The following is a 112,773-nucleotide window of genomic DNA, read 5'->3' on the forward strand; positions in this document are numbered from 1 at the left end:
CTTGTTTAAAGCTCCATTGTTATTTTTTTAAGGCCTTTCAGCCCTCCATACATAACCAATCCTAAGAGGTGGGAAAGGGACTTCTCCCTGCCCGGCCAGGGCCTCGCAGGGGAACGTATGGAACCAGGATGCTGACCAATGCGCTGCACAGACCCCAGGCTCCTCCTTGCCTGCAGACACCCATACACCCATAGTCCTTGAGGCTGGGGTACTGGACTACATAAGAGGCAGAACTAAAGATTCCACAAATCTGACCTGGAGGGTGGATAGATTTTTATTTGTACACCAAAGGGGAAAACCAGGGTTCCGGTGAGGCTGCCAAATGGATGCTGCCAGAGAGAAGGTACTTATTTTACCATACACCCTTGAAAGGCCTCAAGTAAAATACAGCCAGCAATGTACACAGGTACGGTACACAGGAATTCAGATAATACAACTCTCTAGGTAATTGATGGTCATAAAAATACTAGACTACAGTTAAAAAAGAAAAAGAAAGCAATCTTCTAGGAGTCCTAACTATAATTTACTTGAACATATAGAAAATCAGTACCGACTTTATATATTAAGTTGTCACAGGCAACTATAATCAAATAGTATCAATCTGTGTAACTTGTAAAAATTAATCTGAAGTTGTCACGAGCTGTGTAAAAAAATGGAGATTATTCTTCGAGATCCCCCAAGAGCTCCACAAAATCAGTGATGTACCATCTGGCGTTGTCCTTCACCTGCTGCCTGATCACATTTCCTCCAAATCCAATGAAAACATCCTAAGAAAAAGAAAGGGGGTCATTGTTTAAGCCAACACAGCATCACTCAGGGCAATGTTTGCCTGGAAGAACAAGCTGTCCTGTAGAGCTGAGCATCCTCACCCAGGGACACCAGAGCCTGCCAACCTGGGGCTTGGGAGGAGGCGACCTGCTCCTCGCCCTCCTAACCCAAGGCAGACACAGACGAAGCCAAGCCACATGGAGAGACTGCCTGGGTTCTGAACATCTACCCCATGGCCCTGGGGAATCGCATGCATGGCTATCAGGAGGCTGGCCCCACCGCAATGCTTCCTGCTCAGGGTTTAACTCCTCAGAAATAAGACCCCACTAGTCTCATAAAAGGAAGGTACTTCCTTCCCCAGGGCTGCGGGAGGCCTCAAGGGCAGGGAGGCAGTGCAGCTGCAAGGGGGCCAGTGCCGTGGGCTGAAGCCAGGCCTCAGAGCACTAGGCTCCCTCACGGTGGCACCAACCACAGACAACGGGCTCAGGTCTGGAAGACAGGAGGCCCGCTCACAAGTCCTCCTGGGCTTGCAAAGCCAGCCAACGGAAAGAGACTGCATGCCTTCTGGCTGTTGGGGTTTCTATTCTATGGTGGTATCTGGCTGTTTGGTTTAATTTCTATTGCAAACCTGATGGACTTCTGAATCAGCTGTCTAAAACAAAACACCATCTTGAAAAACAAAAACAAGAGTGCCCTCAATACATACAGCAGGAGGACAGGCTTCCATGTCTGTGGCTCCATCTCCAATCATGATTATTTTCTTAAAGTGAAATTTTTCCTTTAGAAATTTAATAACTTTTCCTTTCCCACCAGAATCGGCCGTTGGCTGTGTCTCATCAAAACCTGCATATTCACCTTAAGAGAGCAGAGAAAACATGTTAAGTTCAGAGGCAAGTTACTAGGGCAAGCTTTCTGCACAGATGATGTCCCTGAGAGGCTAAAAGTTGCAGCCTAGGCTCCAGCGTTACTCCTCAGAATAGATCATCTTGGCCTCTGAGTTACAGTCACCTCCGCAGAAGTGGCTCTGTGAGGTCTAAACATGCTGGGTGACCCACTGTATCCTCCAAGGTGCCAGTGTAGGAATTCTAAAAACCATAAAATAGTAATGTATTAAACTTGTAATGTTGATATTTAATTTCACTTAAGAGGAAATTCTAATTTACTTTCAATTATTACTATTCTTTTTTTTTTTTTGGTAGTTGGACACAATATCTTTATTTTATTTATTTATTTTTATGTGGTGCTTAGGATCAAACCCAGGGCCTTTCACGTGTTCAAACCCAGGGTCTTTCACGTGCTAGACAAGCGCTCAACCACTGAGCCACAACCCCAGCCCCTATTACTATTCTTAATAGAGTATCACATTCATTCCCTACCTTTTTCTTTTTTTTTTTACACAATTTTTAAAATTTTTATTTTATTTATTTTTATGTGATGCTGAGGATCGAACCCAGCACCTTGCATGTGCTAGGTGAGTGCTCTACTGCTGAGCCCCAGCCCCAGCCCCTCATTCCCTACATTTTTCAATGATCCATCTCTATCTATTGATCCTTTAAAAAAAAAAGTCATATTAACACAATTGAATGTGATTTGGTTTTAAGACTATCAGCTGCCTCTTGACCCTACTGGAATAATATCAAACCACAACCATGACTCTGAGAGGACTCACCAAGGGCCAGGAAGCATCCCCAGGGGCTGCTACGGTGCGCTGACCCAGCTAACGAAACTCTCCTTCTGGAGGCTAAATAGCTTCTAGCACATAAGAGCACACAGAATGGAAAGGGGACACACAAGAGAGCCCCCGCCACCCAGGAGTCAGCGCTTGCTGGATACAGAATCTACACAGATGAGAGACGGCATGGACACTCAAGCTGGACGGAAGATGGCCTGAGTCGCCGCAGAGCAAAAGATGACAGTCAGTCAGTCAGTCAGTCAAGGAATCACTGATCTCACATTTAACCCTGTTCAGGTTCATCCCCAGACGCTGCCCTGGGCACTCAGCAGCAGAGGGGACGGGATGGGACTCCCTCCCAGGCAGCTTACCGTTAAAGTAGAATTTCAGCCTGTTGGCAAAGACATTGGCTGCAGGGATGTTGAGCTTGGCAGCAACGTGCTCTACAATGCTCCGAAAGCCACCAGAGATGAGGAAGACCTGGACGTTCCGCTCCTGCAGGCGACTGACCAGCTCCCTGCAGAGACAGAACACAAAACACGAACACTGCTCACCACACATGAAAAGGAAACTAACATATATTTTTTCCTCTGGAATGCATTTGGCCAAAGTTTATCTGATGAGGTATTTTGACTAGGGATTTAATGCTTTAAATTTAATGATTAAATGCATGCAGAAATCAATGGGTGAAGCTTTTCTGCTGTCAGAAACCATTCTACAACTCTATTCTGCCCATGGACCCAGAAAAACACAAGAAAAGAAACACAGGTGAGCTCAGGTTCTCCCTGAGGACAGAATGAGGGAGGGAGGGTGGGCAGACGTTAGCCAGAAGAGACACCTAAGGGCCCAAAGAACAGGGCTCCACAGCGAGCACCACACACTCTCAGGAGCGCCAAACACCAGTGCTGTAGGCGGTGCACCCAGCACCAAGGCCGCTCTCACCTGATGCCGGGTGTCAGGTGTGGGGGGTGCTCTGCCAGGAGCCTTTGCACCTGCTCCCTGGAGGGCTGGATCAGTGCCAGGCGCTCAGTGAGCGCAGCTCTGAAAGGCACTGCCCCACCCATGGCTCTCCGTGTCCTAGGAGAAAGACCCAACAGTCAGGCCAGTCACGTCAGCAGTCCTAAAACCCACATGCCCCGGGTTCTCACAATGCCTGTGGTGAGCAAGGTACTGGCAGGAACCCTGGGACCACAGTGATGCTGTTGCTATAGGAGGCGAGGCCTCAGAATAAACTCCTGAGGTTGACTGAGCAGCGCTGGGCCTCGGAGACCACACACCGTGCCTCTACAACCTGCCTTGCAGGCTCTGAGAAACCATCGTCTTCTTCCAGGCACCTTCCCTGGAAGCCCTGAGTGCCTGTAAACCAAGAAGGGACCAAGGACAAGATATTCTTGACCTGGTGAGGGGCTATGACAGGTGGAGTGGCTGCTGCAGGCAGGTGGGGGGTGGGGTTCTGACCCCCCAGGAAGCTCACAGATGAGCCTTCCCGAGAACCACCAAGGCCACACTTGCTTATTCATTTATTTCTGGTACTGGAGATTGAACTCAGCGGTACTTAACCACTGAGCCACGACCCCAGCCCCTTTTCTTTTTTGAGACAGAGTCTCACTAAGTTGCTTAGGGCCTTGCTAAGTTGCTGAGGCTGACCTGAAACTTGCCATCCTCCTATCTCAGCCTCCTGAGCTGCTGAGGTGAAAGGTGAATGCCACTGTGCCCAGCTTATGTTTTATTTTTGAGACAGGGCCTTGCTAAGTTGCCCAGGCTGGCCTGAAATTTGCAACGCCTCGGCCATCTGAGTCACTAGGATGACAGATGTGGGCCACCTCACAGGGTAAGGCCACACTTTCAGCCATGACACAGGTGCTGGACCCCGAGGACCCCCAGGCTGTGTCTTTGGTTGGTCATGGTTGTGGGTGGCTCTCCTGCCCCAGCTCAGAACATGGCTGGCTGTGGGTCTGCCGGACCCAGTGTTCTTATTTTGTGCCATGACACATGTCACCATCATTCACGATGATGGGTGAGTGAGTAAGGCACACCACCAGTCAGCTCTCAGGGAGGGCAGGAAATGCTCAGCGCTTGTCATGCTCCACCCACAACCAAATCCAAGAATGGTGGCTGGGGCCTGGCATTTCTCCCCAGAGAGATATGCTGTAACCCTGTCCACCATGCAAACAGTGAGTGAAGACTGTCCCTACATTTCTGACACAGCATCCTCGACACCGCAGAACCTGGCCAGCTCGTCGATCCCCTCCTCTCTGATCACAGTGCTGTCCACATCGAAACACACTGCATCAGCCGTGCAGAAAAGCTGCTTCAGTTCTGGGTGGGAGACCATCCTCGGGAGATCTTTCCTCCTGGAGGAGAACAAGAAAGTGTGTTTGAGGACAGAAAGAGGCGCAAGAGGCAACAGCTGTGCCACAGGCGGCCCATGGTACCCAGGTCAGTGTGGCTCACAACGCACATCTTACTGACACAGTCTAGTGCCCTCTGAATCCCAGGCTATAGGGTCACAGAAATGAGCAAAAGCCAAACTCTAACTTTAGGAGCCCAGTTTAGTGAAGGGACGCACCTGCAAATATGCCGATGTTGTACCAGTGTCCAACTTTCCTTCTTTCTGGGGACTGAAGACACTACGGGCACATGGAGAAGCTGTTCAGCCCTGTCTGAGGAACAGGGCTGCAGGGAGGTCAGGACAACAGAGGGGAGGACAGTGGTGCAGACACTGCTGGAAGCCATGATAGGCCCCGCCTGGCAGCACACAAGGAGCTCAGGTCACGAGGGCCTTGGGAGAAACCAAGGGTTTGGACTTTAATACTGGGACACTCAGGAGAGAGGCGAGAGGAAGCGGCAGTCGCTGAGGCGGAGGGGGCAGTCAAACATGGCCAGACTGAAATCAGTGGGGAAAGGAGAAGAGGTTGGGGGGACGGCCTGTCAGGTGCAGTGGTGCCTGTGTGATCCCAGAGACTCCGGAGGCCGAGGAAGGAGGGTCGCAAGTTCAAGGCCAGTCTGGGAAACTTAGCAAGACCCTGTTTCAAAATAAAAAATAACAAGGGCTGGGGTATGGCTCAGTGGTTAAACGCCCCTGGGTTCAATCCCCAGTACCGAAAAAAATAAGTTGTGAAACTGAAGGAGAATGGAGAGGAGGTGCCTGGGAGGAAGCGAGAGGGGCCCTGCTGTAGAAAAATGATTGTACTAGAAACAAGATGAGAAGGATCCCAAAGGCTGTCTAGAAGAGCCTCCCATCAGAGACATGCTGTCATGTGTAGAGCCAGCAGATGATGTCAGTGATCTACGCTTAGAACAAATTGCACGTCCTCACCAGGCCCAGGCCCTGACACCAACATGCTAAGCTTCCCAAACACCTAGTCTGACTCAATTGTTTAAGTAGAAGTTTAATTAAATTCTGAGTGCTGAATGAGTAAAGTGATAAAGCTGTAAATAGCATACTCATCCACATAATCATTTTTAAATTTTCACTCTGGAAAAATTCAACTTCATAAAAAAATAGAATGGATACACAAACCCCTGTGTATTCATCACCCTGCTTTAATAGCAGAGCTAATTGGCTCCACCAACTGCCCTACATACTTTCACCTTCCCGCAGGATCTCAAAGCAAGTCATTTCATCCAAGAGTATTTTAAGCTATATTCCTAAAAGGCACAAACTCCTTTTAAAACTTTTAAAATTGGGCTGGGGTTGTAGCTCAGCAGTAGAGCGCTCGCCTAGCACGTGGGAGGCCCTGAGTTCGATTCCCAGCACCACATAAAAATAAATAAGTAAAATAAAGGTATAAAAAAGAAACCTTTAAAATTAATACATATCAATTGGTCAGTGCGACACTTCCACACATGCATATGGCATACCCCAGTCAAACCCAGCTCCTCCAACCACTGCTCCTGCACACACATAACCCTTCTCAGCCTCCAGTAGACGCTGTCCTATGTGAGGTCAGCTTGCTCAGCTTCCACATGTGAGAAAAAATGTAGTGCTTGTCTTTCTGTGCTTGGCTTATTTCACTTAGCTCCATATCTTCTAGTTCCATCTGTTTGCTGTACATGACAGGATTTCATTCTTCATTGCTGAATGATGCTCCTTTGGGTATATAAGCCACTCTCTCTCTGTCCCCTCATCCATTAATGGGCACTTAGGCTGACTCTACATCTTAGCTGTTATGAATACTGCAGCAATAAACACCGGGTGCAGGCATTTCTTTGGCATACTGGTCTCATTTCCTTTGGACATATACCCAGAAGAGGGACAGCTGAATCATGTGGTAGATCTATTTTTTCATGGGTTTTTTAATTTTTTTTTTGCAGTGCTGGGAATTAAACCAAGGGGCACTTGACCACCGAGCCACATCCCCAGCCCTCTCTATTTTCATTCTCAGGGTAACTTTGATCCTCCAGCCTCTGCCTCCTGAGTAGCTAGGATTACTAGTGTGCACTACCACATCCAGCTATTTTTAGTTTTTTGAAGAACCTCCCTCCTATTCTCCATGATGGAACCAATTTACATTCTCAACAGCAGCATATCAGGATTCCTATTTCTCCATATCCTCGCCAGCATTTTTTTCCCCAGTGGTACTAAGAAGTGAACTTAGGAGCACTCTACCACTGACTCACATCCCCAGCCATTTTTTATTTTATTTTGAGACAGGGTCTCACTAAAGAACTTGGAATCCTCCTGCTCCACTTCCCAAATAGCTGGGATTTCAGGAGTGTGCCACCACGTTTGGCTACCAGCATTTATTAATATTATTATTTATAACAGCTGTGTTAATTGGAGTGCAAAGATATCTTGTTGTAGTTTTGATGTGCCTTGCCCTGACAGCTAACGACACAGCTCTTTTTCATGTATTTGTTGGTTGCTTGTACTGTTCTTTTGAGAAGTGTCTATTCTGATCATTTGCCCATTCTTAGCTTTATTAGTTGAACAATCTTTTTTTTTTTTAACACAGTCTTGGCATTTTTAAAATGCTACTGTACTGATTAGGCTTCACTGCTAAGGAATGGAACCTAAGGCCAGCTCCACAGAGTCAAACTAGGGTAAGACGTGCCCATGTCTGACCATGCTGATCCATTCCCTGCCACTGACCTCCTCATTCCCCATTTAGCTCAGTCCATTCTACCAACATCATTCCCACTGCTCTTCTCCCCCCACAAACACACATACCTTGTGCCCAATAAATAAAAAGGTCTTGTTCCTTAAAATGCCAATTGTTTTATCCTCGATGCCACTGCGAATGCTGCTCTCTGTGCCCAGAATCACACCTTCCCTAAATTCTGAATTATTCTTCAGGGTGAAGACCAAATGACCTTCCCTGTACCATACTATATTCCCCTTTCCCACCAGAGAATTCATATTCCCATTAATCCCCTAGAACTCGAGGTCCTGTTGGGTAATTACCTTTCTATCTTGCACCCAGAACCGGGCTGGTTTAGGTAAATGCTTCACAATTAGATGCAATTGGATCTAAATAGTTATCAGGACTCAACAAGGAACTGAATCGATTATTGTTTTAATAAAACAATTCCAAGTCAGTGAGCTGTTGGCCTGAAGTTGAGATCTCCGACCAGCAATGCTGCTGAGGCAGATCAGCACCATGCATTCCAAAGCTGGAGAGAACCTGGAAATTGTCATCTGGGTCTGGTCCCGAGCCTTGCCACAGGAGCCAGGTAAGCACATGCAAGCAAGGAGTTCTAACTTCCTCCTACCTGCTTAGCTGTACCCAAAGTCACTGAGTAACCCAGGTGATAACTAAAGGAACTAACACTTGGATCTTGAATGCACAGAGATAGCAAAGAAAGGCACATAAATTAAGCAGAGCTAACTGAGGCTAAGCACTGATAAGAACCTAACTGGACCCAGAGAACTTCTGAAATTCTGGCCAGAACTCTGCTGGTTGGACAGCACAATGGCTGATGATTCACCACAGGAGAAAAAGGAAGGCTGTATGTTCCTTGGGAGACCAGCAGCTAGAGGAGATTTCACAGATCATCAGTTCCCACTGAGCCAAAGATCCAGGAGCTCCGTATCCTACTCCTACTCTGCTCAAAGCCCTCATTTGGCTTTGGATGGGCAGAATCAACCCCATTCATATGATATGGCCAGCAGGCTCACTGTAAAAGCCCAGGAAAGAGTCTGTCAGCAGAGAAGCCAGGCAATCCCACTGCACAAAGGCAGTGGGCCATAGGTGAGGAAAGAGGAAGACAGAAATCTGAGGTGAGCTAAATAGGGCAGTCCGAAGAATACTTCATGAACATGCAGAGGCAATGCGGCATGATTCAGAATGGGCAAGACCACTGAGGGTGACTGCCAGGAACCTACAGCCTCAAAGCCAGGGAAAGACAGAGCCAGACAGAGCCAGGACCCAGGGCCTCACAGAAGACTTAAGAGAGGACAAAAGACAAATATTCACTGCTTATACTTGAAAAACCAAGTACTTGAGCTTTTTTCAAACCACTAACACCATCCCCAGCTTCCACAAGAACACCAGCCTTTAGTAATCCCAGCTCCTTGTGAGACTGAGGTAGAGGATTACAAGTAACAGGCTGGCCTGGGCAACTTAGAGAGACTCTGTCTCAAAATAACAAATAAAAAGAGCTGGGGATGTAATGTAGCTCAGTGATTAAACACTCCTGGGTTCAATGCCCAGTACCAAAAAAAGTGGGGCGCTGGGGTGTAGCATTCTACACTCAATCCTCATTACCAAAGACAAAAAAAAAAAAAAAGAACATCAGCCTTGACTATGGCAGGAGACCTACATTCCCTCAAGTAATGCAAGGACTGAATTCTACATCCCCAGCTGAACACTGGTCCTGACCTCTCTTGAAATTGTTGACACCTGCCCTCTGTGTTGCAATGAGGTCCCCAAGACAGAGAATACAGAACCTCTGAGACAACCCCTCAACAGATTCTTTCCCTACACCCTTGCCAGGAGGCCAAGCTGCATGACATGACCATAACTCTGCTCAGGCAACACTCCTGCCAGGGCCTGTGCCTGCCACCTCGGGTTACAAGGGTTTCAGCTCCCTCTCTGCTTGATTGACCAGCACAGCAAACTTGATCTCAGATTCCTTTAGCTCTTCCAAACCTGCTCTGCCTCCTTGTTCACTCCCTTGTTCCCTCTTTTCTTTTTTTCCTTGTCTCCACTAGGAATGACTCACAGTTCATGCATATTCAAAAGTCTATGGGGTGGGGGGAGGCTGGGGTTGTGGCTCAGCAATAGAGCAGGAGTGAGGCCCTGGGTTCCATCCTCAGCACCACATAAAAATAAATAAATAACATAAAGGTATTATGTCAACTACAACTAAAAAAATATTTAAAAAAAAAAAAAGGCTATAGGGGAGGAAATCTGCTGAGTAAGTTGCTTCAAAGTAAATTGTGTACATTAGAATTTCACACAAAGAAAAATCGTTGCTGGGAATGAACTCTGGATCCTCCAATCTGGCTCTTGGGGGAAGGGAGAAGACAGGACTAGGAATTTAAAAAAAAAAAATCCTGGAGGGAGGAGAAAGTACTGGGGAGTTACACTGGCTGAACTATACTGTTATACTGTGTGCATGTACAAATATGTAACAACAAATCCTACCATGTATACAACAATAATGCACCAATAAAAAATGTGGGGGGAAAAATTCCTGATGGAAGGATCTATGATTCAGGCTCAGGCTCAGTCCCAACCAGGGTGCCAGCGTGATCCAACAGATTTAAAACAAAACATAATAGAAAACATGCTGACAAGCCCTTCTTAGGCCTAGCTCCAAAGTACAAAAACAGGTTTTCCTTTAGGGCCAGTCTTAGGAGGCCTAATTTTATTTTATTTTTATTTATTTATTTTTTTTTTTTAGCATTGTGAACAAAAGACAACTTTTATTTAACAATTGAAAATATAATGCGTCAGTAAAAATAGAGACATTCACAACCAACATAAACATCTGCATGTGTTTGTACCGTAGGTATCATTGCAAAGGAAAGAAATCTGTGGAAGAATACAAGCCAAGGTTAGCACTGGCTCCCTCATGGGACCAGGCAGTTTAATAAAGGATGGGGGTAAATAATTAGCATTTTTATACAATGCTTTTTGCTTGTTGTTGTAGCATGTATTTTGATAAACTACTATAAATTTATCAGTATTGTATTACTGATAAATTCAGAGGAAAATCAAACAATGAGTATTTTAATAAGTAAAAATTCAGACAATGTAGATTTCATACACATTTATCTGCAATCCTGAAAACAAGACTTTTATTCCAATTTTACTTGCTAATATTTCTTTTTTTGTTGTTACTTACTAATATTTCATATTTTTTTAAACAGGAAATCTTCAGAATGTGAAAGATTGGTATTAAAATTTCTTTTTAATTAATTACAAAGGTTTAAAGTGTGCTTTTCCATAGTTAAAAGAAGCTTAATAAACGATTCTTATGATTCTTAATTACAATTGAGCAGACTCTTAATTGTTCATCATTTAAGCCTTTTGGTGTGAATTAGAATTCCAAAAACAGCGATCCACTTTTGGGGAAAGAGAGTTTTTAAAGAAGCAACTGGGGTTTACCTAGTTTAAAAGGTTGAAAGTGAGCAATTAAAGGTGGCAATATCCCAGTTGGATTTCACAACTACTTAATAATCTGAGCTTTTATGTTGGTGTAGCAGGCATGTGTGACAGCTGGCAAAGCAGCACTGTTTGTCACTGACTTTATTTTTTTTTTTTAATTTTTTATTGTGGGTTGTTCAAAACATTACAAATTTCTTGACATATCATATTCCACACTTTGATTCAAGTGGGTTATGAACTCCCACCTTCACCCCATACACAGATTGCAGAATCACATCAGTTACACATCCATTGATTTACATATTGCCATACTAGTGTCTGTTGTGCTCCGCTGCCTTTCCCATCCTCCACCCTCCTCCCTCCCCACCTCTCCCCTCCCCTCCCCTCCTCTCTCTCTACCCCCTCCACTGTATAACCCTGAGGGTCTCCTTCCATTACCATGCAATTTCCCTTCTCTCTCCCTTTCCCTCCCACCTCTCATCCCTGTTAAATGTTAATCTTCTTCTCCTGCTCTTCATCCCTACTCTGATCTTAGTTACTCTCCTTATATCAAAGAAGACATTTGGCATTTGTTTTTTAGGGATTGGCTAGCTTCACTTAGCATAATCTGCTCTAATGCCATCCATTTCCCTGTAAATTCTATGATTTTATCATTTTTTAATGCAGAGTAATACTCCATTGTGTATAAATGCCACATTTTTTTTATCCATTCGTCTACTGAAGGGCATCTAGGTTGGTTCCACAGTCTTGCTATTGTGAACTGTGCTGCTATGAACATCGATGTAGCAGTGTCCCTGTGGCATGCTCAGGAGGCCTAATTTTAGATAAGAGGGGAAAAATATCTTCTTTCCCAAACAAACTCTCCCAACTTTTCCATCTAGTGTCTTGCAAGAGGCATCTAAGATCACTCCACCTCCTTCACCTTTTGAGAATCAACCTCTGACCTTCCCCTGTGAAAGGACAGATAGGAACCAGCATGGTGCTAGGAGGTGAAACACAGCAAGAGAGCAAGTATGTTGGGCACTCTGGAAGCAGAGGCAGATTTGTGCAGGCCCCTGAGCAGCACACAGTGAATTCTGGAAGCTTTCGAATCAGAGGAGAGGAAAAGACCCTTCCTGCAAGCAGGACAAGCGTCCATCAGTTCCTATTCCAGGGCACCTAAAGCAAACAGGACAACTGGCTAAGAAGCAGGCACTCCTCTGGCAATCCAGATGCTGTGCCCGCCTCCTGGGCAACAGTGGATGGTTGTCTCTTCAGGTACAGGCAACTGCTAACAGAGAGAAGCACCACAGCAACTGACTACATAAGACACAGTGACTCATATCTCTCCAGTGCTGGATTCCCTTTCTGAGGGAAACTGCAAACTTTTTTTTTTTTCTTTTAGTTGTAGTTGGACACAATATCTTTATTCCATTCATTCATTTTTTTTTTTTTTTTTACGTGGTGCTACGGATCAAACCCAGGGCCCAGCACATGCTAGTCACATGCTCTACCTCTGAGCCACAACCCCAGCCCCAAACTGCAAACTTCTTTAGGAAGGATCTGTGGGTTCTGCAAGGGCCTAGAAAGAAAGAAGGAAGATGTATACCTGAAGGTCCAGAAAATGACAAGAAAAAGGAGACTGTAGCCGGGCATGATGGCGCATGCCTATACATATATGTGTGTATGTGTGTATATATACATACATATAAACATATGTATACATACATACATATATATAAAAGGCCTGGGATGTTGCTCAGTGGTAAGCACTCCTGAGGTCAATTCCCAGTACAGAAAGAAAGAAAGAAAGAAGAGACTGTGGATCCACTGTCCCTCCTGTTGGGACAGTTACAGGAACAGTTCAGATGCCAAGTTCCCTAAGACCACTCCCCTGGGAGATGTCCTGCTTCTGCCTTCTTCAAGCTCTTCAGAGGAACAAACACACACTTCTAATGGCTTTGATTCTTCAAGTTTCAAGTAAGACAGAAAAGTAAAGGAAAGGGAAAGAGGATCTGTTGGAAGAAGAAAATGCAAATAAACAAAGAAGTAGACTCCTGACAGGAGTCTAGGCCAGGTGTGGGGGTGCACACCTGGGTCCTAGCTACTTGGAAAGCTGAGGCAGGAGGATTGCAAGTCAGGGTCCAGCCTCAGCAACTTAGTGAGACCCTGTCTCAAAGTAAAAAATAAAAAGGGCTGGGGGTGTAGCTCAGTGGTTAAGTACCCTGAGTTCAATCCCTGGTACCAAAAACAGAAAAAAAGCAGGAAAAACCACAGAATGTAATTTCTTATTCACAACACATATCTCTGACACAGGAATTCTATTCAGAATATATAAGGAACTCCTGCAACTCAATAAGACAACCACCTACTAAAAATGAACAAAAAAGACTTTAACTAGACATTTCAAAAAAGAAGAAATGTAAATAAACTCAAAAGAAGACTGAATAAAATGAAGAGAGACAATGCCATGTGAAGATATAGAGCGTCAACACTCATGAATTGCTGGTGAGTTTAGCAACTTCTGAGAAAATCAAACACACACTTACCACAAGTCCCAGCAATCCCACTCTTGGAGATGTGTCCAAGAGAAATGAAAACATATTCATAACAGCTCTATTTGGGATCACCCCAAACTAGAAACAACCCATGTGTCCACCAACAGATAAATGGATAAACAAATTGTGGTATATTCTTACAATGGAGCACTACTCAGTAATAAAAGGAATGAATGATACAAGGGACAACATAAATGGATATTAAACACACACACACACACACACACACACACACACTTTTTACAAAAGAAGCCAGACACAAGAGTACGAGCTGTATTATTCCACTCACATGAAACTCTGGAAATACAAATGCTATAATGACAAAGATCAGATCAGTAGGAATGAGAGCCAGGTGGAAGGAGGCCCTTGTAAGGTTCAGAGGAAATGTCCTGTTGTGGTGATAAGTGTGTATAAATTTGTCAAAATTAATTAAAATGTGCACTTAATCTGGGTGCATTATGTTGCATTAAATTATACATTAATACAACATTGGCTTTTAAAAAGTTATTAGGGGTGTCAAATTATTTCAAAATGTTTAAAGTCCTGACTAGTTTGTTTCACTATCATGAAAGTTAACAGGACTATAATCATTATTATACACAAAACCTACCTGGTAGTTGTAATAAAATACAGAAATCTTGGATTTTGTTATTTTCTGCCCTGACCCTCTACCAATACCAGCCATCAAACATTCAACGAGTAACTAAAATATGCAAGTCATGTATAAAAATAAAATTTAATGATTTTCAACAAATCTAATGAATGAGTTAATTAACTCCCAAGGTGAAGCTTTATCTTTATAACAATGTATCTGGTAAGCATTCATCTAAGATTCTACTTCTTATGGCAGAGGTGACAAAGTCAGACACTTCAAGTTTGGGGGATTGTCCCAATCTTGGGCTGATGGTTCTTCTAGGCGGGATTGCATCATTCATTCATGCAGTTTGGTAATATAACTGTGGAATAAAACAAGTGAAGCCATCCAAAAATAAACTGATGAAAATAAAGCCTTGGGATGCCAGGAATTAATTTACCTATGCCGACTAAGGAAAGTAAGCTAGTCAGAGAGGCCCTGGGGAGAAGGGTCAGACGGCACCTCGGGAAGTCGCGCACTCACCCCGCGGCTGCAGCTGCACCTCTTCGGCTGCACGGCCCAGCGGCCCCCCACTTCCAGGCGCGGAGGCAGGTGACCGGTGCGGGGAGGCAGGGCTCTGACCCAGCCTCACAGACTGCTGATTCGTGGGGCGGCGCAGAGCAGCTCCGCATGTGCCTTCCAGACCGCGGGCGGCAGACCTCAGCTCTGCACCGCCCGGCAGGCCCAGGCCCCGGCCCCGCCCCGGGGAGGGGCTCCCGGTGCGCCCCTCCTCCCTCCTGGCTCCATCCCGCCTTCTTCTGGGCCCCGCCTCTCCTCCGGCCCCGAGGCTGCGGCGCAGACCTGTAGTACTCAGCGGGAGCTTTCCCGCAGAGCCTGCCACCTGCAGCACCTCCGCTTTGCCAAGGAACGAAAGAGCTCCACCGCTCCCCACTGCCAGGCCACTTGGGACAAGGGCTGCAAAAGAAGCGAGGCACCTCTGCACTGATTTTGCAACTAAAGAAGTCCCTCGGGCCCTTTTCGGAAATTCACATTTGGCATTATGTATGCTCTTGTAGGTCCAAAGAATTTTTTTTCCTGGATGCTGAGATGGAACTCTGGGACACGCCTACCACTAAGCTGCATTCCAGCGCTTTTCATTTTGAGACAAGTTCTCGTTAACTTGCCCAGGCTAGTCTTGAACTTGCGATTCTCCTGCCTCAGCCTCTTCAACAACTACTCTTATAGGTAGAGATAACTCAGCGGTAGAGTGCTTGCCTAGCGTGCACGAGGCCCTGAGTTTGATTCCCCAGGACTTCAAGCGGCGGGGGGTGGGGGGGGGGCACAAAAAACACCATGAATGCCAGAATGAGCCTTCTGGAGCAGAGGTCTGGAGCTAAGCACTGAGTACCCCAGGACACAGCCTGAAACCTCTGGTGCTAACCATCTGGGCTCCAGGCTCCCTCTAAGCAGAGAGGATGCAGGCTGAGGCAGGCTACTTGGTTGCAGCATCCCTGCCCTTAGCCATGGAACCCCTCAAAATCAGTTCTATTCAGTAACAAACAAGAGTCCTGATGCTTTTGATCAGCTGCGCTTTTGAAGTTCTATATTCCCAGAGTTCAGTAATAAAAAAAAAATGGCTGCAGATTTGGGGCACACCCATTTTAATTTCTCCCAATTCTAGAGGAGATGGTTCTGCTGAAGGATGGAGAGGAAGAAATTCTGATGTCTGTTGTTTTGGTTTTTGTGCTGGGGATTGAACGAAGGACTTCGGGCAGGCCAAGCACATACTGTATCACACCAGCTATACCTCCCATTCTAACGCTTTGAAAGAATGAGATAAAAATATGGGGGAGGGGAAAAGAGGTCTGAAATAACAATCTTGTCAAGAACCTACATATATTGTACGAATTTTCAAATAAGTGTAGTAAAGGACACAAGATGGTAAACTCCAAATATCTATTTTAAGTACAAATGGTAATTGAAAATTCATTTCAAGTGGAAAATAATCTCAAGAATATGAATGACCATAAGTTAATTTATGCTGTTATTCATATTTTGTAGATCTTTATTTGTTCTTGTGGCAGTGGCCAGGGCTTTGTGCATGCTAGACAAGTGCCCTACCACTGAGCTTGATTACCAGCCCAGTTGCACAGGCAACTTGGGATCCTCCTGCATGGGCCTCCAGAGTATCTGAGGTTACAGGTGTGCCCCACTATACCCAGCTTCACAGATTTTCTCTTTCAATAGATTTCAGACAAAATATTTATTTTGAACAAAATCTGTTAGCTACTTAGGTACTTAGGTACTTGGATACACCTCACATTCAACACCTGTGCTAATACTTTTGGGCATGAGAGGGCAGTATTGTAGACACGACTCAGTGATGGCACACAAGCAATTTAAAAAAAAAAAAAAAAGCTGGGCTGGGGATGAGGTGAGGTGGTTGAGCACTTGCCTGGCATGTGTGAGGCCCTGGGTTCAACCTCTGGCACTGTGGGTGGCGGGAGTTGACCAGAAGGAGCTAAGGTGTGGCCACCTACGCATGTAACAATCCAGCTAGACCAGGCATAACTGTACAACGTGATTAAAATATGCTTCATTGCTGTTCTGACTGGAATAATGTCAAACAGCACACAGAAACCAAATAAAACATAGTATAATGAGGCCATAATAAATAATATTAGTATATTCTTCCATAAAGTTTTACTCACAATTGGTTAATAAAAAATACCACAGGTAATATTGCTTTCCTGAAAGGTTTTCTATAGTTTACATTTTTATAAGCTAACGAATTTTCTGATTAATTATATTACAATCATGTACTTTAAAAAAATCATGCAGTGCTAATAAAATATCCTTCTAAAATACAGCCCACTGGAACAGGCACTCTAGAAACCACCGGGATGTGTGTATGCATACAGAAATGGAAATTTGCTTTAAAGAACTGGTTCACAACATAGAGGTGAGGTAATCCCAGCTCTGCAGGGTAGCCAGCAGGCTGGAGACCCAGGGAAGCACTGCAGTTCAAATCCAGAGGAATTACGCTGCCAGAGTTCCTTCTGGCTGGGAGGCCAGTCTTTGTTGCATTATGGGCTTCAACTGATGAGACTCACATTATGGAAGGCAATCTGCTTTACTCCACGTCTAGTGACTTAAATATTAATACCATTCAAAAACATCCAGGACAATCTCTGACCAAATAGCAGTGCACTGTGACCTAGCCAAGCTAACATAAAATTAGCTATCACAAGCCTACCCTTTGTCTGCCTGGCACACTTGTACAATTTCTTAAATGCAATCTCCAAGCCAAGGTAATAAGAAGGCCATACTTATATCTAATAGGACACAACTGTCCTGTGAGCAACCAAAAACACTAATCCTGTCACCACATGAGAATGCAAAGTCCTTAGTGATATTTACTCTTGGTCTCTCATAACTGAAGTTCCATTATGGAAGGCTGACACTATTAAACACTATGACACAAAATCAACACATCCTATGCAATATGATAAAGAGATGAGAAGGAAACAAAGGTATTTGCTTAATACACACTGCCACAGTTTCAATCTCAGATGTCCACCAAGAGCACACACATTAAAGGCTTGGCTACAGCTCAAGCTGCTGCTAGGATGATGAAATCTTTAAGGAGGTGAAGCCTAAGGGAAGGAAGTCAGGTCATTGGGCCATGCCCTTGAAGGAGATATTGGTACCCCCAGCCATCAGGAAGTGATTTTTTCTGCCACTTGCTTCTGGTGCTAGCACAGGTCCAAAGTAATAGACCCAAGCAGCCATAGTCTAAAATCTCTGCATTCATGAACCAAAAAACTTTTCCTTTTCCTTCTTTTTTTTTTAAATTTTTAATTGTAGATGGCCATAATATCTTTATTTTTGTGTGGTGCTGAGGATTGAACGCAGTGCCTCACACATGCAAGGCAGGTACTTTACCACTGAGTTACTTCCTTTTCCTTCTTTATAAGTCATTTTTCTCTGGTGTTTGGTCTCAGTTATGGAAAACTTCCTAACGGGGAAAAAAAACAACTAAATGGAGTTTTTCCTGTGACCATTGCTGACAATGTGGCTCAAAAACATTTAGAATTTGTTTTCAGGATAAATTTGGAGAATTTTGAAGGAGCAGACTAGACAAAGCCTAGATTAACTGTAGGCAAAGCTTAAATGGGCAGTTCTAGTAATAGCTCAAAAGACCCAGAATGATGACAGTAACGTGGGTAGGCTATACCCATGAGGTTTCAGATGAAAATAAGAACTATCAGGAATTTGACTAGAGGTCACCCATGTTACATTCTGGCAAAGAGCTTTTCTGTACATGGTCCATGCCCTGAGACTTCGTGGGAGGCTGAGTTTAAAGGTGACAGACTAGTTTATCTTCAGAGAAAATCTCTAGACAATACAGCATTCAGGCTATGGAATGGGTATTACTGGATGTTTTCAGCCAGATTTAAAGTGAGGATTGGGGAAAAAAAAAGTCAAAAGAAAATTTTAGAAAATTTGCAATTTGGTTAAAAAAAAAAAGTGTGACTAGTTGTGACCAAAGAGGGTGGAATTGCTAAAGAGATTAGCAAGATTATAAAGAAGCCAAGTACTTTGCACTGGGATAACAGGAAAGATGCCTTGAGGGCATCTCAGGAACAGGCAAGACCAGACTCACTGCAAAGTCAGGGAGGTAAAAGTGGAATCATTTCAAAGGCATTAATTTAAGGAGTGAGCCCCAGGACACTACTCATACAGAGTGGCCTAGCAAATCGCTTCCCCAGGATTGTTTCCTGTGATCAGCTTTCAAGGTGCTCAGGCTGCTACAGCCATGGTTCAAGGGGTCTCTGGAATGAGTCAGGTCAGCAGCAGACCTTGGCTTGGTCCACATGATGCTAGAAGCATCCACCAGGATTTCAAAGGAAAGCCTGATAGACCAGGCAGTGTGAGGCAGGATCTGAGTTTCTGCCAGCAGCCCCTGAAAGGGCAATGTAGGAAACCACAAGAGTGAGGCCAGAGCTGCAATGGAGATCCCAGGGAGTTATGGATGCCAAGAAGGTAGAATGCCTGCCAAGAGAAGTTGCAAGGAGTAGGCAGAGCTAGCCCCCAAAATGGCCATCTTGGCTGCAATTAGCAAGGCCTAGGGACAGAGCTGCCCAAGTCCTTTGGAGCTCACATCACATCATGTGTCCCAGATACCAAACACACACGGAGCTACAGAAATTAACATTGTCCTGCTGAGTTTTAGTCTTGCTTTGGTCTGACCCTTCCCTTTTTTTGCCTCATCCCTCCTTTTGGGAATGGAAATGTATACCCTGTCCTATCATTGAATCTTGGAAGTATGTAACTTACGTCTTGATTTTTACAGGTACACAATGAAGGGTTTGCCTTGAGTCTACCAGGAGACTTTGGACTCGGACTTTTGAGCAATGCTAGGACGTTCATACTTTGAAGACTCTCGGAGATGAGCTAAACACATTTTGTATTGTGAGATGGATATCAGCCTTTGGAAGTGAGGAAGTATGCTACAGTTTGGAACTTAAATTGAAAAACCAGCCTCTACCTCAGAGCAAAGCCTGTCCAAGGAAGGGACATGACCTTTGTCCTTGGAAAAACCCACAGAGCACTCCTAGGCACATTCCCACCCTGCTAAGTTGTTTATCTACAGGAGAGATCTGTTGTGCTAGGTGTCCCTGACTCAGTCAGGCTAGGTGGGGATCCATAGCAGCCCCCTAGCAGCCACCAATCAGCATGAGACAGGGAAATACCTGGAATGCCAGATAACCCTCCCAGCAGTTTATGGTGGTTGATAACAAGTTGGGAAACCATGTAATTCAGCATGTACACCCCTCTTGGCTTAAACCAATCAGTTCAAATGAATACCCCTTTTGTACTGACCAATCACCCCTACCTAGGTGATTTGTTATGTTGTATGTGAAGTCCCTGCCCTTTTCAAAGAATGTATATAAGCTCTGCTCAAGCTGTTCTTGGGGCTCTTTGCTCTTTACCTCTTCGAGGTAGGCTTGGAGCCCCAGCATGCTGGACCCCCAATAAACCCTTTGCTGTTGCATGAGACAGTCTCTTGGTGGTCTTTTCCTCCGACGTTCGCCTGACCTTTACAAAATGTCCCCCAAAGACCATGTGTTTTTAAAGGCTTGGTTGCCAGACTGGTGGTGCTACTGGAAAGGGGTAGAACATTTAAGAGTTTGCCTAACATTTAGGAGGTGGACCCTAGTGGAAGGAAATTAGATCACTGGCACCAGGGGTGGGGGACATTACCTTGAAGAAGTTACTGAGACCCAGCCCCTCCTCTCTCTCTCTCACTTCCTGGCTGCCCTGAGGTGAGCAGCTTTGCTCCACCACACACTGCCCACATAAGGTCAAGGTCCTATCACATGGACCTTGCCATGGGACCAAAAGCAACAAGTCAAACAGTCATGGACTGAAACCTCTAAAACTAACCAAAATAAACCTTTTCTCCTAAATTATTTATTTATTTTTTTTTAATTTTTTGATATTTATTTTTCAAGTATTGGCGGACACAACATCTTTGTTTGTATGTGGTGCTGAGGATGGAACCCGGGCCGCACGCATGCCAGGCGAGCGTGCTACCACTTGAGCCACATCCCCAGCCCCATAAATTATTTTCTTAGATGTTTTTGTCATAGTAATGAAAAGTTAACAAACACATTCATGACAAAACAAGTGTGTTAACCTTTCACTACTGTGACAAATACCTGAAAAAAAACAACTTACAGTTGTGAAGATTTATTTTGCCTCACAGTTTTACAGGATTCAGTCCCTGGTGGGCAGGTCCATTGTGTGGGGCCTGAAGCAAGGCAGAACATCAGGGCAGAGGGAGTGGTGGAAGAAAGCTTCCCAGGTCATGGCAGCCTGGAAGCAGAGAGGGGAAGGGCCTGGAGCCCTTCCAGGGCTCACCTCCAGTGACCTACTTCCCACAACTAAGTTCTACCTCTAAGTAGTCCATTCAGCTCTCCATTAATCAATGGATTAATAGGTGGATTAATCCACAGATGAGGTCAGAACCCACATGATCAATCATTGCCTAAAAGTCCCAACTCTGAACCTGGATGCATTGGGGACCATACTTTCAAAACATGAGACTTTGGGGGGACAGTCTAGATCCAACTGTAACAATAAGAAGAATTAATCATGACAAATATAGATATCATTTCCGTATCTGGTCATGCAGTGATTGATACATTTATAACCAATTTATTCCACGGCCCATTCCATATTCTTTTTGCCCTCAGCAAGCACCTTATCTGACTGTGGTTCTTCATTTGAAGTGGTGACCTAAAACTTTCTTCCTGAAGGGTGGGGGCCATTAGAAGTTCTGCCTGCATTGGGTCATATTTCCACAGACCAACCAGAGTATAATAAAACATACTGAGGGATGTCCTAAGGAATCACCTGTGTTTTAGATGTACCCTTGTTTTACCTCCATGATGGAGTATCAGTACAATCTGCCCTCAGTAGTTAGGATAATACACCCTAGCCAGCACAGTAACTCTCCTGTCTATTCTTCAGGGGCATAGAGCTCAAAGTGGCTAAATGGCAGTCTTAATTTCCAGTTCAGATGAAAATTACCATGTTTCCTAGTAGAATCACTCCTTCTTTTGGAACTAAGACCTCTAGGCAAGCAGAGAATAAGGTCACGGGCACAGGTGGCAAAACTTTTGCCCTTGGATCACTAGGGGTCACTCCCATTTCTACCCCTTGGTTCCTGGTCCACTGCATCCTGTAGGAGAAGCAGTAAACATGATCATGGCCTAGATTTGAATACTGGAAATAAGGACAAGAAAAAGTAGACAGAGGCAATGTCTAAGAACTAAAAGTGAAAAATTCAGGGAGTATTTGAACAAGGGGATTGAGACAAAGGGAGGAATCAAGGGTGGAAGCAGTGTTTAGCTCTCCCCTAATACAACACAATGTGATCTTGAACTGGTCATTTAACCTTTTAATCATCTTTGCAATTTGTTTCATAATAACTGATCCATCAACCTCAAAGGATTCTTGTTAGAATCAAATAAGACTGCATGTGAGGGGCTGGGGTTGTGGCTCAGCAGTAGAGCGCTAGCCTAGCCTGTGGGAGGCGCTGGGTTCCATCCTCAACATCACATAAAAATAAATAAAATAAAGGTATTGAGTCTGACTACAACTAAAAATATATTTTAAAAAAGACTGCATGTGAAGGTACTAGGAAAGATTCATAGTTAATCACAAGGCTACTTGAATACAGAAGTAGCAATTTGCTGAGTACCTTCTGTATCTAGCACAATATAAAGCATGCTACATAGTCAATCTCAATTTTCCAAGGTTACTTATACCTACTTTCATAGTTTAGAAAATTAAGTTTTAGGGCTGGGGATATAGCTCAGTTGATAGAATGCTTGCCTTGCATGCACAAGGCCCTGGATTCAATCCCCAGCATCGAAACAAAACAAAACAAAAACATAGAAAATTAAGTTTTAAAATAAGTATGTTGGAAAAGAAATAGAATTCAGACTCAAACTGATCTTAGAATTCTTTTTACTATATTACACTGTCTCATTAGGATTATTGCCTTAAATTTTTACTTTTCATTGAAATTATCCTGAATCAAATGTCTGAACACCTGCTGCCACTTCAATTTCTTCAGTCATGAACTGAATGGATCTGTTCCCATAAGGCAGTTTAAGGTTTAATTGAAAACTTCCAAAAGGCATTCTAAAAATTTTTTTTGGTGTGTGTGTGTGTGTGTGTGTGTGTGTGTGTGTGTGTGCGCGCGCGCACCCGCACATGGGATAATCTTAATTGAGCCCAGGGGTGCTTTTACCACTGAGCTAAAGCCCCAGCCCTACCTCCTTTTTTTGAGACAAAGTCTCACAGTGTTCAGGCTGGTCTAGAACTTGCAATCCTCTTGTCTCAGCCTTCCCAATTTCTAGAATTACAGTCTAAGCCACCACACCCAGTTTAAAATTCTCCCTTCTTTAAAAATGTCAGCACATGGGCTGAGGTTGTGGTTCAGTGGCAGAGAGCTTGCTTCACACATGTGATGCACTGGGTTTGATCCTCAGCACCACTTAAAAATAAAACAAAGATATTGTGTCCACGTATAACTAAAAAATATATATATATATATATTTTAAAGTTAGCATACAAGAAACGGTCCTTATTACTGTATTTTGCACCACATAATGAAAAATAACCAATTAACCATAAACATAATTTGATTCAAACTCTGACAACTGAGACTAGAATGATTAAAGCACATAATAAATGAACTTAAAATTTGAAACTCCAGAAAGCAGGTCTTTCCAACTCCCCTTTCTCTACCTGTCAGAAGATGCCTGAAATTCCAGTCTTCACCTCTGCTCACGGGTTAAGTTTGTCTCCCTGTGCATCTTCACCAGTAGATGAACTGTCTGCAGAACCAATCACTAGCCTCCTACTTTGCAGCATTATTTCTCAAACTTATATAGATGGCTTTGTTATTCTAATTTCACAAACCCACCTAAAAGCATCATATACTGGCATACTCGCTGCAGCCTATATAACAGAGGACTGAGAACAACTTAAGTGTCAGCAAGAAGACTGGCTCATGTCATCTCGTCCCCCAACCCCACCCTGGTTTTGGGAATCCAATCCCGCCGCCGCGGGGAGAAGGAGCCCGGGTCGCGCAGAGGCCCAGCCACGCCCGTCCGCGCGCGGAACCTGCACGCGCTGCCCGCCTACGTTCTCAGGTCTCGGGTCCGCCCAGGTGGACCCCGGCCCCCGCACTCCCTGAACCGCCACAGGCCCAGAGCACAGGCCCCGAGTAGACCAGCTCCTCCCGAAAGCAACAGCGTTGGGCAAGTGCGCGAGGGCGGGTCCGCAGGCGCCTAGCGGCCACGACCAATGAACGCACGCCGATCGGCCTATGGACCAATGGCGGAGGCGCGTGGCACTCTGGGGGCGGGATCACGGGCAACGGCGGCGGTGCGTGCGCACGCTGGGGGAGGATCCGGCCCGCCCGACTTTTCCAGAAGCTGCTGAGAGCGCCGCCTGGCCACGCGCTGCCGGCTGCGGTTCCGTGCTCGCCCCTGTTCCTTTCTCCGGACAGCTATGGCGGCCGTGAAGACTCTGAACCCGAAGGCCGAGGTGGCCCGCGCGCAGGCGGCGCTGGCGGTGAACATCAGCGCGGCCCGCGGGCTGCAGGACGTGCTGCGGACCAACCTGGGGCCCAAGGGCACCATGAAGATGTAAGGCGGACTGGCGGGGTCGCGTTTCCGTCGGTGTGCGCTCGCTGCGCCGCCCCTCTCCGGCCTCCACTGGCTTTGGAGGGGTGGGGAGGCGCCCCGGGCCCCGGGGGCTGGCGCGGGAGGCCGGCTGGGTTCCTTGACAAGGCGCAAGCTGACTTGGCGTTTCTGCCCCCCCCCCCCCCGAACAGGCTGGTGTCGGGCGCTGGGGACATCAAGCTCACCAAGGACGGCAACGTGCTGCTGCACGAAATGGTGAGGTTCCCGTGCTGGTTAGGTCGTAGTCTGCCCCAGCTCGTTTGCCTTACAGGAGGGATGGGAGAAAATCGTGTCCGTGATTCCCCGCAGGTAGTCCTGCAGACGGGGGAGGACCAGGAGAGCGGCGTGGTCGGGTCGGAGTGCCAGTGCTGTGCAGCCAGGGGTCCTGAGCCTGAATACCGGCTCTCCTGCCACTTGTTGTCTGGGTTAAAGGATTGTTTTAGTTCATTGTCATTTGAGAAATTAGGGGCGGCTCTCCTGCCACTTGTTGTCTGGGTTAAAGGATTGTTTTAGTTCATTGTCATTTGAGAAATTAGGGGCGGTTGACACAACCAGTGGGCAAAACAGCAAGATTTTCTGTTTTCAATTAAAATCCTTTCGACTGGGGTCGTAGCTCACAGACTGATTGCTTGCCTAGCATGTGCGAGGCTCTGGTTCCTTCCCCAACAGCATACCAAAAAAAAAAAAAAAAAAAAAACCAGGAATACCTTTGATATATCTCTCCACCTTAAGTCCCAGGGATCAGTGTTATTGAAAGGCACTGTGGCACACACTTGTAATCCCACCAATTTGCAAGGCTGGGACAGGAAGCCAGCCTGGGCATTCTAGGGAGCCCCTGTCTCAAAATTCTTGCTCATATCTGTTCTTCCAAAACTTAGCAGCTCATACACATTTCTTTCTCTTTTTTTTTTAAATTTTATTTATTTTTTTGTCGTTGATGGACCTTTATTTGTTTATTTAGATGTGGTGCTGACAATTGAACCCAGTGCCTCACACTTGCCAGGAAAGTGCTCTACCACTGAGCCACAACCCCCACCCCCATTTCTTTTCTCTAATTTAAGTTGAGAATAGAATTTGGAGTTTTGATAGTAGTATCCATGGCATCAATATCCAGATGTTTTTTAAGTACTTTCAGTAAGGACTAAACTACTAGTTATAGTTTTTACTTTTAATTATTTTTATTTAACATTACAAAGTTTTATTGTATTTTAATAATCACAGGATTATGAAATGTTTGTTTTTGCATGGCTAAATGGTAGCCTTTGCTAATGACAAGCAAAGTCATAATTTAAATTTGTTGTCAGAAAAGCTATATCTTTGACTTTTTAGTTTTGGTTGGTTTTTATTGTAAAATATGACAACTACAGAAAAGCCTATTAAACATTTATTGTTTAATAATAATTAACAAACTGAACACAGGAAGAAACTAAGAAAGAAACTGCCACCTCAGAAGTCCCCTTTGCCTGCACCTCTTCAGTTGCCATAGATTTTTCTTTTTTTTTCCTTGAAAAATTATAAATGAACAGAAAAGTTGAGAAAATGAAACATTCACATGCCCTTTAGAGGTTTTTTTTTTTTTTTTTACATTTTTTGCTTAATTTTTCCCTCTTGATTGGTTGATTGGAAGTGATTCACAGACATGGCATCTCATTTCTGAAATGTTCTTTTTATCTGGGTGATGGGAATTGAGCCCATTGTCCATCCTAAGTGTGCACTCTCACATTGAGCTATACCTCCAGCCCTTAAAAGTGCTCTTAATGGGTCCATCATCCTCCCACATGGCCAAAATGTCATTGTTATACCTCTTAGCAGCTTTCCTTTTTTCCCTTTTTTTTCCCCCCCCTGGTAACCGGAATCACTTAACCACTGAGCCACATCTCAGCCCTTTTTTAATATTTTATTTAGAGCCAGGTTTTGTTAAGTTTATTAGGTCCTCTCTAAGTTACTGAGGCTGGCTTTGAACTCTTAATCCTGCCTCAGCTTTCCAAGCCACTAGGATTATAGGTGTGTGCCACCAGGCCTGGCACTGATGCAGCTTTACGTATAGTCTGTGTGTGTTTCACATGTGTCTTTCCTGGCTGGCTGCTGATGTTCCCCAGGTGCAATGGAAAGATCTGTCTATAATCTATTGCTGTGGCCTGACAGGTGAGCATCATCACCTGCTAGCATCCCTGCCAGAGTGCTTAGCAGCCAGTTTAGGTGAAGCAGTGTGCAAGATTGTATATGTGGACGAACTTGAGATTGAACCCAGGGGTGCTCTGCCACTGAGCTACATCCCCAGTAGCTGGAATTACAGACATGTGATCACCAGGCCCAGCCGATAGTCTTTATAGAGTCTGTCAAGGCCTATATTCTTTTTTTTTTTTTTTAAAGGTGTAGTTGGACACAATGCCTTTATTTCATTTATTTATTTTTATGTGGTGCTGAGAATCGAACCCAGAGCCTTGCACATGCTAGGCAAGCGCTCTACCACTGAGCCACAACCCCAGCCTCATGGCCTAGATTCTTAATCAGCCAGGCTCTGTGATCCCAGGAACTTGGGAGGCTGAGGTGGGAGGATTACAAGTTTAAGACCAGCCTGGGCAATTTAACAAGACCCTGTCTCAAAATAAGAAGGGCTGGGAGTGTAGGAGTGTAACTCAGTGGTGGAGCACCCGTGGATTCAATCCCCAGTATTGCCAAAAAAAAAAAAAAAAATGTATCCCCAAAGATAGAGAAAGCTGAGAGCTGTTCAAGGTTAAAGGAGCATAGAAAAACCAAAGGCGGTGCAGGAGATTTGGTTCTATCCTTTGTGATTAAGAATCTGGAGTGGCTTCAGAGGCATGGTGATTTTCCTGTTTTCTTTCCCACAGTGATTCCTTGGAAGATCTTTGCTAAGAGGGTCCCACTAAGTTACCACAGATGACCTTGAACTTAAAATGCTCCTGGCTCACTTGCCCAAATAGCTGGGATTGCCAGTGCATGTGTCTCCATATATTTTGATCATCATAGATTGATATGCAAAATAGCAATTTGCAAGTTTTTTATTAAAGGACTATTAGCCAAATATTTGGGCAATTAAGGTAGACAGCATTTAAAGAGGTTCTCAACAGATTGGTTTCAAGGTATATTTATTTTAATAATGTAATGTAAGTAAATTTTTTTCCCTTTTCAGCAAATTCAGCACCCAACAGCCTCCTTGATAGCAAAAGTAGCAACAGCCCAGGATGACATCACTGGGGATGGCACCACTTCCAATGTCCTTATCATTGGAGAGCTGCTCAAACAGGCAGACCTCTACATTTCTGAGGTACATAGAATTGTCTTGTCTCGATTTTTTGTGTGTAAGAAATGTGATGTTTTTAAATTGATGTGTTAACAGTAGCCGAGGCCACACGGCATGTAAAGAGCAGGAGGTGTAAATCTGAGAACCTGGGTCTTTATCATGGTGGAACAGAAATGTGTGATGATGGATATGTTATGGAATCTTTGTTGGCCTGCAAGTTTTTTATCAAGTTACTTTCATTTTTTTTCTATCTAGCTCTATAGCAAATTAATAATATGAGATGTAGAGATCTGAACTAGCCATAGTTACAAGGAAAAGGTCAACTAAATGTTAGACATTTGAGTAAAAAGAATTCTACAACTTTTTGTGGGGTAGGGGTACCAGGGATTAAACTCGGGGACACCCAACCACTCAGCCACATCCCCAGCCCTGTTTTGTGTTTTATTGAGAGACAGGGTCTCACTGAGTTGCTTAGTACCTCGCTTTTGCTGAGGCTGGCTTTGAATTCAAGACCCTCCTGTCTCAGCCTCCCAAGCCGCTGGGATTACAGGTATGCGCCTCCACACCTCGCCAAATTCTACAACTTTTTTTTTTTTTTTAGCCCTGAATAGTTCCAAGTTTAAAGCAAACCTCCGTGAGTACTAATCCACTGTCAGAATTCCCTATGAAGAGAGAGCGAGCAGATGTTTAGTCTACATTTATTTTGATTGCTAAAGATGTGAATTAATTTCAGATTGCTTGTAGAAAAGTTAAAATGTTCCTGCTAGCTGGGCGTGGAGGTGTACAACTGGAATCCCAGATACATGGGAAGCTGAGGCAGAAGGATTTCAAGTTTGAGGCCAGCATTGGCAATTTAGCAGGACCTTGTCTCAAAAATAAAATGGGACCAAGGATGTAGTTCAGTGGTTGAGCACTGCCTAGCATGCATGAGACCCTGGTTTAATCCCCAGAATGGGGGTGAGGGAGTTCCTACTAACAACAGATTTCTAGGGATCACTTTTAGGTTTTGATATTATCCCTGGTGATTTGCACAGCAAACACCCAAGTGTGCTTTATAGTTCACTTGGCTTTGACGCTGTGCTAGAGCAATGTCTGTTCTTTTCCTCTGCATTGAAAGGTATATTCTGTTCTTTCAAATGTATTCAAAAAGTCAGCACATCATGCTGTTTTGGTTGTTAAAAGGCGTGAGTGATCCCAAATCGCCCTTCAGAAATTATCTGAACTTCCATGAACAATTGCATCTAATGGAAAGTGCCAGGTTTAGTGGAAGTGTTTTGATTGTGTGTTTATTACAGGGTCTTCATCCTAGAATAATCACTGAAGGTTTCGAAGCTGCAAAGGAAAAGGCCCTTCAGTTTTTGGAACAAATCAAAGTAAGCAGAGAGATGGACAGGGAGACACTCATAGATGTGGCCAGAACGTCTCTCCGTACCAAAGTTCATGCTGAACTTGCAGACATCCTGACAGAGGTATGTGTTCAATTGGTGTGTGTGGTGTGGAAAATACCTTAGAGCAGAAGCATCGGTGTTCTTAGCAATTCCAATTAGAAGGTGCTGTCTGAAACCTTCAGTGTCCACCATTTGAAGTAACTAGGTTCATTTCTGTCCAGGCAGTGATATTTAATCCAGTTCCCTGAAACATGAAGTGAGAAAATACAAAGAAGAACTCACCTCACCAGGTTATAAAAATACAATTGGAACTTTCATTAAAATGCTGATAAAACAATTTTTTGAAAGGAATATAAAATGAAGGTTTAATTAGAAAGTTCCTAGTTAATCAGTAATTTAAATATGGTGCATATGTGATGGTTTAATACATGTGTCCAGTGTATAACAATCAAATCAGGGTAATTAATTAGCATTTCTGCTTCCTTGGGTATTGACCTTTCTTCCATGTTGGGAATCTTCTGATTCTTAGTTCTTCATGTAATTGTAGTAAGCTATAGTTATTAGTATTTTCAGCAAAATAGGAGTGATTATTTAATATTTTAGAACTGTAAATGACTAGAGCCTTTTATTTTTACTGTAGTCTCATTACTCGTAGGAAAAAATCAGATTTTAAAGTAAAGAAACTTAAAACTTCTAAAGAAGAACTTCAATATTTTAACATTTTATTTTATTTTGGGGGGGTATTATTTTTTAGTTGGACATAATTTCTTTATTTTATTTATTTATTTTTATGTGGTGCTAAGGATTGAACCCAGGGCTTCACAAATGCTAGGCGAGCCTACTTTATTGCTGAGCCACAACCCCAACCCCCAATGTTTTTAACTTTTGCAAATTGAATTTATATAACAGTTGTACTCCTGTTGTAGGCTGTAGTGGACTCCATTTTGGCCATTAAAAAAAAAGATGAGCCTATTGACCTGTTCATGGTTGAGATCATGGAGATGAAACATAAATCTGAAACTGACACAAGGTAGGTGATAGAGTTCTGTTGAACACTTCTGAGTGTCTATTGGGGTTGAACCTTGTGCCTGTGAGCAGGGGCTCCACCCCTGAGCCAGTCTCCAGCCCTGAAATAATAATAAAGTGGATTTATAAGTTGGATGTTCACAAAAATAAATATATGTTTGGGTAAACATAATTTATATGGAATAAATTGCAGGGTAGTCCATTTGTTCCTAGTGATATCTCCTCTTGAAGACCGGGGAGGGTATGCTGTGTTTTTTAAAGACCGAGATAATATTTATTTGAAAGAGGCAATCAAGATTTTGATGTCTGCCATTTGAGACTATCTGCAGAATTTTCCATTGAGGATAGTGGTGTTACTTTTGTTGGAATAGCCTGTCTTGCGCTCTGTAATACTGCTTTTTCACAATTGACCACCCCTAGGTTTCACTAGAAACTTCAGATAATTCAAGAGAGAAAACTAATGGTATAAAAATTGTCAGTATAATCTTTTGAGTGTTTCAGTTTTGTCAGTGAAAGACTCCTATTTTGGAAATCAGTAACTTTAGCCCATGGCCAGCACAGGCTTCATAAATGAAGGTTCAGCTACTTGAGAAATCCGAAGGGAGTTTGAATTAAAAAGACAGACTCTAATTACCTTTAAACCAGCTCCAGGACGGCTTCTCCTACCTCCAGCTTCAAGCTACCTATTAGGGTAGCGAGGTTTACTGAACAGGCCAGTGAGAGAGAACACACCAGGGAGTGGACTTTTATTGGGAAACAAAAAATTCTGGGGAAAATCCCATCCAATGAAGATTAAGGGGGGCAGTGTCCCAAAGTCATGGTGCGACAATTGGGTCTTTAAGGGTAGTGGCCAGACACACCTCCACACGGACAAGCCCTTGGACCTGAGAAGGGTGGGGAAAGCTCTGGACACAAAGATGTGTCTAAGCGCCTCTCGCCCAGCTAGGGAGTAACTCAAATCACGTAGAGGATGGCCTCCCACAAGTAACTATGAATTCTTGTCTTTTAACAGCTTAATCAGAGGGCTTGTTTTGGACCATGGGGCCCGCCACCCTGACATGAAGAAGAGAGTGGAAAACGCATACATTCTCACATGCAATGTATCGCTGGAGTATGAAAAAACGTGAGTGGTCGCCCCTTTAAGGGGGAGTGGAGGAGCTTGGTGTTTTGCAGCAAGTTCCTTTTGAGATTCGTTTTGCCCACTGTGAGGGCAGTAATAACTCATTTGGGTTTGGGAGGCCAGGAGCATATGACTACTAACAATGTACAAGGGGCAGGATTGGGGCTCAGGGACTTTGTAAGCTTTAAGATGAATCAAGTTTCTCAGGCTGCTATCTTCTCAGTAAACATTTTTTCTCTTTTTCTAACAGAGAAGTGAATTCTGGCTTTTTTTACAAGAGTGCAGAAGAGAGAGAGAAACTAGTAAAAGCTGAAAGAAAATTTATTGAAGATAGAGTGAAAAAAATAGTAGAACTGAAAAAGAAAGTCTGTGGTGATTCAGATAAAGGTTTTGTTGTTATCAATCAGAAGGTGAGAATGAAAATTAGAGTTACAAAAGAAAAGTTTGTTGTTCTTTTCTACTCTTAAGGCAAGATATACTGAAACTGATTTTATTTTTATAGGGGATTGACCCCTTTTCTTTGGATGCTCTTGCAAAAGAAGGCATAGTAGCTCTGCGCAGAGCTAAACGGAGAAATATGGAAAGGTATGAGCAGATCATCTGAATAACGTAAATTTCTCTAGTTGGCAAGTGAATTAGGATTTTTCTTTTCCTCCTTTATTTTTCACTTTTTTGTGGCATCATGTAAATAACATCTCACACTTTAAGGGCTCCAAGGAGTGGCATTACTGCATTCACACTGTTGTGCAGCTACCACCAGTGTGCATCTTGAAACTTTTATCATCCAGATAGGTTACTCCCAATTCTCCCTCTCCTTACCTTGGTGAACACAGGTCTGAGTTCAGTGCCTCCTGTAAATGGAGTCATGGTGTTTGTCCTTTGTATCTGGCTTGTTTTATTTACTTACTTGGCATAGTCTGCATGCTGTATCAGGCCAGAATCTCACTCTTTATTCCATTGTGTGTGCCATGTTTTATCTTTGATCTGTTGGTGGACATTTGGGTTGTAGCTACTTTTTGGCTATTGTGAATAATTCTATGAGCATTGTTCAGAACAAGACACACCCTACCCCTGGTTTTTCTTGTGAAAAGGTTCCAGAGAGCTGGGTGTGATGGCACGCACCTGTAATCCCAGCGGCTTGGGAGGCTGAGGCACTGAGGCACAAGGATTACAAGTTCAAGACCACCTGAGCAACTTACCTAGACCCTGTCTGAAAATAGAATTTTAAAAGGCTAGGATATGGCTCATGGGAGCACTTGGCTAGCACATGCAAGGCCCCGAATTCGATCCCTAATACCAGGGGTGCAGGGTCATATTTGAAGCCTGTTTGCTGACTTTAGGGGAGGGTGGCTTTAACAGGTTAAAAGAAAAGATCCTTTTCAGCTGATTGTTGATGGATGGAAAGGCTTAGGTTGAAATATTTTTGAGAATGCAATTTTAGCCTGTAATTCTGGAGATTTCTTCCTGACAGTGGTTAGTCTTCTCTTTGAGCGTAACTGCTCATGCTGCTGACACGTTTCACACTTCACCCTTTCAGGCTGACTCTTGCTTGTGGTGGGGTGGCTCTGAATTCTCTTGATGACCTCAGTCCTGACTGCCTGGGCCATGCAGGACTTGTCTATGAGTATACCTTGGTAAGTGTGTTTTCCTCCCAAACCTGAATTCCTCAGTAGAAAACTTTAAATTCAGGATCAGGTTTTTCTTTGTTTATATACGTTTTGTTGTTTGTTTTTTTCCATTGGCATGGAAAAAAATCACAATCTTTACTAAATTTGGCTTTAATATGGTCAGTATAATTAGTATGATTAATATGCTATTTATCCTCTCCGCACACTCCTCTCCTGTTCACTCTTTGTATATATTCTGTTTTTGAAAATCTCTCTCACACACAGGGAGAAGAGAAGTTCACCTTTATTGAGAAATGTAACAATCCCCGTTCTGTCACATTATTAGTCAAAGGACCAAATAAGCACACACTTACTCAGATCAAAGATGCTATACGCGATGGCTTAAGGGCAGTCAAAAATGCACTCGATGATGGTAAGAGCTCATTGTGTTTAAACCTTGTTCTTTTTGCTAGTGTAAAAAGCATGGCTGAATACTGTGTACTTTAGTCAGTATTTTACACAGCCAGACACCATGCAAAAGTAAAGTCTTCCTTTTATGATAACTGGTATGCTAAGGTTTTTCATAGTGTGCCACTATTAAAAGTGAATACAGGCAAATGAACTAACACATGCTCACGAGAGTTGCCAGAATGCCAGCTCAATTGAACTGTTGTGCTGTTAGGTTTGTCCCTTTGCATGTGGGCTGGGTGTGTCACTCAGTGGTGGAGAGCTTGTCTAGTAGTATGGGGCAGAGCAGACAAGTGCAATGCTGTTGTTAAATTGTTATGAAAACGGCGGATTCCTAAGAAGTTAATGTCTTTCATACGTGGTTTTCATATATATCTTGTTTCCTTGTAATTGGTTCTTCATTTTTCTTGAGCTTATTATCATTTCTCCTCTTCTCCACACAACAGGCTGTGTGGTTCCAGGTGCTGGTGCAGTGGAGGTGGCCATGGCAGAAGCCCTGATTAAGTATAAGCCCAGTGTGAAAGGCAGGGCCCAACTTGGAGTCCAGGCGTTTGCTGATGCATTGCTCATTATTCCCAAGGTGTGAAAACTTGAACAGTTATTAAATACATCAAAACAATTAAACTGAGTAAACCTTTTTTATAATATAGGTTTTCTTCATAATGTGAATTTTGAGTGAGCAGTTTGAATCCTTTTCTACTTGACACTTGTACTCCCATCATATCTATATACTTTTTTGCGGGGAAGGGTACAGGAGATTAAACCCAGGGATACTTAACCACTGAGCCTCATCCCCAGCCCTTTTTACTTTTTAAAAAATATTTATTTTTTAATTATAGGCAGATACAGTGTCTTTTTTATTTTTATGTGGTGCTAGGATCAAATGAGTGCCTGAGTGCGCTCCCTCTGAGCCACAACAGCAGCCCCTTTTTATTTTGAGACAAGGTCTTGGCTAAATTGCTGAGGTTGGCCTTGAACTGTGATCATCCTGCCTTAGCCTTCTGAGCCCCTGCGATTATACTATCCATATCATCTCAAAGCCTTTTGTTCTGGGAGACTTGACTGTCCTTGAGGTTTTGGATGACAAGAGAACTGTTTAAAGAATATTTGCAGTAAAGGCATCATGCTTGAGTACAAGCTTGCTTTTTGTTATTTTAAACTGATGTTAAAAGTTATAAAATAACTTTGTTATTTTAAACCACTGTTTTCTGTTTGTTTGGGGTTTTTTATGGTGCTTGGGATTGAACCCAGGGCCTTGTGCATGTAAGGCAAACACTTCACCATCTAAGCTATATCTCCAGCCCTCATTATGAGGTTTTTGTGTTTTTATTTTTTGGATTGTAAATACTGTTCATTTGTTGTAGAACTTCTTAATTCCTGCCTTTTCAAGAATTAAATTTGTTTACTTTAGGTTCTTGCTCAGAACTCTGGTTTTGACCTTCAAGAAACACTAGTTAAGATTCAAGCAGAACATTCAGAATCGGGTCAGCTTGTAGGCGTGGACCTGAACACAGGTAAGAGAAGGCCTCTCTATAGGGCAAGAACAATACCAAGCATGTGAGGTCGCTCTAGGAGGGTTGGAAAGAGTCTTGGCAAGCGGCTCTGCAACTTGATGCCAGTGCTGTCCGGAGCTCAGGGCTCTGCCGGGGTGGATGCCCAAGTACAGATTTGTTGGAGATGTTGCTGAGTGGTGGTATGAAGCTTTGTTGATAATGAAAGGTTTTTGTATTAACCCAGTCTTTTAATCAGGAACTGATTAAAAGACTATATTATGTGATCAGATTGACAAATGAAAATATAGTAAATAACAGGGATGTCCAAGCATGTGGTAACCCATGAGAGTACCCTGTCACTGGAAGGCATCTAAGCAGAGGTTAGCCACTCATCAGAGGTGTTGTGGAGGATTTTGTGTAGTTACAGAGGAGAGAATGAGTAATAAGCAAGTCAGCACCAAACGTTCTTTTATATTTTAAATGTTTTCAATGGCTTTATTCTGTTTTAGAATTGGCAACACTTCATAAAATAGTGTTCCCTATACCTTTAGACTGTGTCTGATATAATGATATACTGTATTTTAAGAAGACTTGGTTACCTTTCAGGTGAGCCAATGGTTGCAGCAGAAGTGGGCGTATGGGATAACTACTGTGTGAAGAAACAGCTTCTTCACTCCTGGTAAGTTTGGGGAAATAAAAATTAAAACATCTTTCAGAGCTAGGTGTAGGGGCAAATGCCTGTAATCCCAGCAGCTGGGAAGCTGAGACAGGATTGCAAGTTCAAAGCCAGCCTCAGCAAAAGCAAGGCACACTAAGCAGCTCATTGAGACTCTGTCTCTAAATAAAATACAAAAAAGGGCTGGGGATGTGGCTCAGTGGTTGAGTGCCACCCAAAAAAAAAAGCTTTCAAAGGGCTGAGGAGGATAGAGTTTGGTGGTTGAGGGCTTGTCTAGCACATGTGAGGCCCTGGGTATAGTCCCCAGCACTGCATGGGCAGACAGGATTAAGACTTGACCAAGACACAAAGGTATTAGGTAGACGGGCAGCTTGCTTGCCTTTGGGAATCAGCATACTCTTCATGGTGGTACCTTCTGAGTTTTGTTATCCTCTGAAGGATGTAATCTGTAAGGTAGAGACTCAACCAGCCAGCCCTGAGTAGAAAGAGGACATCAGCTGGATGTGTTTTGTATAGTCTAGTTGGGAACAGCAGGTTGTCTAGTTGGGAACAGCAGGTTGAGTTAAGGATTCCTTTTTGAGCTATCTGTTTCCCTTTTAGCACTGTGATTGCCACCAACATTCTCCTGGTTGATGAGATCATGCGAGCTGGAATGTCCTCTCTAAAAGGTTGAATTTAAGCCACTCTTGTGTCATCTGAAACTGAAGACTATGGAATGATCCTGAGGGATATAGTGGTGGATTTTTGTACCAGCCTCAAATGATTGTTCAAGGAATTTTCTTCTCCCATATGGAAAAAAAAAAAAATTGGTCACATATTCAAATTATGGTGTGAAATTATAATTACAGTATTTTTTAAATTGCACTGAGTGTACATGCATAAATCAGGTCCTTTTTACCCAGTGAACAGGATGTTTTGTTTATTATAGTGACATAAAATTACATGTCAGATAATCACGTCATCTGCCTTATTAAATATTCCTTGAAAAAAACATTTTAAAGAGTTGATTATTTCTTTGGGTTTACTTTAATGAAACAGTTTCTTGTTAAACATTCAAGTTTTATGCTAGTGTAAAGTAACACTAGATGCTGCTGGGAACATAGCTCAGGGATATAGCACTTGGCTAGCACACCTGAGGCCCTGGCTTTGATTCCCAGTACCACCAAAAAAAGGAACATGAATACTTTTGGGTTTTGAAAGAATTTTTATTTTTGTGGTATAAATTTCAACTGGGTCATTTGGACCTTTTACATGCTTTTGAAGTAGCTTTCCTAAAATGCTCCCTCAGAACACTTACTCTGCCAGGTGTGGCAGACACACCGGTAATTCCAACAACTGGTGCTGAGGCAAGAGGATCCCACATTCAAGGCCGGCCTGTATGATTTGGCCCCAGGACCACCAAAAGGGGGAAAGTTACTTGGTAGTAGATAGGAAAGACCAGTGAGCTGCAGGCCAAGAAATAACGCAAGTATAAAGTGTTAAAATGGACGGCTGGAAGACCCATGGAGGTGGTCGAGAGCAACTGGATAAGATGAAAATTTTTTTTAGGCTGACAACTTAAAATGATTTTGCAAAATACTCAAGCCCACTGTAGTCAGCTCGTGGTACCTTGGCTTCCTGGAATTGTTGGCGCCAGCGACAGTACCGCATTCTCCAAGGAGAAGCTGTGGCCAGCTTTGCGCACAGCTCGACAACGTCCCCGCGAGTGCCTGGAAGTGGTCTTGGCAATGGCAGAACGCTGACACCCTGTTGGGAGGCCACGGCCTGCCCGGCGCCAGGCTGGGTCCGCCTTCTTGGTGCGAGGACACTCGAGTCGTGCGCATGCGCGGGCGGCAGGCGGCGTGCGTGCGCGTGCGCAAAGGCCCCTTGGAGTGCGCGCCCTGTGCGACCCGCGCGTCCTCGGCATGGGGCTCTTGGTGCCGGCGCTGTGGCTCCTGTCGGTGCCTTGGCTCGGGCTAGGTGGGTGTTGCGGCGCCGGGATGGGGGGGCGGGATTCGCTGCTTCACCTTCCTGTGGGGCGCCTGCTGCGCACGAGGAATCTCATTCGTCATGCCCGTGGCCCCGCTTAAGGGCGGGCGGGCGGTGCCGGTACTGCCCCTTAGCGGCGCGTCCTCCGTGCGGGCCGTGCCCCCGGTTCTCAAGCCTCCCGCGAGCCCAGCGCCCCCGCACTGCGCCGGCCTGCAGGCGAGACCGCCGGAACACGACCAGCTGGTGCTTTTCAGGGTCTCCATCTATCCAGAGGCACCTTTTAGCTCACAAGTGCTTTCCCAGTTAGCTCGTTTGCGGAGTTATGGCAGAATCGTTTATGGGCACTGCAATTTTATGTTCTTCTTTAATACTTTTTAAATTTGAAATTCCACTCCCTTTCTTTTTTTTTCCTTGAAAAATATTTCTTGAGGAAATAAAGTGGATGAAGTCAATGTGAGATGAGACAGGAGTGCCAGAAACTGGACTCTAGGGAAATGCACAGTGCTTGGATATCCTCCGTGGAAATCCTGAAGGATGTGTACAGTCAGGAAGTGCTCCTCCTGGGAGCCGCACTGTGGAAGTGGAGACTGGACCCTGGATCTAGTCCTGTCTTTGCTGGCCAGCTACCCTCTCGCAGCCCCTGGCATGCTTACTCCACTCACACTTGACCACTGCGCTACACCCCCAGCCGTCAGTCGGCTCATCAAGTCACCTCTTTTGGGTTCTTGGTTTCCTCCTGTGAAGTTTTTAAAAAATTTTTTTTACAATACCTTTATTTTATTTATTTCTTTTTTATGTGGTGCTGATGATTGAACCCAGTGCCTCACACATGCTAGGTAAGCACTCTGCCACTGAGCCCCAGCCCCAGTTCCTATGAAATAAGTTTAAGATCGTTTTTATTACATGATTTTCTTCTGAGGCAGTCAAACAGCACCTTTTTTTTTTTTTTAACTATTTTTTAGTTGTCAATGGAACTTTATTTATTTTTATGTGGTGCTGAGGATCAAACCCAGTGCCTCTCATCTACCACTGAGCCACAACCCCAGCCCCAAACAGCATGTTTTTAAAGGAGTTCATCCAGTTTTTTAATAATAATCATTTTACATTTGTGCTAACTGCTAGGGGTACACTAGCAAAATAGATGTCCTTTCCATTTCCTCCTGGAACAGATGATAACAGGTGATGTGATGGTGAGGCTACTGAGCATTCAAGCCTGTAGTCCAGCATTCAGGAGGTGGAGGTAGTGAGAGCACTAAAGCCCAAGAATTGGAGACCAGCATGTGACATAATAACACTGTCTCCAAAAAAAAAAAAAAGTTGGTGGTGTTAAGTGGAGAGGAAGAAACAGCATGAACAGGGTGGAAAGTGCAGTTGTATTTGAGGGTATAATTCCTGGATTTGCCTAGCTGGCTGGGGCAAAGGGTTGTGTGGAGAAATGAAGAGGTGACTGAGGACCTACCATGTGCTCAACATTCCACACATTATTTTATCTTGGGTTCCCCTCCTCTAGGTTTTTCCAGAGCCTAGGACCCCAACTCAGGGCTTTGTGTGTGCTAGGCGAGCTCTGCCACTGAGCTTCATTCCCAACCCCAACATTTGACACACTATTTTAACCCATATCCCTATTTTATAGATGAGGGAATTGAATCTCAGATGGAGTCATTTGCTTGAATTCTCCCAGCAAATTAAGTAGCAGAACAAGAATTTAAAGCTACATTTTTAAAGCTCCTGGTTTACTTTTGCTGTGCCTAAGTATTGCATGTGATCGAGCCATTACCACTTGGCTGGTGAACACGTTTGCGTAACACATTGCAGGTAACTCCCCTCCTTGTCCACAGGAAATGCACAGGCAACGAGCATGGTCCAGCTGCCTGGTGGGAAGTTCCTGATGGGAACAGATGCTCCGGATGGCAGAGATGGAGAAGGGCCCATCCGTGAGGTGACAGTAAAACCCTTTGCCATCGACATATTTCCTGTCACCAATCAAGATTTCAGGTACATCAGTGTTTTCCGGGGGAAGTAAAGGCTCTTCCTAATCATTTGTCACATCTGAAAGGAACTAGCTTGTTCATTGTCATATCATCTCTGCACTGGTACTGTGGGGCTTGCCATGCTTGTCTCACATGGAGAGCCTGAAGGACCAAGAATCCTGACCCACTCTCTGCAGGAAGAACCCAATTTGGCACTCACATCCAATTGACCCAAGCCAGTACATTTTCCTCTGACAGCATAACTGAGAAATGCCAGCAAAGTCAAACACTCCAAGAACCCTCCTGTAGAGGTGGAGATGAGGGGTGGGAAGATCTGGGAGAGGGGTCACACTAGCTAGAAGTCCCTTGAATTGCCTTTGTATTTGTTGAAGGAAGCAGCATTGTTTTAGGAGTCAAATATAATGGCTCCAGCCCAATCTAAGAAGCTATGATGAGTTGCCCTAGTTTCCCCAAGGTCATGTTTTGAATAAGGTAAAAGAAATGATCCAAAAGGTACTTGTAAATGGTGCAGGGGAAGATATATATATATATATATGAAATATTCAAAAAATATTTATAGCCAGGTACAGTGGCACACACCTGTAATCTAAGTGACTTGGGAGGCTGAGGCAGGAGAATCACAAGTTCCAGGCTAGCCTCAGCAACTTATCAAGACTCTGTCTCAGAATAAAACATGAAAAGGACTGGGGGTATTGCTCAGTGGTTAAGCACCCTTGGGTTCTATCCCCAATACTGAAAAAAGGAAAAGAAAAATTATATTCAAGAGAGAGGGAGGGGGCCTGGGGTTGTGGCTCAGCGGTAGAGTGCTCGCCTCGCATGTGCGAGACCCTGGGTTTGATCCTCAGTACCACATTAAAAAATAATAATAAGTGAAATAAAGGTGTTGTATCCAACTACAACTAAAAAATAAATATTTTTTAAAAAAGAGAGGGAGGGAGGGAAGACAATAAAGTAAATATGGGAAATTCTGGAATGTTATAATTGGTGGCTAAGTCTTTTTATAATCCAGTTGTTACTTTAAATGGGTCAGAATTTTGTCCCCTGGAAAGCAGGGACCTTGCCTGTCCTGTTCCCCTGTGGCTTGCTCCTGAGGTCCTGTAGCAGGCTCAACACCTCCTTGTCTCTCAAGATGTGTTTGTTGAATGATCAGCAAATCAATACTGAAAGTTTCTGGAGGGAGTTCTAAGTCTGAATGTTAGTATTGTTAGCAGTTGTAGCTACAGGGACATGGTAATGTGAATTAGGAAGAAATGCTATTTGGTGACTTTCTAATCTGCATTTTCCAATTTTGTAATCCTGAGAAGTTTATCTCATATTTACAGGAACTGGGAAGTTTTCTTGGCAAACTGACTATAAAATGCTGTTTGTTGCTGGTCCTTGCCAAAAGACTGAGTATGATGACACTTGAAAAATCACAGAAACATTCTATAGCCTACTCCTTGCAATGCTATAAGGAACAACTCTGTATCAGCCCAAATCTCTGGAAATTTAACTACCAAACAGTATCATTTCTCAAAGAATGTTTCCACAAGGAGATTCTCATACTCTTTTCTGTATGTTTGTTTGAAAGTTTGGAAAACAAAAACATATCATATGACTTCAGAATTAAACATAGGAAATGAAATTTAACATTATGCTCTTGAAAAACATGTCGTATTTGTAGACTTAAAACATGTTCAAGGGCTGGGGATGTGGCTCAAGCGGTAGCGAGCTCGCCTGGCATGCGTGCGGCCCGGGTTCGATCCTCAGCACCACATACAAACAAAGATGTTGTGTCCGCCGAAAACTAAAATAAATAAATAAATTAATTAATTAAAAAAAAAAATAAGGTAAAGGAGTTTAAAAAAAAAAAAAACATGTTCAAGATAAAAATAACTTGCAGGAAAGCCAGGTATAGTGTATGTCTGTAATCCCAGCTCCTTCAGAGGCTCAGGCAGTGGTTCAGAAGTTTGAGGCCAGCCTGAACAACTTAGTGAGACCCTGCCTGAGGGTAAAAAGGGCTGGGGAAGCAACTCGGAGGTAGACCTTGCCCAGCATGTTCAAGGCCCTGGGTTCACTTCCCAGGCCCAAGGAGGGGAAAAAACAAACCTTGCAGGGAAAAATTGATACGGAAGCAAGAATTGGCATATTTCTCAGGCCCTTGGACTCAGTGATTCCACCTCTAGAGGTTTGTCCTAAAGAAAGAGTTAAGATTGTCCAAAAACACAAAGGTGACATTGTAGACTAATATTTAATAAGTAACAATCACTCAAAGATAATGTGTCAATGTGAGACTGCTCACCAGCAATTAGGTCCTATGGAGTTGGCCCAGCGCTGTGCAGTCCTCCCTGAAGTCTGCCTACTGGAGTCCACAAACCATACCTAGCCATGGGAAAGGCACTCTGGGGACTTGGTGGGCTTCCTTCAGTCCAGTATCTTTTATATGTGTTAAATGCAAATTATATCCTGACTTACGAGAAAACCCTGCTCGGGTCATAGGGTGAATCTTTTGGAGCTCTTGAGACCTGTGGGGTGTGACTGAGGACAAGGACACAGGAGGTTTCCCAGAGTGGGTAGGAATGGGGCTCGGAACCCTGTTGGCAAGTGAAACTCTCTCTTCAGGGAGTTTGTCAGGGAGAAGAAGTATCGGACAGAGGCCGAAATGTTCGGGTGGAGCTTTGTCTTTGAGGACTTTGTCTCCAGTGAGCTAAGAAACAAAGCAACCCAGCAAATGAAGGTGAGAGTACCTGGCACGCAGCCAAGGGATGGAGTGGGGCCTGGTCAGCATGGCCTAGGCCATGGTGGGGGAGAAAGAGTCAGATGAGCAGTGCTCCTGAAGTTCACCCTGAGCTGGTTCTGGTGTAGTGAAGCTGAGAGAATCCAGGTAAAGACCGGGTGTCAGTTCTTCCTGAAGCTTCAGGAGAGCATCTTGAGGAACCTGCCTGCAGTGAGGCTGATCAAAGTCCAGCCACAGCTCACCAGGACCCCATCTCAGTCGAGGCCTCTGCTCTGCTCCTGTGGCTGTTGGAAGGTGCCCTTCCTGGGCAGAGCATCTTCCACTGTGTATCTTCTGTTTTGCAGCCTGTTCTCTGGTGGCTTCCAGTGGAAAAGGCATTTTGGAGGCAGGTAAGTGTTGATTCCTTATTTTCTACCCCTTCCCTTATTCTGGAAGCTGTCTTCCCTAGATCCCTCAGCCACCAGGCCAGGCACATCAAGTCCTAAAGGATGACAGGGATTTCAGGGAAATAGCCAAGCAATCCCATTTCCTCTGCTCCACTCTTTTCCTGTTGCCCTCCTGTTTCTCCTTTAGTCTGCCTTCTAACTGGAAGTCCCTCACTCACCAAGCTGTTTCTCCCAACTTCCTTTCTCCATCTAGTGGTAAACACTTAACTCAGGCCCCCTAAGCCTAGCCTTCCTCAGACTTTTATGAGCTCCCAGAGCCTGTCTCACCTAATCCTGGCTGTCAGCCTGCAGGTCCTGGCTCTGGCATCCGAGAGAGACTGGAGCTCCCCGTGGTACACGTGAGCTGGAACGACGCCCGGGCCTACTGTGCCTGGCGGGGGAAGCGGCTGCCCACCGAGGAAGAGTGGGAGTTTGCTGCCCGAGGGGGCTTGAAGGGTACAGATGTCAAGACAACTTCTCTATTCTCCTCCACATCCCACCCTGGCTGGGGGACTTCTGAGGGTGGGAAGAGCTTGTGCTCCCTAGAGCAGTGCTTCTTAAACTCCCTGTGGAGAAGGGCCAGGGTTCCCTGTGTTGTTTCATTGCTAACCCACCTCAGACCAACACGCATGTGCAATGCCACCAAAAAATGAATGGTTGAAAACATGGAGTGAAAAGGAGACCTAACATTTTTGTTGTTGGAGATTCCATAGGTACAGGTTAGATTTCCATAGATCTAGTTAGAGCAGCACAGCTTAGGGAAAGCACAGTTTCCAAAGTAGCAGGGGTTGACATCAAAAAGCACCACTTGCTCATAGCTTTGTCTTGGTCAGTCTTGGCTGTGCAAAAGGTCACAATAATAAAGAGCAGTTTCCCACGTTGAACACCTCCACACCTCTTCAGACGAACACCTGGGATATCAGTAGTTGAGGTGCTTAGTGTGGCGGACGAGGTTGCTTCTTGCTTGAAATCCAATGAACTAACCTCTCAATGCGCACTCTCTATTTCTATACTCATCTCCACGTGAACTGGCAACAAGGCTTCTAGGTTGACCTGATCACAGCACCTCAAGGGGTACTGCAGAACCCTGGGGGTGGAGGTCAGGCCAGTGCCCCAGCAGGGCTGGGTGGGGCAGAAGTAAGCCACCTCCTCTCCCTCACCTCCCAGCTCCCTCACCTCCCAGCTCCCTCAGGTGCCCTCACTGTTTGATTTTGTTTTTCTTCCCCAATTCCTCCTCTCCTTTCTGGCCTGTGTCCTGGCCCTCCTGACAGGTCAGGTCTACCCATGGGGGAACCGGTTCCAGCCAAACCGTACCAACCTGTGGCAGGTAAGACCCACTTCCTCCTCAGCAGCCCCAGCCTCCTCTTGCAGGAGGTGGGCATCATGGGAGGGGATGTGGGGCTCAGAGGGCTTGTGTCCTGATGGAACTGAAAACTCTGCACTGGTAAGGCAAAGACAAGAGGGTGTGGGGGAGACTTCACCACAAAGGGTAACGCTGGAGCTGGTCAGGTAGGAGGTTGCCAAGTGAAAAGTCCAGGCATTCCCAGCCAAGGGAGCACCAGGGCATGTTCAGAGGTGTGGCCGTTTCAGGAAGTAAGGGGCTACAGGAGATAGGAAAAGAGCAGGTTGGAGACAGATTGTGGAGGACCCAGCTGCCTAGACAGGTCTTAGGCTTACCCTTCAGGCAGTGGGGAGCCAGCAGGGGTTTACTTGTTTGTTTCTGGGGACGGAACCCAGGAATCCAAGGCCTGGGCTTGCTGGGCACACAGTGTATGGCTGCAGGTGTGTGCTGGAGCACCATCATTCTGAGGCAGGAAGAAATGCACTGAGGCTGACTTGTGCAGGAGCAGGTGAGGTAGAACTGCAGATGTGACGGGATGTATTGAGTCCCAGGCTGTGGAAGTAGCCCAGGGGTCATCAGTTCTCAAATTAAGTGGAAACAGGATCAAGAGAGGAAGCCAAATGGGAGAAGCATGTGTGAGAAGGTGGACAGGGTTTGATAATTCATCAAATGTGGAAGGGTGGACTCCAACCTGAGCCCAGGCTTGGGCCATATGGCTAAGATGCTGCCTCATCTACACAGATAACCTGCACATCAGCAGTCAGGGGGGAGTCTATGGGCTCAGGGTCAGCCCAGGTCAGGTGCTCTTGTCAGTAAAGATTGAAAACAGGAGGGGAGCCCCTGTCTGGCTCCCAAGGCCCAGGTTTGTTCCCAGCAGGGAGTCATCAGGCATCTACCTTTTAGAGGATGGCTGGAGGCTCTAGAGTTGGGGGATTCCTCACCAGCCTGTTAGGGAAAACATCAAAGAGGGCCTGCAGTTATAATGACCTATTTATGTTTTTGTTGGTGTGTCTGTGTGGTGCTGGGGATGGATCCCAGAACCTTGCACATGCTAGGCAGGTGCTCTACCACTGAGCCACACCCCAGCCCTTTCTATTGTTTGAGATAGGGTCTCACTAAGTTGCCCCAGCTGGCCTCCAACTTGTGATCCTCCTCCCCCAGCCTCCTGAGCTGGGGTTACAGATGTGTGCCACTGCACCTGGCCACTTTGCTGAGTTTTTAAGGGAGGCAACACGTGGCACTGAGGATAGTCACATTAAGGGAGAGAAGTGTAAGTGATGTAGTGCATGGTGGCGCTGAGCAGATCACCAACCGTCACACAGCTGCTTACAGGCAGTGGTGCCAACCACGCCCCAGGTTAAGGAAAGGTGACAGAGCTCAACAAGTTATGACAGCAAGCATCAGTCACGTTTTTAAGGATTTTTCTTGTAAAGAGTAGGAGAGAGGAACAGTAGGGTGGGGTGGATGAGAGGGCATTAAGGTTGTTGTGGTGGAAGGGAGAAGGCTCAGGGGGGTACCCATGGTCCTGCGAAGGCAGCAGGTGCAGGACCTGGAGGAGAGTGGGAAATGCAGTTCCCGGAGGAGAGTGGGAAATGCAGTTCCCAGTAGCTCCACAGCGCGAGGGTATCAAGGCAGAGGGCAGGAGGTCTCTGAAAGCCAACAGTAGGAGGACAGGCTGGACGTGGACCGCTGTGGGCACGGAAACGCACTCTTCCTGACCCAGCCTGAGGGGAGCCTTAGGTTATGGCTCCAGCCCCTTTTTGGGCCAGCTCTGCAGCAAGGGGACCGTGGATTTTTCCTCCAGGCAGGGTTTCCTGTCTTGGAATAGGCTGATAGACCCTTCAGGGTTAATTTCTCCCACCAGGGAACATTCCCCAAGGGTGACAGAGCTGAGGATGGCTTCCACGGAGTCTCGCCAGTGAATGCCTTTCCCCCACAGAATAGCTACGGTAGGCTCTCTCCCGAGTTGCCGATGGTCCTCATGCTGCCCATTCTCCCCAAGCTGCAGACGGGTTGGGGGATCTCGTGCTTCCCAGCCTGGCTGATGCTCCTACTATGTTGCAGGGATCTATGACCTCATGGGCAATGTGTGGGAGTGGACCGCATCACCCTACCGGGCCGCTGGCCAGGACATGCGTGTTCTCCGGGGTGCATCCTGGATCGACACCATTGATGGTTCTGCCAACCACCGGGCCCGGGTCACCACTAGGTGAGAGCTTGGTCCTGTGGAACATGGCTCAGCAGCCAGGGCCCGGGGGTCTCTCCTGGCTGCAGGAGCCCAGGTGGCTGATGCGGGTGCTGCTTCTGGGCACCAGCCTCTGCTGGGGTTGTGGGCACAGAACAGGAACAGGCAAGAAGAATTAGGGGCCTGGGGCAACTTGCAGCATTTCCTGCCAGCTCGCCACCCCAGGGGGGACTATGTGGCCCACTAACTGTATGGGCATCCCTCTCATCCTCCCTAAGCAGGTGGGAGCAGGGGGATGGGGGTAGAGTGGCCATATCAGGTCATTGCCGGTGGACATGGAATTACTGACTCTCCAAGTAGATGGGCACATGAAAAATCATTTTTTATAATCCTTTGCTTTACAATCAAGAAAAAAAAGGCTCAGGAGGTCCTGGGACCTCCTTATTTCACACAGATGTTTAGTGGTGGCACCTGGCTGGCGGAGTTCCTGAACCCCCTTCCAGGACCCTCTTTCAGCATCTGCAGGTTTAATTTAGCTACTAACCTCTGCAGCTCCTTCCACTGGATTCCTTAAGGTCTTAGAGTCTTCTGTCTGTGGCCTCACGACATCAAGGCTACAGAGGTTTATTTGATGCTTTGAAATTTCTGAATTTTCTTCGCCTTTCTCTTTTGAACAAAATAGTGGAGAACCAGGAAGGCCTGGAGCAGGAATCTGGGTTTTCTGCTGACTGCCCCACCCCCCTCCTACCATACACATGGCCTTCCTGGCCTCTGATTCTGGATCTAGGAAATGCTGACATCCTGCCTTGCAGAGCAGGGGAAGTAGCATGTGAAGGAAAGCTGGGGATGCCATTTCACTCGGTGCCTACAGGATGTGGGGCTGTGCTGTTCTAACCCCCCACAGTGGAGGTTGTTATAGTGATAGCCAAGCCCTGTCCTCCAGTCCCATCCCTCAGGGCCACTCCGCGTACCCTACTCTGTCCCACACCCCGGGAGTGGTTCTCACCCAGGACTTGCCCTTATACCAGGTCTCTCCTGGCCACGCTGCTGCAGGCCTCAGACACACCAGCCTCAGCAAGCCTGGGGTGGGCAGGAAGGGTGGGATGGCCACCAGCCCCTCTCAACACAGGCTTCTCTCCCCTTCTCTGATGCAGGATGGGCAACACTCCGGACTCTGCCTCAGACAACCTGGGCTTCCGCTGTGCTTCAGGAGCAGGCCGCCTGCCCGGGGAGCTGTGAGTTGCTGGCAACAGGGGCAGGAGAAAAGTTCACCTGAGACCCAGGTCATTCCCTGGCCATATTCCAAACTCAGCTGACCCTAAGCTCTTAAACTGCAGCTTCGGGGACACCCTCCCCTGCCTGCCCATCTTCCACAGCAGGCGTTTCCCAAGGCATGGTGGGCTCTCCCTCTGAGAACTGCCCCTGTCTCAGGGAAGGAGCCTGACTGCAGTGACTGGGAGCTGGGTGTCCCCTGGAGGCCAAGCATTGACCATACAGGGCCAGATAGGAAAACTGTTGGAACAGAGGGCTCCAAAGTGCAGTTCCCAAAACATTTGTAAATCTGTTACCTTCCCTTTCTCCCTGATTGAGAAATCTGACATTTCCTCAACACAAAATTTTCTAAGGCAGCTGTTTTCCCAGCAGATTTTTGTAGAAGGAAAATGCTTCCTTTATCTGCCTCATCTATAGTGTTTCTTGCTCCTTTCAAGGAACTATCTGTAAAAATGCAATGGGTTAGGCGGGGTTTGTGACTCAGTGGTAGAGCACTTGCCTACCATGTGGGTTCGATTCTCAGCACCACATGTAAATAAATGAATAAAATAAAGGTCCATCAACATCTAAAAAAAATTTTTTTAATGCAACGGGCTTCATACACACACACACACACACACACACTCACACACTCACACTCAGAACCTACAGGTGCTCTACCACCGAGATACACCAGCCCTTTTTATTTTTTATTTTGAGACAGGATTTCGGTAAGTTACCCAGACTGGCCTTGAACTTTACAAGTGTGCTGCCATGCTGGGCCCAGTGTCAATCTTAAATAATTTACCAGGAAGTTGTGCATTGTGGCAGTCACAAAGCAAATAATCCAGAAGCTTTCCCTTCTGATGTTTTTTGTTGTTGTTGTTTTGTTTTTTGGTACCAGGGATTGTACTCAGGGACACTTGACCACCGAGCCATATCCCCTTTTTTGTATTTTATTTAGAGACAGAGTTTCATTGAGTTGCTTGAAGCCTTGCTTCTTCTTGAAGCTGGCTTTGAACTCATGATTCTCCTGCCTCAGCTTCCTGAGCTGCCTGCCACTGTGCTGGCTCTCTTCTGATGTTAATTATATGTCTTACTTGTATAGGAGCTTCTGATGCCTCTAAAAACATCCCTAGCAAAAAACCTGCTCCATGTCATCAGATGTCACCACATCAATAAACTTGCAATTGTGTATCTCAGACATTTCTCTTTTTTGGTACTGGGGATCGAACCCAGGGTTGCTTTACGCCTACCTGAGCCCCATCCCCAGCTTTCTTTATTTATTTTGAGACGGGGGTCTTTCTGTGTTGCCCAGGCTGGTCTTGACCTTCATCCTCCTGCCTCAACCTCCAAAGTCGCAGGCATCATGGTGTGCGCCACCACACCTGGCTGATCCTCACCCTGGCACCCTTAGGAAGGGTTCCAACTGTCAGTAACCCTGGCTCCCCATGGAAGGAAACTGGGATGGTGCAGGCTGGGCCGTGGAGAAGCAGGAGGACTCGTGGTTGTTTCAGACCACACCTGTTCTACATTTATCGCCATGCGGTGCACACGCACACGCTGCTCTTCTTGCGGAGGCCTTGCAGGGACAGCCGCCTGCATCCGAGGATTCAAGCTGGGCCCTGGTGCTCCTCACACACAGGCCAATGCGGGGTCTCATGGCTGCCTGCCCCACCGCCCCTCAGTAGTCTTCCTCGGCCAGCGAGAGGAGCACGGCCTTGGGTGTGTTCTCGAAGAGCGCGGCCCTGTTCTGCTGCTGACCCTTCTTCACCCAGTGGCCATAGATGCGGAAAGCGTAGGCGTCGATGAGGCGGCGCAGCGGCCGCAGCGCATACGGGTCGCGGATGACGATCTCCCGGGTTACCGGTTTCACGCGGCGGTACTGGTAGTAGATCCTCACTGCAGCCAGCACGGTCAGCGCAATGGCCTGCGAAGGACCTGCTCTGAGAACTCCCCTAGGGTAACCCCAGCCCTGCACAGCCCCCCAGGTCCCCAGCCCGCCAGAATGATCAGAGTGATCCTGCCGAGGGGCCACACTGAGAGTGTCCCCCAAGCGGCCCACTGGGCCCTGCGCAGTCCCCCACGTCCCCAGCCTGCCAGCATTATCAGAGCGATCCTGCCTAGGGGCCACACTGAGAGTGTCCCCCAAGCGGCTCTCTTGGCCCTGCGCAGTCCTGGCCCACAGAACCAGCCAGGTGCCATGCTCTTCTGCAGCCAGGAGTTGAGCTGGAACCCTCCCAGGTGAAGAGCAATGCACTGGACAGCGTGGATGTGAGAGCCCCTGGGTGTCTTGGGGCCAAGACCTCAGGAGCAGCAGCACCTGCCCTAGGGCCACGAGTCAAGGGAAGGACAATACCTTGAACTTGCCACGAGGGCTGAAGTGCCGCACCTCTTCCACCACGTACTGCTGGAAGAAGGGGTGTGCCAAGGCCTCCTCCGCAGTGCAGCGGTTCTGGGGCTGCACTACCAAGAAGCGGGATACCTGAGCGAACAGGAGAGAGGAGCTGAGCACCAAGGCGGCCCCCCCAGCACATCAGAAGACCCCTCCCCAGGCCATGCTGGACAAGCCCAGAGTCCTGGCCTCTCACCAGGTCCTTCACGGTGTCTGAGTAATCATCCCATTCCGGGGAGCCAAACTGGTAGTTGCCACTCATGATCATCCTCAGCATCAGCATCTGCTTCCGGTGCCAGAAGGGTGGAGAGCCAGCCAGCAGGGTGTACATGATGACCCCTGTGCTCCACCTGGGTTGTGCAAGGGCTGCTTATTATCCCTAGCAGATGGGTAGGTGAGTGCAGGAGGGCTGGCTGCCCCTCCTAGCAGCATCAGGGAAGGAGAGGGAGCATCTCTGTTCCAACCTAGTCCTGCCCATGGATCCCTCCTCCCTCCCCACCTCCTGCACTCACATGTCCACCTCCTTCCCATAGCCTGGATGGTCATCGTTCATGGAGCACTCAATGATTTCCGGGGCCAGGTAACTGGGGGTCCCACAGACCTCTGCAGAAGAGTTACTGTCAGGACCAGTCAGCAGAGGGCACTTAGAAGAGGAAGGCCAAAGATACAGTGGAGATGTAAGGGAAGTGGGGCTGGGACTGGGGTTGGCCTAACACTGGCCAACTTCAGGGCTGAGGGCAGGGGCAGAGTTCACACAGGCCCAAGGGCTGCCTTTTGGTTCCCTTTTACCCATCCCAGCCTGGAGCTTAAACAGTGGCAACCTGGCTCAGTGCAGTCCCGGAAAGAGGACTCAACCTGAAGAGGCACCTAGCCCTCCACTGGCAGGACTTTATTCTGGTGGAGAATGGCAGGGAGAAACCCAGGCTCTCTGGTCCTGGAGAACTGACCAGGACCAGAGAGCTTCAGAGAGCCTGAGCCCCTGACATGTCACCAGACCTCTCAGCTTCTCTCCCGGCTGCAGCTGACAGGAAAAGCCAAAGTCCGTGAGCTTGATATTCATGTTGTCATCCAAGAGGATGTTCTCAGGCTTCAGGTCCCGGTGTACAATGTTGAGCTTGTGCAAGGCACTGATCACTTCCAGCAGGGCTCTCATGATCTTTCTAGGGTGGGCACATATGTTGCTCCTTTCTTTTTCCTTTTTAAAGTTTTTAATTGGCTGTGGTTTTTCTTTTACTAGAGCATTATAGTTATACATAATAGTTGGGCTCATTTTGACAAAATGATACCTGCATGGAATTTGATTGACTCCATTTCAGTCCCCATTACCCACCCTTCCCCCACCCTAGTCTCCGTCCTCTGTCCTCTGTTCTACATGTCTTCTTTTCACTCATGTATTTATGTTTGATTGGTGCTTTGTAGACACACAAATCAAACACTCCATAAGACAGACCGCGTTCCACCCCATGTTATTCTACTCTGCAGGGTCAGGTAGTAGCAGAGAGAGCAAAGCTCACATACCAGCCACACTGCCAGCACGAGGAGGAGGGCTTGGGACAGGCTGGGAGGGTCCAGACCCAGCCAGGGAGGCAGGGCACCAAGACAGCAGTGCACACTCCCAGTTGAGACAGGGCACACCATGCCTCCTAGACCTCACACCTGTGCTGCTAGGACACTGGAAGGGGCTGGAAAGAGGGGCAGACAGATCCTCACCTGGTTTCTTTCTCACTCAAGGTGACCTTCTCAGTGAGGTAGTCAAAGAGCTCCCCTCTCTTCATCCTGTGGGAACAGGTTCTAGTCATGCTTGTCCCAAGATCACCCCTCACCCTGCTCCCAGAGGGACAAGATGGGCTGCCGTTCTTCCTGAAGGACCCAAGTCTGGGGAGAGGAACTGGGGGAGTGAGTACAGAATTTGGCAAGAATTGGAAGAAAAGAGGAGGCTGGAAAGGTGGGATGCACACCAGTGCCGGGGTCCCTGTCTGTGGAAGTGCCATCATAGGCTGGGACCTGTCAGAACCCAGATCAAAGCTGGAGGTCAAAAGGCCCCCTGAGCCCAGGGTTCCAGGTGCAGATCAGAAGGACTCGAGTATCCGGAATTTTCCCAGGAGACAAATGGGAGGAATCAACACTGAATGTTGGGAAGGTTTGCCTTAACAGGGTCAAGAACTGCCACTCAATCTCCTTACCTCTTGGGAGGATCTTGAAAGGGTCTCTGCTAGAATGATCTAGTTATGCCCTGAGGGCTCCTGAGGGCAACAGCAAAAATAAATTCCCCAAGCAGCCTCTTCAAAGGTTAAAGACATTTGAGCTACCCCCAAAGGTGGGACAGGATGGTGCAGGTGCTGCAGATTGGGGAGAGCAGCAGCTGGTCAAGTCTGGAGGGGTCTTCAGAGAGTCTGCCGAGACTAAGTAGGAAAAGGCACATCCTGTCCCTCCTTCCCACCCCTCCAAGGGTCAAGGGATCCCCATGGCAAAGGGGAGGAGAGTGAATGGAGGAACAGATTTGTGGCCAGCATCACAGAGAGGAAGAAAACCTTCAGCTTGGTGGGCAGGTTGAGAAGGGAAAGGGTGTCTTTTTGAGATGACCTAGAATTTACAGAGGTGAGCCTCGTTTTACACAGTACCTGTAATGTGTTCCTAAAAGGTAATGTGTGAATCCAGTCTTTATCCTCGTTTGTTTCCAGTGCTGGAGATTAAACCCAAGGCCTCCCACATGCTAGGCAGGCACTCTAATCACTGAGATACACCTCCAGCCCCAGTCTCTATCATTTTAGTTCATTTGAAAGATACTAGGAGAACTCACTATCAGCAGCGGCAGCAATGATTGGCCAGTGAACACTGGGGGCCATGCACTGTTCCTCAGTGGGCTCTACCTTCCCGGAGCTAACCATGTATTTATGCTTACATGTGAGGCTAAATTGTTTCTCTAAGTCAGTAAGCCTGGTGTGGTGACACACACCTGTAATCCCAGAGACTCAGGAGGCTGAGGCAAGAAGACTGAAAGTTTGAGGCCAGCCTAGGCAACTTAGTGAGGCCCAGCCTCAAAATACAAAATGAAAAGGGCTGGGAATGTAGCTCAGTGGTAAAGTGTCCCTGGTCCATTCCCAGCACCACAAATTTAATTAATTAATTAAAAATTTAAAAAGTCAAATAATAATGAGCATAGTATAGCTACAATGCGAAATATTTCAGCAATACATAACTTACTTGAATAATTTCTCAAGTAACCCCTGTCCCTAAAACTATTGCATATGGAGAAATCATACTTGTTTTTGCAGAGGTTGACATTCTCAGTGAAAAGGCAGTGGAGGGGAACAAGGAGCAGCGCAATCCCTTCCCTGGGAAGCTTTAATAACAAAGACGATGACGAGTTTGAACACAGTTCATAGAGTACTTTGTGTTGCTCACACTTGACACTCAGTGACAAGGAGCTCAAGCAAAGGGGTGATCTTGATACTAATGGTATTGACCTTTGAACCACATCTTGGATGCAGCCTCTGCCCTCCACACTGCTGGCCCACATCCTGCCACTGGGATCCTTGTCAGAAACCAACAGTTCCATGGTGAAGCACCTGCCCAGGTGCACCAGGCCCTCCGGGGAGAGTCATGGTTAGGGTTATCATGGCTATAGTGCCTGCAGCACCTGCTCCTTGGTTCCAGCCTCACATCCTGCTGCTCCGCACAAGCTCACTCCCCCTACTCGGGGGCCTTGCAGATCCCAGCCACGGGGCCCATGAGCCAGCTCTTCCCTTGGCTGGAGACCTGCTCGGGGCCTTTGCTCTGGTCCTTCCATGCCTTCCCCCTACACCTCTACTCAAGTCACCTCCTGGAGACTTTGCTTGAAGTCCTGGTCCCTCTAACCTTTTGCTGTGCCTTATGTGCATGTACATGTACTCGACTACAAGTCAGGACCTGGTCTGGCCTTTCCATTGCCACGTCCTCCATGTCTAGAATAAATATGGAGTGGCCCCCAGCACAACTGTCACTGCAGTTAATAATCACTATCATGCTGTGCCAAGCACGGTGCCATTATTGCTCCCATAAGACAGATAAGAAGACCAATATTGAGAGAAACCACCTGGCCCATATGTGGTGGACCCAGGTTTCAAAGCCTGGCATCCTGACCTAAGGGGCTGCTTGGCCACAGATCTGTGGACCTCTTTGGCCTCCTTGATATGGGGGCCAGTGCTGGTCTGCAGGCAGCACTGGGCAGGAGCCAGAGTGGAGGTTCTCCAGCAGGCCCAGGTGTGGCTGGCTGCAGTTTTGGGTACTTACAGGTCAAACACCAGGAAGAAGAAGGTGTTGGTCTCATAAGTGTCCTTCAGTTGTACTGAAATGGAAACATCTAGCTGGTTTCAATTGGAAGGGGGCAGGGTATAGGGGCACGAGAGATGAAAGCTAGGAGAGCGTGGAGGGAGCAGGTTGGGGGTCAGAGGAAGTCAACCTGGACGTAGGCAGACCCGGGACTTGACACTCCACCTTCCCACCCATACCCACTCCAGCCCTGCCTGTGACCCTGCTGACAGCAGCGAAGGTGTGGTTGGTGACTCCGAGCCATGGGGCCCTGAGGCTGCAGACCCTCAGTCTGGGCAGCCACTCAGTGGGTCACAAGGCCCTTTATGGGCTCTCAGAACAGGATCCTGGCAGAGTATCTGCTGTGGCCTGGGGCCATCACTCACTGATGTTCGGGTGTCCAGAGACTTTGCGCAGGATGTCCACCTCCTTCAGTGTGGCCTCTCGCAGCTCCTGCACTTCCTGGGGGCTGAAGCTGCCTCCACCGGTGATGTCGATGATCTTCACAGCGTACTCCTGACATGTGGGCTTGTGGATGCAGCGCCTGACCACACTGCTGACTCCCCTAGCGTGCAGAGCACAGGTGACAAAAGGGACCCTACCCTAGGGGAGTCCCAGGTCCAGGCCGGGGCCAGGATGCTCTGCCCTTGTAATTCACACTTTCCCCAAATCCCTGAGTTTTGGGGGAGATGGGGTGAAGAAATAAAGGCACAGGGGTGATTTTCCTAGAGCTGGGCATAGCAAGCCAGGCTCAGTGCTCGTCCTCAGCAGGTAGAGAGAAGGGGTACCCTCCCCGGGCCACAGCCTTCCCCAGGATTCCTGACCCTAACCCCCTGCCCAAGGCCAGGTTTGGATGTGCTGAACAACAGCACCTGAGAATCTTTTGCAGGAAACATATCTGATCTCATTCCTCTTTCCTGTCCTGGATTCAGGAGGGCAGGCCCCTAAGCTGAAGGATTCTCCAAGGGGACAGTGCTTAGGGGATGGACACGGGTCGGTGTTCAGGGTTAGCAGAGTTGGCACAGCCCACAGGGCCTGCTGGAGCCCAGACACACTCCTCAGGACAGTATGGCTCCTACCTGCCCAGAATCTCCTTGGGCTCGTAGTTCTCATAGAAGCCCTGTGTGGAATAAGAGTCTGGCAGTCCCTCATCCCGCGTCATAGTAGCTCCTCAGGGTGAGTCCCAGGGTCCCTAAAGGAGAACAGAAAGAAGCCATCAACCTCCTGACACTGGTGGTGTGCTCCTGAGGGCTGGAACTGTTTCTCATTCCCCCCCTTTTTTTTTTTTTTTTTGGTACTGGGGATTGAACCCAGGCTTGCTTCACCACTGATCCACGTCCCCAGCCCTTTTTCAAGGATTTTAAAATTTTGAGACAGGATCTCACTAAGGCCCTAGGGCCTTGCTAAGTTGCTGAGTCTCGCCTTCAACTTGCAATCCTCCTGCCTCAACCTCCTGAGTCTCTGGGATTACAGGTGTTGGTCACCGTGCCCAGCTCTCATTCATCGTTATACCTTCTGGCACAGGACAGGCCTATAGTGAATGTTCAAAATAAATATTAGTGAAAAAAATCCAGCTGCCTCTGACTGCCCAGCCCCTTCTGGTCCCCCAGTGATGACCACCTTTCCTCCCTGTGACTTCTCTTCCTCTCTGTTGGGAGCTTTGGAAAGAGCCCAGCTTGCTTCTTCCCACTGGCTAATGCTCCTGTGATCCTCAGGACACTTGAGGCTCCTTATGGTCACAGATGGGGGTAGCAAATTGTTGGCCAAGCCCAGGCTTAGCCCTGGGGCAAGAGATCAGGTTAGCTTTAGTGAGGCCAGCACATCCTTGTTTTTAGAAAGAGCCAAGCTAAACCACAGAGGGCAAATTCAAGTGCAATTTACTTTATCTTTAAAGGAGACTAGACCAGTCCTGTTTTTCTTCTGCAACTGTGGAAGAGGCAAGAACCTCGACTTGGTGCTTGCATTCTGATCCTTGTTCATCATGCCTCCCTTCCTTTCAGGAAGCCCTTCTCATTGCTCCTCCCTCGCTTTGCCCACAGCCAGGGCTTCTGTAATCCCTCCCTCATCCATTTTCCCATCTTTCATTCTGTAGAACATAATGCCTATGCTTGGCCAAGCGCAGAGCCAGGTGCTCTGAGGGATTCAGAGCTGGGCGGCGAGTCCCGGCCCAGCATCTGGAACAATCTGCCAGTGTGTGCTGTCATCTCTGTTGGACTGTGACCTCCCCTAGGATGCGTCCATCACCTCTGCCTTCTGTGCTCAGATGTGGGAGATACTGCTCCTGAAATGGGAGTCCATGGCTGGGTAGGGAAGCCTGAGGTCCAGGGTCCTACCTAACAATGGGGAGGACTGTTGAGCCGGTGTGGCTCTTCTGCAGTGTGGGGCAGCATAGTCAGGAAAGTTGAGCCTGTACCTAGGGAGCCAAGAAGGCCCACTTGACCCGGGAACTGGGCTCCTACCTCAGGTGCAGGCTTTGACAGGTGCAGACAACAGGAAGAGGGGAAGATAGAGAATGGGCACAAGCTGCCTCTGACCCCACATCTACCACACCCTGGTCTCTCAGGGAGGCTGATTTGCTGACCAGCCAACCAGCAGCCCTGGCTGCCTTGGGACCCAGGCTGACCATTCCAGAAGGCCTGGTGTCCCTGCTACTGGGTGCCTGGTTACCAGAGGGAGGCTTAGAATAACAACAGTCTCCTTGCCAGGAGCAAGGGCTGGACTGCACAAAGGTCTCCTCTGCCCCGTCAGCAACCAACAGAGCCCGGGAGAGTATGTTCCCCCAAACAAGCCCCTTTTCTGGCAAGTCCTTCCAAGTTCCCAAGATGGGCATTCGTGCATCTCGAAACTGAGCAGCACCAGGCTCCTCCCTTCCCTGGGCCTCCATGGGCAGAGGGTATATCCGGACCCATGCCAGGAGGCCATTCCCTGACAGCCAAGTGGGCCAGGTCCTGCTGCGCTCACCTTTTCTGGTGTGTGTGTTGTGTGTGTCCCTCTGCTTGGAGGCCTGAGCAGAGCCAACTTTGTGTTCCTATCCACTGCCCATCAGCCTTTCACATCTTTCCCAAGCCCCTTTGGAGAAGATTCCCAAACAGGAGTGGGTGGTCGGGTCTTTTAGGAACATAACAGCCCTCCCCAAAAGCTAGAGTTGGAAAGCAGTCACCAGGGCCACTGTGTACAGAGACTCCCCGGCAGTGTTTCAGGAATCGGTGTGGCCACACTCCCAGGCCTATCTGCATTTGGAAGGGAAGAAAAATGGGTCTAATGGGCCCAGGATCTCTGATTTCTCTACCTGCAGCTTCCCTCTCCCACCTGTTGCTTGGCCACTCACCTGTTAGTCTTGGCAGGCCCTTGAGTGAATGTGAGAAGAATCCCAGAGGTCCCAGAGCCCCTGGAGGAGAAGGGACAACAGAAGGCTGAAGCTGTGTCCTGAGCAGACACTTGTGGCCAGAGTAAGATATCCTGTGCTTTTCTTTGGGGTTTTGCTAACTGATGACGGAAAGCTGAAGTGCCAAAAATAAATCACAACTGCAAGCCTGGGATGCAGGCCAGGCTCAGCAGGGCTAGGCCCAGGGCCAAATCCTGCCAGGGGCAACCCCTGGTGGAGGGCAAGGGAGGTGCAGGTGGCCCAGGATCATGGGACATTGAGGCAAGGCCTTCCTTCTGGAGCTCACCTGGCTTCCAGGCCCAGAGGAGGCAAAGCCAGAATTGTCAGGAACATGCACATTTCTCTGGGAGTGATTCCCCTGAATGTCAAGAACAGCTTGGTACACAGGTGTGGCAGCTGTCACAGGGCAGACACCAGCATGCACTGCCTTCTGTGTGGGCCCCTCCTGAAGACAGGCCTCAAAGCTTAGGGACCCTCCCCTGGGGAGCTCACCTCTGCTATGCCTTCCACAGGTTTATCTGAAACACCCTCCTTCTACTCACCTACTTACCTGGTGACCTTGAGCAAGTCACTCTTCTTGTACTGGAAAGAGTCCCACATGCCAAAAAATGTCAGGGTGCTCCTGAGACTGGTTCCATCTTAAGGGATGGACAGAATTAGGAATGAGATTGCAATGTGCTGGCATTTAGTGGATACCCACTTTTATTGGGGGGGGGGGGCACTGGGGATTGAACCCAGGGGTACTTTACCACTGAGCCACATCCACAGCTCTTTTCTCTTTTTGAGACAGATTCCAAGGCTTAGGACCTCACTAAGTTGCTGAGGCTGGCTTAGAATTTACAATCATGTCTCAGCCTCTGGAGTCTCTGGGATCACAGGCATGTACCACTGTGCCAGGCCAGGCACCTGTTCTCCTTATAACCACCCTGTCTTTTCTCAAATCCCTAACATTCCAAAGTGGGGAAGAATGTTGTCACACAGTGTTTCACACAACATTTTAAAAGGATTTCAGTCTCACAGGACCCAAGAATCCTGGTATTAGGCATTTTAGTGTGACTTGCTTGAGGTCACCAATCAAGTAGTAGAAAGGCCTACACTAAGCCAATGCAGTGGGAGCCAGGAGTCTTTCCACATCAGCCCATCAACTCACATTCTGAATTGCCATAAAGAAAGGAGATAAAGGGCGGGGGATATAGCTCAGTTGAGAGTGCTTGCCTTGCATACACAAAATCCTGGGTTCAATCCAGCACCACAAAAACCAAAAAGAAAGGAGTTCAAACTGACTTTACCAGTGAGCCACAACCCCAGCCCCTACTACTTATTTTAAAAATGGACGTTTCTTTCTCCTCCTCTCTCCCTGCTCCTCCTTAATCTCTCCCCCTCTCCCTAATCTAGGCAGAGTTAATCTGTCCTGAGTACACACTCACCATAGGAACAAAGTAGTCCAGACTTTGGGGGGTACCAGAAGATCTCAGAAATGTCTATCTCCCAAATTCACAAGTGAATTGCAACTCCAGACAGAGAACACATGGAATGTGGCCTTTGAGTCATCTCTTTAAGATGCTCTGACTGAGGGGCAGAATCACAGCCTGTAGGACAGGAGTCCCCTGTGTTTCTCCTTTGCTCGCAAACCAATAAACCTTTTTTTTTTTTTTTTGAACCTAGGGCCTTGTGCATGTGAGGCAAGAACTCTACCAACTGAGCTATACCCTCAGCCCAGCAATAAACCTTGTCCTCGTTGTTGGATCAGGGACAAGGACATGTCCTAGGTTCAGCAACAGTTTGTCTATATGGTGCTGGAGACTGAACCCAGGACCTTACACATGCTAGGCAAATGCTCTGCCACTGAGCTACACCATGACTGAAAGGTACTTTTGAGAATACAAACTGCAGAAAATGAGGAAAGATCAACTTCTAAAAGAAAATGAAAATTTGAGCTTTCCACGAGGGATGTAGCTAGGTTTCTTTCACTTAAAAATGGCGTGAGGGGTCTGGAGCTGTGCCCGTGTGAGGCACTAGGTTCAATCCTCAGCACCACATATAAATAAAGGTGTTGTGTCATCTAAAACTTAAAAATGACCTGGGGCACAGGGAGGGGAGTTTGAGGTGAGTGGACACACTGGGGGACAACGCAGTACTGACCTGGCCCCAGGAAACCCATCCAGTAGGAAGCCTGTGGCTGCATCTCCTTTGCCAGTCACTCCTTTACAACAGTATTTTTTAGGATTTGTTACTTTTTGTGGTGCTGGAGATCAAACCTGAGGCCTCAGGCAGCTAGGCATGCACACTACCTGGCCCTCACACCCAAGCCCCCAAGACAGGCCTGATGCTCCTCCTGATGCACCCCTCAGGCAGCTGTCAGACCCTCCAGGTGGATACTAATTTAGCATCCAAAGCCTAGAGAAGAGTGGAATGGAGACCCGAGGAGACTACTGTGTTCTGTTGTGAGATTCATCATGTTCGGCATGCAGATCTAATTTATGTACTCATACTTAAAGACCGACCATCACCACAAACTTCAGGAGAAAAATCATTTTATTCTAATACTCAAAGAACATCAGAACAGCTGACTTCAGGAGGCCACATATTTGCCAGTCCCAACTCTGTGAACTTCCATACAGTTAGAATACTCATTTGCTGCCATTCACAAAAACTGAAGCTTTACATTGCAGTTTTATATTCATACTTTCACTATCAATCACATTTTTATGTTAAAGTAACTTGGTCATCAGAGCCGATTTTCCAATTCTTCAATTTGAACTTCTTGATTAGACTAATCCTGCAAACAGAAAATGTAAGTTAGAAGTACACTGGCTGCAGATACTGACAAAACAAATGTCTGAGATAAGCTACTGAAGGCTTCTTTCAACTAACAAAGTTTCAACTCTCCAGCTGCCTCAACAGAAAAGACAAGGTGCATGTGCTTCTAGGAACAAAGTTCTGAGGGAGAAATTCAGCTACTCTGGTACTGTATGTAATGCCAACAAGTCTTCTGACAATCTTGGACAGGCAATCTCTTAATTCCATATTTCAACCACCTAAAAGGATTTAAAATTTTCCCCTACTTCCTACCTAAATGAAGGAGGAAAAATAAAATTCTTAAAACAGGCAGGAGACACTTACACAAAAGTAAGTTGACTACGAATTTCAGAAAGCCAACCTCAAGAGTTTGAGGAACTTAATGTAATTTTATACTCACAGCCTTAAGGCTAAGAGACCACTCACATGTAGTAAAACATAACAAGATCTGGCATTTATACTTGCTTAAGGAAGAGTCATAGTTAGAACACAGCTGGTGAAAGCACAGAGAAATTTAAACAATACTTCTTCTAACTTGTTGGTGTAATTTATCAACAGACTCCCTAAGTACCACAGGCTCAGGAATACTACTGTGAACTGAGCACATGCAAGCCTGCTCAATCACTTACCATTAGCAATTCTGCACTGCTTCAACACCTCATTGAAACCCTCACAGAGCTTAACATCAGCTTGGTTCTGGGCACACTCCAAAAATTGTTTTATCTCATAAAAGCAAGGGTCACTAAGCTGCTGCTGCTGTGCTGGCTGGGTTCCCTGAGGCTCCTGTAAAGTCAAGGCAAAACATTTGGTAACTCCTGAGAAAGAAAATCGCTACAGTTTTTGCAGTTAACTGGGGAAACAACCAGGATCAAATACAAATTAATCAAAGTGTCCACATAATAACACTGAAAGTGAAAAATATCAAGAGGCAGAAAGCAAGTGAATTTTAATAAAACTTCAGCTGCAATAAGAAAGTTTCATGAATACAAATGCAAATAAGGCAGAATGGTTATCTGGGCACCTCAAGATTAAATGGGGCTGGGGTTACAGTTCAGTGATAAAACATCTGCCCAGCATGTGTGAGGCCCTACTAAATGAACAGAATACAAATAAAACATACTGGGGAGGTAGCCCAGTACAACACCCACAAAGGCAAAAAAAAAAAAAAAAAAAAAGAAAGAAAAAAAGTTCCAATGAAACTCGATGAAGGAAAAATGGGACTACTATGGGAAAAATAGGGGTGAGTTTCAAGAACACCAGAATTATAGAGTCCCAACTTATATTCATTAGTAAAGAAAATCCACACACTTCAAAGAGGTGCTGGAAAATATCAGGCAAGGGATCACAAAGCAAATTTTTGATTACTAAAGATTGAGATTAGATTAATAAGAAAAATCATTGAGATTAAATACTTGAAGGGGAAAATGGCTATTTTACAGGGAGTCAGACTGGACTGTCCCAACTGTACACCTTGGGAAGAAACACAATTTGTACAGTACTTGTTGGTGCTGGTCTGAATCACTAACTCAATGTCAAATAGGGCTTTTGACAACACACTTTCTATTAATGGTATTGTAGATTCTAACCTTAAAGACAATTCCTAGGCATAAGGAACTTATAAACAATTATATTTTCTCCAAACATACCTGGTAAGTGATATCAGGCTTTGCGGGCTCTCCTCCACTGAAGCCTCCAGTGATGGCATGGCCCAGTGTGTGCCCCACAGCAGAGCCCACTGCCACACCAGCTGCAGTGGTTGCCATCTGGGCCATCAGACCTGGCTGCCGGGGTGCTGCAGCAGGGGACCCGACTGCAGATGGTGGGGCTGCAGCTGGTGGCTGAGCTGCTGGTGTTGGCCTGGGCGCAGCCCTCATCTGAGGGGCCCGGCTGTGAGAAAAAGGAACAAGGATGAAGTACTTCTAACTGGTTTTGTGAACCGTCAACTTAAAAATGAACTCTCTTCCCATCCTCACCCCTGCAGCCACTTCAAAGTTTTCATATAGGTCACAGACTCTTTTCAAAACACATTTATTCCAACATTCATAATGAAAAAAGTAAAAGGGCTGGGGTAGCTCAGCACTAAAGCACCTGCATCAGTCTTTGGTGCCACCAAGAAAAGACAATGAATGAAGAAAAAAACCTAGAATTCATCTACTCAAACATTAGGCAGCAGTATTGCAGAGGCTGGGAATATAACAGAGGCAAAAACCTCTGCCTCGGTGGAGCTTAAGTTCTACTGAAACTTCCAAGAATTACTTCATATAATTTAAAATGTCATGATGCCTTTTGATACAGTGGGCTAAAAAAATTAAGTTATATTAAATATTAAGGAATAAATTCATTTTCTTTTGTTTGTACTGGGGATTGAATCGGGGGGTGCTTTATTTTTTACTTCCAAACTTGCTAAATTGCTGAGGCTGGCCTTTAACTTGCCATCCTCCTGCCTCAGCCCCCAGAGTCGCTGGGATTACAGGTGTCTGGCCAGGAGAAGATTTCTTTAGAAAGGCTATGTTGGGGGATATCAGAATCTCAGAAGAACCAAAGCGAGCCTCACCGTGCCAGCTACATTCGAAGGCTCTAGCCCTGGGCTGTCCCCAGGAAACCGAGCCCGAGGGTCGCTCGGGATGAGTGCGGGAGCAACCTGGGCAACACCGCGAGACCTGTCCTCAAACCACAGAAGACTCGGCTGGGGAGAAGTCTGGGCTGGCATCTCGTTTTGGACTGGAAGGCGGCCAGCGCTGGCGACTGCCGGGCTGCAGCACGTACCGGGGCTCCCACCCGCGGCCACCGGCGCTCCCAGCATTCCCACCGGAGCGTCAAACACCGCTGCGCCACCCTTAGCCCAGGTCAGGCCCTCGGAGCCTTCGGGTCCCCTCCCCGCAAGTCCCTCCCGAGGAGCGCCCGGGTGAGCTCGCGCCCCGGCGTGACAGCCGCACCGGCGAGTCCCGCACCACGACGCCGTGCCCTGCGCTCCCCGCACCCTAACCCGCCCGCCCCGCGACCCCGCGTCCCGCAGCCAGCAGCTGGGCGTCCAGGCGGGGGCCCCGCGCCCCGCGGGGCCTCACCTGGCTGGGGGCGCAACGCGCGAAGTGCGGCTCCGGCTTCCACGCGGCATGGTAAGTTCCCGACGGCTCGGCGTCCAGAAGGCGAAGTGCAGTGCGCAGGCGACCACCTCCGAAGGCTAGCGGAAGCTGGGGGCGGGGCTGTCCGGGGCGCAACCAATCAGCGCGTAGGCAGGGGCCGGGCGCCGACGTCCACGGGCCCTGAAGGTCACCGGAAGAGCAAGACGTCACTACGGCTTGGCAGCGCAATGACGTCATGAGCGGGCGCCGGCGCTCTGGGAGACCGGAAGTTGGTGCGGGGCGTGTTGGGCGCGAGCAGAGAGGCGGCGGCCTTGGGTTCCTCGCGAGGGTTTCGAAAATGGATTCAGCAGACAAGCGCAAGGAAGCCTCATGTCTGTGTGACCCGCTAAGGTCGCGCGGCATGAGCGCCTCGTGTCCGTCACGACAGCCCCTCTGCGTGCCGCCGTGCAGTTACGGTCCGGAGCGGGACAGCGTCCGCACGCCGCGGGCCCGGCGTGACTTCCCCGGGCCGCGAGGCTCACCCTGCGGTGACTAGCAGCGATCCCGGGCTCCGTCCGCAGTACCACAGATAGTAGTAATTACACACAGACACACACCCCAGATCTGCCTTCGCGGAGCTTGGGTTTCAGGGAGGGGAACCCCAAAGCCTCCCTGAGTCAGGCAGTGGTGATGCGAAGAAAGCGCAGGAGGCGAGTCCTCCGCGCTAGAGGGGCGGCGGGCCGGGGCCTGCCGTGGCGGCGGTGTTGCCCTGCCCTGCTCTTGACCTGCCCGTGGAACCTAGATGCCTCATCCTGATCTTGCTTTTTCTTTTCTTTTTTCTCTTTCTGGTTATCGAGTCCAGGTCATTCAACCACCGAGCCACATCTCTGGCCCTTTAAATTTTGAGGCCCTTTTAATTTTAATTCCTTGTAGCTGGAATTTAGGTGTGGGCCATCTTGCAAACTTTGTTTTTGAGCAGCAGATGCTGGTGGGTCAGGTGGGCTAGCCAAGACTGACTGGATCTAAGGTGTTGCCAGAGTGACCCAGGCAACCTCTAACTTCATTATTGTCTTGTCTGATTGCTAAATGCTAACCCCACACACCCAGCACCAGGAGTTGAGAGTTGCTATGACAACTAGTAAGAACCATAAAACGAGTGAAAAGAGGTGGGTATTGTTGTATAAGACTGTTAACAATGCTGAATCTATTATTATTTTAGTTGTAGTTGGACACAATACCTTTATTTTTACGTGGTGCTGAGGACCGAACCCAGTGCCTCATGCATGCTAGGCGAGCATTCTACCACTGAGCCACAACCCCAGCCCCTGGTTTGCTAGTTTTTTGTTGAGAATTTGTGTATTAAGATCCATAAACAAGAGCAGTGGCACACACCTGTAATCCCAGTGGCTCAAAAGGATGAGACAGGAGGATCACAAGTTGCCAGCCTCAGCAACACAGGGAGACCCTACAAAAAAGGTTGGAAATGTGACTCAGTAGTAGAGTGCCCTGGGTTCAGTCCCCTTATTGTTAAGCTCCCCACCTAAATTCACTTACAGTGATCAAAATTTGAACCAAGAAACTTAAAAGTTGTTATAGATAAGAAATTTAGGTAAACGGACTCAATGATTGCAGTAAAAATTCTCAAATTAGGCAATAGGCAACAATTTTATTTTTAGTACTATCATTTAGAGAAGACTGTTTCTATTTTTGTTTTGAGAAGGGTTCTTGCTACCTTGCCAAGGCTGTCCTCAGAATCCTGGGCTCAAGGGCTGGGGTTGTGGCTCAGTGGTAGAGCACTTGCCTTGCATTTATGAGGCACTGGGTTTGATCCTCAGCACCACATAAAATAAATAAAAGGTATTGTGTCCATCAACAACCAAAAAAAATTTTTTTTTTTTAAAATTCTGGGTGTACAACCAGAGATATGAAAAAATTGTGCTTTCTATGCATAATATGAATTGTAATGTATTCTGTTGTATAAAACAAATTAAAATTTAAAAAAAAATTTTTTTTAAATCCTGGGCTCAAGCTATCATAGGACTACAGATGTGTTACTACACCTAATGGCATCAGAATTTTTTTTCCAGAGGCAGATATCAAACCCAGGGCCTTTAAAAGATAGGCAAGAGCTCCACCACTAAACTACATCCCCAGCCCAAATAGGAAAATTTAAATTGTATAATGTTCCTGATTGTAGAAATTAGCTGTAGGAATGTTCATTTAACAGACTTAAAATAGAGAAAACCTGTAAACAACTTAAGCATACTACAATATAGAATTATTTATAAGTTAAATATGATGAAATGTACACTGTCATTAAAGTTATGAAAGGGTGCTAGGGATGTAGCTCAGTGTTGTTGGTACTGGGGACTGAACCTAAGGGTGCTTAATCACTGAACTACATCCCCTTTTTATTTTTTAATTTTGAGACAGGGTCTTGCTAAGTTGCTTAAGATCTCACTAAATTATTGAGGCTGCCCTTGAACTTGGGATCCTCCTGCCTCAGCCTCCCAGATTGATGGACTTATAGGCGTGCACCACCACACCCGACATAGCTGAGTGTCATAGTGCTTGCTTATCATGAGCAAGACCCTGGGTTCAATCTCCAGCAAGGAAAAAATTTAATAAAAGAACATTTGACATGATATATATACACATCTATCTATATGATACATCTATATACATGTCTATCTATATGATACATCTATATACATGTCTATCTATATGATACATTCCATCCCCAGTCCTTTTTTATTGTTTGAGACAGGGTCTCCCTAAATTTCGTTTGCCAGCTTCAAACCATAAGTTCCCCTTGCTTCAGCCTAGTGAGTCACTGGGACTGCAGGTGTGCACCATCATGCCTGGAGTCGTCACAGTATATTAAGTGCAAGAGCAGGTTACAAAGTGTTTTTCACAGTCTATTTTGAAAACTTTAAAGTACATATACACCCAACTGAGTGCCATCTAGCACGGGCAGCTGAACTAGGTTGCTTGAGCTAGCTGGGCTCTTTTTGATTTTAGTTTAAAGGCTCCAGGATCATCAGATAAATCTTTTTTTTTTTTTTTTCTGAAGATGTGGAATTGCCCATGTTAATTTTTTAATGTCCCTTACTCTCCATTTATCTGCTTCTTTCACAACCCAAAACATGTTTCTCTGAATTTTTAAAGCGCGCTCAACGCAAGTCAAACCTACAAATTCACATTGAGTGTCCCTGTTGGGGCTCCAACTGCCACCCCCATCCAGCATGGACAGCTGAACTAAGGTCGTATGAATCTGTGGTGACGCAAAATAAAACAGACACATTTACCTTTACACAATCTTCAGGATGGCTTCCCCAGGCTCTCAGGCTCCCCAAAAGGGAGAGCATGGTTGGAAGTCAGCTTTTATTTGGGGGGGAGGCACTGTTCTTAGAAAGTTCTATCCATAAAATGGCAGAAGAGAGGATTACAAGGGAGCAGGTGAGTGTAGCTCAACCCCTGCAGATGACGCCTACACCTGAAGACCTGCTTTGCTATCCAAGCTGGGACAATTCCCAAGTCACCACGAAATGTAGTGACTGGTCAGAGCCTTGTGCTTCAGCACTGGAAGGCATGGTCATTCAGAGCGACTCCCCACAATTGGGTACTGGAATTACAATTTTTCTGCAATGAATACACAATAATGAAACATACCATGGTAGTTTAAAATGCATCCACACATCCTTAGACATTCCCTTCAAAAGATGGAGTTTTATGTCTCTCACTTTGAATATGGGTGGTATTTAGTGACTCACTCCTGACAGGAAAATCCAAAAGTGAAGGTCTAACTTTGGAAACTAGTTCATAAGAGTTCTGCAGCTGCCTCTACACTCACTCTCTTTGGGTTCCTCACTCTGAGGAAAGCCAGATGTCATGCCATGAAACCCAGGCAGCCTTTGGATAGAGCCTCATGTGGCAAAGAACTGAGGCCTGTCACAGTCACTGGAGTATGCCATTTTGGAAACAGCCTTCAGAGGTCTGTGAGCCAACAGCTTAACTGCAGCTTCAGGAGACACCTGAGTCAGGATGACCCAGAATGACCCTGAGGTGAGTACAGTCAAGAAGACTGCACTGTCAAGTGGCACTAGCCATCTCCATTTGTGCAGGTGCACCACTGTGTTCACACAACAAGGAAATTGCCTAGTGCATTTCCCGGAACACATCCACTGGTTAAGCAGTATGTGACTTGTTTTAAGCCACTAAGTCTGAAGTAATTTGTTACACAGCAGTATATAATACACATTTTTCTACAGCCACCATGTTTTAAATTTAATTAAAAAGTTCTAGCATCTAAAACAAGCAAACTCTATTAAGCAGATCATCTTACAGAGTGTCGGTTTGACACAGCCACTGTCTGGGCATGCTGTACTTAACAGTTGGCTGTGGAAGAACCAAAATGGTAAGTTGCTCTACATGTCATTTTTCTTTGGAGAACTGAGATATATGAATATAGTGCCTTTCACATATCTGACAAAAAAAAAATAACAGCTGGAACTGCTGATCTGAAAGTACTAAGAACCATACAAACAAGTCATTAAGTGAAGTTTTAAGTTAAAATCCAATATATGATTTTTAGGACAATATAAGGATTTCAAGCTTTTTACACTACACGGTTAGAGAAGCCATTGAGGGTTTTTGTATGATTAAAATTTTCTCTAGGAAGATTAATCTGGACATGGTATTTGAATGGCTACTGCAGGTTTGGCTAGAAGTCCAATGCTCTATCCATTGCACCACAGAGCCAATTTGTACATTATATTTGAGAGGTAGAAGGGGGACCAAGCAATGAAAACATTAAAAATTACCTTAAGGCTAGGCATGGGGCACATGCTTGTAATTCAAGCTACTCAGGAGGCTGAGGCAGGAGAATTTCAAGTTTGAGGCCATCCTGGGCAACTTAGCGAGACCCTGTCTCAAAATAAAAATAAAAAAAGGGTTGGGGATGTAGCTCAGTGACAGAATGTGCTTGCCTAGCTTGTATGAGTTGGGTTCAATCCCTGATACTGGAAAAAAAAAATTAACGCCTGCTGTGTGTGTGTATGGTACTGAGAGTTTTTTTTTTTTTTTTTTTTTTTTTTTTAAGTGGTCCTGGGGATTGAACCCAAGGCCTTGTACATGTGAAGCAAGCTCTCTACCAACTGAGTTATGTCCCTAGCCCTGTACTAAGAGCTTTATACTCAGTATTTCATTTACACTTAGAGACATTACAATTACTACCATTTTATAGGTAAGGGAAAGATGCTTAGATTTTAAATAACTTGTCCAAGGCTCCATAGTGCTTACCTCCAAAGCCAGACTACTACCATACTACATTGCTGGAGACATTTTAGCAGAAGAATTAAAGTAGTAAGTGAAAAAATTTAAGATTTCATTACTCAAGAGTAAGTAGAAGAAAGATATTCTATAAATTTAAAATTAGCTACCACTCATTTGAGTACCTATCATGTGCTGGCTCTTAACTGTGTTAGATGCTTTCTACATTCTGTCTGTAATACAGTTTTGCAAGGTGAACCAATATCATTTCCACTTTACAAATGAGAAAACGAGCTTGATGGAAACTGAGTTACCACTCAAAAGTTTTCTGGATGCCAGAGTGGCAGATTATCTCAGCCAGTATTCACATGAGCTGTTCCTTTCAATATATTATCTTCTGTCCCAATCAAGGACGCACTGATAGGTGCAGAAGGCCTGCCTGAATGCAGACTAAAGAGGACAGTCAGCCTGCCATATTCTGCATAATTTTACAATTGTAACTCAACTCTTTTCCTTAAACATGGAGTTTGTGAGTGGTTCTGAAACATACAACACTGTTGAACAGCTAAGGAAAATTGATGCTGGAAAAGTGAATGCCTTTATCTGCTGGTTTGGGGTACTTTAAACTTTTTTTCTTTTTTTTTTTTTTTGGTACTGGAGATTGAACTCAAGAGCCCTTAACCTCTGAGCTACATTTCCAGCCATTTTATTTTGAGATAGGATCTCACTGAGTTGTTTAGAACCTTGCTGAGTTGTCCAGGCTGTCCTCAAACTTGCCTCAGCCTCTGGAGTTGCTGGGATTACAGGAATGCACCACCAAGCCTGCCTAAAACACTTCCTGTATCTTGGGGAAAATTATAAATTTGAAAATGCATTTGAAAAAAAGCTGCCTTTTTTTTTTTTTTTTTTTTTGTACTGGAGATTGAACCAGGAGCACTGTACCACAGAGCTATATCCCCTTTTACTTATTTTTGGTACTGGGGATTGGACCCAGGTGTATTTTATCATGAGCCACATGCCCAGCTTTTTCTCTTTTGAGACAGGGTCTTGCTAAGTTGTTTAGGGCCTTGCTAAATTGCTGCAGCTGGCTTTGAACTTCCAATCCTCCTGTGTTGGCCTCCGGAATCGCTGGATTACAGGTGAGCACCTTACCCAGCCCCTTTTCATTTTTTGAAGAAGGGCCTAATTAAATTGTTGGGGCTGACTCAAACTTGTGATCCTTTTACCTTGGCCACTAAAGAGTCACTGGAATTACAGGCTTCACCTCTGTACCCAGCTCCTCATTATTCCTTTATCAGTTAGCTTAAGGAAAATGAGCCTCCTGTAAATTTTTTCATTTTTTCTTTCCCTTTTTTTGCAGGGGAGAAGTACTGGGGATCCAATCCAGGGCTTCATCAGCGCTAGTCAAGGGCTCTATTACTGAGCTACATTCCAAGGCCTTTTTTATTTTGAGACAGTGTCTGACTGTTGCCCAGGCTTGCGTCCAACTTGTGATCTTATAGCCTCCAGAGTAGCTGGGATTATAGATATCTGCAACCACAAAATATTTTGCATTTTCAGAAAAGTGTTCAACTACAGTATGGTTTGCATATATGTATTAACATACCATGTAGAAAAATTCTGGTTAAAATTGAATGAAATATTTACTGTTATACTAAACACGGTCTACTGCCTAATTAGCTGTGTAATCTCTGGAAAGTTACTTGAACTCACTGTGCCTTAGAATTTCTTCTCTAAAGTGGGGATAGCTGCATCTACCTCAAAGGATTGTTAGGACACCAGTTAAGTGCAGAGAACCTACCTACTGTTGAGTGTGTCCTATTATAACAAATTTTAAACCTTCAGTGTGGTCTGTGACATTTGGATAGAAATCTTGTACAAATTCCTCTTTGGTCTCCCCCATCCGTCTGTATGATCTCTGCATATAAGAACCCAAGTATTTATGCACCAGAAACGAGTTACTATAGTAACTAGAAGAGGGAAAAAAGCCCAGAAGAGTTGAAAATGCCATTCTTGCTGTTCTGTTTTAATTAAAAACTCTAAAAGGCATATCCACTTGGACGTAACTTAATTAACAATTGGTAAGGAAAAGATTGAAGCAGCAAACTTAAGGATGTCGAAAAGTTCTGTTGACCAACATGGAGGACCACAGTTACAGTTGGACTAAGTGAAAGTACTTTTATCGGGTCCTTTGAGTATCCTGTAGAAAATCAGACAGAAAAAGAAATCAGTACTCTAGTGTGAATGTGAGCGCTGGAAGAGCGCTCCTGTCTTCCAAGCGGTTCCTGCGCTTCGTTGCGGCTTTGGGCCCGGCTGCGGTATGGCTGGCGGAAGGCGGCTTTGCACCCCTGCAGCGACAGCCATGAGAGGCGAGCGTACTGCAGCGTGGCCGGGCAGCCCCGGCGGGAAGACGGCCCCGGGGTCGCGGTCTGCACCTACCAGCGCTTAGGCGAGGCAAGTGCGCGGCCGGGGCTGCAGCTGGCGCTGGCGACGCTTCCGCTGGCCGTTGAGGAGCCTCTGCGCGACCTTGCGCTCGTGGCCGCCGGGCACCGGCCGGTTGGTGCGCAGTTCCTGCTCGCGCCGCGTCCGGCCCTTGCTGCGCCCCGCCCCGGAGGCCGGGAAGTCACGCAGGTAGTGGTAGTCGAGGCAGTCGTACAGCTCCTCCTCGTAGTTCACCGGCAGCTTCGCCTCAGCTGGCGGCGGCCGGGCCCGGCGGACGCGCAGACGAGCAGGCTCGGGGCCCGGGTCCATCGCTCCCCGCCGCGGAGGAGCCAGCCCTCGCGGGCCCCTGGAGGGCGGAGGGGCCCGGCCCTCCGATTGGCTCCGCCGGAGGGGCGGGGCGAAGGGGCAAGTTGCCCGCCTCGCGCTCCCATTGGCTCCACCTGGAGGGGCGTGGCCAGGGTGGAGCTTCGCCGACGTCATAGAGTCCCGAAGGTGCTGGCCTGGCCGGCGATGGTGACAGCCTGGTGACAGTCGCTGCGGGCTGGAGAAGGTTGGCTGGCGAACTCCTCTCAACATTCTGTTTGTGCTGGCCTGCAGGCGAGAACCATCCAGGTGTGCAACAACGAGGAGCTCCTGGGGAACGGCGGGCCGAGTGCTCGCGAGGACCGCTTGGTAATGATGCCCAGCGAAAGGCGGGCTTCCTGGAGAGGTGTTGGTCACCTCGGAAGCGTGCACTGAAAATGCATCTGCCTGTACAGCGACTGCAAGGAAGTTGTCAAGGGCTGGGAGCTCCTGTGGCTGGCGGGGCCACACGTTGTTTTTTCCGTTCGCCCTCGCCCCTCTGCGCAGTTGCTAGGGCAGCCGAGGCGGGAAAGAGCCCCGCGCGCCGCTAGGCTGACCTCACGCAGGCCCAGAACCTGGGGGTCTCATTGCCTAGTCCTGCCTCTCTCATCCCGCTTGTAGGGAATAGGCGGGAAGGCCTACCTTTGGTTCTTCTTGGCTTGCTCGGTTAATGCTTATCCTGGGAAAATTGCAGATACCCCTAAGGGTAGATGGAAAAGTATTCCCTACTTAAAAAGGAAAAAGAAAAACAAAAGCTTTTCAAACTTTGGTCTTACAGAGTTCCCACCTGTGACAGTTGCTGATTTGAACTTTTTCCTGCGCACTCTGGGGCCAGATCTCTGGTGGGCACGTGGCCTGCCTAAGTCCTTAGATGAACAAATCCCAGAGTATTTTAAATAAAACACTGAGGGGGTTTCAGCTTCCACCCACATATCTTATATCTGTGTGAAGAAGGAGAACTAATGCTTGTTCACTATGAAAGACCCACGGATTCCCTGTCCAAGAAAGACGCACGAGGCACTGGCTGCAAACGCAAGAGGTTTATTCAGACACAGACGCCTGTGGGTGCTCAGCGAAACCTCAGCCGGAGCTTTGGTGAACTGGCACACCGGGCGTTGGAGTACAGGTTTTTTATAGGGTCAAGGGGCAGGTTTCGCGCGCGCGGTGAGCAACAGGTTTCTTATTGGTGATTTTGAACCCAACATACAGGTTACCTAAAGGGTAAAGTTATTTTTCACTTTATGTTCCTGGAATTACACCATATGACAGTTACATATGAGCACTCTGATTTTTCTATTCCTGCTTATTAGCCCCTGTTTAGTCAGGCATGCCCTGGAATCTATTCTTCTGCTCTTTCCCAACCATCCTGTTTTTTTTTTTTTTTTCCTTTTAATCGGTTACACTTAACTGATTTCAAAAACACTTCTGGTGCCTGCGCAGGTTTGTGACATGGCCTGGTTATTCTGTAACTAAGCCTCGGGGTTACTGGGCTAGGGTCTTTCAACTATACCACTCTCCTATACATAATTAAAAAAAACTCTTTAAAATTTGTTATGAAAATGCACATTCTCAAAAGCAAAGAGAACAATGAACTCTCATGTCCCATCACAAACGTTCAACAGTTGCCAAGATCCTGAAACTCCACGTATTCCCGTTTTCTTCTACTGCTGCATTTTAGAACAAATTACAAATATTATGTCATTTCACTTTTGTACATATCAGTATACATCTCTGAAAAAATAGAAAAGTAGATCTGTGTTTTGCAAAACTACAATGCCTTTTCACACCGGAAAATCAGCTAATCCTGGAGTTATACCTAGTCCAGAATAAAATTTCCCTAGTAGTCTGGCTGCACTCTCTTACAATTGGTTTGTTCAACTCAGATTACATACAAAATCTGCATATGAAATTTACTTCCATGGCTTTTATGTGTCTCCTATTCCAGAGCATTCCCTCTCTCACCCTTTTATTTTCTCCCTTTCATTGCCTTTTAGAAACTGGGTCATTCCGCATGTAGAGTTCCATTTTGTGAATTTGACTAATTTTCTTCCAGTGCCATTTAAAATTGTTCCTCTCCCACATTTCCTGTAAATTGAGGGTGGATATAGAGATTTGGTACCTGGATTCAATGTGGTAGGGTGAGTAAGAATACTTCCCAGGAAATGATGTGCACTGACAACACGCAGTGCTTCACTGTTCCGGTTTCAATGACGCTGGGCTCCTCTGAAGACAGTCTGCCTCTGTGATGCTCTTCATTATACTCTGTCTAATGGTTTTGTCCAATGTTCATTGCTTACTTGCTGTTTTCATTTGCTGTTATTTCATCAGGGGTTGTGGTAATTTTTTCTTTTTATGCAGCACTGGGGATCAAACTCAGGGCCTTGTACATACTAGGCAAACACTCTGTCAAGTGCTACTCGCCCAGCCCAGTTAATTTTCTAATTCAATCATTCTTTCTACATTTATTATCTATAATTCTTTCTCTCATGAACTAAGGCTACTATTTCATTGCCCTTAAATATACCTTGATAGCAAAGGAAGGACAAATGTTTAATTCTTCATTATATGTATGTTATATATGGATAAATACCTTTATTATCTTTATGTGGTGCTAGGAATGAACCCAGTGCCTCACCCATGCTAGGTGAGCACTCTATGACTAAGCCACAACCCCAGCCCCTAATTCTTCATTTTTAAAGTGGATTTTGCTTTTTTATCCTATGAGAATCATTATGAAGCTGTGGATCTTTTTAAAGTATAATCAATGTGTTTCATTCAATTTCATACATTTTTTTTTAATGCTCAAATTTCCCTGTATGTGGCCAAGGAGAGCTCATTCTTGTGATCCTTTTTCTCTGGCCTTAACATAGTCTTAGAGAATGTACTTGCTTTCTGACACATCAAAGTGTTCATGCTCATCCTATACATTTCTGCCCTAAAAAGTGCCCATACTCATCCTATACATTTCTGCCCTACAGCCAAAACCAGCCATTAGCATCATATTCACCTTTAGAGATGAGCTATTTTGATGCTAAGCAGATCACACCCTATATGATCTATAGGAGTCCATTGGTTTGGATTAAGCTTCTGAACTATGCCCAGCAGATCAAACCAAAGTGGAATTTGCTGAAGTTCCACACCACCAAGCCAAACTAAGTTGTCTATTTGACCTTCCAAGAAATTGAGAGATGTTAGCCAAATCCCCAAACAGACCAGTTCTTTCCTGATAAAAGTCAAAAGTAAGGAAATTCCCTTACTTTTGACTTTTATCGGGAAAGAAAGTTTGAAACAATCTTTTTTATTCTCTGTGGCTGCTTCATAAAACCAACTTCCTCTGCTCAGCAATTTGTTGCCTTATTCTATAAATGCAAATGAAAGTCAATTAGATCTTTAAATTTGTTATAACTTTGTCTTTTGGCAATTGTGCTAAACACTTGGTTGATAGCTTTGCCTTTAGGAGGCAGAGCCTATTTATTTGGAGACAGGCCTTTGAAGGGTATATTTTGTCCCTGGCCCTTTTCTCCCTCTCTTGGCCACCACTAAGGTGAGCAGCTATGCTGTATCACACATCCCTCATCATCATAATCTGCCTCACCACAGGCCCAAACACAAGGAAGTGGACAGGGACTAACATCTCTGAAACTGTGAGCCAAAGTAAGTAATGGAAAGTTGACTAATTCAATCATTATAAGAACCCTGTGAGAGATGCTGTCTTGTTTTTTCCTGATAAGGAAAATGGTAATAACTTTCCCAAGGTTGTATAATTAATGAAAGCAGACTGAGACTAGGACTAAAGTCTTCTGACCCCAGTGTCATTACTTCTTCCTTTTCATTGTGTTTCAATCCACAATTGCTAAATATCCATGCCCTGCTGGCTTCTGAGAAGACATATATATATATATATATATATATATATATATTTTTTTTTTTTTTTTCAGTGCTGGGGATTGAACCCAGGACTTTGTGGATGCAAGGCAAGCACTCTACTAACTGAGCTATGTCCCCAGAAAGCAGGTTCCAATATCTCTCATTCTCCTGCCTGAGGACTCTATTATTGGGAAGCATTTTCCCCCTCCACAGTTCTGGGGATTGAACCTAGGGCCTCATTTGTGCTAGTCAAGCACTCTACTGTTGAGGTATACCTCAGAGCCTGGAATAAGATTTCAAAGTAGCTTTTGTGCTGATACAGTAGTACACACCCGTAATCCCAGCTGCTCAGGAGGCTGAAGCAGGAGAATTGTCAGTTTAAGACCAGTCTCACAAACTTAGCAAGAAAAAGGACTGGGATGTTGCTCAGTGGTTAAGCACACCTGGGTTCAATCCCTGGTAAACCTCCCCCCACAAAAAAAGTACATTGTTTAGGAGCCGGAGCTGCAGCTCAGTGGTAGAGTGCTTACCTCGCATGTGTGAGGCACTGAGTTCGATCCTTGGCACCACATACAAATAAATAAATAAAAAAGATTCTTTTTAAGAAAAGTACATTGTTGAGTGGTTTGACCCCATACTCGGTGGGACAGAGACAAGCAATGCTCATGCTCTGGGAGTGGTCTCTAATTCCTCATGTTAGCCTACATGTGCACAGATTATAAAGCTTTGTTTCTCTCATTAGGATTCTCAATAAATCATTGCAGCAACCCTGTGAGTAGTAGAAAAAGAAATGAAGATTCATTTTCTTCATCTGGCTTGGTCAGGATCCATAGCTGAGTGACACTGCACACCCATGTTTGCTTTTGAACCTAAGCAGAGCTTGCTTCTGTCTCTGTTATCCCTCAGACAGGACTTAAGTGACACTGGCTTTACCTCACATCCAACACTGCTCTTCTCCACTCATTTATGCCTTTGCCATGTTCTTGTGGTTGCCTGGCACCCCGTCAAGATTGTCCCTCCCCCAGCTATAGGTGTAAAATAAGTTCCCATTCATTAAACGTGTGTGTGTGTGTGTGTGTGTGTGTGTGTGAATAGATAAACACTATAGTATTGAAAAGTATTAATGAAAACTAGCAAAATTCAAATTGCTGTTTAAGCCCTGGTCATTCATTCAAAATGTATTGATCAAATATATACAATGTACCCAGCATTGTTGACTTCCAGGATAAAGTTTCCTATTCACTTGCAGTTTATATTCTAGTATGAGACCATGAAATAAACAAAATTTTCAAAGATGCACAACATGTCTCCATTGGTGATGAGTGCGATTAGGAAATATGTAATTTTGTGCTAGAGTCAGTAGAAATATATTTAACAAGAAGAAATAGAAACATGGGCACATTGTGGATGTGATATTTCAGAGGGATTGGAAGACCTTTATGAGAAGGTCTTGGCACTTGAGCAAAATAAAATAAAGAGAGTGAAGGGATGTAATTAATTGGTAGAGCATGTACCTAGCATGCAAGGCCCAACATCACAAAATAAGTAAAATAAAATAGAGCCAGGCACAGTGGTGCATGCCTGTAATCCCAGCAGCTCAGGAACCTGGGGCAAGAGGATTGCAAGTTCAAATCTAGCCACAGCAACTTAATGAAGCCCTAAGCAATTTAGCAAGACCCTGTCTCAAAATAAAAAAAACCTAGAGGTGTGGCTCAATGGTTAAGCACCCCTGGGTTCAATTCCTGGTACAAAAATTAATTAATTAATTAATTAAAATAGAGAAAAAGAAAGCGACATCAGCAAATGGCAGGCCTGGGTATTCCAGACTTTGGAGAGAATAATTTTAAGACTATTAGTGATACGCAATGATACCAATAACATATCATGGGGGAAGGCAAATAATGTGTGTGCCTTTTTATGTGATTCAAGTCTAGTTTGTATAAATTCAAAACAGATTCCCATAACTAGGATGTCATATTTAATCCCCATGGTAACCAAAAAGAAAATATCTATAGATTATTCATGGGATAAAATGAAGAGAAAAACAAAGACATTAACTAAACATGAAGGAAAGCTAGTAGTGGAGGAGATGAGGGATAGAAAAGAGAAACCATATGGAAAACCAGTAACAAAACAGCAGAGAACTTCCTTCTGATGACTTGAAACATAAATGGATTAAAATAAAAACTTATGGATTAGCAGAAGGGACAGAAACACCCATCTATATCTATCCTGTGTACAGGAGACTCACTTTAGGTATAAGGTCACAAATAGGTTGAGAGTCAACAGGAAAAAGAAGAGATTTCATGTAAAGGGAGAGAGCTGGGTTGGCTATCCTAGTGTCAGAAAAAAAAACAGGCTTGCAGTCAAAATGATCACAGGAGACCAACGAGAGTTCTGGGTCATGATGAAAGATCAACTCACCACAAATATGTTGCAATCATAAGCACTTGTTCATCACACTCAGGAGCTCCTCAATACATGAAGCAAATATTGACAGAATTGAAGGGAGAACTAGATATCAATAAAGTAACAATAGAGAAATCGAGGACTTATATAATACTACAGAATCATCTTTATCTAAAAGAAAGTGTTACTTCTGGGAGCTGGGGTTGTGGCTCAACAGTGGAGCACTTGCCTAGCATGTTCGAGGCCCTGGGTTCGATCCTCAGCACCACATAAAAATGAATAAGTAAAATAAAGGTCTTATGCTCAACTACAACTAAAAAAATACATATTAAGAAAAAAAGAAAGTATCACTTCTGGTCACAATGAAACAAAATTAGAAAACAATAGCAGAAGAAAAACTGGGAAACCACAATGCATGGAAGTTAAACAGCCTGAAATGACCGATGGATCAAAGAAGAAGTCACAGAGAAATTAGGAAATATCTCCAGGGAAATTAAAATGAAACACAATGGACCAAAACTTATGAGAAGAGGCAAACAGTCCTAAGAAGGAAACTTATAGCAATAAACAGAGAAAGAGAGAGAGAGAGAGGGAGGGAGGAATGACAGTGTGATAAGGAAACAAGGAATGGTGTGTTCAGATGAGGGGCAGCAGGGTCGGGGGCAACCAGAAGCTGGTGGAGAGATAAGGAAGGTCCAGCTGACCTGCATCCTGGATGACAGGCCCCATAACTGAGAGAATAAAATTCTGCTGTCTCAAAATTAAAAATGGGGCTGGGGTTGTAGCTCAGTGGCAGAGCGCTTGCTTAGCATGTGTGAGGCACTGGGTTCAATTCTTAGCACCACATAAAAATAAAGGTCCATTGACAACTAAAAAAAAATTAAAATAAAAAGGGCTGGGGATTGGGAATGTGGCTCAGCAGTTAAGCACCCTTATGCTAAACCCTCAGTACCAAAAAAAAAAAAAAGGTTAGAAAATACACAAAAAAGAAAAATAATCACCTTTATCCCAATATCTTAACATACCCATGATCATTTTGTATATCAATTTTTTGTTTTATAGTACTAGGTATTGAACCCAGGGCTGCTCTACCACTGAGCTATAATCCCAACACACCCCAACCCTTTTTATTTTTTATTTTGAGATAAGATCTCACTAAGTTGCTGAGGCTGGCTTAGAACTTGTGATCCTCCTGCCTCAGCCTTCCAACTTGCTGGGATTACAGGCGTGCACCACCATGCCCAGCTGTTTGCTTTATTCTTTAGCTCTACATACTGTCTTTCCTAGGAAACTGGAAAGATAGGTACAAGGAAAATCTGTGTTTCCACTCACATGCTTCTGACTAAACCAGTCAATTCTCCAAGCCTCTGGAGACCACTGGGTGTCATGTGTCCAGTTCTGAGGCTGCCTGGATTAGCTTAGACCCCACAGGTTAGGAACTCAGCCCTACAAGACCACCCCTACTTCCAATGCTAGCTGCAAGTCCCAGATTACCCCCCTGGACTTGTGACCAACCCGTTGTCATCCAGGTGTTCCCATTCTTGGGTAAAATCACTTGCTAAAATGGCTCAGAACTTGGGAAAACAGTTTACTATTACCTGGCTGCCATGGACATATCATTTTATCGTGATAATTATCCTTTCAGGTTGCAAGAAAGAGCCAGACAGTCTTAGACTTGGAGACTTTGTAAAGAATTCTACTCTTGGGGCTGGGGTGGTAGCTCAGTGGTAGAGCACTTGTTTCACACGCATGAGGCCTGGGTTCAATCCTCAGCACCACATAAAAATAAATAATAAAGATTTTTTCTTTAAAAGAATTCTACTCTCTAGCCTGCTATTCTGCTGAGGTCTCTCTTGGGGGTCTTTAACTCTGTTTTCCACCATCAGCCTTTCTTTGGATTTTGCTGGCTTCGCTAGTCAGCTCCCAACACAGAAGATTTACTTTGATAGAAGAAGACCCTCACTTCACATGGAAGACCCACACAGTAGGTGTAGGCTCTGCTCGAATACACTCGGTTCTGACAGATAGATTTTTTTTCACAATCCCAGGTGGACCAAGGCTTTTTTTTTTTTATAATTATTTTAGTTGTAGTTGGACACAATACCATTATTTTATTTATTTTTATGTGGTTCTGAGGATCAAACCCAGAGCCTTACACAGGCTAGGCAAGCATTCTACTGCTGAGCCACAACCCCAACCCCAGGGCTGTTGTTTTTTGAAGAGTGTAGTAGGGGTCAGTGTGAGTGGCTTTCTAGCTGTATGATGATCTGAGAACCTGCTCATGTGTTGATCTGAACACTCATAGTGGCTACCAGGAGCTGCCCACATATGTCCTGGCTGCCATGGTGCTGCCTGCTTTACACAGTTCCTTAGTATATCCCCACAACAGCCCATGGAGGGCAGGAATATTGCACTTCAGACAAGATAACTGAGTTGTTTGTCTTAGAACGAGGATCTGATGGAGTAAGGCCTGCTAGGGTCCCATGCTCCTCTGATACCGTGGGGCTTTCCTTTACAGGACCCAAATAGGAAGGGTTTTCTGAGGGCAGTGGAAGCACTATTTATAATTTATATATAATTTTGGTGGTATAAGATAGCAATTTATTATGTTACAATTCTGGAGATCAGAAATCCACAGTGGGCCTCGCTGCGCCAAAGCCAGGTGTTGGTAGGACAGTGTTCCTGTTTGGAGCTCTAGGAGGGCCTGATTCCGTCCCTTTGCTGTTCCTAAGGTTGCTTGTAGTCTTTCCTGTTGCTCATTCCCATATTTTGAGCCAGCAGTGGCTGGCTGAGCCTTTCTCATGATGCCATCTTTGGTCCTGACCCTTCTGCTTTCCTCTTCCCTGTTTGCAATTACATTGGGCCGGCAACAGGCTCCCCATGGTGCATGGTGGTTAGCAGCATCTAGTGGCCCCTAGTGGCCAGGGCTTTCCAGGCACCCTTCCTGGTAATCTTGTTAGGTTCAGCTGATGAACAACCTTAATTTCATATGTACCCTTGGTTCCCCCTTTCCCTGTAACACAGCTTAATTGTATGGGATAAGGCCATGACATCTTTAGGGGATGCTGTTTTGCCTACCACAGTGGCTATTTTGTGCCAGGTGCTGAGCTAAGCACTGGAGAATTAATGAATTCTCCATGGGGAACACATTCCCTAACCTCCCTGGTTCATGGAGGAGCAGCTCACCTCTCATGCTCCCCAGGGTTGGGAGCAAATAAGGGCTTCTGGAAGGAGGCGATTCCAAAGGGGGCAAGTGACAGGTGAGCCAACTAGAAAGCAGTGTTTATGGGGAAGAATACCAACAGAGAGAATGGCACACTCAGAGGCTCCCTGAAGAGACAATCTGGACACTTAGGGGGAGAAAAGTTTCAGTGGGGCTGGGAAGCAGGTAAAATGGTGAGACTCCTGGTTGAGGCAGGATGGAGTGTGGGCTGTTAAGGAGTTTGGAGTTAATCCAGAAGGCCAGAGAGAGCTGTTTAAATCAGGGTGACATGAGCAGATTCGTGGATCAGATTATCCGTGGGAGCAGAGCGCTCAGCAGGTGCACTGAAGACCTAAAGGGGAACCCTCAGGTTAAGGAGGGCTTTTTAAAATGGAAGAACATGAGTAGTTTAAGTGCTGGTGAGGAAGATCTAAAAGAGGGAACAGGTTAGAGATACAGGGATATGGGAGAGAAAATGATAAGTGTGGTCACAGAGGAGATCCCCAGGGGGTAGCACTTTCCAACAGGAGGGAGAGAAGGAAACTAGAAGGGAGGACTGTGTACATTAGAGGCAAAACGTTCAGGGGGTTTGGTCTGGTGGTTTCTGAGTCTTTGTGAAATACAAGATGGGGTCGTGGATTACAGAGGAGAGGGAGCTGCTAAGGGTTAGGGACAGAAACCTCTGGGGAACATGGGGCTCTCTGCGGAAAGACCAGGGGTCCCATGGAGGGTACAGTTATGAAGTTAGAATGGCCCTGAGCCTGTGGTTACTGGGATTGCTCTCCTGTTTTCCAACTGTGTCTGTAGTCCTGGAAGAACCCACGCCCTCCCCTCTCTTCTTTCTTTCCCAGGGTGGAAATGGGTCCTGTACTAGTTACCACTTGATTTTTTCAGTTCCAGATTCACCTTCACCACTGGCTCAGAACCACACAGATGCGTCCTTTACAGGTTTCCTGGCCACAGACACATCATTAAACAAGGTCAGTAGAGGGCGCTGAAGGGCTCTCTGGTTTCACCACCCAGGAGGGATCCCCTCCTCCGGCACTCGGTTTAGGATTAATAATTGCTCCTTATGTTGACATTAGTGTAGCTCCTAATCTTAACCCTCTTTAAAGTTCTCTCAAGCCAATCTCTTGTTATGCAGGTCACTTGCTATAATTAATAATTATTCATATTAAACTCCATTTATGTAAACCTCTGTGCTTTATGTCTTCCTCTCTGAATCCTGAGAGGCACTTGCCACCAGGAGACAGGAGCCAGGATCTGGGTGCAAGTTTGGTTTGCCTTTTGCCTTGAGATCAGAGCTGAGCTCCAGGGGAATGAGGTGTTTGTAACAGGAAGTGACCTTCCAATCAATGCGCTACCACCTGCTGACTGTGATGACATGTCCCAGGCTAATGCCTGGGGAGCTGAGTGGTGACTGTGCTGCAGGATGACCCTTTAGTGCAGTCAAGACCTGGCAGAGGAAAACATTGCTCAAGTCTAACTCAGCCTGAGTCAGGCCCAAGAACCAGAGCACTCTCCTCGCAGCTGGAGAAGGACCTCAGACATCTCCTATTTCCAGGGCTGATGTCTTCAAGATCAACTCCAAGGTTGCAGAACTGCAGCAGTTGGATTCAGAGCATCACCCAGTTTCACATGAGATCCCAACACGTGATCTGGTGTGAAAGTGAGGGCACCAGTAGGTAAAAAATGGGACCCTCAAACTTGCAATGAAACGTAGTTTAGACTCTCATGAAAGCTGAGAAACCAAAAGGATGGATTATGCCAGTTATTAATATATTGTCTCTCAGCTCCAAACCCATCATTTCCTGTTCTGCAAAAATAAAGATGGGGGCTGGGATTGTGGCTCAGTGGTAGATCACTTGACTAGCATGTGTGAGGCCCTGGGTTCAATCCTTGGCACCACATAAAAATAAATAAATAAAATAAAGGTGTTATGTCCAACTACAACTAAAAAATGGATATTTAAAAATTAAATAGAATAAAGATGGATCCTTTAAGTATGCTCCTTGCAGCTGGCGTGATGTCAGACCTGGCCAGTCACCTGAGATGTCCAGGAGGGAAGAGGTTTTCCCTTCTGTTTCTGGTGTGCTCGTGTTGGCAGACCCTAAAACACAGGCAGCTTCCCCGTACCCAGCTCTTGATTCATGGATGGCTTCTCCAGCGCCTGGCTCCTAGACATGCTCCCGATGGCCCTCTGCAGCCCCCAGCAGCCAGCAGCTTCCCTGCACTCCTCCTTGGGCAGTTTCACGGCATGGTTCCTCCGGTGAAACATCTCCCTCTGAACATGATTCCTCAGGACCCTAGAGGGTGGATTTCTGGCAAATTTCGGAGGGCGTATTGCCAGGAAATTATGCCAGGACACCTCCTGGTGACTTTACCACCCAGAGTCCCACAGTACTGCCTGTCTGAAAAGCTCTGATCTTGGCTCCAAGAGGAGGGGTGCTCAGCCTTGGGTGGCTCTTTGTCTCAGCCCTGGAGATAGTTATGCTTATGACTGCTGTTACTGTTTTTGTTGTTGTTGTTGACCAGGGATTGAACCCCAGGGGCACTCACAGAGCCACCTTCCAGCCCCTTTTGTTTTTATTTTGAGACAGGGTTTGCTAAGTGCTGAGGCTGGCTTTGCACTTGTGATCCTCCTGCTTCAGACTCTCCAGGAGGCCTGTTCCTCTGCTCGGCTGTAACTGTGTTCTTTAAAGTTATTTTTGATCCTCTTGCAGATCTTCTGTGTTCAAGTTACTGTGTGGTTTCTGTCTCCTGTGTGGACCCTGACTGATGCAGAGCAGGGGTTCAGAAAGAGGATCAGATTTGGAGATCTAGACTTTTTTTTTGAAGCTTAGTATGTCCAATAACCTACTCCTTTTTCCTTACCCTGAATAGCGATTCCACTCAACCACAGGCAGAAATTGAGAGTCCTGAACATTGCTTCCCTGTTGTCCTGTGCACAGATCCCCAGGTCAGGTGGGTTCTGTCTGCTGCCTGTTTCTCATCTCTCCCCCCATACCCACTCACACTGTTCCAGCCCCAGACCTTGCTCAGAGAACCTAAACAGCTTCTAAACTCTGCCTGGACCCTCATCCCAACTGAATTTCTTCTTCAAACCTCAGACAGAGTGTCTTACCAAAATAAGATCTGATCTTGTTTTTCCCCAGGATGATTCTTCAGCGGGTATCCATTGTTAATAACAGTAGCCTCCAATCCTGTGCTCCTATTAGTGAAAAAGTTTTAAACACACATCCATGATACATACACATTAAATTACACACGTGTGTTACTCTACTTAAAGTTGATTATAATAAAATATACAAAAAATTAAAATGGTCAAGATTTAAAAATATACATAGGTGTTCTAGTACTTTCTTCTCACATTTTGATAGTTATTTTTAGTTATCCCTGGGAAGTACTTGCCTGCTTTGGAGACCACTAAATAGTTGGACACAAGAACAGCTTAGCAAAGCCCTCATGGTGATCCTTATCTGACTTTATTTATTATTGCTATTACTATTACTAGTATTATTATTTTGTGGCGCTTAGCATTGAGTCCATGGGTACTTTACCACTGAGCTAGATCCCTCCCCAACATTTTTATTTTGAGACAGGGTCTTGCTAAATTGCCCATGCTGGCCTAAAACTTGTGAACCTCCAGCCTCAGCCTCCTGAGAAGGAATTAAAGGCAGGCACCACCACAACTGGATCTTATTTGACTTTAAAACTTGACTTAACCACTGTTTTAGTCATATGTTGCATCTCTATAACCAATTGACAGACAAGAACAACTTTGAGTAGGAAAAGTTTACTTTGGCTCCTGGTTTTAGAGGTTCAGTCCATGGTCAGCTGACTGCATAGCCCTGGGCCTAAGATGAGGCAGAACATCATGGTGGAAGGGCTTGATGGAGGAAAGCAGCTCAGGACATGGCACCAGGAAGTAGAGAGAGTTCCACTCAACAGGGACAAAACATAAACTTCAGTGACACACCCCAGTGATCCACCTCCCCCAGCCACACCCCACCTGCCAGCAGTTGCCATCCAGGTAATCCTTCTGTGGATTAACCTACTGGTTAGGTCAAAGCTCTCATAACCCAACATTTCACCTCTGCCCCTTCTTGCACTGTCTCACACATGAGCTTTTGGAGACACCACGTATCTGAACCATGGCAACTGCCTCCCTGCACTTCCACCTCTTACTTTGCCATTGAAGTTGGGGACTTCTATGCAAGGTCCCATAGTCCTTTCTCATATTTCTACCATAGCAGTTTTCTTTGGTGGCAGCTCTGGAATCTCCACCTCTGAAGACTTACAGTCCAAAATTTGGTCGGGGCATTTGCCTTTGGAGCTTACTGCAGCTACTAGACTTGTCTCAAGGATGCAGACATGCTTTTGACCTAGATGGTAGAGACTTGGTGTGGTGTTAGTGGAGGATGTTGAACATGGTAGTCATATGGAAGTGCCTCACACAACCCATTGCTGCTGTTGGCCCATCTTTGGGAGGATCTGATGCCGGGACAGTCCTGCGAGATCAGGAGGTTGGTTCAGAGGCCTGTTGGGGTTTGTTTCCTCTTGATCAAAAGGAAAGAGTGGCAAGGTGTGGATCAAGAGTGACACCAGGGCCATTGGAAGAGTTTTGTGTGCCTGATTCAATCTGTTCTCACCTAACTCCAGCCTGAGGCTGTTTTAACGATGATGTTAGAGGGAGAGTTGTTCAAGCTAATAAAAAAAAAATAAGCTCCAAATGACTCATGAAAAGCAAATGCATTTCATGAGTTCCTCCCAGAGACAGGCCAACAGCAGCAATGAGTTGTGTGGGGCACATGAGGATTTGTAGGTTGTAGTGAACCACTCAGGGTGTGTGGCTTTGGAGCCAGGGGATTATATGGTCTGGTTCACATTGTACAAACCTCTCCCTGGCTGGCTTGAGGAACTAGATCATAGGGGACAAGGGGCAGTAGGGTCTTCTCTGTGTGGGTCCCTGTGGCAGCTATGGTGGGCCCTGTCCCTGGCAGCTGTTGCTACTCTGAGCCCCAATAATGCCAGGAGACAGGACTCAGAATATGCTATATCGGGGGAGATCCAGCAGGGTAGCCAAGAACACATGTGACTTGTGCCCTGGGCAGTCAGGATTTTAGAGGAAGTGGAGTTTGCAGAGAGCAGGTGGAATGAGGGTGAACCCAAGGCAGCGCTCTCAGGGCCACGACTGTGTTCTCACTCTTCACCTCGTAGCAGTAACGGCCTGATCTGGGCAGCTTGGGCCACACCTTCACTTCAAGCAAAAGAAAAGCATTTGCTTTTCATGAGTCATTTGGAGCTTATTTTTTTATTAGTTTAGTGTGAATGTATGAGAGGCCCTTTGTGTCCTCAAGTTCTGCATCTATAGATTCAACCAACCAAGGATTGAAAATATATGGGAAAACTGTCAGTACTGAATGTGGACAGAATTTTTTTCTTGTAATTATTCCCTAATCAATCTAGTATATGTCATACTAAGTATTGTGTGTAATCTAGATAATTTAAAGCATATAGGAGGATGTGTGTGGTTACGACCAGATACTGCACCAACTTATCAAGTTTCTCACTGTGGAAGAGACGTTGGCTTGCTTCTAGGACTTTGGAATCCACCCTTAGCACAGATGCTAGAGCACACAGTACCGTCATCCATGAAAGCGACAGAGAGGACGGTGAGTCACTTGTCCTTTGCCCTTGGCCACCTTCCAGAGTGTCCCAAAGGGCTGGATGGGTTGGACACCATCACCTTCTACGTGGAACAGGAGGTGCTGAGAGCGTGACCCTTGTCAGGGTGGAATCAGCACCTGCATCCCAAATCATGAGACATTGGATGACAGCTTGGTCAGGTGACAGAGATTGCGTTTGTTTTCTCACAGTAAATCCCGGGCCTGGAAGATGGGTACTGAGGAAGTCGTGTGGACACATGTGAGGGTGGATGAGCTTGAGCAGACCACAGCAGGAGGCTGGCAGAGGGGCACTAGCTTTGGCCCAGGCCCAGCTCTGACCCCGCCCTTATCTGCTGTGTGATCCCAGGGTTAACAAATACCCAGGAACCTCAGTGTCCTCCCCTGGAAAGCTAAGGTCATGATTCCTATTTTGATGAATTATATGTGGGTCCAATGTGTGCAAGATAGCTAGTATGTAATGTGTGCTGAGTAAGTGTGACTCCTTTAGTCACGAAGCTCATCTGCAGAACTGGGGATTCATCCCCATCCCTTTTTGTACTTTTTATTTTGAAACAAAGTCTTACTAAGTTGCTGAGTCTGGTCTTGAACTTGTGATCCTCCTGCCTCAGTCTCCTGAGTTGCTGGGATTACAGGTGTGCACTGCCACACCTAGATTATGAAGCTCATTTTCTTTCTTTCTTTCTTTCTGTACATCATTCTTTTTTTTTTAATTTTTTTTAATATTTATTTTTTAGTTCTCGGCGGACACAACATCTTTGTTTGTATGTGGTGCTGAGGATCGAACCCGGGCCGCACGCATGCCAGGCGAGCGCGCTACCGATTGAGCCACATCCCCAGCCCCATCATTCTTAATAATGCTTAATTTTAAAAAAAATTAGAGTGTTTTGTGAAATAATTTGTAATTGTTATATAAAATACAAGTCATATAAAAATACAAAGGATAAAGTAAAAAATCATGAAATTTCCTACCACCAAATATACCATTTTTTAACATTAGGCGATGCTCATTTCATGCCTCTTTATGTGCAAATAGGTGGTTAAAATATTAGGCAGATAGACAACAGAATGCATTAGGAATAACTCTTCTGTATAGCAGAAGCTAAAGAAATTAAATACAGTGAAAGAATTTCTTTAGATAAGTGCTTGGGTATAAGCCGTATCTGATCTCAAGATTCATGAAAGCTGTGATAGAAGATTTTAAAATACCACAATGAGGTTGAATCTGCAGTTTCCACGTGGGAGCTCATCGTTGCTATATTTCTGGTACGTTTGGGGGTTCCTGCTTCATGCTTTCATTCATAGCTGACATCTTAGTAGAATGTTCTTGACTCACTTCCTTTCTGTCCGTTCTTCCTTGGAGTTGACTCTAATATCCTCTGGCTCCAGCTGGGACTGTGAGAAAGCCTGTGCTGGCTGAAGGTCCTCCTGCTCTCCTGCCGGAAGGCCTGTGGAAGGTTTTTCTCCTTGTAGTTTCAGTGGTTTGGCCAGGATTGGCTCTGGGAAGTGCCTTTGTAGGTGTATGGTGTGCCTCTCTGTCTCTGCAGGTCTGTCCTCTCTCCTTTCTTAAGTTCTCTATCTACTCTCAGGACCACCAATGGACAACCCAGTGTTAGGCTATTACTTCTGTCCAATTTCCACAATTAGTATTTTTTTCAATTGCTTGAATCTCTATTATTCTGTAGCTTCGCTGTGATTACATAGGGCTTCTCCTGTGTCATGAGTTGCCATCTCTCGGGTGCTCCTCCTGGTTCCCAGTTGACTGGATGTAGATGGTGATGTTCAGTCCCCTCTGCTTCCTTGGTTCTCCATGCCCCCTTTTCCTTACTCCATGGTGTCATTTTCTTATCCTTGCATGCCTGTCTCCTGACTCTCCTACAGTCGAAAGCTCTCTGGGGCATTTCCTCCCATTCTGGGCTCCATTTTCTTCCCAGCAGGAATGCAGCATCTTAAGGGCACACCTCTTCCCTGTCCACCTCACCTCTCTGGGTGATTTCTTCTAGCCTATGACTTTAAATGCCAATTTAATGCTAACAAGTGCTAAATCGACACCTTTAGCCTACACCAGTCTCGAGCATTCAACTTAAATCCTGACCAATTCCTCCACATTTCAACTTGTATATCTAATGTGCATCTAAAAATTAGAATGTCCTATGTGACATTCTTGGTTTCTATCATCTACCTTCCCATCATCTGTTCCTCCATCTGTCTCCTCCACTACAGTGAGTGACACATGTTCTCCCTGTTGCTCAAGCCAAGGGCCTCAGAGTCGTCCTTCTCCCTGTTCCCCACATTCAATTCAAGTCCTGTTATTTCTCCTTTCCAAATATCTCCTGGGATTCTGCATTTCTTATCTCTAATAAGCTTCCGTTTCTTTCCCAGATACTGCAGCTGTCCGCCTCCTTCCAATGTTCCTTGCCCACTATTTTTGGTGCTGGGGATTGAACCCAGGGGTGCTTTACCACTGATCCACATCCATAGCCCTTTTCTTTCTTTTTTATTTTCATTTTTGGTGGTGTTAGGGATTGAGCTCACGGCCCTGTGCATGGGAGGCAAGCACTCTACCAACTGAACTATATGCCCAGCCTCCCAGCTCTTTTTATTTATTTATTTTTTAATATTTATTTTTTTGTAGTTGGGCACAATACTTTTTTTTAATATAACTTTATTTTATTTGTTTATTTTTATATGGTGTTGAGGATCAAACCCAGGGTCTCACGCATGCAAGGCAAGCTCTACCACTGGGCCACAACCCCAGCCCCTTTATTTTTATTTTGAGACTGGGTATCGCTAAATTCCTGAGGCTGGCCCCAAATTTGCAGTCCTCCTGCCTCAGCTTCCAGAGCTGCTGGGATTACAGACATGCATCACCTTGCTTGACAGGATGTGGTGATTTAAATCATATCCTCAAATTCTTAGGCAGTTGTGTCATCCAGAGATGGAATGTCCTTGAATACCAGCTTAGTCACATGCTTCTGAAGTGCCACGCAGTGTTTCCTGTGATGTCAAGGCTAGTTCAGAAAAACCCATTTGGTTTCCACGTGGCTCTCCCTGGGGGAGGGTTGCTCTTAGACCCATTTGTCATTCTGTCTGGAAGCCCAGGCCACAGGACAGCACAGTGAGATCCCAGCTGACTGCCACATTCAAGACAGCTATCTGAGCAAGGAAACCTGGGAAATGATTCCAACCTCAGTCCCTGCTGGAAGGCAGCCACATAAGTGACCTGAGCAGGAGCTTCCCTCCTCAGCTCCTCCCACTGCAGACAGCAGGTGTCTCTCCCTTCACTTAGGAGTGTGCTGTCTCCAGAGGCTCTCAGCCCCTGTGTTTTGGTCATGACCCCAAATATCCCTTCAGCAGGCACTGGCCCTAGATAACAGAAGCTCCCCAGACTGAAGGTGAAGTCCATGCTTGGAGAGGGAGACAGACAGGGAGAAGAGAAAGCTTCTCTCTAGAAGACAGAGAGGCTTGTCTATAAAAACACCAAGGGACTTAAATTGGTTTTACTTCTACTAACACATCTCATTAAGCTTCTGTTTTCCGTAGCCCTTTTCTTTCTTTTTTATTTTCATTTTTGGTGGTGTTGGGGATTGAGCTCAGGGCTCTGTGCATGTGAGGCAAGCACTCTACCATCCCCAGCCCCCTGAGTTGTAGGTGTTTTTAAAAGTCTCTACTTAGCATGTGAATTGTTTCCTCAGTAAATTTGAACATAAAGTGTCTATCCTGTCATTGAGTGAAGCAAATATTTTATATTTGGGAAACTGTTTTTAAATGATTGTATTATATATCTGGCATGATGGCACATGCCTATAATCCCCAGTACCAGAAAAAGATTTTATTATAGAAAGGCGTGGATAAGACCAGGACGAGGCAGGGGACCCATCACCAGGGCTGTGTGCCTGTTCTTCGCCCACCTTCTCAGTTTCCTGTTCCCCCAGGCTGCTCGATAAGGGCACAGAGTGCTGAAGGAAGGGTACTAGAGGGAACGACCGAAAGGACCAGTCTTAGCTTCATGGAGCCCACTACTTTGAACTCTTTTGTTTACTCCAAAATAAGGCAAGCACTGAAGGCTTCACTGTGCCTGGACCTTTGTGACTGCAGGTGTTTTTCTCCCTAACAGCATCAGGGATTAAACCCAGTGGTGAGCAGCACTGAAGCACATCCCCATTCCCCTGCCCTGCTTTTTAAAAATTTGTGACAGGCTCTTGCTAAATTGCCACGGCAGTTGTCCAGGCTGGCCTTTAACCTGCAACCCTCCTGCCTTGGTCTCCCGAGTGGCTGGACTACAAGTGCTCCACCACACCCAGCACCTGTGCACCCTCTTTGTCAGGGTGGGGACTGACTGCATGAAGACATGCATTCCTCCTCCTTCACATACCTGCTCGGGGACCCGCACTGTTACATGTACCTGGGCATCTAACCTGGAGCTCTGGGAGTCTTCCTGAGTTTTCCCTTCACCCGTGCCACCAGATGTACTTGCTCTCTAAGCTCTGCCCGGTTACCCCTTGTCTGCTTCTCCTTTATCTGCATTCTCCTCCCCAAGGCCATTATTCCAATCTGGCTATAATAATTTCTGGCTTAGACTATTGCAGTAGCTGCTGGTATGTTAGCCACTAAGTAAAGCGGGAAACTTCAGGGGCAACTCTTGCATTAAAGCACCTTCAAAGTTGTCCTTTCTTTTTGTTTCAGATAATGCTCTTTGGAAAACTTCCAGAGAACCAACCAGGGTCACCAAGCCACTCTGGCTCATTCTTTGAGGTGACCTAAAGTCACCTTATACTACTGGCTCCTTATACTATTGAATTGAGCATGCCCAGAAGCATTTGGGGGCCACCATCTTTATGACTCTAAACTGAGCTTGCCCAGAAGCATACAGCTTGAACTGAGCATGCTCAGGAACATTGGCACCCTTAGTGTGCTTTCCTATAGGAATACGGACTCCCTGAAGGAAACCCCACGCTTCCTTTCCCTAAGGAGAGCATTGTTTTGGAAATAACCCCAGTGCCCTCCCAGTGCAGGTGGTAAATCAGTCTCCACTCTTTTACCTTCTGGTTGTACTTTTTGGGTTTGCACTCATTAAAGTGGGAACCCACTGCATTTTGTTACATGGTTGGTGACTTCAGTTAGGACTTTCCCTTGATAGCTCCCTGGTTTTTACTGCTTGACTCCCAATAGGAGAGAGATGGAAAGTAGCCTATCCCAGGCTAGCCATCCTGCACTGCTGGAAATGGGTTCTGGCCTGCTAAGGAGAACCCTCTCTTGGTGTCTGATGGTGACCTGCCTCGCCATCCTGTTTCCTAGCGAACTTTATAGTTGTTCCAAGCTGTCATTTGGAAGCTTTCCCTGATAGATGGGTGGAGCTGCTCCCTTGAGTCACTGACAGAGGCTCCACAACAGATGGAGCAGGCAGGGTTCAGCTGAAGGTCCAAGAGTGCCTCTTGGTCTTGACAGAAAACCTCCATCCAGGCTGAGCCAGGGGGCTCTGTCCTGAAGGGGAGGCTGTTCAGGGTCGACCAACCACAGAAGCCCTCAGAGGAGGGCCAGGAGAGTTCTGTGCTGGCTGGAAACCATTTCCACCCGCAGATCTACAGCAAGGTAAAGGGGTCCCTCCAAAGGATGTAAAGGAGGGAAGTGTGGGGGTCTCTGTTTTACCTTGTTGGTATATTCCAGAACCACCAGATGTGTAATTTTATGATTTCAATGCCATGAAATACCAGAGCCAACATTCACACCTGCATAAAGAATTGTGGAATCTGTGCTTTGGCTAATCATTCTCTCTTCCCCCTCAGGCAACTCATATGGGCAATCAGATGTCCACAACAGAGGGCAGACCACTCATGTGTCTCCCCCATCATTGACAGGGGTTAGCTACTCAGTGATGACCAAGGGACAGATGGTCTTTCTCTGTAACATGTTATGGCTATAGTATGATCAGGGAGACCAAGAACAATGGCCCGATGTTGGGTATCTACATTACAATACTAGACCATTCTGCAACAGAGAGGAAGAAGTATTATGGCTTTATATCAAACTGAAGGACTCTAAAAGAAATGCAATTAACCAACCTGAATCTTAAACCTTTGATGAAATAAGGAAACCCCTTCCTGCTCTTTGAAAGACCTCCTGAGGAGGAAGACCTACTTTACCTTCCCATGGGTGGAGAGGTGACTCCCCTGCTTCTCAGTTCCTGCTGAGCAGGTGAATCAGCCTTCTCCACACCCTCTGATCCTAAGCTCCTTTTCCAGATGCTTCTCCCAGAGCCTCCTCACCCAGACCCTCCCTTAAACTAAAACTCCTTCTTCCTGAAGCACCACCAGGCATGGGGCCAATTACCAGCCAGGAAAGAATTTTTTCTCCAGCGACAGGTTCCAATGGACAGGGGCATTTTGTTTACATGCATGTGCCTTGTGTGACCTCTGATTTGTACAGCTGGAAGGCATATGGCCAGGGTCTGAGGGCAGACCCAGGAGGATGCACTTGTCTTATGAGGGGTAGCTACAACCCACAACTCAGCCTGGGAAGACAGTCACACTTTCCTTTCCACCTTCCAACCAAAGAAGTCAAGTCAGCTGCACTGGCAGAGGCTAAAATGAAGGCTGATAAGCTGCATGCAAATCATGAAACCAGCTTGGTGACCTGGTGAATAGCTCCAGGGGACCCTCATTTTTAAAGTCCCAACTAAGTGGCAGGAGGAGCCAGTTCCCTACATACTCAGAGAATGCAGGAAGCTAGCAAACCCAAAGTTAATTGGGGCAAACAGGTAAATTCACCAGAAGCCAAAGAAGGATCCTTCAGCCTTCATGCAGAGGTTGAGAAACCATCTTCAAAGAATATACTCCTTGGCATCCAGAAGGGAACAGTAGCCAGATAACCCCAAATACCTACTTCCTGTCTCAGTGTGCTCCTGATGTCTGAATAGAATTCAAAAAATTGGTCATGAATCCAAAGACTAACCCTTCTCTACTGGTAAAGATTGCCTTTAAAATTTACAGCAGAGATGTGACTGGAGAGAGGGAATAGAACAAAACAGAAAAAGCAAGCTCCCCATGGCAGTGGCACTCCTGTCCCCTCCAATAACCCAGGAGGAAGAAAGAAGCTGCCTCAGGTGAGTGCCCAGCCATCATTGTGGGACCCATAAACCACCAGTAAAGATGGAACCAAACCAACCAGTGTGCATTCACGAGCAAAAGGGATGGTGGAAGGAGGAAGGCTCAAACTGTCCTGGTTCGGGGGGCTGTGGGTGGACCAGCACGACTCCTCTTGGGCCCCTCTTGCAGAAGATAGGCAGTGAGAGGCCACATAGAAAGCCAACTGTCCTCTGGGGAGCCCTGGGGAGCCTGGAAAGACAGCTGGGGGGCTGGGGGGAATTGGGTTTCACTCAGTACTGGAGCCACAAACTCTGTTGATTACTAAGAAGGCCTTCAGCATCAGGAAAGGAGTCTCAGAAAAGGCGTTCCTCAGACCTGCCCTGGGAGTGTGCCCAGAGGTTTACCTAAGGCTCTCTGTGTGTTCCTGAGCACCACACTCCCCTCCTACAAATCGTCCAGCAAACTCAGGCAACTGTCAGTCTTCAGCAGGATAAGATGGAGGTGCAGGTTCCTAGGCATCTGGATCTGAGTTCACGAGACTCAGGATGCTCACCCTGTGTTTCCAGTCGCCATATTCATCTGTCCTTCCTGCACACAGCGCTGTGTGGGCCCCGGCTATGCATGCGTGTGCATGTGTTACTGGGGTTGGACCAGGAGAGTTCTACCTCTGAGCTACATCCCCAACTATTTTTTTTTTTTTTTTTTTTTAAATATTTATTTATTTATTTTAGTTTTCGGTGGGCACAACATCTTTGTTTGTATGTGGTGCTGAGGATCGAACCCGGGCCACACGCATGCCAGGCGAGCGCGCTACCGCTTGAGCCACATCCCCAGCCCCCCAACTATTTTTAAAATTTATTTGATTTTTTTTTTAAGTACCAGGGATTGAACTCAGGGACACTCAACCACCAAGCCACATCCCCAGCCCTATTTTATATTTTATTTAAAGACTGGGTCTCACTGAGTTGCTTAGTACCTTGCTAAGTTGCTCATGATTCTCCTGTCTCAGCCTCCTGAGCCACTAGAATTACAGGTGTGCACCACTGTGCCTGGTCTTAAAACTTATTTGATTTTGAGACAGAGTCTCACCAAGTTGCTGAGGGCCTCGCTAAGTTGCTGAGGCAGGTCTTGAACTGGCGATCCTCCTGCCAAGCCACAGGGATCACAGGTGTAGCCACCGTGCCCAATGCAGTCCCAGATTCAAAGGGTACTTGCTGTGTCTCAGGGGTGGTTGCCATGCTCAGGGCAACAGCTGTAACTTGGGTGCCACTGACAGGTGGACATCACACCAGGCCTCCTATGTTCTTTAGAAGACAGGCTGCTGCTGGCAGAGTGGTTCTCGAGACAGTACAAGACTCATTACCCGACCCCTGCTATCAAGTGAGTCCAGAACCTTGCCAGACCCTCAGCCCAGCCACCCCACTGCTGTGTCACTCCTGTGTCACTCCTGTACCCCCTGCTGGAGGCTGAAGTGTGGCAAGTAGGTGGCAGCAAGTCTTGCTAAAGGCCAGCCTGGCTGGTTACACATGGTGTCTCTCCAGGAGACCACTGAGGCTAACAGCCCACCACAGCTAAGGTCTTCCTTCAACTGAAAAGGCTAAGATAACAGTCCTGACTCAGGACTGAAATCAGAAAAAGGAAGGACGGTGACTGCATACAGATTCCAGGTGTGCCTCCTCAGCAGTCCTGGCTCAGGGTGCTATCTGGAGAGAGAGCAGTCTTCCCAATGCAAGCAACAAGGGAATTGAACACAAAAGGGAGTTCTTCAGACTGCTTCAGGAAGGAAACCACACCCTAGGAACGTAGCCAATGTCCACTGCCGAGGGCACCAGAGGGAGACTTAAAATCAATAAAGACACCCATGGGTAGATATGAAGAAATGTGTGGCTTTGTCCAGGAAATTCTCCAGCGGCCTTCCTCCCCTCCCTGCCTCTCTGCAGGTTTTCTCCCTCCTCCTCCGACGAAAAAAAGACAGAAAGCAAAAAGGGCAAGTCTTTAATGGTCTCCTGTCTCACGGGGTGGACGACAGACAAGCAGGGAAAGATCTGGTTGCCAAAAAAGGTGGCTTTGGCCACAGATAACTCTCCCTGAAAGAGCTGTACAACGGGCTTCCTGGAGGACTGGGGACGCCACGTTCAGAGATCGCAGCTAATCTACCGAAACAGCTTGCTCCAGCTGAGCAAATAACATTCAAACGAGGCCTCCTGCAACCCGTTAGAAAGGGCAGTGCCAGCCAGAGCCATGCAGCCTGGAAGCACTGGCGGGTGGCTTCTACACTCATGGCAGCCACCCCATCAGGATTTAGTATCTCTCAGTTTCAGTGGTACGTGTTCTGGCTGGATAAAGCCTTCCCTTGCAGAATGGAAAAAGCAGAAGTTACAAAAAGACTTTTTCCTCCCAAGGGGTGCTCTAACACTGGGCTACATCCCCGGCCCTTTTTATTTATGTATTTATTTTATTTGTATTTTGTATAACTTTATTTATTTATTTTTATGAGGTGCTAAGAATAGAACCCAGTGCCTCACATATGTTAGGCAAGCGCTCTACCATTGAGCTACAATCCTAGCCCCCTTTTTATTTTTTGAGACAGGATTTCCATAAGTTGCCCTGGCTGACCTGTCCCTGAACTTGCAATCTTCTTACCTCAGCCTCCTGAGTAGCTGGGATTATAGGTATGTAAAGTTAGTTTTTTGTCACTATGACCAAAATACCTGATAAGAACAACTTAGAGGGGGAAATGTTTATTTGGGCTCTCAGTTTCAGAGGTTCAGCCCACTGTGGCTGACCGTGTTGCTTTGGGCCATGATGAGGCAGAATTTCATGGTGGAAGGGCATGGCAGAGGAACTCTGCTCCACTTATGGCAGCCAGAGAGCAAAGAGAGACCAGGGAAGGTGCCCCAGGGAAAATGAGCCCTTTCAGGGCAACCCCCAGTGACTCATCTTCTCTAGCCATGCCCCACCTACCTACAGTCACCACCTAGTCGGTCCATTCAAACTGGATTGATTATGTTACAGTTCTCATAATCTAATCATTTCACCTCTGAACATATCTGCATTGACATAGCATTTCGGGGGCACACTTCACATATTAACCATATCATTCTGCCCTTGGCTCCCAAGAGCTCATCTCCATCTCACAATGCAAAATGCATTTAATCCATCTCCACGAGTCCCTATAACCTTAACAGTCCCAACATTTCCCAAAAGTCCAAGTCAAAAGTTTCCTCTAAGACTCAAGGCAAACTCTTGACCGTAAGCTCCTGAAAAATCAAAAGCAAAGTTATATATATCCAATACACAATGGCATACAGTAAATATTCCCATTTCAAAAGGGAAGTGTAGGGGCATAGAAAGAAGAGATGGGACCTAAACAGAACCAAAACCCAGCTGGGCAAACAATCCTGTAGCTCCAAGTCTAATGTCAGGGACACATATGGTGGTAAGATGTGATTTACATAAGGTTCTGGCAGGCCCATCCCCTTGACCTATCTGGTTGCAGTCCACAAGGGCTCTCTTTTAGCCTGGCTCTGTCCACAGCCAGCAGCTCTCCTTGGCAGGTGTTTCACATTACTGGCACCTCTGAATCCAAGGGGTCTCCTCTGTAGCTTTGGCTTTCTTCTCACAGATCCATGCATTGCCCTTCCAGGGGCTGCCAGCAGGGGTTATGACTTTTCCACCCTTTTCCCAGCCTTCCAGGCCTTCCTTGGAAAGGTGGAAGACTCCATGACCTCTTAACTCCAGTGTCCTGCATTCCTGCAGAACCAGCACCATGTGGATTAGGCCAAGGTTCACTGCCAGCTTGGCTTGATCAGTAGCCACACCTCTTGGGACCACAGCTGCAACAACCTCTGCGTGTCTGGATGGCTGAGAATGGTGAAATAACGTCCTAGGCTTTCCTGGGCAAGCAGAGTGTCTCAATGGTCTCTTCTCAAAGGAATTTTTACTTTTAATTTTATACCCTTGGTCTCACCAATTCTCAAGTGCCTCAAGGCATCTTGTATCTATGTATTGTATTATTGCTTTAGTAGTCTCTATAATCTCGTTAACAACCATACCTTCTTTGACCCCAGTTTTACAAACATTTTTCTGGCCAAACTGCAAGTTTTGTGTTGTTTTTTTTTTAGTTTTTCTTTAATAATTTATTTTTTAGTTGTATACAATATCTTTGTTTTATTTATTTATTTTTATGTGGTGCTGAGGATCGAACCCAGGGCCTTGCATCTGCTAGGTGAGCGCTCTACCGCTGAGCCACAACCCCAGCCCAAACTGCAAGTTTTTAAAATACTTTCACTCTGCTTTCTTTCTTTCTTTTTCTTTTGATACTTTTGATACTGGAGATTTAACCCAGGCTTTCTTCTGGGTGCCGTATTCCCAACCCCTTTTCATTTTTTATTTTGAGACAGACTCTTAGAGCCTTGCTAAATTTCTAAGGCTGGCCTTGAACTTGAGATCTCCTGTCTCAGTTTCCTGAGCTGCTGGGATTACAGTTGTGCATCACAGTGCCTGTCTCCACGCTGATTTCTGCTCCTGAATTTTCACAATAAATTTGGCTAAATCCTGCCAACAATATCCATGTCACTGCCTCTTCATTAGTGCTGCTTTGAAATTCCTCCATCAGGTTAATTGGTCCATCAACCTTAAATTTAGCCTCATAGAAATTCTTAGGGCATAGATAAAATGTAGACAACTTCTTTGCAATGTGAATGGCCTATAGTCAAATTCGCAATAGAATCCATATTCTGCTACGAAACCTCATGAGCATGGTGTATACTGTCTGCATTCCTTCTGACATTCTGGTCATCTGAGCTTCTGCTATAATCATTAACCTCTGCTTATAACATTCTAAGACTTTGCCAGCCTACAACTCCAAACTTTTCCAAAATCCTCCTGCAAACCACTTCCAAAGTCTTCTGAACCACATAGTCAGGTTAGTCACAGCAATGATCCCACTCCTCGTACCACTTTCTGTGTGCATTAGCTTTTCATCACTGTAACCAACGAGTTGACAAGTTGACTCAAAGGAGGAAAAGTTTATTTTGGCTCATGGCTTCAGAGGTTCAGTTCATGGTGAGCCAATTCCATTGCTCCAGGCCTGAGGGGAGGCAGAGCATCGTGTCAGAAGAGTGTGGCAGGGGAGCACTGCTCAGCTGGTGGCAGCTAGGAGGCAGGGTGGGGTTGGGGGAGGCTACATGGCAAGTGAAACCTTCCATGGCACACACCCCCTTACCCACTTCCTTCAGCCACACTCCATCTGCCTACAGTACCATCCACAGTTAGCCCATTCAAACTAGGAAGGACTATTTAAGATACAGTGCTCATAGTCAATTCACCTCTGAATATTTCTGCATCAACCCAGGAACTTTTGGGGGACACCACCTATCCAAACCATAACAGAATACAATTAAGATTACATGTAGTTGGGGCTGTGGTTGTAGCTCAGCAGTAGAGTGCTTGCCTAGCATGTGTGAGGCCCTGTGTTCGATTCTCAGCACCCCATAAAATAAATAAAAATAAAACAAAGATATTGTGTCCTATCTAAACTGAAAAAAACAAAAGAATAAAAAAAGGATTACAAGAAGTGAAGGGAAAAAAAGATCACATGGAGCATGGAGGATCCAGTTATCTGTCAAATGAAAAGGGGCCAATTGTACACTTAAGATAACCTTGGTCACACTGTAATAAGAAGCTAAAAACCTGGTTAAAACTTTTCTATGTTGCTCTGACCTGCATCAGACTCCCCCAGAGTGAAGCTCAAGTGCAGCCCTTTACGATGCTGTACAGGAGTTCTTTTCTGGGGAGAATTAGCTCTGAGGCGCACCCTGATGTAAACGTCAAACTGGCACTAAAACGTGTAATCAGTGTAGGCAAACAGGGTTGACCTCCATTAGGTCTGTAAGCTAGAACTTCCCTCTCCTACAGGGTAAGACTTCACCTCTGTGAACCTAAAGACTCCATGAGTTTAAAACCTTGAAGTCAGGGTCTCCTTAGGACCAGCTTAACCCGACTTGGAAAGGCCCTACTTTGTCTTACTAACTAGTTGGTCTTCCCCTAGATCACAAGGGATGAGTCCCTGGATTCATCACACTGAGTAACAAGAGCACAGAAGCCGAAACTCGCGTGAGCCTACAGGTGCCTACTCCTGTGAAGCACCGCTTGACACATACCCCAAAACTAAGGAAGCCCAGCAAAGAGGGAGGCCACACAGAACGGGACTCTTCTGCTCACTCTCCTTGGTGGTCAGCCTCTCTGACAGCTTTGATCTGCTTCTTCTCTTTTGTGTCCTGCCAGAAGCTTATGATCTTGTCCAATGCAGTTGTATTATGACTAATGGCACTTACACATTATCCTAAGTAAGAGAAAACAACAAATGGCCTTTTGTCTTAGTCTTTTAGTTGGCTTGCTTGATTAACAGTGTCTTGGCCTGGATTCCCCCAGGACATTAAGCATATGTTTTCTAGATTTCTTAAATATCAATTTTTCTGATTTTATTCATGATTAGGTAATAATTCAATGTACTTAAAAATGTTGCAATAAGGTTGGGGATGTGGCCAAGTGGTAGTACACTCGCCTGGCATGCGTGAGGCACTGGGTTCCATCCTCAGCACCACATAAAAATCAAATAAAGATATTGTGTCCATCTAAAAAAAACTAAAAAGTAAATATTTTTTAAAAATGTTACAATAAAACAACTGCAAAAGGGCCTCAAACATGATGTTGTAGGCTGCTCTGATGGTCTGAGGCCTGTCTCACTTCAGCATGAAGAGTTTCACTCCTCTAACAAGGAGGACATAGTGCCCCACTCAGTGGGAAGGACCTCCACCCTAAGCGCACAAGAATGGTGAGGACAAGATCTCAGGGGGAATTCTTTATCCACCAAGGGGTACAGGCACCTTGGGGGTCAAACTCTTGCATCAGCGCACCTTTTTATTTCAGCTAATCCTCTTTAGAAAAACTTGCAGAGAACAAACCAGGGTCACCAAGCCACTCTGGTTCATTCTTTGAGGTGACCTAGAATAACTTGGTTCATTATAATATTAAACTGAGCATGCCCAGAAGCATTTGTCCTGATCATTTGTGCTTAGAAACACACACCTTAAACTGAATGTGCTCAGTTCAATGCGCTTTCCTATATGAATATGTGTAGAGTGCCTGAATAAGACCCCACACTCCCTTTCCTCAGTGAGGGCACTGCTTTCGAAGTGATCCCAGGGCTCTCCTTACCTGCTGCAGGTAATAAATCTGTCTCCACTCTTTTATCTCCTGGTTGTATTTTTAGTTTTGAACTTAGCAAGATGAACCCACTGCATTCTGTTACAGTTGGAGTCTTCAAAATTCCTCTTATAGTGGAGCATGGTGGCACACACCCATAATTCTGGCTACTCTGGAGGCTGAGGCAGGAGGATTGTAAGTTCCAGGCCAGCCTCAGCAACTTAGCGAGACCCTGTCTCAAAATAAAAAGGGCTGGGGATGTAGCTCAGTGGTAGAGTGCCCCGGGTTCGGTCCCTAGTACTATAAAACAAACAAAGCAAATTTCCCTCCTTAAGTAAAGACAGTCTCTATAACAAACTTAGACATTTACTATTATTATCACACACTGCCTTTTAAGTGATCTAGGTAGCATTTTCTATATTTTAAATGTTGAGCGTTTAAATTACCATGGAATACAAAAGGCCACAATTAAAAAAACAAGCAAAATACTTAAGCCTCTTTTTCATTAACTTTCATCAATATTAACTTATTTCAGTTGGTATCTCATTAAGCCATATGAAAATGATCTTTGTTAAGTCACTGGATTTTCTTAGACCCCAAAGCTATCACTAATGTATTTTCCTCTATGTAGAAATGGAAAATAATATTCCAGTTCCTCTTTGCTTAAGTCACTCCCCAGCATCTTTTTTAAAAATTTTATTTATTTATTTTAATTAGGCATATATGACAGCAGAATGCATTTTGATTCATTGTATACAATCGCAGCACAACTTTTCATTTCTCTGGTTGTACACGATATAACATCGCACAATACATGCAGTCATACATGTACCTAGGGTAATGATGTCCATCTCATTCCACCATCTTTCTTGTCCTCATGCACTCTCCCTCTCCTTCCTCCCCTTTGCCCCATCAAAGCTCCTCCATTTTTACTATGCCTCCCCCCCATTATGGATCAGCATCCTCTTATAAGAGACAACATTCAGCCTTTGGGTTTTGGGGATTGACTTACTTTGTTTAGCATGATATTCTCCAACTCCATCCATTTACCTACAAATGCCAAAATTTTATTCTCTTTTAATGCGAGTAATATTCCATTGTGTATATATACCACAGTTTCTTTATCCATTCATCTATTGAAGGACATCTATGTTGCTTCCACAGTTTAGCTACTGTGAATTGAGCTGCTAAAAACATTGATGTGGCTGCGTCACTATAGTAGGCTGATTTTAAGTCCTTTGGGTATAGACCGAGGAGTGGAATAGCTAGGTCAAATGATGATTCCATTCCAAGTTTTCTTTAAAGAAGCTTCATTCTGGTCATGAAGGCGTCCCTGGCTGCCTGGAGGAAACACTTGCCTGATCCAGCCTTACTGTGTCCAGAGGCCATGGGAGCAGAATGAGCTAGCTCATGGCTTCCCTCCCTAGTTAAATACTCAAGGAACACTGTGGATTGAGGAATCTGAGAGAAAAGTAAGGCCTGTAACACCTTCTCGTGCTGCACACAGGGTGGAAAGCCAGAGGAAGAAGCAAGAGCTGCAACTATTCCCAACCTCCCTGGGGACTCCCTTTCTCAAATCCTCCTCCATGCTCTTCCTCCTCCTCTCTCTTCACCTTCTCCCCCATGTCACACCCTCCCTATGCCACCTGCTGGGTGTGCATGCTGGCAAATGTAGGGAATAAATATTGATTGTATTGTGGACAGAGAAAAAGTGGAAGGTCTCATGAAAATCAAGGGAGCTCAGTAGAACAGAGGAAAGAGACCAGGGGAAGGAAAGGGGGCGGAGGGGGAAAGTGCTGGGGAGTGACATTGGCCAAATTACATTGCAGTGTTGTGTGTGTGCACGAATATGTAGCAACACACCCCACCATTATGTACAACTGTAATGTATCAATGCAAAATACAGAAAATATTGATTTTCCCCCAAAGGACAATTTTTCTTTTTTTCATATATTTATTTTTTAGTTGTAGGTGGACACAATATCCCCATTTCATTTTTATGTGGTACTGGGGATCGAACCAGGGCCTCACATGTGCTAGACAAGCACTCTACCACTGAGCCACAACCCCAGCCCCGCCAAAGGGCCAAAAGGCAGTTTTTCAATGTGGGAGGGTTTTATTGTCACAGCTGTCTTCCCAATGGGACAGTTTTAAAATTAAAAAATGTAAAGAGGACGAGCCTAGTCCTGCTAACCTGCCCTTTCAGTTGTCATTCCATCTCAGCTTACTTCGGGAAATCGTCTTATGCTGAGAACAGAAAATAGTAGGAACTGCTGCCCAAAGTCCTGGCCCCTCATGCCAGAGGGGGCCAACGGGACCCTAGAAAACATCTCTGCAGTTCCACACAGCTGAGATGTTTGTGTATTTCTATCCACCCTACTTCTGTTGTTCCCTTACTTAACCCCAAACTTCTGTGGGTTTGGGGAAGGTCTATTAGCTGGATTCTGAGGTTGCCGTGTTTCGAATAAATATTCACTTTATTTGCTTTTCTTTTTGTTTATTTATTTTTTCAGTACTGAGGACTGAACACAGGGCACTTAACCACTGAGCGCATCCCAGCCCTTTTATTTTGAGACCAGGCCTCGCTAAGTTGCTCAGGACCTCTCTATGTTGCTGAGGCTGGCCTTGAATTTGCAATCCTCTTGCCTCAGCCTCCTGAGTCCCTGGGATTACAGATGTGCATCATTGCATCTGGCTTCTTTCCACATTGCTTTTATCTTATCCCTAATGCAGATGGTTAACTGAATGCTGTCTGTGGGGAGCCCAGAGCTATGCCTCCATTCCAGAGCCTTCATAGTGCACACTCCAACAAGAATACCTGCTTCAGCCTGGCGCAGTGGCACATGCCTATAATCCCAGCAGCTCAGGAAGCTGAGGCAGGAGGATCACAAGTTCAAAGCCAGTCTCAGCAACTTAGTGAGGCCCTAAGCAACTTAGTGAGACCTTGTCTCAAAATAAAAAATATAAAGTGCTGGGGATGTTGCTCAGTGGTCTACACCCCTGGGTTCCTGCCACAGTATTAAAAAAAAAAAAACCCCAAAACAAAAAAACCTTACTTTGCTCTTGAAATGTTGCTTTTTTTCTTTTTTCAGCCTCACTTTCTTGTTTTCCCTCTTCTTCTTCTTTTTTAAACATTTATTCTTTAGTTGTAGGTGGACATAATACCTTTATTTAGTTTTTAATGTGGTGCTGAGGATCGAACCCAGTGCCTCATACAGGCTAGGCGAGCGCTTTTCCTCTGAGCCTCAACCCCAGCCCCTCCTCTTCTTTTTTAAAAAATACTTTTTTAGTTGTAGGTGGACACAATACCTTTATTTGATTGATTGATATTTTTGTGGTGCTGAGGATGGAACCCAGTGCCTTCATGTACTAGGCGGGCTCCACTGAGCCCAGCCCCAGCCCCCTGGTCTTACACTGGATTTCATGACTGCCCTTGTACAACTTTACCTCTTTTTGTGCATTTCCTTATTCTTTGTTTTGCATTGGGAACCAAACATTAGTTTTTACCTGAGCTGAGTGGAAACATTTAGAAAAGCAGACAGGTCATTTTGGTTCTGCATAATCTCTTCGGGTTCATCCCCTAGTCCACCTGCTTCTTGCTCCAGGGCCAGTGATGCAGTCTTCCACAGAGGCCCTTCCATCAGTCCATGCTCTTCTCTGGGTTGACTGTTCTTTTCCCTCAAGAGTCAACCGATTTCACCTCTCCTTGATGAGCCTCGTCTCTGCTCACCATCTGTGAAAAATGCATAGCTTTCTCTGCCACCTCGTGCTTCTGGGAAGGAGGCTGGAGCGCAGTCAACCGGCATCAGCCTCCGCCCTGGATTGCCAGCAAGTGGAGTTTCTGGGTTCAGGGTGACTGCAGCTAGAGCTTGCGCAAACACAGAGTTGAGCAACTCCGCTTGCAGAGGCGAAGGGCAGACGCGCTGTCCTCTGGCTGGGGCCGCTGCTGCTGCCCAGCGTGATCTGGGGCCAGGCAGCCACAAGTCTTGCTGGTTTTCCAGTGGGGCTCCTGTGGTTGCCGCTGGCCTGAGAGCTGCTGGTCCTACGTGGTGTGTGCCCTAGTCTCCTTGGTACCCGATGTTCTCTTTAAAATCAGGAGGAGAGGGATGTGGTGCCTTGCGCCTGTAGTCCCAGCTACTTAGGAGGTCAAAGCAGGAGGATCGCTGGAGCCCAGGAGTACAGGGCCAACCTAAGCCACAGAGAGAGACCTGCACAAAATAAATAAAAATAAGATAAGGGGCTGAGGTTGTGGCTCAGCGGTAGATCGCTCGCCTAGCATATGCGAGGCCCCGGGTTTGATCCTCAGCACCACATAAAAATAAGAACAAATGAAAATAAAGGTATTGTGTCCAACTACAACTGAAAATAAAATTAAATAAAAAAAAGATAAAATTAGGAGAGGCAACCACATGTTACTGAGATGGTTTTTTGAGAAATACCAGGGTGCCGCAAGGAATCAGACATGCTCAGTGCTGGCTCAGCAAGGCAGGCTTCATTTCTGCCCAAGAGTGTGCTGCTGATCAAAGGGTGGGCAGTGGCCTGCTCTTACCTCTGACACAACACGACCCCTGCTCAGAGAGGAGTCGCTCAGGCCACAGTCTACACATCTGGTTAATTCTGATCCTGGAGTGGGCAAAGGAAAGGGGCATGGTTAAAATGGCTACGAATGGATTTACCTCCCAGTTAAGGCTGAATACTGTATTCTGAAAATGGACAGCTGAGCTTTCTACCTCTTACTTTGCCCAGTTTGTGACTGAATGAACAAGATTTTTTCCCCGCAAAAGCACACATCCAAGGAAGTGTGGCCCTCCAGCCGGCCCTCCATGGGCTCCTGTGATCCTGTGTTTGGCCCACATGAGGTAGAGGGACCTTTCCCTCTCCTTCCTGTATTTTATTGTTGTAATGGTGGTCTGTGGTGTGTGTTAGAGATACAAAGGATTGACCCCAGGGGCCCTTTACCACTAGATACACCCTCAGCCCTTTTTATTTTTTAATTTTGAGAAAGGGTTTTGCTAAATTGCTGAGGCTGGCCTTGAACTTGCCATCCTTGGGCCTCAGTCTCCCAAGTGGCTGGGATAAAAGGTGTGTGCCACCACACTTGGCCTATATTGTTTTTTTAAATTTAATTTTTTTAAGTTGTAGATGAACACAATACCTTTTTTTTGTGTGTGTGTGTGGTGCTGGGAATTGAACCCATGACCTTGTGCTTGCGAGGCAAGCACTTTACCAACTGAGCTATATCCACAGCCCAATACCTTTCTTTAAATTCATTTTTATGTGGTGCTGAGGATTGAACCCAGTGCCTCATGCATGCTAGGCAAGTGCTGTAACACTGAGCCACAACTCCAGCCCTGTATTGCTTTTTTTAAAAAAATATTTTTAATTGTTAATGGACCTTTATTTTATTTATTTGTATGTGGTGTGAGGATTGAACCCAGCACCTCATGCACAAGCGCTCTAGCACTGAGCCATAACTCCAGCCATGTATTGCTTTTTAATAACCTTAATTACCTTCATTTGACTTTCTTTAGAACGATGATCTTTTATCTTTCAAGGCTAGAGTTGGTTTTATAAATTGTGTTTCTGAGCCAGGTCTCATGAATAAAGCTGCTACCACTTGGGCTCAGCGAGTTTGCCAGACAGTGTGCCCTGAACTCTGAAACACTGTCTGCCAGTCACTAGGTCACAGTTCACTCTTCTGCCAAGGCAGAGTTGCAAATGAAAACTATTCATAATACCAAAGGAATAAAGTGGGAGGCCTTCCATTTCTTGGATCTGTTTACTTTCTTGGTATGGAAGTCTGGACTGCTGGCTTTGGGCCAGGTCTGGGCTGTACTACTCCCTCCTGTGATTTTTATCTTTAAAACAGGCTGATTTTTTCAGCTCTTTAGAAAGAGCTTTGGTGTTTTCCATGTCAAAATGTGTGGACTAATATTTCCAAAACCATTCACCATGTTCCACGTTACTTTTAAAATTAGGCCAGGTCCTTTATTTACAATTTACTTTTGGCTTTCACCAGAACAGTTGACCATCAGGTTAAGAGAAAAGTATTTGGGCTTTCCATGGATGGTCTCCCCAGCTCTAGATGCCCGTGATTGTTCACACAGGCCAGGATCCCACTTCTAACCATGTCGTCATGCTGACAGGGACTGGAGAGCCACTCAACAGGAGGTTCCAGTTGGACACAGGCATCACACGCATCACACGCATGGCTGGAGTTGCAACCAGAAAAGTCTGTATTTCTGAGATTCTGACCTCGCCCCTTCCCTCTTCACTCCAGCTGTGGAAGTGTCCTAAAGTGGGTCCCAGTGCTTGCGTGGTCCCCCCATCTCCAGTAGCTTGGACCTGGCTGTTTGCTCCTAAGAGTTGAATCCAGCAAGGTGACGGGATGTCCCTTCAGTGACTAGGCTGTCAAGAACTGGGACTCCGTCTCCCAGCACTCTCTCCTCTCTGCTGGCCTTCTCCCCTGCTCTCTTCGCTTGCTGCCATCTGGAGAGGCCAGGAGGGCAGAAGAGAGGTCTCTCAGGAGCAGCCCCCAGAGCCCAAGACCTCCAGGTGGACAGCACTGAAAGGCTGATCCTGCCAGAATCATGCCCAGGGGCTTCAGACCAGGTCTTCCTGTAGTCCGACCTTGAGGGAGACTGCAGCCGGGGCCTAACTGAGCCGGAGGACACATCCCGTCAGGGATGCTTGTGAGCATGGGTTCCTCAGGGGAGCCTGCGAGGTAGCAGACACCGTTGTTTTAAGCCACCAGAAGTGGATTTGGAGGTAATTTGTCATGCAACAGTAAAGACTATCAAGAGCCCTTGCTCCCTTAACATTCTCCTCTTTTTCTTTTTTCTTAGAGACAAGGTCACTCTGTGCTGTCCCATCTGGCCCTGAACTCCTGGAGTTAAGTGTTCTCTCTGCCTCAGCCTCCCAAGTAGCAGGACTGTGAGGCCCACACCACTCCTCCAGGCGCGTACCAAAATTTATCTGCTGGAAGGCCGTGAGAGTGCTGTTCTGCTTGCAGATTTAATTTCACTGAAATGTCCATCAAAGGGGTTGGATTCGATCATCTGTTTCCTTCAGCCACTAAAATCAGACTCTCATTATTTGCTCCAAAATTCACTTTTTTCATCCTCATGAAGGTTGAATTTACTAGTTTTAAGAAAAGTTTTTGCTTTTGATTGTGGAGTTTTTTTGTTTTTATTTTTGCTTTGTGTATGTGTGGCTAGGTACTGGGGATTGAACCCGGGCCTTTGACATGGTTGGCAAATGCTGCTCCACTGAACTATACATCCCTGCCCTGGCCCCGGGAGGTTTAGTTTGCAGAACTGGCTGGAGTGAGCGAGGTCAGGACCCTGCAACCTCTGGAGGGGCTCAGGGTCCTTAAGGCTAGCCGCTCCTCCTCTGAGCTGTGCAGGGTCTGGCTCAAAACACCTCCAGGTTGTTCTCACTGTGGTTCCTACCTTGCCGTGTTTTTGTTTGTCTACAGTCCAGAGGACTTTCCATTTTCTGCATGCATTATTCCATGAATTCATGGGAGTGGTTCAGCAGATGGAGCTCCTTCTTACAGGTGCCCACAGAATGCACTCCTCGGGTGCAGCATGCTGGCATATCAGCGGATCCAGTTCCTTTCTTTTGACCCGCTTCTGTGGCCCATTGTTGTCCACTGCTATCTCAGGAAGCACTCTTGAGCTCTAGGCATGCTCAGTGTGAATGTTACTTCTTTTGGCTTGACCTTGCCTTTGTTTATAGGGGTGCCCACAGCACGCTGTGTAAGGCAGCAGGCTCCTCCAGCTCTGCTACCAAGGCTGCTTTCTGAACAGTAGCCACACCATTGACCTTGACCTCTCTAAGATCACCTTTCCTGTAGACTTGCATGCACAAGGCCAGAAGAACAACTCCATGTTTTCTTTTCTTTTCCTTGTTTCTTTCATAGTTCTAGAGATTGAACACAGGGATGTTCTACCATTGAGCTTCACCCCAGCCATTTATATTATTATTGACTTACTTATTTTTGAGACAGGGTCTTGCTAAGTTGCTGAGGCTATCCTTGAACTTATGATCCTCCTGCCTCAGCCTTCTGAGTCACTGGGACAACAGGCATGTGCCACCATGCCTGGTGCAGCTCTGCATTCTCTAAAGGCTTAGAGAGCATATACAGGGTACCTCTCCTCTTTCCTTTCGTGTTAGTCATTTTGGCAAATTATTGGAAAATGGTAGTTCCAGCCAAAAGGTTCTTGTATGGTTGTTAAGATTTATCTGGAGTTCCTTCTTATTTCTTTTTCAAGAATATTTGAATTTATTATTTAAAATAACAGCCTGAGCCAGGCAGAGTGGCGCACATCTATAATCCCAGCTAGTCCAGAGGCTGAGGCAGGACCATCACATGTTCAAGGCCAACCTGGGCAACTGAGACCCTGTCTCAAAAATAAAAGAATTTAAAAAGGGCTGATGATGTGGCTCAGTAGCAGTTCGATCTCCAGTGACACACACACACACACTTACACACACGCACATGCACACTCACACACATCAACACTCACACAGCTCCCTCCCTCCCACTCCTGCTGCCAGCACAGAGACCAAGACCATGGAGTGGCCTGCCTGTGGCCAGCCAGCACTTCCTTCTTTACACACTTTTCAGGACACCCTCACTTTCAAACAGGAAGCGGACTTCAGGTCCCAGAGATGTGGCCAGCTCGCTGTGCTGCTGCCTAAACTTTTAAGACTTGAACACTCAGCCTTGAACACTTTCCCCTCTTCTGCCCCTGGCATTTTCCCTGTGTTCAGCCTCCTTTCATTCTCCACACTGCCTTCCTATATCGCTTGCTATTGACTTCAACACATGAAAGACATTTCAAAGATTAAATACCTCCATTAAAAATTTAAACACGAGCTGGGGCTGTGGCTCAGTGGTAGCGCACTTGCCTGGCATGTGTGAAGCACTGAGTTCGATTCTCAGCACCACATATAAATAAATAAAATAAAGGTCTATCAACAACTAAAAAAATATTTAAAAAAAATTAAACAGATTCCAGAATCCCTTCCCTCTCAGTCCCGGGTGTTTGACAAGCCTCCATGGCCCCTGCTTTGAGGCTCCTGGAGGGCAGCCATTCTCTGGGGGGTGGTGGAGGCCGGTTTCTGGGCTGCAGTCAGGCTTGGGTAAGATGAAGGTATATCAACAGCAAGGAAAACCCGATGCCTCAGGGTCTCACCGCACGCGAAGGGCACCTTCAGGGGTGTGGCACACGTTCTGACCCAGGCATCTACATGCTCTTCCTCCTCGCTCTGGCCTTCTTGGCTGATGCCCACCCTTGAGCAGGCCTTATCCCAGCTGGGCTAGCAACATCCTGTAGACACTGGGGTCCCTGCTAAGGGCACTCTGTTCTGAGACTTTTAGAGTCAAAACCACTCCAAGTGGCTGGCCACAGGAGGTGCACACCTACAGTCCTCACTGTTGAGAGCCACAGCCGAAGGGGCCCCAGCAAACTTCCAGCGGCCAGCAAACTTCTAGCTGCCGGCTGATGATTGGCTCACAGCAGCCCCAGCAACATCTAGCTGATTGGCTCCTCTGTGGTGATGCTCATTGGGCTGTTTCCCTGCCCTTTCAGACCACGGAGCTGCTCATTGGGGGACTTTTTTTGCTCTGCCCACGTGACCCAGCCAATCGGCCTCAAGAGCAGGAGGATTGTGGGAGGTGGAGAGAAGCTTGTGTGGGAGAGAGAGGCTTGTGGAAAGCCAGTGGTGGCAGTTGAGGCTCCGAGGGTTTTTCCTGAGAGGCTGTTTTGTTTGGCGTGTGTGGTTCTAAAAATAAAGTTAGTTTCTTTTGACAAGTGGCTCCTGATTGTGCCCAGCCAGACTGCGGCAGTTGGTGGCTCGCACAGGGAGCGACTGAGGGTAAGTGAACTGCTTGCCCCTGAGGGCAGGGCGAGAGGATGGGTAGCCATTTTAAGATTCTTCTTTTGTTATTTTGTTTCACTTTTGTTTTAAGTTGCCTGTCCCTGGAGATGTGTAAGATGGAAGAAAAACCACTCACATCTGAGGAACAGATAGGGAGAAAGGACGGATGGACATTTCAGGAGGCTATTATAATGATTTTGTGTTGTTCCAATTTTGTTTCACTCAGTTTCAGTTTTGTTAGGCATTATCTTGTTGGGTTGTATTATAGTAGAAATACGGGATCAGAAATTAGTAAAAAACAAACTGAAAGAGTGTTAAGTAAATTGTTAGAGGAAGGAGGCATCTCAGTAAAATCAAGAACAATCAGGGCATACGTTGATACAATACAAAAATGTAGCCCATGGCTTTTTAAGGAGGAGTTGTTAAATATATCACAATGGAACCATCATGGTGAAGATTTAAAAAGAATAGAAAAGAAAAGCCCAGGGACTCTGCCAGTTGGCACATTGCCATTGTGGACGTTCATATCTTGTTTGCTTAGTCCAAAGCCTTCAGTTCAGACAATGGTAGAGGAAGAAGAAGACATAATGATTCAAGTAAAAGAGAAGGTCTCTCAAGTTAGTCAGCCAGAGGAAAAGATTCAAGTAAAAGAGAAGGCCTCTCAAGCTAGTCAGACAGAGAAAGAAAGTGTAAAACAGAAAAAGCCATCAGGGGGAAAGTTACAACAGGAGACTGCTACTAACACCTTTCTATCACCAGAGGGTGTAAGTGTTCAACCAACAGCACCACCTCTACAGGAGACTGCTACTAACACCTTTCTATCACCAGAGGACGTAAGTGTCCAACTAACAAGGCCACCTCCATATGCTGGGAGGTCCCCAACCCCCGCAGTTGATAGTTGGGATCCTGAGACAAGATCTCAAATATTAACATGCCCTGTATTTGAGGCAGGAGGGCAGCGATTTTACCAAGTTTTAAATTTCAAAACAGTGAAGCAGCTAAAAGAGGCTGTAACAACCTATGGTCCTCAAGCACCCTTCACTGTAAGCATGGTCGAATCCATTAACAACTTGAACATGACGCCAGCAGATTGGGCTAATATGTGTAAAGCTGTGCTAAATGGAGGACAATACCTGTTATGGAAGGTTGCCAATGAGGAATTTTGCAAGGAGACGGCTAGGTGAAATGCAGCAGCTAGTTATCCTCAGAGAAATCTAGATATGTTGTTAGGAAAGGGACCTTATGAGGATCAGCAGCAACAAATTGCATATGATCCTGGTGTATATGCACAAATTGCTGTAGATGCAATTAAGGCATGGAAGACTTTACAAGGACATGGAAGTTTACAAGGTCAATTATCTAAGGTAATACAAGGAGCTAATGAACCTTATGCTGAATTTGTAGATAGGCTTATTCAAACAGCTACCAGAGTTTTTGGGAATACAGAACAAGCAATGCCATTACTAAAACACCTGGCTTATGAGCAAGCGAATTGTTGGTGCAGAGATATCATTAGACCATGGAAACATGAAGATTTAAACACATATATTAAATTATGTAGAGACATTAATAAACAAGAGCAAGTCGTGGCAGCTGCAGTAAAACAGGCTTTAGATGCCAGGCCAAGAACATGCTACAATTGTGAACAAACAGGACATTTTAAAAGGAATTGCCCCATTGGAGGAGGGTTTAACAAAACTAGGTATCAAAGGAGTAGAATACCAGGTATTTGCCCACGATGCCGTAGAGGGAGACATTGGGCTAATGAATGCCATTCTCAAACCACCATAGAGGGTACTCCATTATCAAAAAACGAACAAGGACCAGGTGTTTATCCACGATATCGTGGAGAAAGGCATCGGGCTCCATTGCCAAAAAATGGACAGGGGGGCCCAATGTTCCGGGGCCCAAAACCACAAATATACAGAGCACTGGAGGAACCCAGCAACCCCATCAGGGTAGTGCCCAGGACACATTGTCCATCAGATCCCTCATCAGACAAACCAGAGGGAGCGCAGGGTTGGACATCTGTGCCTCCGCCAGAGCAGTACTAACTCCAGAGATGGGAGTTCAAATCATTCCCACAGGGGTGAAAGGACCTCTTCCCAAAGGAACAGTAGGCTTATTATTGGGACGCAGCTC

The 112,773-nt window shown here is 46.0% G+C and overlaps 6 protein-coding genes, 1 long non-coding RNA gene and 2 other non-coding genes across 16 annotated transcripts; 5 read left to right on the forward strand and 4 right to left on the reverse strand.

Annotated features, from left to right (window-relative positions):
- Positions 1–256: 256 nt before the first annotated feature.
- Psph (phosphoserine phosphatase) lies at positions 257–23,815 on the reverse strand. 2 transcript variants are annotated; one of them, XM_046454644.2, is made up of 6 exons: positions 23,437–23,815; positions 4,636–4,794; positions 3,383–3,517; positions 2,812–2,957; positions 1,475–1,623; positions 257–767 (listed from the first exon to the last, which is right to left on the reverse strand). In XM_046454644.2, exons 2-6 carry the CDS (start codon positions 4,773–4,775, stop codon positions 660–662), a joined length of 678 nt encoding a protein of 225 aa, XP_046310600.1. In that variant the 5' UTR covers positions 4,776–4,794; positions 23,437–23,815; the 3' UTR covers positions 257–659. The 2 variants fall into 2 exon arrangements, with proteins under 2 accessions (XP_046310600.1, XP_046310599.1); XM_046454643.2 differs by lacking the exon at positions 23,437–23,815 and adding an exon at positions 14,653–14,870.
- On the forward strand, positions 4,765–10,878 carry LOC124099510 (uncharacterized). The gene is made up of 3 exons (XR_006853971.2): positions 4,765–4,879; positions 7,983–8,116; positions 10,400–10,878. It is a non-coding gene; the product is annotated as an uncharacterized LOC124099510 (long non-coding RNA).
- A 301-nt stretch (positions 23,816–24,116) lies between the features above and the next one.
- Positions 24,117–36,413, forward strand: Cct6a (chaperonin containing TCP1 subunit 6A). The gene is made up of 14 exons (XM_046454656.2): positions 24,117–24,341; positions 24,530–24,593; positions 27,532–27,666; positions 28,938–29,111; positions 29,957–30,060; positions 31,069–31,179; positions 31,427–31,586; positions 31,679–31,761; positions 32,714–32,810; positions 33,069–33,216; positions 33,698–33,831; positions 34,663–34,765; positions 35,351–35,423; positions 36,021–36,413. The coding sequence occupies exons 1-14, from the start codon at positions 24,205–24,207 to the stop codon at positions 36,091–36,093; spliced, it is 1,596 nt and encodes a 531-aa protein (XP_046310612.1). The 5' UTR covers positions 24,117–24,204; the 3' UTR covers positions 36,094–36,413.
- Positions 28,669–28,803, forward strand: LOC124099581 (small nucleolar RNA SNORA22). Its single transcript, XR_006853996.1, has one exon. It is a non-coding gene; the product is annotated as a small nucleolar RNA SNORA22 (small nucleolar RNA).
- On the forward strand, positions 33,265–33,398 carry LOC124099578 (small nucleolar RNA SNORA15). Its single transcript, XR_006853994.1, has one exon. It is a non-coding gene; the product is annotated as a small nucleolar RNA SNORA15 (small nucleolar RNA).
- Positions 36,414–37,237: 824 nt separating the features above from the next.
- Positions 37,238–48,500, forward strand: Sumf2 (sulfatase modifying factor 2). 6 transcript variants are annotated; one of them, XM_046454602.2, is made up of 10 exons: positions 37,238–37,379; positions 39,227–39,383; positions 41,981–42,095; positions 42,440–42,484; positions 42,826–42,976; positions 43,792–43,847; positions 45,727–45,811; positions 45,927–46,071; positions 47,202–47,330; positions 48,407–48,500. In XM_046454602.2, the coding sequence occupies exons 1-9, from the start codon at positions 37,325–37,327 to the stop codon at positions 47,284–47,286; spliced, it is 894 nt and encodes a 297-aa protein (XP_046310558.1). In that variant the 5' UTR covers positions 37,238–37,324; the 3' UTR covers positions 47,287–47,330; positions 48,407–48,500. The 6 variants fall into 6 exon arrangements, with proteins under 6 accessions (XP_046310558.1, XP_046310556.1, XP_046310557.1 ...); XM_046454600.2 differs by having other exon boundaries at positions 47,202–47,282; XM_046454601.2 differs by having other exon boundaries at positions 47,202–48,500.
- On the reverse strand, positions 48,263–57,607 carry Phkg1 (phosphorylase kinase catalytic subunit gamma 1). Of its 2 annotated transcripts, XM_046454598.2 has the most exons (10): positions 57,312–57,607; positions 55,063–55,175; positions 54,370–54,548; positions 53,966–54,020; positions 51,404–51,469; positions 50,690–50,853; positions 50,206–50,296; positions 49,890–50,043; positions 49,658–49,783; positions 48,263–49,228 (listed from the first exon to the last, which is right to left on the reverse strand). In XM_046454598.2, exons 2-10 carry the CDS (start codon positions 55,143–55,145, stop codon positions 48,983–48,985), a joined length of 1,164 nt encoding a protein of 387 aa, XP_046310554.1. In that variant the 5' UTR covers positions 55,146–55,175; positions 57,312–57,607; the 3' UTR covers positions 48,263–48,982. The 2 variants fall into 2 exon arrangements, with proteins under 2 accessions (XP_046310554.1, XP_046310555.1); XM_046454599.2 differs by lacking the exons at positions 53,966–54,020; positions 57,312–57,607.
- A 2,278-nt stretch (positions 57,608–59,885) lies between these two features.
- Chchd2 (coiled-coil-helix-coiled-coil-helix domain containing 2) lies at positions 59,886–63,390 on the reverse strand. The gene is made up of 4 exons (XM_046454525.2): positions 63,233–63,390; positions 61,814–62,054; positions 60,797–60,950; positions 59,886–60,147 (listed from the first exon to the last, which is right to left on the reverse strand). The coding sequence occupies exons 1-4, from the start codon at positions 63,280–63,282 to the stop codon at positions 60,137–60,139; spliced, it is 456 nt and encodes a 151-aa protein (XP_046310481.1). The 5' UTR covers positions 63,283–63,390; the 3' UTR covers positions 59,886–60,136.
- Positions 63,391–70,505: 7,115 nt separating this feature from the next.
- Nupr2 (nuclear protein 2, transcriptional regulator) lies at positions 70,506–71,533 on the reverse strand. The gene is made up of 2 exons (XM_046454739.1): positions 70,940–71,533; positions 70,506–70,700 (listed from the first exon to the last, which is right to left on the reverse strand). The coding sequence occupies exon 1, from the start codon at positions 71,516–71,518 to the stop codon at positions 70,946–70,948; it is 573 nt and encodes a 190-aa protein (XP_046310695.1). The 5' UTR covers positions 71,519–71,533; the 3' UTR covers positions 70,506–70,700; positions 70,940–70,945.
- Positions 71,534–112,773: the final 41,240 nt, after the last annotated feature.

This window comes from Marmota monax, unplaced genomic scaffold (assembly GCF_021218885.2).
Source record: "Marmota monax isolate L192 unplaced genomic scaffold, Marmota_monax_Labrador192_F-V1.1 WCK01_AAM20220418_F8-fsc00086, whole genome shotgun sequence".
Classification (NCBI taxonomy): Eukaryota; Metazoa; Chordata; class Mammalia; order Rodentia; family Sciuridae; genus Marmota; species Marmota monax.

Coding starts and splice junctions, on each gene's coding strand:
- Psph (XM_046454643.2), bottom strand. CDS start 14,801: ATGCGGAGCTGCTCTGCGCCGCCCCACGAATCAGCAGTCTGTGAGGCT. Junction 2,958..3,382: donor CACCTGACACCCGGCATCAG/GTGAGAGCGGCC, acceptor CTGTCTCTGCAG/GGAGCTGGTCAGTCGCCTGC. Junction 1,624..2,811: donor GCTGAAATTCTACTTTAACG/GTAAGCTGCCTG, acceptor TGCTCTCTTAAG/GTGAATATGCAGGTTTTGAT.
- Cct6a (XM_046454656.2), top strand. CDS start 24,205: ATGGCGGCCGTGAAGACTCTGAACCCGAAGGCCGAGGTGGCCCGCGCG. Junction 29,112..29,956: donor TTGCAGACATCCTGACAGAG/GTATGTGTTCAA, acceptor CTCCTGTTGTAG/GCTGTAGTGGACTCCATTTT. Junction 35,424..36,020: donor AAACAGCTTCTTCACTCCTG/GTAAGTTTGGGG, acceptor TTTCCCTTTTAG/CACTGTGATTGCCACCAACA.
- Sumf2 (XM_046454600.2), top strand. CDS start 37,325: ATGGGGCTCTTGGTGCCGGCGCTGTGGCTCCTGTCGGTGCCTTGGCTC. Junction 42,096..42,439: donor AAGCAACCCAGCAAATGAAG/GTGAGAGTACCT, acceptor TCTGTTTTGCAG/CCTGTTCTCTGGTGGCTTCC. Junction 43,848..45,726: donor ACCGTACCAACCTGTGGCAG/GTAAGACCCACT, acceptor TTCTCCCACCAG/GGAACATTCCCCAAGGGTGA.
- Phkg1 (XM_046454598.2), bottom strand. CDS start 55,145: ATGACGCGGGATGAGGGACTGCCAGACTCTTATTCCACACAGGGCTTC. Junction 54,021..54,369: donor CTCTGGACACCCGAACATCA/GTGAGTGATGGC, acceptor TTTCCATTTCAG/TACAACTGAAGGACACTTAT. Junction 50,044..50,205: donor TATGGGAAGGAGGTGGACAT/GTGAGTGCAGGA, acceptor TGCACAACCCAG/GTGGAGCACAGGGGTCATCA.
- Chchd2 (XM_046454525.2), bottom strand. CDS start 63,282: ATGCCGCGTGGAAGCCGGAGCCGCACTTCGCGCGTTGCGCCCCCAGCC. Junction 62,055..63,232: donor CGCGTTGCGCCCCCAGCCAG/GTGAGGCCCCGC, acceptor TTTTTCTCACAG/CCGGGCCCCTCAGATGAGGG. Junction 60,951..61,813: donor AGCCTGATATCACTTACCAG/GTATGTTTGGAG, acceptor TTGACTTTACAG/GAGCCTCAGGGAACCCAGCC.
- Nupr2 (XM_046454739.1), bottom strand. CDS start 71,518: ATGTTGAGAGGAGTTCGCCAGCCAACCTTCTCCAGCCCGCAGCGACTG.